This window comes from Phalacrocorax aristotelis, chromosome 6, assembly GCF_949628215.1.
Source record: "Phalacrocorax aristotelis chromosome 6, bGulAri2.1, whole genome shotgun sequence".
Classification (NCBI taxonomy): domain Eukaryota; kingdom Metazoa; phylum Chordata; class Aves; order Suliformes; family Phalacrocoracidae; genus Phalacrocorax; species Phalacrocorax aristotelis.
Genome location: NC_134281.1, coordinates 33,555,739 through 33,692,812, shown reverse-complemented (window position 1 = coordinate 33,692,812; position 137,074 = coordinate 33,555,739). Strand labels below are relative to the sequence as shown.

Sequence of the window (137,074 nt, the reverse complement as noted above, 5' to 3'; positions counted from 1 at the left end):
ACTATTTGCTAGTTTTGGGAAATGAGGCTATTGAAAAAAATCAGTTTTGTGTACTGGCACCAATTAAATGGTATCCGTTACAGTTATTTTCCTAAACCTTAGGGGAAAAAACCCATGAGGAAAATCAAAGTGGGAAGTGGCCAATTTTCAAGTTATTGACTTGTATGCTCTTCTTGGTTACTAGGTACACAGGCATTTAATCATGTTCTGAAACCAAAATCTTAAGGAAAAAAAAAAAATAAAACCTGCAATCAAGGTTATCACAGCATTTGAAGCAGTGCAGCCAAGACTTGCACAAGAATGCCAAGAGAAGCACAAACAACCGATGCAAAAGCACATAGAGGCACTGGGGGGTAAGTCTAGGCTGTGTGTGTTGGGAAGCAGGTGCCAGCCACGAAAGCTGCAGCACCTGGTTCAAAGGATCCTGCTCCCAGGTGATTACTGAGATGGATATACCTAGAACTCTTCTAATGAGGAATGGACTAAAAGGTTTGAGGACAAGAACAGAAATCCCTCTCTGCCCAACCGATCAAAACAAAGATACAGAAGGGTGATAAAAGACAGATAATTAGTGTAATAAGGCAGTAACAGCAGGATTTTTTGTGTGTGACAGAAACTGGACTAAAGCCTCTCAAACTTCACAGTTCGTACTTTAAGTCACATGCCCATTGAAAAGAAAAAGCCACTCTATGCCACCAGATACTGGCAGATAAGTGCAGTAGGAACTACAGCAAAGGACAGAACCAGGATTTATATACAAATACCTCTCGAAGACTGCAAGTCAACAATGTAAGCGTAAGAGCAAAAGGTACTCCCTTGAAATCCACAACAGCATTAAAGGAGGACTGGCAGGAAACGAAGTGGAAACTGTTGCAATTAACTTCACCAAAAAATGAAGGGCAACAAGGAGGAAGCAGGTACTGTAAGTTAGTTCAGATACTGCCCAGGTGTACTGGGTCTGGCCGGGACGTAGTTAACTATAAGATAATTATTGTGATCAAAAAATAGAAGAAAGCATCATTGTACTCATGGGGAATAAAAGAAGTACAGAGGAATCAAAATGAAACAAGTATCATCAGAATTTGACATTGCCATCGGTCTGCTATAGGGAAGGATCTTACAGGAACACAAGAGATCTTGACCATTACTTGTGTTCCAACCAAGTATTGAATTTTCAAAACCATGGAGTAAATCAAAGTTTTCAATCATTGGTGAAGAACTGTAATAGCCAACCCGCCCCTTCCCCCACCTCAATTTTTGTGAATGTGGATAGCAAAGTTGAAAAGCCTAAAGAGCAATTGAAAATAAAGGAAACTGAAAACACCGTGGTCAAAAGACCAGGGAACAGCTTTGGTCCCGTAGTGTTTAAGTTGACAGCAAAATCCTGATGTATCCTACAAATATCAGTGACACAGGATTGGGTGAAAACAAACTGGAGATAAGATGGAGTGTTTAATTAGAGGGCACATCAAAAGGAGAGGCAAGAAGCTTAGAACTGCAGATTCTGCAAAGGAATGATCTGAAAAACGCGATATATCTGGGGATCACTAACCATATAATAAGTTACAGCAGGGCCCAGATTTATGGTAACATACACAGCAGAGACATTCAACTTTATTTATCACAGTACAGCTCGGAGTTACCGGTTTTGAACTGCTTTTTGTGTTCGTAAGTAGCCGATTTATTTCTTGTCATCTGACCATGTAATTTCATAATCTGTATACACTTTTTTCAGTATCTCCGCAGTCACTGAATGATCTGCTTTTCCATAGCCCTGTAAGAAAAAACAAATGCTTATTAGACACACACAGAAAGTAAGTCCATAGAACCATTCAGTTCTTGTCAATACAAATTACCCAGTTATGATTTGATATTTCAAGTAGTTCACATACACATCAAATACAGATTCTAAGAGAGTTATTCTTGCACTATCATGTTTTATTTTCCTGTTGTCCTCTCCAATTCCCCTCCCAGCCAGAGTTGTAGAAAATAAATGAAATGGGGTCAATCTCAAGTAATAGAAGATGCATTTTTCACATCATGATTTCTCAACAGAAATCTTGTTTTAAAAGTGTTCCCAACCCCTCAGCCACCATATTTATTGAACATTCTTTTAAACCACAGAGAGCACGTTGACCTACTTTAACGTATAAGCATACAAACATCTGATTTGGCTCAGCTGAAGGAAAAAGGAATAAGCCACATGTGTGAACATTTGAGTACTATTCTAGCCACTAAAGAAATCACAGTCTTCATGATTTATTTGCAATCTTGCCTTAGCTGGTAATGGCATAATTTTAAATATCCGTGCTCTTCAGCCACTGCAACTCCAAACTAAGGCAAAGTCAGATGACCCATGTGATTTTTTGATTTTTAACCCTCATTTAAATCATTGGTGATAGTGTCCTTCACTGAAATTTAAGACAGTTGTGGTAGAAGGTGCCTTTCCATTATTACCTTGATTTCTTATTTCAGAACTACAAGTAAGTTTTTCCCTGTCAAAAAGCCTTTACTGCACAACAGTGCAGTCTACTGATAAAAACCTGTAATTTACAGGTTACTTTTTTTTCCCCAGTAACATTTCATATGAAACTTAACTTGGAAGACTGAAAAAAGAGCTCAAGATTGCATTATCAAACAAAGCATGCACTCTTATTCCTCACTGATTCTGCCCTAAGTGGACCAGCTTAAGTAAACCAGCATTTAAACTGCGCAGGTTAAAATAACTGATTGATTACAAAATGCAAACTTTTCAAAAATACCAGATAATACCGTTAAGTCAGAAGTACTGCAGGTTTATACTGTTAGTTGTAAAGCAACAGACCTACAGATCACTCTTGCCTTGGTAATCATTTTGAAGACCCCATCCAGCTTTGCAAATAATAGCACAGCACCTACTTCATAAGAAGTCAATGACTCTCTCTCTAGTTTTTACAAAATACCAATATAGGTCTGTTTTAGAGTCTGAAAACAAATCTCCACATAATGAGAAGCATTAAACCAATGTAATTAATATACTAACTTGTGACCTGCTGCTAAGGTCTTCTGAACCCCCAGTGTCTCTGCCTGACAGAAGCCCTCATGGTAATAAAATTCTGCTTTTACATGGGGCTCATCTGTAAGTGTCAAGGTCCAAAAGCAGAGAAACAAGGTATCTTCCATAGCAACTGCATTACAAAAGCAAGAGTTGACCACTGCCTCTGACACTAAATTGGCAACTGAATTAATAATACAGGTGTCAACTCTCATCTAAAAACACAGTTATAGCATGGACCTACAATCACAAGAATTTAGTTGAATGAGCATTATACTCTGCCTTCCCACCCATACAAATCCTAAAGAGTTCATTTTTTTTCTTATGATTCCAGGTGGCAAGAGTCATCTTGGAACAAAAACAGCACTAACATTTAAAAATGCTTAACACATTTAAGGCCCAACCTTCATCTAAGGTAATCAGATTTGAAGTAACCATCACTTTCTATAAAAGTTAAATCATCTTAACTGTTTTCTTTGTCTACATTAGAAGCCTAAAACCTTTACTCACAGATTACTACATAAGCACCTACACTTCATCACAGAGCCACATCAGAAACAGAGTACGGCATGTTCCCTAAATTCAAGAAAATCATTATTACTTGCTGAGCCTTTCACAAAGAAACTGAACATACACAGAACAGGTAACAAATATGCTCTAGTTCCTATACTCTTGGAAGTTACTTTTATTCGCACAAACCAAAGTTATGTGAAACTACATCTTCGCCTATTAAAAATTCACCACACCTAAACTGGGTCTACTTTTCTCACCCCACACGTACACAGAACAACGTTCACTATTTAGCTAGTCACTACCAACCAACGTTTTTATTGGCAGATAAAGATCATACAATAGCTGGATCAAGACCCTGTGGCTACAAATGGGCTATTCCTCCTCCAGCAGTAAGACTAGATTTTGAGTCAAGAGATGCTAACTTCCGTTTTTAGCCTTAATTATGACTTAATGTTGGTATTACTCAGCATTAAGTTATCTGCTATTTTTGCCTTGCTCTCCTCCCCTTAAAATTGCTGTTTTTCTAACCTATCTCACAAATGAGCCAGGCAAGTTTTCCACTGAACGTTTACACCACGATTCAAATTGCCAAAAGCCACTATAGTATAAAAAACCCCAGAACATCAGAGACGAAAGGATTTCAAGGGATACAAAAGGTGCACTTACTGTAGAGAGCCCAAATACCCTAATTTTCTTGTCTTTGCTATTATGATCAATTTTCCCTCCTCCAAGGCACTTGCACTCATATCCCAGCTTTTGCATTTCAGGATTTACTTTTTCAAATATGTGATCTGCACAAGAAGAACGGTTAGAGCCATTAGAATATGCACTCGGCATCAAATACTCTAGAACTCTTTTTTTTTCAGCTATTTTTCTCCCGGTCCCCTCCTTCACCTGCAAGAAAGGGAGCCTTCCCTTGACACATTGAAAAGCTGTAATTAAGGTTCTCTATTTCACGTTTTTTTACTTAGTTAACACGTCACACTCTCCTAAATAAGGTTTATCGGGTTTGGAAATTACATCCGACAGAGATATTGACCCGCTTGACATACTCTCGTGAGAGAATTCTTCCTATAAAGGGGGAAAAAACCTGGGGTTTCAGAGCTACTCCCGCTAACACCGGCCACCGCAGGCCAGGGGCTCCGCCTCAGCCTCGCCTGGGAGCCGGCGGCCGACTCACACGTCCTGAGGGACGCTGCTGGGGGGACGGACGGGGACACGGACGGGGACACCCCGCTAACGACCGCTTCCCCAGCCCCAGCCTGTAACCCACTGTGGAACTCGGCCGCTTTGGTGCCGCGGACGACGTCGCGCTGCTCCCCGCCGCCCGGGCGCTGTAGGCGCACCAGGATGTACTTGAACGTGCCCTCGGGGTCGATCTCCACATCCCTCACGGCCGCCGCCATGGCGGCGCCTCCGGCCCGTGAGGTGACCAGGCCGCGCCGCCGTTCCTCGGCGGGAAGGCGTCGCTCCCGCCCCGGGGGCGGGGCAGCCGCTGCCGGCGCCACTCCATCGTTGGGCGAGGGGGTGCCTGGCCCGGGAGGCCGTCGGTCGGCGCGGCCGGCTGGAAGAGGGCGCGTTATACCTTCGGGCCGGCCGCCGACGCCGGGGGGGCGGGGGTGTCTCTCCATGCACCCCTTTCTCCTCTCCCTCGGCTCCCAGGTCCGGGGCCCTGCGACGGGTAGCTGCCATCACGGGCCCGTGGCCGGGCGAGGCATTTACAACGCGGGGCGGCGGGCCGTGGACAGAGCGAGCTTAATGCCCTGAGAAGCCCTCGGTTACTCTTTACATACGTTAAAGAGATATACATCTACCTCCTGCTCACCTTCCATTATGGATGGGTTCCCCCTGATGAGTTAGACAAGCTCCACACAGATTCATCACGAAGTCATAGATGCCTAGAATGAATAATGTACACCAACTTACTGAAAATTTTGTCTGTTGAATGAAAGAGAATCGGTTCCTTGTAGTGTTGAAGTAAGAACATGGGTCTTGTATCAAGTGCTTGCTCCAAAAAAGAGGGAATAATCACTTTTTAAAGATTAGAAGTTTTTAAAGAAGTTTCAGAATATGTCCACAAATGAGTTTCTGCATAGCCACATCTTTTAAGGGCTGTATTATAGGTCACTTTGAACTGAGCTAATCTATTAATACAAATAGTCATTGTTAACATTAATTTCTAAAACTCTTAAAATTAAAAGAGTAAACAGACACTATAATGTACATATACAACACACAGACAGTGTACTATATAAGATAAGATGTAATGCATGAAAACATCAGTAAAATACAAGCATGCATATCTAAATACAGCATTTAGAGGTGCTTAACAGAAATGGAATTTTTATTAGAATTTGGTTTGTGATTTATCACTTAATAATTAAAGTTGCTTGCTGAACTACTTTATTAGCTGCTCTAAATATTAACAAAAAAAATTCTAACACTTTATTACTTCAGATGCTATTGTTAGTTACGTTTTCAGGCACAGACTAATATCATCACTATGAGGAAAATTACTAGAGCCCAAGTAAGGTAAACCAAATTCTTATCAGCTGTATCTTAGAAGATGAAAAGTTGAAAAGGGCCTTAAGTAGGAAAACAAGCCTACCATCTCAGTTGTTCTGGATTTGCCAGGGAAAGTGATAAAATATGTGTCTGGGTAAACTGCCCTTTAGGATCATAAGGCTGAGAGAGTCTTGTGGAGATGAGGTGGTTGCTTAAGGCAGTTCAGTAGTAAAGGCCTGTAGGATTATTGGAGTGTTAGTTCTTTAAGTTTCTTTCAAAAGTCTAGAAGATCTACTTTTGTTTTGATAGCTTTTGTGTGTAGTTTCTTCTTTGATTACTTTGTCTACTAATTTAGCATAGTATCTGATGTTCTTATTCATCTTTTTTGAAGCTTTAGCATTAAGAAGGTTTTATAGAGCTTGCTTGTTTGAATGAACCCTGCCTTTTTATTTTTAACTAGAACAGGATACTTCATTCCCTTGAGTACAGAAGCCTGTTGTGTGGCCATAGCTGTTGAAAGCTTTATTGTCCCGTTTCAGTTATGATGCTTGGAAGGAACTAGCAACAAACAATGGTAACACTGATGAGCAAGGGCAAGGATGGCAAAGGAAGTATTTATGGCAAACCTAAGATAGAAGCTAAACTTCAAATCAATTTGTCCTCAATGAGGAGAGCAGGCACCTGGCTTGACCTGGCATGGCTTGAGAAAATAAGTTTGTGACTTTGTAATAGGCAAAGTAGAACTTTATCCTGTTCTCCTTAATGCTTTTGTCTTCCCAAGCACCCACCTTATTCATAAGTAGTTTCTTATGCCATGCTGAGGTATAGGAGTCTTCCTGTTGGCTTTTAGGCCAAAGACAGAAATCCCCCGCTGCTGGCGGTAATTGTTAGTGCGTCACTTTGTGGGCCTCAGGGGTGCAAAGAGGATGGCATGGGGCAACGGGTCTCAAACCAGAGACAGCCTGCCTCCAATAAAACTGCATGGAGGGACTTTCCTTTTTAATGGGATTACTCATATCTAACCATGGCAGTGAGTTAGTTTGGCACTATTTCCCAAGAAATTAAGATTTTTTTATTTGGCCAAGTAACATCTCATCTCTTCACAGTGATGTCCTAAAAACCATTGTTCCGAGGAAAAGCCTTGTAAATATCTCAAATTAGGTAACAGTGAACCAATGTAATGATAATTAAGATAGGATAGTAGATATTTTTCTTGAGTAGTTGTAGCCAGACCATAAGGGTAAGCATTGCCATAATTTTTTTTCTCTTCTATATTACCTATGGAGCTTGATTTCCATTGTGGTTTGTAGGCTTTGGACTGGACCCAAGTGACTATAAAGTCGCACTGTTGTTGTTTGTGCCCTTTCTATCATCAGATTGTTTGAGCCACATGGCCTTGTAAAAATTCACCTACCCTTACATTGACTTGGGTTGTGCCAGTATTGCAGTGTGTGTTGCAGTGGATTAAAATGTTGGTATAACAGCATTTGTTTGTTGGGGGAGATAAAATCACAGAATCATTAAGGTTGGAAAAGACCTCTAGGATCATCAATTCCAACTGCCAACTCAACACCCCCATGCCTCCTAAACCATGCCCTGAAATCCCACGTCTACATGTTTTTTGAACACCTCCAGGGATGGTGACTCTACCACCTCTCTGGGCAGCCTGTTCCAATGCCCAACCACTCTTTCAGTGAAGAAATTTTTCCTAATATCCAATCTAAACCTCCTCTGATGCAGCTTGAGGCCATTTCCTCTCATCCTGTCGCTAGTAACTTGGGAGAAGAGACCAACAGCCACCTCACTACAATCTCCTTTCAGGTAGTTGTAGAGATCCATAAGGTCTCCCCTCAGCCTCCTCTTCTCCAGGCTAAACAACCCCAGCTCCCTCAGCCACTCCTTGTAAGGGTCTGGAGAAAAAGTCTTCACCAGCTTTGTTGCCCTTCTCTGGACACACTCCAGCAGCTCAATATCCTTCTTGTAGTGAGGGGACCAAAACTGAACACCGTGTTCGAGGTGCGGCCTCACCAGTGCCAAGTACAGGGGCACGATCGCTTCCCTGCTCCTGCTGGCCACGCTATTTCTGATAAAAGCCAGGATGCTGTTGGCCTTCTTGGCCACCTGGGCACGCTGCTGGCTCATGTTCAGCAGGCTGTCAGCCAGCACCCCCAGGTCCTTCTCTGCCAAGCACCATTCTAGCCACTCTTCCCCAAGCCTGTAGCGTTGCATGGGGTTGTTGTGACAAAAGGGCGCGACATGGAACTTGGCCTTGTTGAATCTCATACAATTGACCTCAGCCCATCGATCCAGCCTGGCCAGATGCCTCTGCAAAGCCTTCCTACCCTCAAGCAGATCAACACTCCTGCCCAATTTATAGCCTTTGTTCTCTATTGCATCCATTATGAGAGGCTCCTGTGACTATGCTTTTTCTGTTCAATAACTCTTGAAGGTGGTAATAAATGTCAACTCAAATTGAGATCATGACATGGACATCAGTGCTACTATACTCCTCCAGGTTTGATGAAAACAGGTGGAGAAGAGAGGCACTGTGAGTGTTCCTGATGAGGGAATGGCTTCACGTGCGTTGAGTGAAATAGTTGGGTGATGGAAACTGCTGATAGGGAACAAATACATTCTTCTTGTCACACTTAACTGCACTTCTGCGGGGCCTTGTGGTGGTATTAAGGCTGTGATATTTGTGTCTTCTTATAGTAACTTTCTAGAAATATTTTTCTTCCTTATTATGTGTCACCACCACCCCCCAAGAAAAATTCCTCTGTTAAGGAAGTGTGTATGGATACTGAGCATTCTTTCTGAATGTTTTTCCCAGAGTTTCTTTGTTGGGTTTTTTTTTGCTACTGAGGTGGACAAACAGTCTTCAAATAATCTTGGAGGAGGTTTCCACTTGTGAGTGCAGTGCCCTTAAAAATTAGCTCTGGAGTGTCTACTAGATGTAAGCAGTAGCTTGACATGTCAAAATACAGCTACTTTATCTTAAGTCTTCATATCCTCTAGCCTTATACCACTCTGTAGCTCTAGCTACAATTCAGATTAGGGTCGTCTTCTGAAAAAAATTGGAAACTGTGGCTTTAAATACGTGGAGTATGTTAAATGCTATTTTTTTAACAAATACGGATTCTGAATGTAGTTTAAGGAATCCCGTTATGTGCTGGTATTGAAGCTAACAGCAGAATAATATGCTAAAAGGCACACTAAAAAAAATTTAAAATAATCAAATGGGTAGCTTAAATGTGTTATGAGCAAAGCACAGGTGGGTAATATGAATGGAGCTGCATTTTCTTCCTCTATTGGCAGTCCAGCTAGAGCATGCTCAGAATATCTGCAATGAAACAGACACAATGCTGTAGTTATATCAAGTGATAGGTCTGTAGCAGTTTCTGAGGCATAGGTGCTAGCAGAGGAAGGTGGGTGTTTTGTCTTATTAAGGATTTCTAGAGCAGTTCTGCCCAGTTTTCTGTTTTTTACGTTTGACTGTCTCTTTCCCTTCTCTTCTTGCTGTGAGTATACCTGAGGCTGTTGTAGGACTTCCATCTGCAAACTGGATTCCTAAAGTCTTTGCCATAAAAGCAGAAAGGTTGAGTATCTTACTAGCCTTCCCTTTAGATATCACTGAAAAAGCCGTGCCAGATAAAAGTAGGGCAGATCGCTGGAGGTTCTCGAGATATGATTGGACAGGGTGCTAGATCATCTCATCTAGGCTTCCTTCCCCACAAAAGGTTGGACCAGGTGGTCTTTTGAGGTCCCTTCCGATGTGGGCTATTCTATGAAATTCAAGTGCTAAGATTACTACAAAAGCAGTGAAAAACAATTGAGTGGGGTTATGTTAGGTGTGCGTGCTTATGAAAGTGTAAATGGACTTCCCACTTAAACGTCCTCATGCCTGCAAAGATTAGATCCTCACAAAAGAGAACCCTTGCAAATAGAAGGTTCATAGCTACTCCTTTTTCTCCAGATCAATTCTGCATCGTCAGTAACAGTATTTTTCGACCAGACTTGAGTCAAGAACCTACTTCTAAAATTCAAGCAAAGCACTGCGTAGAGCATTTCAGCTCCTCTCCTGGGCTGAATGTCAGGAGTCCAGCTCTAAGGCTAAATTACATTTTGATGCACACTGCAACATTTTGATAGGTTGAGTATCTGAAATGACTCCTTTCCCCTGCATTATGTTCTGTGTTTTACAGCCTTCAGCTGAAGTCACTGAGTGGCAAAGTTTAGTACGCAGTAACTGATGGTTACAAAGGAAATGCACTGGCTTTCCTTTCTGAGTAACTTGGTAACAGAAAGGATCCCTGAAAAAGCCGGGTTGAAAGCCCAAATGGGTTAACCCTCATGCATGAAGGCTTGTGAGATTTTCTGATCTGTAGTTAAAAGCTAATTTGTCTCCAGTGGAATTTTTGAGAAACTGTTACTGACTACTGACAACTGTCACTTGTTTTGTCAATTTGGATTGAAATGAGGAACGGGGAAGAGAAGGTGCGGTTGTACTGCAGCTGTATGTGGAGATATCAAGGCCAGATGTAATTGAACAAGGTCAGGTAGCAGAAGTCATCTGGCTGTAGAAACACAGTTCAGATCAGATTGGCTTATCATGCCAAAACCCAGGATCAATTTACTGTGCGGATCTCTGACCTGCTATTTCAAGCTTGCTTTCAGTGCCCAGACTATACTAGTTAACTTGCATGACAATTTAAAAGGAACAAACTGGATTGCAGTTCAATATCAAATGTAACATTTCATTTGAGAATAGGCAAAAAAACCTGTGAGCCAGGAATATCTTCATGTCAAAACAACCTTATATTTATTTTGCTATTTAGCCTCTGAACAGCATGTGACTAGAAAAGGAATATCAATATTACGTAAATGTGTTACGTATGCATTGTGCTGCAGTGAAGCTCACCATGGGATTCTCTCAAGCCATTAGGCCAATCCAGGTTGCCAGAGTCAGGAAAAGGGAAACAATCAGTTTGGACTTCAGCTATATAAATTTTTCCTTTTATTGAGCTTTTTGACAGCAGGGCACAAGGTGTAAGGGTATGTTTAGCCCATTGTTGTATTACAGGAAAATATTAAGAATAGAATTTTTAAGTAGGTAATTTCCATCGCATGTAACTCTCAAGCAAGAGAGAAAATAAAATAAGGGTTAACTTTCAGCTGCACTTGCAATTATTTTTAATCCAGAGTGAGAATACACCCTTGTTGAACAGAAGAATGCCTAAGACACTGATGCAAATGAAATATACTGTTGTAAATTATTACTATCGTGGACATCAAAGATCACAGGCCTGCTCTGCTGCTTGGCCCACTCATTTTAATAAGCTTTGAATGAAGATTTTTCTTCAACATCTGTTGGTTAGCAGCTCCTCATATTAACAATGAAGACAGAACAAATGCAGGATAATAATGTTATCTGTCTTGGTGTTCACATCTTTTGGATCTGTGGATGTATAGTCAGTCAGTTCAGAATCCAGAGACTTGGTTTTGCACCGAAGGCTAACAATACAAGCCAACTTTCAGCATACAGGAGTCTAAAGGGCCTCTGCTGTGTCCTTTACACCTTGCTTTCATGAATAATGCTCTCATATGAGCCCTTTCAGAAACTAAACAAGATCTGTATGAAAACCAGGTTGTTTGTTCTGCTACTCGTGGAAGGCTGTTTTATAACCTCGTTGCTCTGCTGGCTAGAAGCTGCCTCCTAGTTTCCAGTCTACATTTACTCACAGATGGTTTGTTTCCATTTGGGTTTTTGTACCAACTTTATTCCTTTATATACAGAAAGCTTCTGATCACCTTCTTTACTTCCTTGATACTTACAAAGAGCCCATCACATCCTTTCTGAGCCTTCCTAGCTGCTTCCTCTTCCCCAGACTTAAACGCAAATTTCTAATAGGCACCTGGGAAGGTATTTCTTTAGAGTGGACTTCACAGAATATTTCTACTGTTCGGACAGTCTAGAGTTCCCTGCTAGGAAGTGTCATTCTCCTAGCTGTCCTTCTGAATGACTGTAAATATCACCTGCCTGTCCCAGGATTGCTACTCTAACCCACTTTGAAGTACTGAACACATGCTTCCTACCACAGGATCCCCTTGGTCAGTGAAACCAGTCTGCTGAGTTTATTTTTCAGGGCTCTGCTGTCCTTCAGTCGTCCTTCCCTGCCCTTAGTGTCCGTGCCTTACAGCATATGTTGGGGGCACAACGAAAGCATGGTGTGCAGGTGATCATTCCAGAGTCCCAGCTGTTACTTTGTGGTCTGTAGAGATGAACAGTGTGAATGAATTGTTTAATTGATGAGACTTAATTTCTGTGGGATCTATGACATGCTGGCTATAAGGTTCTTTCAGCTGCAGCTGCTTTTCTTCAAGATGCATTTGCATTCATGGAGCAAAGATATGAGGAAACTGTGTGTCCCTCCTTAGTCACGGTGTTGGGAGTGCAGTTCCCTAGGATAAAATCAGAATGAAGAAGAAAAGATGGATGGGAAATGTAATTGTATGAAGTCTTACTTGCAGAATTCTGGACATAGATTGACAGACAAAAGTAGATTATTTTTATTTCTTGTGCTGATCTACTAATATTCTTGTCTCTGGGCTGGTTTAGCTATAATAATAATTCTGCTCTGAGAAAAGGGATATCTCACCTGCTCAGCCTGTGGGATTATGGAACAGACCTGGGCAGTAAAATCAACAGTGCTGGGTCTATGCATGGGTTGTACAATTATTCTTTCTTACATGTGCATGAAGAGCGGCATGGCCCCAAGAGCTTCTCTGCCATAATTTCCGATGCTAGAATTAGAAATAATAAAGTTCTGCATGGGATCAGTTTCACCTGCAACTTCAGACAACTGGGTACTTGGTGTTAAGACCAGCCCTCCTTTTACCTTCACTCAAGGTGTGAGTTGTTTCCTTTGCTCCTTTGTTCAGTCTCATGTTTCAGTGCCAGTGCAAGTGATCCTTGGCCTTAGGTTAGATTCTTGAATGTGTATTTTTGCCTGTTTGGAGGAAATTGAGCAGAGTGAGTCACAACAGAGAGTTCCTGAAATGAGAAGTGGAGATAAGATTTTCTGGCTCCTGGGTTTTCACTCCAGACAGAGTGGAGACTGTCTTAGGCAGCCTGAGAAATTCCAGCTTCTTTGTGGTGGTTGTATTGCCTATCTTACTCACACTTAATGAGATACAGAGGCTGAGAGATGAGTAAGTTTTTGGAAATTATCTTTTGTTCCCATCTAGACTTCGGAGAAAGCTTCTGCCTTAGACCTTTTGTCTCTGAATTTTTTAAGAATTAGTGTTTCAAACTGTCTCCAAACAGGAAAACACCTTCACTACTGGCACCAGAATTACTTTTCCCCTCAAGGCTGGCTGCAACTGTCACTCTTCCTCTTCTACTAAGTGTTACTGTGGGTGAAGCTGGACGTTTTTTTAGTATTTCAAAATTTCAAGTACTTTTACTGTTCTTTGCCATGGGATAAATGTCTGTTATACAAACTGTTTTGTCATAAATATTTACGAAGTGTTTTAATATAGGAATGAAAAATACAACTCCTAGAAGAGAGGTGAAACTGGGTTACTTGGAGGTACTTAATTCTCTATTTTTGTCTGTTGACAATAACAGCATCATTAAAATGTTTAAAATGGAAGACTTAGAAATATGTAAATGCAAGTGTAATCTTAAAATGTAGGTAAAGAACCATCCTTTAAAAAAACATGGAAAATGAATCTCTGTCTCCTTCTATATGGACATATGTACCTGTATATATTCTGGTTACATCAGATCCCACCATATCCTGTATTTGTCTTATTTTTGTGATTTCAGCAAGTTCAACTAGAATTTTAGATAATCTAAAATCATTTCCCACTGCATCCCATTTTCACAAGCTACTGATAAAGATATTGACTAATGTTTCTCAAGCCAAGACTTAAAAATCTCCAGCAGAAAGCTAGGCTCTCCAAAACTCCTGTTCTGGCATTTCATGGCCTCCTTATTTAGAAACATTTTCTTTAAAACTTTGTCACTACAAATCAGTCCAACCACTACTTGTTATTCACCAAGTGAACATAATGAATTGTTCATCACATGCCTCCTAAGTACTCTAAAATGCCTTTTAGCTTTTAGAAGATTGAACAGATTTCATCCTTTTCTACAGCAGGGTAGGAATAAAACAGTTAAATGCCTTGAGTGTTTGCACATAGGCTGTATTTTCTGAACATGTGTTACTTGAACTGTGATCTGTGGCAAACTGGTAGTTCATAAGATTAGATCACTTACAATGTTCTTACAAGTCAGACAAGCATTCATATTTTGCTTGTTTCCCCAAAAACAGATGAAGGTGTTAGTAAGAAATAAAATTAGTAAATCTTAAATTTTATTTTTTTTAAAATAGTGTAGGGTGTCAAGATTGTATGACGTGGTCCTAGCTTCTTTTCCAAAAAAGAATATAATTTTGATCTAGTTCTAAATATTCTATCAATTGTGTTGCTTAGGATTTGATTGTATTTTGTCTGCCTGTATTTTTCTAAAATTGTGGTACTTAAGATTAGGTGCAATACACCAGAAGAGATTTGGTAATGGCAGATTGGATGGAATAATTGCAAGTTTTGTCTTAAATAAAACATTCCTGTTAATACATATCGGACAACAAATCATAAACCCTTATTGAATTTGTGATCTGCTATAACTCCTAGTTCCTTTTCAACAATGCTCCTCTACAATGTTCCTTTTCTACAATGCTTCTCTACAATGCCTAGCTAGCAGTTCCCCAGTTCGCTTCTATGTTAATTTCTTTTAGATGAAGACCATTGTGCTTATTCCTATTGATTTTTTTTCCTGCTCTTTTTTTTGGGTCATGTCTCTAATTTATGAAAATCTTTGAGGCCGACGTTGGTCCTTTGGAACCCTTGAACTTCCTCAAAGCTTGGTGTCATCTGCAAATTTTCTAAGCGTCTTAGTCGATATTTTGCCATCCAACCTAAATTAGTTCAAGTTAGTTCATCATAAGCCCTTGCAAGGCTCATCTGTATAGTCCTCTCAGACTGACAGTGATCTTTGAAAAACTGCCCTTGGAATAGTGGGTACAACTCTTGCACGCTCATTTTATGGTGATTTCAGCTAAGCACTATTTCACTTGTTTCCTTATAAGAATGTCTCATGGAACGGTATTAAGTCTTAATTATAGCAAACCATAGCGCACTATTTGTTACTCACTCAGCCTTGAAGTACAAACTAGATTGATCTGCCAAGAATAAATCAATCATATCAATGTCAGCTGCTCTTGACATCTTAGTAGCCTTCTGCTGATTTTTCAATTATTTTCTTTAATATTTTTCCAATACGGTTTTAGTATCTTTCCTAGGTGCTTGTGTGGAAGGCCTGGCTTCCAAATACCTTGATCTTCCTTTCCTAGATACAGAGAGGCAATACTTGCTTTTTGTCAGCCCTTTCATACCTTTTCTTGTGCTCTCAAACGTAATTACTGAGAGTTTGGTGATAATTTGGTTGGATCATTAAACAGTAACTTGATTGGTTGTAACTAGCCTAAATAGTCGTCACTCCAGTCTTTCCATACTCTGACCTGTTCTCTTTTCACAGGTTATAACACTATTGCAGTACCTCTTAACTTTTCTCTGTGTAGAAGGAAATGACATTTGGCATGTCCTCTGACAATTGCTGTCCTTTAAATAGCAGACCTGACTGGGTTTCGTTATTCTTACTCCTAATGTGTTTATATAGCTTTTTCTTACCTTTTCTGTCCCCTTGTGAGCTATCAAGTCAACCTTCTAACTGGAAAATAAACTGCTATTAGATAATCCTTGTTAGGCACCTCTGTCTGTAAGGGAAAAAAAAGGCAATCTGGAGTATTCCCACTAACTTGTAAAAAGCTGGGCTTTCACTTGTGGAAATGAAGCTCTGGAATGTATAGGAACAAAAAGTGTTCAGCGTTTTTAAAAAATTCGATTTGATTTAGATTTAGTGTCTCCCATTTTTCTGGAAGAGAGGAACTGGATTAATTTTAAGGAACTGTGTCTGAGTTCACATAGCACAAGAGGAGAGTGGACAACTGCACCCAGCTCAGTGCAGCACAAGAAAAGAGGGTCTTATATTCTCAAATCAATTGGCAAAGAAAGAAAAAAATAGAATCATAGAATAGAATAATTTAGGTTGGAAAAGACCCTTAAGATCATTGAGTCCAACCGTAAACGTAACACTACCAAGTCCACCACTAAACCATGTCCCTAAGTACCACATCTACACATCTTTTAAATACCTCCAGGGATGGTGACTCAACCGCTTCCCTGGGCAGCCTTTTCCAGTGCTTGACAACCCTTTTGATGAAGACATTTTTCCTAGTATCCAATCTAAACCTCCCCTGGCACAACTTGATGCCATTTCCTCTGGTAACAATGAGAAGAGAATAAATCAGGAGCACGGAAACCAGAAAAGAGGCAGGCTGGATGGCATTTGTAGCTTTAGTATCTGCAGTTCAACCTAAGCGACTATATCAGAGTTGTTTTTCCTGAAATACCTATGTAACTTAGGATCCCATATGAATTCAGCTCACAGGAATACCAGTCTTCCTGAACAACAGGGTTGAAGCTTTTAAGTATCTTTGGCTTTTAATAATGAGATTTTAACCTCTCAGTTGTGTGCCTTTGAATGCTTTTCAAGCTGTCTTTTTTTTTCTGAAAATTTTGCATTTATGTTAAGCTTCCGTTATATTAACAGGATATAAAAATATAATCGGTGGATGGTAGAATTCCCTGGGAAAAACCAAATAGAGCCCCATGTCAGTGAGGCATAAGGGAATACTGCCAACAAAAAGAGGCAGTCTTTTTTTAGGCTAAAGTTTTTGCAGGCATATTGCTTTTTGGCTTTGGTGGTTTGTTGCTTTTTTGTGTGGTTTCTTATCTGCTGCAGACAAAAGGGCTCAAACGGCCCCTGTGAAGGAAGACTACTGTAAATTGTGAAATGCTCTCTTCCTTCCTCCGGAGATTCCACTGGCAAAGCAATTCTGATAAAGTTTCATCCACTCAATTTCAGAGCTTCTGCCATGAGAAGGTTGAGCACTTACCAGTAGGAAGCTCATAAAACAACTTGAAAAAGTGAACCTCCAGGAAAAGGTGTAGGATTTTCTGCCTCCTGGCTCCAGACAGGATATAAACTGTTCTGGAGTTGTCTATAACTTTTCTGTGTATACAATTATAACAGCTGATCAATGTTTTTTAAAAAAAAATAAGGCTGCCCTATCAATACTCATTATCATTTGTTTGTATTAGGATAATGTTTACAGAACCCCTGTGAAATGAGACCCTGCTGCATGATGTACTGTACAGGTGCATTAAAAGTACCAGCCTCACTTAGGAGGGTTTACAATCTAGAGAACACGGACAGAGGAAGGTTGGCAGGCAGGAAATGTTTTAATTCCCAATTTACAGAGGAGCAGCTGAGGCTAAAGAAATATCAGTCCTGATCTGATACTACCTGGGATTCTGGTCATTCGAGCAAGGCTGGCCCAGGCCTGGGCTTGCAGAATGCCTCTATGGCATAGCCAAGAGTTAACCTCAACTTTCCAGAGGTTCTTGATCGTTTATTCATAATTCTAGCTTTGCTAGTTCACATCTGCTAGAAAGTGTTCCTCTCCATACAAATATTCAATGTGTTGTTTTTAATCCTTAATCTATTCAGTAACTGGCTTTGATGTGCTTTCTAGGTCTTTGTTACAATTCCTAGTGAACTCTCATATTTTGTTAGTAACTGAGGCTGTTTTAGAATATACTCTCTACTCTGTCCTCTTTTATGTGATGTATTCATTTGATGAGCAGAAATCTATTAAGGTATGGCTTCTTGACAAATATTTCTTTGTGAAAAAATTGGGAATTGATACCAGTTGAGATCTTAGCTTGGGATCCAGGATCCACTGCTTTTTATTCTCTAATAGGCTGAGGCTCCAAAATGAGAGCTCCAACATGCACTGTGTAAGCTGTAACTATGCTTTACAGATATGAAGTGGGTGTTACCCTATGTCCTCCTGTCACTGGCAACCCTTGTTGAGTCCTTTGAATGTTAGGCCTTGTTAAACCTCACCCCATAATGATGAATCTTTATGTCTGGGATACCGATTTGGCAACTAGACTGTCTGGTGGAGTCTCCATAGTAAGTGCCTGAGGGGACATGGAACAAGGGGTGGGGTGACATGGCTGATCAGGGTGCAAGGGAATAATACCACTTTGTATTGACTAGGGTTGGGTGCCCTGGGTAACGTGGACTCCACAAGAAGCTTCTAGTGTTGTTCCTTTGCAGAGGGTTGACAACTGAGCTAGTGTGTCTATTACTGGTGCTTCCCATTCCCTACTTATAGCCCTCAACAGTACTTGTGAGACCTCCTGTAACAGAGGTGAGAAGGGTGCTACAGTGAGAATATCCAAAACTACTGTTGTACAATGCGTGGCAAGTCACTCATCACTGAAGAGGCATGCACGTGAAGGTGCGCATGGGGATTAAGGAGTGGAGTGTAGTGGTGCAGCCAGAAGACTGTTCTGCAAGGAGTCAGTGATCCTCACGCTTACTGCCTTCTCAAATACCCAGGTGCAATGTAAATAGCCTATGATCGCTAACCAACCTGCTGTAGCAGTGTCCATGATTACTCAGGTATGTGTCTCCATACCATGGACACCATGTGACTGCTCTTTGTAGTAGTAGAATTAATCAGGGTATGCACAATAAATGTGCATGGATTCCGTATGAGACCAGTGTATTGTCCACCTGAAATATTATATGCACCTGTTCAGGAATTGTAACTCTATTGAGGTAAGGATATTGGAGCATACTGTCCAAGGGACTCTTCAAAGCTAAGTCCACATTCCAAGCTTGTCTGCTATGAGTGACTGATGAATCTGTATCATGGGCAAGACTCTAGAAGAGTACTAGCAATCCTTGGGCTGGCAAACCTTACCACAAATGAGAACTCTGCACAGTGTGCTGTGATCCACAGGGAAGAGCTTGTCCAGTGCTGCAGTTTCTATCTTTTACTCAAACTTAGTTAACCAGCTTTGAGTGCTGGTGCCTGTCTTATAGAGATCCCAAAAGAACCGGCACCTCCTTGGTGCATAACATTATGCTATGTGGAAAGTTGGATCTGCTTATTCATGCAACTAACTCAAACTAACTATCTTGCTCCTTCCTGATATCCTGGAATTGTGTGTTTATGTCAGTAAAACTATGTCGCGCAGGACTTGGCAGTTTGTCAGCACGGTCCTTCAGAGGGTTGATTTGACATCAGACTTAATGTGTGGGAGGGCCAAATCCTGGGATTTTCCAATATTTTTTTTTTCCACACGACATTTCCCATCTCATGGAGGACAGGCCAGTTGAGAGAATAAAAGGCCGTAGTAAAGGCAGGGTATTACACAGTCCAGACACTTGGAGCTGAACTTGATCTTCAAGTCCCTATTCAGCAACTTAGCAACAGAAAGCAGTCACTGAGAAATATTGCAGAGGACTTTTGCCACCTGCCACCACAACTGCAACCTGTGAGTATAAATGGAGTGTGTTATTCTGTTTCATTGCTCAGCTAAAGGAAAACTGGACAGATGGAATTCTGTGTTGGCGTTCATTAAAAGCTGTTTACATTTAAAAGCTATCTTGCTATTAAGAACTGTTTAATATTAATAATTTCCTAAAAATGGAAATCTTATTTAAATCTTTAGAATAATTTTTAAAAAGTATGTAGAAAAGATTGCATAGATAGTGTTTTATATTGAATTGTAAAAAGTATTTGCTCTTTACAAACATTTTTTCCTTTGATCTTTCATAGCTGTCTGCTTGAAAGAGAAGAGAAAACTCCCAGAAAAATGATTTGCTTGTGGTTCCTATCTCTTGTTGCTTATGGTAAGTGTGTATGTCTCTGTGTAGAAAACTAATTGATGGTAGTATTAGTGTGCCTGTTCTGTTTGAGCTCAGAATTAAACAGAATTCTTGAACCTGACCTAATTAGCTTGAGGCTAGGTTCACACTGAAGAATCTCTAGCTGCAATGGCATGTTTCCTTGCTTGTCTGTCAAATACATAATTGGCTCCTATAGGTTGCTATGACGTCTACAAAGCTTTCTGTGATCGGACATAGTTTCACAGGCTGAAGTCCCTGTATGTGATGCTGACATGCATGTTTTGAAGCTTGCCAGTTAATTGTTTATAAATAATTGCCACTACTTTTTATGCAGTTTCAGACATTGACAAGTTTGCAATATTTATAGAGCTTTACATACCCTCTTCTAGAGAGAGAGGAGGGAAAAAGTCAGGCACCAATTTTTTGATGTCTTTTCATTCTAGGACTTACAATACTACAGGGGGTGAATTGTTGGACATACCATTATTCAGACACAAACATGACCTACAGGGAAGCAGAGTTGTGGTGCAGAGAGAGGTATACACACATGGTTGCCATTCAGAATAAGGAGGAAATCAACTATCTCAATAAGTTCTTACCCTTCAATCCGGGTTACTACTGGATTGGAATCAGAAAAATTAACGAGGTATGGACCTGGATTGGAACTAACAAAGAACTGACAGAAGAGGCAAAAAATTGGGCTTCTGGTGAGCCAAATGGCAACGGGAACAACGAGGACTGTGTTGAAATCTACATCAAAAGAGGGAAGGATGATGGCAAATGGAATGATGAGCAGTGTGACAAAAAGAAAGTTGCCTTGTGCTACACAGGTATGGTATGATAAAGGCCATTTTAGTGTGTCCCTGTGGAGATGAGATGTTGGGTGGGATGAGTTGTTTAACCATGTCTTACGTATTAACTACCTGACCCTGTAAGCACTTATACACTTATCCTTACTTACAGGGCTGAGGTTGTTCTTGTTCTAAGAGCTGGATTGATCTCACTTACCTTCTAGCTCCCAGAATATTTTACATCTTTTATGAGCAATTCAGCAGACATTCTCTATAATCAGTGGAGACGAACAGGCTTTTCCAGATGGTGACTTTCATCTTACTATCAAGTGGGTGTCTCAGCTAGATAAGAATGACACTTCTGGAAGCATCTGTCTACTGACTATAGACCACTGGATGAGATTAGACACTTTGTGTAGAGGTGGCTAAGGCTAGGTCAAAAAAAAAAAAAAAGCAAGTCAAGTATCAGCCAAATTAGAGCCACGGTGGGTTAATGAAGAATGTGCCTATTGGGGATTTATACCTACCCTATAGTATATTGTTCCTTTTGCATGTTAAATATTGCTAATATCTACCTGAAAACAAGTGGTCATGGAGTTTCCCTCCAGTAGAATCCTTTCACAGTGAGCTAGTCTGTCAAAGGTGTTGATTTCTTAAATGCTTCTGTGAAATGACAGGGTTACCTTATGTACCAAACACCCTGCTTTTCTTTTGCTATATACAGTGCTGGTTTAGTGCCAGAAAGATAAACAAAGCACTGGCCAGGTTTCATTAGTGGCCATTGCTGATTCTTTTATAATTTGCTGTATTTTTTTTTTATAGCTTCTTGCAACCCATCTCTCTGCAGTGGCCGTGGAGAATGCATAGAGACTATTAACAATCACACCTGCCATTGTAACCCTGGATTCTATGGGCCTGAATGCGAGTTTGGTAAGATTACTCCTTCCTCCTTTTCAGCTAGGGTGATATTCATGCTAGCTAGTATTCGGTTTGTCTGGCTTGTTGATTTACCTGCTCAGCCAATGAAACTGACTGTGTACTTTCTTGTGTTTCTTTGAAGTTGAGAGTTGTGATCCACTAAATAAACCTGATCATGGGAGCCTCGAGTGCAGCCACCCATTGGAGAGCTTCAGCTACAACTCATCCTGCACAGTTCAGTGTGAGGAAGGCTATGAACTGACTGCATTGGAATCTCTATACTGTACCTCTTCTGGGGTCTGGTCTGCCCCCCTTGCAGCGTGCAAAGGTGAGCTCCTGCAGCAGTGATAGATGAGCTTTCTACATTGTACATAGCTCTGTAAACTTCAGTGTTGCTCTGCCAGTAGGTACAAATTGAAGTTCTGGCCCATTCTTTTGTGATTAATTATGTGGTGAAGGTGCTATTTTATTGCAGCACACAGGTCTCTGTTTCTGAAGAGATTAAATGGGCAGGATGAATGTTCTGGCCCTGATCTAGATTTCCTTGTGGGGAACAGGGAATGGAGATGATCTAGCCATGAGACTGCTCACAACAGGCCAGTTACTCCTCACTGTAGGAATTATGTTTTGAGGTGTTCAGCTTAGAATAAGCTACTGTTTGAAGCAAATAAAAGCATCAAACATCACCAAGCAGCAGTCAAAATGGGAAAATTTTGGATGTAACTAGTTGCTGTAATGAGCTGCAGATGAATTTACAGCCTTGCCTTAAGAGTCAGTCTTCCATTTTGAGATCTTTTCCACTCCTATCTGCTTTCTGAAATGGCAGCATAGTAGATCTCCTTTCTAAATCTGCTTCCATTTAGGGGATATGCTGCTTCAGGAAAGAAAAAAATCTTTTTGTGGTTTGTTCCAAGCTAAGCTCTCTGCTGTCTCTTATGCTTTTCAGCTGTGACCTGTCCTGCCTTGGAGATGCCTGCTCATGGTGCTGTGAACTGCTCCCATCCCTCTGTGGAGCTCAGCTGGGGTACCACCTGTGAGTTCACCTGTGAGGAAGGATTTACCCTGACAGGACCAGCCACACTGCAGTGTGGGTCTTCTGGGGCCTGGGACAGGCAGCAGCCGTCCTGTGCAGGTACCTTTCCTTATCCCTGCTCACCCAAGCACTTGGGGTTGTCAGCATTGGCATGTTGAATCCCTGAGGCATCTGTGCTGACTGCTGTTGTGATCTGTGTGTTGCAGCTGTGAGGTGTGAGGCTGTAACATGGCCAGAAGAAGGCTTTGTGACCTGTGACCACACTCCTGCAGATCTTACCTATCGCTCACATTGTGATTTCCACTGCAGCGAGGGCTACGTTCTGGATGGCCCATCCAGCATTGAGTGCACAGCACAGGGACAGTGGTCAGAGCCAGTACCAAAATGCAAAGGTAAGACTTACTGGGTTGGAAATCATCAATCTAAGCTTAGGGTAGCTTAAATAGTCTGAAGAGACTTCCTCATTCAAGTGTAATCAAGGAGTACGTCATCCCCAGTGTGTTTGTAGCTCTTTTCATAAGCAGATCTCAAGATGGGCTTCATTTAGCCTGTTTTATTAAAGGGGAAACACAGTGCAGGGTGACAAGCGACACTCAGGAATTGTGTCCCCAACACACAGGATAACAGGCTTGTAGTGGAGAGTTCTGACAGGAACTGTTTATTCCCTGCACTCCAAATGGGAACTAGTGTCTGTTGCTGCAGTCCATTTGTGGAGTATAATCTGGAGCCAGTCTCAGGATAGCTTGCATGTTTTAAGTGCATGTTTAAGGGTTCTGGCTGCACCGTGCAACATGCTGAAACCCCTGTTTCCTGAGACACTGCTAAATCTGAAGGGAAGTACTATGGCTTTGTAGGGGACATCTCCACGCAGGGTGTGTTCGTCTTGTCAGCTCAAGGAGTGTCTTGACTGACTCCAAGCTAAGCTCTCTGCTGTCTCTTATGCTTTTCAGCTGTGACCTGTCCTGCCTTGGAGATGCCTGCTCATGGTGCTGTGAACTGCTCCCATCCCTCTGTGGAGCTCAGCTGGGGTACCACCTGTGAGTTCACCTGTGAGGAAGGATTTACCCTGACAGGACCAGCCACACTGCAGTGTGGGTCTTCTGGGGCCTGGGACAGGCAGCAGCCGTCCTGTGCAGGTACCTTTCCTTATCCCTGCTCACCCAAGCACTTGGGGTTGTCAGCATTGGCATGTTGAATCCCTGAGGCATCTGTGCTGACTGCTGTTGTGATCTGTGTGTTGCAGCTGTGAGGTGTGAGGCTGTAACATGGCCAGAAGAAGGCTTTGTGACCTGTGACCACACTCCTGCAGATCTTACCTATCGCTCACATTGTGATTTCCACTGCAGCGAGGGCTACGTTCTGGATGGCCCATCCAGCATTGAGTGCACAGCACAGGGACAGTGGTCAGAGCCAGTACCAAAATGCAAAGGTAAGACTTACTGGGTTGGAAAATACAGTTTTCTCGTCACTGGACAGCACACTGAAATCTGTATTCCTATAGGGTCCTGGCTGCAAACTAAACTCTGTGCTGCCTCTCATGTTTTCAGCTGTGACTTGCTCTGCCTTAGAAATGCCTGCTCATGGCTCTGTGAACTACTCCCATCCCAAAGTCAATTTCAAAATACATGTGCATCTACTAGTGCAAGAAAGAGGACCAAAGGCAGGAAAGTCCTTAATGACTCTCAACCATTTCTTTTTGTATTTCAGTTGTACAATGTGAACCACTGAGCTCTCCTGAGAAAGGCTCTATGGATTGCTTACATGGTGCTGGGAACTTCACATACAACACAGCCTGCTACTTCAGCTGTCTAGAAGGATGGAGGCTCAATGGTTCTCATGTTCTTGAGTGCAGTCGTTCAGGAAACTGGAGTACTAGTCTGCCCACATGTGAAGGTATTTGACCTGTGACCAACCAGAGGGAGGGGGCACTGGGGTTTCTCGTCAAATGAGGTATGGAAGGGTGGAGGAGGTAACACCAGCCAGTGAGCTAGAACTTCTAGCGAAGCCTATGAATTAAAAAGCCCAACAAAATCTCTCAGTGTGTTGTCTGAAAATAGAAGGGGGGAAAATTCCTAAAAGGTCTTGATGAAAAAATGTTAATTTTTTTTTTATCCAAACACAAAAGCCACAACCTGATTTCTGGTTGGTTTGTTTGGTTTTTAATTAAAATACTTCTCATGTTGAGCTTTTTCTGTATGAATAAAGAAAAAAAGGTTTCTCGAAAAACAGAACCTTGTGGGGAAACCTGCATTCATAAATCTGTTTCTCAGTGGAAAAGTTTATAGATTTGTTAATTTGGTGTGATAGTTTCTTGGGTAAGCTCCTAAGCCAAAAGACCTCACAGAGCTTTTCTGTCAACTTTACAGGACAGCAACCTCAGCCTTGCCTTCCCATTCAAGGCAGTAAGAGCTCTGCCCCTGTCCTCAGTGGGAACATACTTGCCCTGCTTGAAATGCTTTTGCATTTCCTAAAAGCTAAACTCCACTTTATTTGCTTGTGCAGAATTTAAATCCTTGAATAATTTAATCGATCTCAATAGGATTGCTCAAAGAGAAAGACAGCAGAGTGGAAATTAAAACACAAACTGAAACATGAAAAATAAAAGATGAGCATAAATTGTCATGGGAGGCTGGAGGTTAGACAGACCCTGATATAGCTAGCTTGTTGCCTTGCCATTGCTTTGGCGATGTGTGGGATAATTTTTAGTACGCAGCTTTTTACCTTGTGTACAGGATGTGTTGTGTCTCAGCAAGAGAAAACTTAGGGGTTACAAGCTGCAATTCTGGCTCCTCTTGACGAGCACAGGGAAGAGGAGGAAGTAGAGAGGGCTTCAAAGACTTCGCATGACTCTTGATCTCACGGAAATTTTTTCATCCTATCAGCTTCTGAACAAGTCAGCTATGCCTCTGTGGGCATAGCAGCCACAAGTGCCTCCCTGTTGTCCACAGCATCATTCCTCCTTTGGCTTGCAAGACGTTTCCGAAGAAAAGGTGAGCAATTGGATTGGGTCTGCTGGTTTTATTTAGCTTCCTGAAAAATTTTCAGTGGAGAAAAAAAAAAACCCACCTCCAAACCCCAATACCTTGCTTTATGAAAAGTGAAAATTCACGTACTTAAACAAATTCCAAAATTATTTTCAAGAAGCCTCCATGTTTGGCTCTTGGATTAATATATAAAAACAAAAAGTAGTAAAAACCAAATGTTTAGAAAACAAGAATTAGAAATAAAAAGCAACATTCTATTCATCAGTAATTACTGCCAGGGAAAGTGAACAGGAATGTGAGACGGGGCTAATGACAACACTGTAATAAATGCCTGTGAGATTTGTTGCTAGATAATGGCTTTTTATCAGATATTCAGAAATTAGAGGGTTTTTAGCAGAAGAAAAAGTTTGCATGAGGGGGCTTTTATCTTGAAATGCTAATAACTTTTCTTATTCTTCTTGCAGCAAAGAAATTTACTCCTTCCAGGTAAGTTGTGTCTCAAAAAGCAGCATGAAAAACACTGCAATCACTTTGCTAAAATCCATTTGATATAAACCAGTTGTCATTAAAGTACTTCTCATTTCTGTTTTCTGTAGTAGCTGCCAGAGCCTAACCATCGAAGGTAGCTTCCAAAGTGCTGCCCAGAATGTCTAACTCCAGGTGTTTCAGGTAAGCATATGAGAGAGCTGCGCTCACAAATTCTCTTCCTTTTATTCACACAAGCAATCAGAGCTGTTAATTGCTATACAGTTGCGGAAATAGCAGTATGTTCTTTGGGGTACCTAATATGCATCTTGGCATTGCATGGAAGTTCCTAAAAATACCAATTTATTGCTTTAGAAATGGTTATTCAGTTCCTTAAGGATGATTGTGCTTAGCATTCTGTCCAGCTGCGTAAAGTATTAGGAACACTTCTGTGCATTTTTGCTACCTGCTGCATACAAAATTCCTCTGAAATGAGAGCAAATACAAATCTATGCCAATTTTCCAATTTATAGAGGAATTTTGTTCTCTCTGCAGGAATTGAAGCCATCTTTACTTTTGACTCAGAGATACCTGGAGAATGAAACTGCACCCAAATCAGCGCTGCCCAGATGTTTTTACGTCTTGCTGACGAGACGATTGACCTTGTGTACTGCTCAGAAATTTTGAACTCAAGCTGTCTGGTGTTTCCATTTAAGACAAGCAGAGAGTAAAACTCTGTCCTTCTGGCAGAATGCTGTCTATATTCAGTCATGTAGTTATCATAACTGGGAGCTTGCCATCTCTTGTCCAGATGGTGAACAAATAGTAAGCTACTGCCTAAAGAGGAGGCTGGTTTCTCCTCTGGTCTACTCCAAAGGTACCTTGGTGAGGTGAAGACATGCATTATTTCACATCACTTACTACACTGCTGGAGATGTCTTCTCTGGAGATGTATGGGTAATACTTGCAGAAACAGAATAATCGGGATGAAAAAATACTCATTGAATAGCCTTGAAACCATTGATCTGGTTTATAGTTGAAGTCAGTTTATTTTAAAAGGATGTCCCAATCAATAAATATGCCTGTAGTGATATGGGCAATTATTTGGGTTTCTGCTGCATGTCCCAGCAAGCTTAGGGACTTCAAACTTTTTTTTTTGTTGTAATAGCACTAGGAATCGTAGTGCCTATACTAAGTACTTCGGTTTCTGAATGCAGCAAGTAGATCTAAAATGATCTCATCCCTGTGGGATTATGTACTGTAATACAGATGTATCACAAATATTTAATTGTGTAATTTTTACTGTGGATATTTCTTGCTGTTAACTGTAAATGTATTGTAAAATAGCTGTTCCTGAGTAGGTCTGTGGCCATTCATCTGGTCCCAGGTAATTTTAAAATGATTCAGAGGTGTTTGTAAGGATTTAATGCCAGTACACTATTTACAAATAAAATGGAAGCCTGAGATTTGTATGTATGTATATTGCAACTATGATTTATTAAGCTGTTTAAGGACTTCAAATGAGAATGTTTTTCTTAGTAAGTTATATTTAAGTTATAAATTAAGAATCTCTGAATTAGAATCTGATATGTATTGTCCTATTTGAAACAGTATTTAATAAAATGTTTAAAATGTAATGCTCCCTTTTTGGAAATGTACATCATTTAAATTATTTAGGTCAGCTCTGTGGGATATGGCTTCAGCAGCAGAATGTGAGGGGTTGGGGGAAGACTAGCTGAACAGCAAGGCTGTCCCTTATTTCGCCTTCTGTTTTCATAGCAGGCAAGGAAAGAGTAGCCAGCAGATGGCACTGACTGCCTGGGAGCTAGCACAGCCAGAGCTGGACCCCAAACCAGCGTCCCCAGTCCTGAAAGGAAGGAAGAAGGCTCAGCGATATGTCTGGTAAAGCAGGTGCCTGGACCCCAGCATTGGGCTTTGAGAGGGGCATGCTCAGGAGAAGAGGAAAGCAGTAAGAGAAACGAGTAGGTGACCTTGGTGCATGGTTAACAGCACAAACCCCTCAGCCCATGCAGGTCTTTTGCAGCCCTTTCTGCTGGGAAGCTAGCTGAGTGCTGGGAGACCATGGGCTAACAGGTGAAAGCCCAGCTCTGGGGATTAGTGATGACTGCTGTCTAGGGACCTCCACTGCCACCCTGGCTTGGACTGTAGCCAAAGGCTCTGCCATGGGCTAGTGCTGGCCAGGTGCCAGTGACAGCTGGACACTGCTGTGGCCACCCTTCCCCAACCCCTGACATAGCCACTGTGCAGTTTCCTTGGCTCTCCATAGCTGCTGCCAGCAGCCGTGAGATGCATTCCTGCCCTAGGCAAGGCTCAAGAGAAGCCATCAGGCCTGTGAGCAAGGGAGTCAATTAAGGGGTGCTGCGCCACAGTGGATGGGGTCCATTGCTGTTTATCCCAAACTGATTAGCGAAATGAGAGGCTGTCAGCGCTTCCCCCGCCTTGACAAGGTGGGGCCCAACCGTGTGAGCAGATGTAGATCAGTAATCCTTCAGGTTCCCTGAGGGGACATAGAGATTAGCCTGAAACGCCCTGCTCTGAATCCCTGCAGGAGCTGTTTTGAGAGCTAAACCACCACATGGGTCCCCCAGCCTGCCCTTGTTGTTGTCCTCTACATGCATGGCCCTGTAGCATCCTCTGGAGATCACTGCTCAGGCCAGCATGGCTCCTACCCTGCTGCAGTCAACACAGCCCAGCTTCTCCTTTCCCAGGAGTTGACCAGATCTGGTGCTTCTAGCATCTTTCCTGGGGATCTTACAGGAGCTTTATTGCCAGAAAAGAGACTATAAAATTATCCCCTCTTTCTCCAAACCTTCATCCCATGTGACTTCCAGAGGCAGCAGGTGTGAGACCACATTTCAGTGGGATTAGTCCATCTCTCCCATATATCCCAAAGGCCAGACAGAGACTCCCTGAAGGCGATCCCCTTCCTTCCAGTGACTTACAGGTTACATCTATCCTCATAACTAATGTTAGTCCAGGGCACAGGCAAAACCCTAGCCTGCGCCTGTCCAAGTCACTTGATTCTTGATCCTCTCCTGGCACTGGTTTTTCCTGCTTCAGGATATGAATTACCAGGTATGATGTCATGGTGTGCCCAACCCTTTAGGACCTTCAGGAAGTCACTTTATTTGCAGTGGATGTGTCTCTGTCACAGTGCCTGTGAACACAGCTCTTCTGTTTGCTATCTGTATAGTTCCCGTGCTGGCAAGAATGGCCATGGAAATGCTTACTGTCATTTAGTTAATGCTGCTGTCATTTATTTAACACCATTGTGTTGCTCCTCTATATGGTGCAGTGCTGTGCAACCACCGAAGGGCCACGGGGTCTTTGCTGGAGGGACTTACTTTATTTCCTGTTGTCCCATATCCCTTAAATTTCTCAGCTCTCCCTGAGCCTGTAGCATTGTTCAGAACAGGATCCATGTTTTGCCTGGCAACTTACTTTGGAGCAGATGTCTACTTGTGCCATGACCTATGGAAGCTGTGAAGGTGACATTAATTGGGAGGCACGCATGTCCCTTCGCAGCTCTGTGTGTTTGCTGCTTGGCAAGGGGATGGTTTTTGTGGCATAACTTAACACATTCCTGATGAACCAAGCTACCTGGGTGGCTTTAGCTTTTTACATTTGCAGTCCGACAGAAGAGGACTTAGAAACAAAATCTGACTTAAAGTCTCAAACAGACAGGTAGTGTTTGGTTTGGGGTAGGTGTCTCTGTGGCCCATGGTGATATGGACAGTATAAGCCCTGCCTGGATTGGGTTTGTGCCTTCTGTTTTCATTAGTAATTAGCCATCAAACAAGCAGTCATTTAGCAGGGCCTGGCTGAAGTTGCCTTCTAGAGCTCCAGTTTTCAAGGGTTGGGCTGGATCCAGCATTTGGCCAGCAGTTCTGCACTCACAAAGATAGGTCACAGCTACAGGCTCTGGAGACTGCACATCTTTGCAGATCCTTGCGTGCTTTGCTGAGGACTGGCAGCAGGGACTTTGAAGCGGCAGCTCCCGCAGGAGTTGGTGTCATGATCAAATCACTAACCTGTTCAGCTCATGCCCTGAGAGCTGTCAGAAGGTATTAGGGGCAGGAGGCCAGACTGCAACACACAATGTCTGGGCAATGCAACATACTCAAGCCTCTGGGAGTCTGGCTTCTGTCCTGAGTCTTGTTCCCGTTTGAATTCCTCTGGTTCTTGCAGGGGGCTGGCTCCCTCCTCTTAGCTTGAGCATGCTTCTAATGTGTGGTTGGTGGTGGGTATTTGGTGAGCGTCTTCAGTCCATAGTCCTGGAGGAGAGAGTTGCCATGGTGAGCTCTTGGTCAGGAACAGAGAGGACTGCAAGGCTGCTGTTTTCTGGGAGCCGTAACTCACATCAAATGAGAAATCCAGCATGGGTTTGCCCACAGACAGGCAGGCCATCCTCCTGTTGGCAGTGGGCAGCAGAAGCTTGGTGGACGGCAGAGAAGCAGCCTGTCATAGCATTTGCACAGTTGTACTATGGAGCTCCCTAGTCTGGTTTACGGCCTCTCTCATGCATGCCTTTAAGGAGAAGCAAGCAAAATTGCAGGTCAGATTTGGCCAGTGGAGTCAAAACCTGCTGGACAGTTATCGCTACACACCTGGCACTGTTAAATCTCATCTAGAAGGGAGGCAGACTTAGCCAACACAGTTCAGCTCTGGCTCCAGTGGTGAGAAAAAAATCCACAGCCCAGAAAGTGTTTCCACAGCTGATGATGGCCAATGCTTTTTCCAGCTCAAGAAGGCTGCTGCCAAGAACAGGACAGTGTGCAAAAAGCACAAATGCCTCCTCAGCAAGGCAGCAAATGCCCCCGGGCAGCTGCCAGCAGGTTTTATATCTGCCTTCCCACTTCAGGGAAGGACATTCCCTGGAAAGCCCAACAGTTACTTTGACTTTCAGCCTGGGCCAAGTGGGACCTTCATCAACTTCTCGCCTCACCAGCTGCCACAAAAGCAGTGATGGCAGGTGTGAAATTTCAGGTGACTTGTTTGCTTCTGGCACTCCAGTGCTGTCATTTTGGGCTTTAGACAGCCTCTGAGCAGGCAGGAAGAGGGAATCGCACTGAATCCATGCCTTCTGGAGCAGGCCTTGGGTCATGGAGCACTTGGGTGGAAGGAAAAGGGTAAAAGGGGAGACAGGAAACACTTATTTCAGGGCTTATTCCCCAGGATGCTTTCTGGGAAAGGAGGGGCTGCAATCAGGCAGGATGTATTTATTCACTTTTGGATCTTGGGAAATCAAGCCCAGCCTGGCCTAAACCAGGAGGAAAATATAGCACAGCCCACACTGCACAGAACAGCGACGTCCCCACTTCACCTTATCTGTGTCAGCACAAACAGTCCAGATAACGTAAAAATCAGACATGGTGAAATGCTGACTCCACATGAACGACCGAGACGTCCCATGGGGAAATGATATGGTTTGAGCAGAAAGACAGTGGGGTAGTCCTAGAAAGCCCTATCCTAAGATAGAGAGAAAGCCCTCTCCAGTCCTCACTGTATTTCTTCCTCCTCCCTTGCCTCAGCTGGTACCAGGGACCCCAGGTCGGTCCTTGGGTGGAGAGCAGGGGATGCTGTCTGTGTCACGGGGCTGTTCCCAAACTGGAGTCTGATCTGGATGGCCCTTGAAGGCAGCAGAGGAAAGCCCTGCACATGAGTTAGGAACCTGCTGGGTCATTGTCAGAGAACAGAGAAGATATTTGCTACTTACAGCAAGTCACTTTCAACCAACACAACTGCAAACAACCAGATGTAGCAGACCTTCTTCTACTCTGTCAGAAGCACTTGTGGAGAAAAACTCACCTGTGTCAGTAACCTCTTGCAACTAAAGGCAGAGGATTTGGCTGAAGCACTTGACAGTGACGAAGTAGTCATTGTGGAGTCATGCAGGAAGGAACAAGGAGACAGCCCACGTTTTCCACTGCTTTTCCTCCCTCTGGGAGCGAAGAATATCTCCACCTCTGTTTTGCAAGACCCCTCTTGCCTGCCACTTCTGCTCTTCTCCCTGCCTCTTTTGGTAGCAACAGGGCGTGGGGTAGAGGTGAGAGACCTTCTCCACATGCCCTTGGAGGCAACAGTGGCAGTTTGCGTTGTGCGGGCAATCAGTAAAACCACAGTGAAATTTGCATGCACTACTCAGACATGCAGAGTTTGCTCAGGCTGGTGGTTTATTTGCACTAAAGACAGGCCAGCCATTCACCTGAATGCATTTGTCACTCTGCTCCTTTGAACTAGGGCAACTGGATATTGCTGCTGAGGTCAGTACAGATTGATCTGGTTCATTTTCTTTTCCCCTCTATTAGCTCTTTCTTCAGGAATATTCAGTGCCCTATTTAATTTGCCCTGCCTGAGTAGAGGGTTTAGCTTCTGCTCAGAGTGGTATGAAATCCCCGCTGACGTGCCAGGAGGAGAGCACTCAAGATGTTAAAAAATCCATGCTTTTCCTAACATTGAGTTTAAAATCCAGATTTTAAAAACATACTGATTATAAAAGGTTTCTTGTAAAGTGACTGTAATTACTTACAAACAAATATCTAGCTCATGGAAATCATGTAAGTGCTGAGAAGTCAGACACAGATCACACTTTTCTCCAGACTGCAATTCATTCAGTTTGGGTGCATAAAATTCAGAAGCAGTTCCTTCAGGTGCTGACAAAAGTGGTTCAAATGCTGCCAGACAAAGCTAATAACTTGCACACACACACAATGGGTCAGTCAGTGCTTTTGTTTTGTCACTTTTTCCTTCCACTTTTCCACACACAGGGCAGATTTTGGTTCTCAGCCCATTAAATGGTGAATGACCCTTTGCAATATCCTTCTCTGTCTGCTAAGCGGGAGCAAGTCTTGCAAGTCAGCATTTTGGTGACAGAAATTGGTAATGGCAACTCCATGGACTTTTAAAGCACTTTATTCATGTTCCAGGATGAGCAGGGGAAATGGGGATGGTTGCAGACAGCAGACAGATACTCTTTGCATTCATGTCGGTATTGAAGTGTAGCTCTGGAAAGTGATTCTGCCTCAGAGAAATGCACTGTGCAAGGATGAATCATCTGTCTTGGAGGAGTTTGGGGAACATGGACTCCCCTGGATTTTGCAATGAGCAAAGCTAACTCTGAAGAGCAGGTTTCTCCCTGACCTTGCACCTGAGGAAAGAACTTGTCAGAGGATCCTATGAAATAGGATTTGAGGAGCCCTGAGAGGTCGCCTACTCCAAACCCCTGTCCCAGGCTGTGAGTGATACTGCAGGTGGAATTTGGTGCTGTGCACCCTGTGCAAAAAGCAGGGGCTCTCTGAGAGGAACCTGGGTGGCTCTCAGTGCAGTGACACCCCACGTCTGCAGGATGCTCCAAGCAGCCCTAGGGACTTGGGTGCACAGGTTCTGGACAGTGGAGTTGAATTAGTGTCTGAATCTTTTTGTCTATTTCAGAAATCCCAAGCTGGGGCTTATTAGCTTTTCTAACACTGAGGTTGTGGCCTGGAAAAATGAGCACTTGGTTTAATTTCCCAGCACTGCTGATGGCTAAGTCTGGGTAATTCATGCCTTTACCTTGTGTCTAAAACCGAATGATACTGATCTTAGAGAAGAGCTCTGGGACCTTCCCAGGAAGAGCAGAGGACCTGTACTAGGGGAATGACAACGTCCTGTTCTTATCCTCCTGCCCTCTCTATTTGCTGCTGGATATGAGGCCAAACAGGCCTTTGCTCTGATCTGGGACAGCTGTCCTTCTGTTCCCATGTCTGGAGCTGGAAAATCTAAGCCTTCAGGCTGTTTGGATGCTGTGGGAACAGGTGCAATAGGGAACCTAGAAAACAACAGATCAGAAGACATATGGGACCGCCCTAGCTCTTAATTAACCTAATTGATGTAGCTTCCATGAAGGTCTGCATGTTTGCCTAGTGTGTTGTTTCCGGTGCAGGCAAGCACTGGTCCCCATGATAGAGTGCAGACACGGTAATGCTATCAGCAGCCCCTTCCTTCCCAGAAGGGGCCCAGCAGGCCAGACCACCTCCATAAAATCCAGCTGGTGAGCCCAGGGTGCAGGTCCTTGTGCCTAGATGTACAGCCCACCCTTCCGAAGAGGTGCTGTAGGCTTCTCTGGAGAGAGAGTGGGGGTGAGGAATGGGTTTTGAAAGCTAACAAGGGTTATTACAGCCCAGCGGTTTGACTCATCTGCCTGTCCTCCATCAGAGGATGTTACTTGCTGATTGCTGCTGCAGGGGCAATGAGTCATTCAGGCTGCAGGTGGTCAGCTGATAGACGTATTGAGCCAGGTCACCTGCACTTTTGATGGCACAGTAAAACCACTAGATATTTATAGAAAGAAATTGCATCCTGACTGGTGAAAAAAGGACACACTAAATGCTCTTTGGTTAAAGGGCACAACTGGGCTGTAGTCCTTTCTTCAGGACTTCAGACCAAGAGAAAGGGTAGTCAAGAATCTTTCCTAACCTTTTTTGATGCTCAGACAACAGCAGGGTTTTTTTTCACTTCAGAGTCACTCTTCCTCGCTGAAAGTATTTGGAGAGCAAAGTCACTCCCAGGTTAGTTAAACATTTGCCTTTTCATGGCATTGAATTGTAAATAAAGCTGTAGTCCTAAAAATACTACAGATACCTCAAAGTTTCCAGAGGTTCAAATACGCCCTCTAACAACAATCCTTGTGTTGTGCTGCAAACAGAAATTTGAAATCAGATGTCCAGATGTGTGGTACAGAGCCCCAGCTGGCCAGCCTGCTTTTTTGTAAGGTAGCAGCTATTCCCACATGTGTGTTTCACTCCAGCAGAGCCTGGATTCTTTCTGAAGCTCAGGGGCTGGAGACTTGAAGCACAGCAGAAGGAGCTTCCTTGAGAGGTGCAGAGATGCTAGCAAGCGAGGAGGGAGAGTGTAGTATCTGATGTGGGCACATCTTGTCTGGCCAGTCAAGCCAAATGTTTATCACCTTTGGATTCACCATGCTGCCCAAAAAGCAAAACAGACGTGTAGTAGTATTGGCAATCTCTGTAGGAACCTCCTGTCTGCCAGATTCTCTCTCCCTGCCCTCCCAGCAGGTGCCAGCTGGGTTTTTGCTTTCTTTCATCCTATGAACATGTTTCATCAAAGCAAGCACAGTCAGGGGATGCAAAGCCCAAAGGCTTACTAAAATTAGGCCTGATCTTTGGTCCTGTTTGTAAGTCGTTTCTAGGCTTGGTGGTGTCTGACATACAAACTGGCTAAAATCAGGGTTTGCAAGTCCTAAGTACAGCTATGTTTGTATTATTGTTTACAGAGTCCTTTGGGCAGCAGCGTGCCTGTTAGAACAAAACAGCAGCACACATGCATGGATCAAAGAGCCCCGGTGAAACAGATTTCAACATAGACAAGTGGCCTACCCTATCAAATTAGCTGACAAAGGAGGATCATGGGAGAAGCACTGTGGCTGTGATTTTGACAGAACCAAACCGTGTTCCATGCCCATGACTCAGTACTGGAGTCACACACGTTCACTGTGGAGATCTCTGGGTCTTCTGCAAAAACAATGAATGAAGGAGACGTTAAATCCCACTTAAGTTAATGAGGCTTAAACAAATCTTTCAGGTTCAGTGTAGTGGTTTCTGTTTTAGTGGCTCTGGATCTTGCTAAATCTTCCCTTCCCCCTTCTTCCCACCAGAGCTACTTAAATAACAGTGGTTGATAAGGAGGACTTATGAAAGCCAGTTCAAACCCCAAAGTGTGACTAGAACAGGTGCTTGGAATGGCTGTATGAAATACCTTCAAAGAGGTGATAAATAAGCAGCAGAAGCAAGGAGGGAGAGTGAAAAGTATGGCTTGTGCCTGTTTTGTAAACTTAGCTTATGTGGGTTTTTGAACGAAAAGGAAGTGTTGATGTCAGGTCTCCGGTTTGGCTGATTGCTTGTGGTGAACAGTGCCCGTTGGTACCGCTGTCCTCATACCTGGGCTAGGAGAGCGTTCATTTGGTGCTAGACATTAAATAACAAATCACCCCAACTCTGGTCTGCTTTTTGGGCAGCAAATTTGGTCTAGTTCAGGTCTTCACGAAGACCTGGATAGCTGGCAGTGCTCTGCCAGGCCTGTACTCAACCTCCTGGCTGCAAAGTGGACTTGTAAATGGCATAAACCAAGGTGAAGCCAATCTCATTTTGCAGCAGCCTGGGTGCACCACAATACACATCTGGTGCAGAGCTCTCTCTTTTCCTTTTCCCTGCTACATGGTGTCCCCATATGCTGCCGCTTGTGAGAAGAAAGGGGGTCTATGGGGTGCGTCATGCCCCAGGACAGAGATAGAGCTCTGGACTAGGATATCCTTGTGGAAGCTGAAAGGATGCAAGTTCAAAAAAAATAAAAGCAGGTTATTCACCACTCTTTGTTCACCTGTCCTGGATATTGCCCTCCCAGCAGCTCCCTCCCTGCCCCAGGGAGACACAGGGGAAATCCTGGTGGCAGCTCTGCATGGGGTACGTGGCTTCTGAAATGGGCTGCTCCCAGACTGTCAGGAGATTTATATGCCAAACCCAACGTCTTAAACTTCACCTGAAAACAAATCGGCAATCAGGCCTAATGAACACACTCCCAGGAAGCTTTGCAAGGCATGCTTTTATTGTGACTCTGACTGTAAAGGTCTACAGCCTCTCATTTGATGAACAGACAACACCATTTTTTTTCCTCCTAACAAGGTTTCTGTAGAAATGGATCCACTGCTGAATCTCGAGTCTGCCTGGCATATTCTGGGGGACATCTGGCGTAAATTCTTCATTATTAGATTACATTAGTTGCAGCAATAATCACTCACATGGGATTATTACATCCAAGCTTGTCTCATTGCCTTTATCTTTTCACACATTGTCTTTCCTGGTTCCCCTTCAAAGGGCTGTTGTGAGTCTGTGTCGGAGCAAGAAATTAACTCGTTAGTAATTTATGCATCATTTCCTCCAGCCACATGTATTTAGGGCAAGATCAATAAAATATAATAAGGAAGTGAGTGGGTATTGTCACTGTGGGGCTGAAATAATTCCTTTGGTATCACTGTAAATCCTTCCCTCACGTATGAAAACCTGCAGTCCTGTCCATCATTAGCTTATTTTACTAGGCTGTATCAACAGGACATTGATTTGGCTCCTTTGTGTGCCTGCAGAGTGTGCTACTTCTGTTCGCAGACACACAAAGTGCTCCGAGTGGAGGTTTAAGATTCTGAGAGAGCAGTGTTTCATAGCCTTTCTTCTGGCTCCTGTCATGTAATTAAAGCCGTGCCAGCAAACACCACAGATTTGTTTCTGGAGTGGCTCCATGCTCCGGCATCTGCTGCAATATGTTAGGTCTGAGAAAGGGAAAAGGACATCAAGAGGGATCCAAGCATCGCAGCTCAGGGCACAGAAATCTTGCTGTCCGCGGGAACTGGGGAGGCAAACCTGAGTAGATCTGAAAGGTCAGTGGCAGGTTCGAGAGGATCTGGAGTCCCTGACTAGTGATCTGACTGCTGAGCAGCCCTGCCTGGGCAGAAACAAAAACAAAAACAAAAACAAACCCACACCAAAAAAAGGAGTTTGGATTCCTCTTACCCACAGCAGTGTAAGGATGTAAGAGGGGCAATGCTTGTGGGTGGAAGAGACAGCGGACGAGCACACTGGATTTCTGTGGCTCCTAAGAGGCTCAGAGTTGATGCCACAGGGTATCTTATCTTTCCATGTCTCTTTTCTCACCTCCTGGCTCCAGTCCAGACCCTGAAGGGTTTCAGCTCCATGAGAACTTGAATTTAGGGAATTTGTTGCAATTTCAGATTAAGAATTTCCTGAAAGTGCAAGCAAAGTCAAACCAGCAATTCAGTGCCCTTTCTAGCTCTGCCTGTCTGGATTCCCTGTGGCTGTTTCTCCTGCAGGAGATGTCCCAGTGTTTGGCACTGACGTGGAAGGGGCTGTGAGGCCCACTTTGGCTTTAGCAATGATCTGTCTGCTGATTTGAGGGGATTACAGCTGCACAGAGGCTCTGATTTCTGAAAGTCTCTGGAAGAAGAAGTCTTGAGATCACTCTGTGCTCTGGGACCTGCATGTTTTGTTGCAGTAAGTGTGGAGAAATCTAGGAGAGGGAGGTGGTTAAAACCCCCTGGCAGGTCTGAATCACATCCCAGAGGAATATTCGTTGTGCAGTTGTGCTGGGCTGGGCAGCACACAGTGTACTGGATGGGGCAGTGAAGTCAGAGCAACCCTGCCCTCTACAACTCCAGCTATGTTGACACAGCCTGGAGGGGAGCACAGAGGAGATGAGAGCCTGAGATTATCAGTGCAGACAGGAGAGAGGAATGTTGTTTGCGTGCAGCTCCTCTCCACCAGGACTGGCAAAATCCAAATATGAAGGAAGATGCAGGCGGTTGCTGGCGTGCAATGTTCGAGAGTGTAACAGAGATAAGCAGGCACAGGGACCAAACCAAGACCAAACGCTAACTTCAGCACAAGAAAAACTGGTTGCAGCATAGGCTGGTTGTCTTCTGAAGGCCTTCTGGAGACAACGGTCTGTCCAGGTCACCTGCAAGCTGCTAGTGATGCTGCCCAGGAATGTGTACCGGACATTGCCCCTTGTCACCTGCCCCCATGGTCCTCAGTTTCAGTGAGGCAAAAGCCAGCTATGCCTGGTCTCTGCTGGAGTCCAGTGGTGGTGTGGCTAATACCACCTTCTGAATGGCTAAGTTCATTATCAGATAGAGTGGGTAGGCTTGCAGATAAGAGAGGAAAGGCCAACTGGCGGAGAGAAGGAGGAAAGCAGAGCTGAGATGCTCAGACGGGATGGCAGTTGTTTGCTTGGTTTCATTTCTTTAGGAGCCAGGGTTAGAAAAGAAATTGCTTCCAGGAGAGATATTCTCAGCAGAGCCATTTCGGACCAACTCCTTCGCATTGCAGGGCCTTTGCTAGGCAGCCTCTGCAGCCAGCCCTCCCCCCAGCATTGCAACACCTCCGGCTTTCCAAAGGGACAGGAGCCCAAAGAGCAAACACAGGAAACCCCAGCTCTGGTCAAGGTCTGGGAGGTAAATTTGTAACTTAGAACGGATTGTGAGGATGCTGCTCTGTAATGTGTAAACACTCCTTTCTTTCTCCAACAAACCAGTGCAGCTGAGAGCTGATCCCAAACCTCCCTTCATGGTTGAGTCTGCTGAAGAGACAGGACGCAGGTTGGAAATGCAGCCGGGCACGCAGGCTCCTTATTCCCTGGAGACGGGCTCCTTCCCTCACTTTTGTAAGTCCTTGCCCTGACCCTGTGCAAATCCGCTGTGCTGAGCTGCAGTGTGGGCTCAGCTGTGGGTTGGGCAGCTGCACGGAGGGGTGGCAGGGCACCACTGTGGCCATCGCCAAGAGCGGTGGGGCTTGCCCAGCCTCCTGGGCATGCTACTCCTGTAGCAACAGACGCCAACTGAACAAAGCCTTTATGGGAGTTTAATTCTAATGCAGGTTTTGGAAAGACACCCTTGTTAGCGCTATGCTGCACTCTCAGTTGCAGGAGGGATGTCTCAGTTTAGACACGGGGAAGATGTATTTACCAGGAGTGGTGCAGATGTGGTAGGACAGATGGGCTGGGCAGGAGGTTGCAGCTCTGTCCCTGAAGGTCTCTGGTTTGATTTGGGGCAGGAGGATGGGTGAGATAAGCTTGCCAGGTCCCTTCCAGACCTGTTTTCTGTGAGTCTGTGCTTTCTTCCTGCAATGGAGGGGAAGAAAAGTGTTCAGGGTGTGGAAGGGGATACTGTATTTACAGATGAGGGCTACGATTGCTTATACTACAGGAGTTCTGGAGATCAGATCATAAAGGTTATAAAGGGACAGGTGGAAGTTACATGTAAAGCTAGTCAGGAATTTTCCATGAAAATAATGCTTTAAACAAAGTGATGTTTCTCCCAAAACTGAAGCTCTCTCTAGATATTGATTTTGTCAAATATTTTAAATGTGTATGTGTGTGTGTGCGCATACAGAAAGAGAGAAAGATAATTCCACTGGGAAAATGCTGTAATGGTCTAATTTATTTCAGATGCCTTCAAACCTGGTTTGTGTTTTGAACTGACCTAATGTGTTTCACTACCTCTGCTGTGTATGAGCTCCTTGCAATGTATGTATAACAATATTCTGACAAAAAGGAATATATTTACTGGCTTTTCTATATTTCCAAGTCACATAAAATTTAAAACAACAACTTCTTTTGCTGTTTTTGTAATAAATATGTCATATATCCATATCAATATCAGGCTTAATTAGCATCAGTAGATACACTATTTGTCTGATTCCTGTCTATCAGGTAAACCAGTGGCACAATACAAAATGATTCAGTTGGACGCAAAGTCACCTTTGCACCAGGGGGTAAACCCTGGGAATTGAAACCTGCCTGTCTTGGGCAGATAGGGGGCTGGAGGAACTGCAGAGAAGGCAGGGATTGCTCCGGAAAGGATAGATGTTAACTGAGCGCAAATGGGCAGGCAGCATGCTTTGATGACAAGGCAGCAGGGTGTGGGTAGGAATTCGCTGGCTCTGGTTTGGGCTTGCAGTGAAGTTGCTTTCCTGTCCTCTTTGACTCCCTTTCCTTGATTGTGCAGGGCACTGCTGTCCTTAGTGTGTGTTGGCAGTCTGTGGGGCAGAGCAGGGCCTGTTATCACCTACCATTGCTAATGTCTGCCCCAAAGGCCTACTTGCTGGTGTCCAGGACTCACTGAGCTGATACCAGCTCTCAACATGGCAAATCCCTTCTGTGGCCTGGGCTCAGACCACCTGTGAGGCGCACAAAGAGCCTGTGGGTTTAAATCCTTCCCCTGAGCTGGGCTGAGGGGAAGGGAAGTTCAGCAAAACACAGGACTGAGAGCTAGGCAGGAACTTGAAAGCATTTTAGAAAAGCCATCTAGGCTTGTGCATGATGATACTGCTGATGTACAGCTTCCCACATGAACCCTGTGCAATTCTAGGAGGGTTTCTGCAGTGCCACGCAAATGGAGAGGTCATGCACGGCTGTAAGACATTCTTGGTACATTTCTGTGTTGGCAGAACCCATATTATAAGCAAGGCATTGAGGAATCATTGGAATTTTTTAAAATTCTATTTATTTATTTTAACAAGTACTCCAAACCTTCAACATACCTGGACTCTAAAGTGCTCCCAGGGTGAGGGGAGTTTGGGTCAAATTCCATCAGTTTTGGAAGATTCCCTGGCTTTTTACTGGGGTGATTCACTTTATATGTAAGAAACTGCCAGCAAAGGCTTGGATGCTCACAGCTCTGTTTCCTGCAGAAACCTGGATGATTAGATGTGAATGTAGTAAAGGACAGAGAGAAAATTATGTTCTAGTCTCAGAGATCTAAAAAGCTGATCTGGGTTGCAAGAGCCAGAAAGGCATCCATCCCACCAGCCTACTCTCATCCCTCAGGATGAAGGGAGGCTGCACAAGGGCTCTGCCTGGTGCTTAGCCCCAGTCTCAGTTTCAGGCTTAGTCCCCAGACTCTGTTGTCTGGAAGTGATCCACAAAGGATTTGTCACCTGCAGCCAACAGAGCCCAGAGCTGAAATTTAGCATGTGCTGCCAAAACCAGCTTGCAGGTACTCACAGGTTAGCCCCTTCCACTCTGCATCTGTCAATAAAGCGAACATCCTTCCCATCCTGACTTTTCCCAGCTGACCTTTTTAAGCACAGTTGCAGGTTCTGCCTGCTCTTCCTTTTGACAGCTCTGAAGATTCATTCCGAACTTTGCAGAGGCAATTGGTTTTCGGGAGAGATCAACAACCTTTCATGGGTGCAGGGCCAGCCTGCCTTTCTCTTCCTCAAAGACAAGCTCATGCATGCTTGAAAACACTCACAGGGAGCTGGGAGACACAGCCTTTACAATGGACGACATAGTCCCTTTCAGACACTGAGCTTGGAGCTGGCTTTTGCACGAGAAAAGAAATTTCTGTATAGAGGTCAGGGAGCTGGGAAACCACAGGTGACTGAAACAACAGGAACAAATCCTACCACAACTTTCCTGTCACTCCAGTGACCTTCTAGGCAGTAGACTTTTATTGCTAGGCCTACTCCTTGCAGCAGAGAGGGGACAATAAAAGCCCTCTAATTAGCTGATGAGAATGAGTTTTCTCCTAGGCTAGACCTAGAGTGTTGTAGGAGGTATTACTGCAGTGATAGCAGTAGCAGAAAGGGTGAGTGGGTGTTTGTTGCAGGTGTTTTGAGTGTCCTCTTGATCTAGTTCAGCTGAAAACCAAGGTGGGCTGCCCAAGGGCTTTTTTTATCTAGATGGTGAGGCTAGAGGGTGGTTTGGAGTTAGAATTCTATTTTCTTGCTGTGATCCTGCTTGGTTTCTCTCCTTATTCCTACTGCAGTAGCTTGCTGGGGTGATTCAGAAGTTGAGCTGGAAGTCTTCCCTTTAGAAAGGAAGAGGATGAGGTGGTAGAGTGCCATCTCAAGGCTCCTCCACATTTGTGACAATGAGGGCAGAGAGGAAGTCTCTGGGAAACTGCAATAATGCAATAAATGAGAGCAAAACTCACTGTACCAGGATGGGGAGGCATGGTGTGGTGTAGCAGTGCATTGCTGTGCCCTGCAAGCAACAATGTGTAAGGTCTTCTCTATCTGGATGACCTGAGCTGTCTGGAGTAGGTTTGTCTGTTCCCTCTCCTGTGCAGGAGCATCACATAGGTGTGAACCTGAAAAAGCCAAGCAGCAGCAGCATGGTGGCTCTGATGTGCTGTGGTGCATATGCCTGCTCTGTCCTTGATGTTGGTGGCTGCTGAGCACAGCTCTCCCCTCACATGGGCCCTGCTGCCCTGTGAGTTTTCTGCCAATGCTCTTGTTTGCTTTCTTGTTACAGCTTTTTAACAGGAAGCCTTTGACACAATTCTGGCAGAAATCGCTCTTGCCTTGGCCTGCTTCTTCTGAGCTTTCTCCAGAAACATTGTTGGATCCTGAAAAAGCCATTTTGGGGCCGTGTCTTGGATGGCCCGTTACCTGTGAGGGGAGTCAGAGGTGGTGGCTGTGGTGTGGGGAGGCCAGGCTACCTCCACACCTGACTGGCTGAAATCCTACACTGTCTGGAGTTTTACAAGACTTTTATCTGTACTTCTTGGCATAGCTTGTATTATTGTGGTTATATATATTTATTACTAAAGTAAAGCCTCTGTTTTCAGTGCTTCGATGAAGTGAAGCATTACATTGCAAATCTAGGTGGACAAGCTGCGTTCAGAGACTGAGAGAGACTTTGGGGTGGATTCTCCTCTTGTTGGCACTAACTCTGCTGGGCTTGGGGGCATGAAGTCAAAGTGCACAAGGAATCTGGGTTTCCTTCTAAAAACAAACAAGATCTGAGTTTGCAGTCCCTCAGCACCCTGGGGAGTACATGGTGTGTCTGCTGCAAACCCAGAGCAGATGAAATGGCTGGGGAGTTTGACTCTTTTGAGGTGCAGGCTCACTCCTTCCCCTTGGGTCCATCTCCTTGGGATCACCAGCTGAAAGGAAGGCATCAGGGCAAAGACACCTCAGGCTGGATGCTGCAGGCCACGCTTGCTGGTCCTGGGCATAGGAGCCAGCAAGGTTACCGGAGGATACAGCAGTATTTTGGGAAGAAGGCTGCCTTCATGTCTGGCTGGCCCTGGGGGCAGCTAAGGGGTTAAAACCCAGCCGTTCTGGCCAATCAGTCTGGCTTGCCTGTAATAACCAATTAACGCAGTGTAATTGTGCAAATCCATATGTGGCAGTAATTACCAGGGAGATTAATGGATTCCTTCCTTTCTAAGTGCACCCCACCACAGCTTGCCAGTGTCCCCCTGCCACTTGAAAGGACTTGGTGAGAGGGGAAAGCAGGAGCCGCTCTTCTGTGGACACTCTGAGATGAAGCCAAGTGGACAGGGAGGCCCCGTGGGGACTGCCCGGTGCTTGTTTAAATAACCCTTTTCATCTCCCTGCCTTTCCTTACATACAGCTCGCTGGTCCCTGGCTCAGACCTGGCCTCCCGAGGACAGTTCGTGCCCAGCCTGCTGGGGCTGGGCTGTGGAGTCCCTGCACTCCCCATTGTCTATTCATTCCCCTTTCCCCTGTTTAGCCCTAATTGCTGCAGAATATCGCATTTGTTTGCCCTCTTCTTTTGAAGCTTTGTTATTTTAGTTGCAATGGGTAATCCAGCAAACTGTTAAAGGCATACACGGAGGGGAGGAGGGGACAGCAGGGCACTTGGGGCAGGTTTTCAAGCCAGGCAATGGGGTTGCATTTGGGAGATGGCAGCTTGCAGGCAGGCTGGGCCTGCCACATCCTTTAGGATGGGTTTTCTTAGGGATATATGACCACAGAAGCAAAAAGTGACCCTGGAGCAGGTGAATACTTCCCCCTCCAAATGCTCTGAGTTGGAAAATGAGGCACTGAGTCCTGCTGAGGGAGAAGGAGCTGCATTTGGGGACCTGTCCCCTGGCAGATCACCGCCTGGGCAGCGTGGGTTCATCCACAGTTGCACTGGCACCTTGGGCACTTGAGATGCAAAGCTGCCAGTCCCACTCAGTAGCCCTGGCCAGCCTTGCCTGCGCATCACACACATGGGTGCTGAGCCATGGTGCAGAGGGAGCTGGGAAGAGCTCAGGCATGCTTCTATGCTGGGCAAAGATCCCTGCCCTTGACAGATAGCTAGTGCAGCGAGTCAGCCCATGGGGAGGGCTGATGTGCTGGCCAGGGATCCATCTGTCTCTGGCTGTGCAGCACAGGGCTGCAGGTGCCCTGGGGGCCGCTGTGCTTGCCCAGCTGGGGATGGGGCAGGTGGCTGAGGAGCAAGTGCCCTTTGGCACCTGGGATGGCAGGGAGTGATCACATCACATCTCGCATCAAACATCCTTTCATCCTCGCTGCCTTCCTCATCAGGCCAAAATAGTGATGCTGAGGTTTGAACCTGGGTCTGTGATTTTATAATTTCTGCCCCTACCCTGCCTCATGTGTAGGCTGGAACTTGGACTTGTAGGCCAGGGCTGTGTGGGCTGGTGAGAGTATCCCATGGGTATAAAAATGTCTGTCTGTCTGGCCAGACAGAGCCAGGCCGAAGGTCCATCTTTCAAATGGTGAACGCTGACAAGGGAGGTAGGAACAGATTGTGCTCGAGTGTCCTTCCTCCAGCAGGTGCCTCCCGGCAGCCTCTGCCCTGAACTGTTCAGCATCTTCCATCAGGGATAACCATGCGGGTCCAGGACTGGCTGCCCCCAAAATCTGTAGTGATACCTGCGCAGACATCCCTGCAGAGTACTGGCCCATGCCTGGCTATTCTCCAGCAGCCCTGGCCCTGTTCACTGCCACATACGTGGTGATGGATGTAAATGACCTTTTTCTTATTGCTGACTTGTTACAAAGGCCAGGAACGTGGCTGCTCCGAGAGACAGTCCGTGCAATCTGCTCAGCAGAGATGTGAGCAGGGCTGTTCTCCAAGAAGTGTTACAGATGTTGGGGAGGTTTTGGGAGATTCTTGCCTGGAGTTGTTGGGAATGCATAGAAAGATGCATCTTCCTAGAGGACCAGGAGAGGTGGAGAGCACTGACAGAGATGGTGCTTTTGTGTCTGCTTGCTCGGGGTCCTGGGAGCCAGCCTGCACCAATAGCTTGTTTACAGAGCCAGAAAGAGGCACTGGGGAAGCTCACGGGTATTGCAAATGGGATGGGTTTTGTTTGTGAGAGAGCTGTGTACATTGCAGGCAGCTGAGGCCCTTGACTCTTCTAGCTCTTCCATTTCACCTGACCAAGGGTTCATCAATACTCCTTTCTGCTGTGTGATCCTAGATTAGAGGTTATGTGTGCCAAAGCACGGCATGTAAATGTGTCTCCTGGGTCTGCTGTGCTTGTGGGACCTTGAAGTAGCTCATGTCTTGGGGGAGCCGTCTTCCCGGAAAGCTTCCTACCTGGCACTGGTGCCCAGGGGGATTCAGAGAAGTACTTGGGGCACTGAGGGGTGTGTCTTGCACAATTTCTGGGATACACTTCAAGCATCCCAGAAATTGTGGGTCTTTGCTGCCCTGGATTTTAGGCTCCAGGGCTGCAGTATTTAGTGGATAGGTATGATTTAAAAGCCTCACTAATGAAATGAGCCAGGGGAGACTGATTTTTTGTGGTTATGGCTTGGCTTTTAAATGTCAAAAAATTCCCAGTGGGAACAACCCTTGGCCTGTGCTGACTCCCAGACTGTGCTTGGGAACTACCTGATGGAAAGCACCAGGGACTGTGTTTACAACCAGCAGGACAGTCCCTGAGCCCATGCTGTGGGGCTGGTGAATTTGCTGGTATAGATTAGCCTTTAGGGCTGTGCTGCTGCTCTGGAAAGATTCAGACCCGAAAAGGGACTGGGCTGCAGATTTTGCAAGTAGGATATGTCTGGCTAGCAGAGAAGACAGATGTGTTGGAGAAGCTGCTCTGGGATCTCTGAAGGCTTGCTTTAATAAGCTGACTTAAGTCTGCACCTCAGCACAGTGCCAGTACTCAAGTGTGTATTGCTCTGCCCGTATCATCCCAGGTCCTTTCTCTGCTTCTGCTATGCAGAGCTGATCCTTCTGCTCAGAGGCTTGAAAGGACAGGGCCAAAACATGTGGCTGTGGGCAGGTGCTCACTTCTTTCTCTCTCTTTTTACTGGCAAGAGGTTGGGGGACAGAGAGCAGATATTTGACAGTGCCAGCAAATGTCATTCCACATCCCTGCAAATTCTTCATGTGCTTGCTCCTCGCTGCTGTGCTGTCTTGGCTCTGTGTTCTGTGGTCTGTGCTTGTCTTGATCCAGGGCTGTTCCTTTCTTTAGGGCACAGGGGATTTTGTCATGCTCCCATGGCTTTAAATAGCAGTGGATTTTCCATTTGGTATAGGGGACTGTGTGGCTTTTGAGAAGTGAATATGTTTGAAAGGCAATGGAGGGCACTGATGAAGAAAGGGATGCTCACTGTAGCTGGTTCCTTACCTGCCCCTCAGCTGCACAGGGAGATGAAGGGTTTTTAACTGTTTCTGCAGGGAAACATTGAGAGGAACCAATCTCATGGGCGAACATTTTGGCTGAGTTTCATGTTGTGTTTTTCTCCCTTTGGCTGCCACTGGAAGGTGAGTCCCAGGGGAAGGACAGCTGCTAGAACAGATGAGGGATGTATGTATCTGTCTGGGCAAGGCAAAGAGATGGCTCAATCTCCTGAATGTCAAACAGACCAGGCTGGCAGTCTTGAACTGTTGTTGGTTGGATCTATAAAGAGATGATTGTAAAATGAATGTGTCTCTGGATCCAGTATTTGTGGAGAGGCTGCATAGGCATGTCTCGGCAGCATAGCATTAAACAGGGTGTGACTCTGGGCAAAGATGTGGTCTAGTTTATTGTTTCGGGGGGGGTTTTGGTATGTGATTTTTCCCCTGGTGTCTCAGAGGCATTATAGGGGTGAGCTGGGGGCTTGCAGCATGCAGGTTTGCTGTGCTAATAATGCTAGGCCAGGGTGGCTGGAACAGAGTATTTGGAGCAATGGGAAATTGTTCCAAGACTTGCTTGAAAGGAGAGCCATCCCCGAGAAGATCATGTCATTACAGAGACAGATGAGATCTTTGTGCATTAGAGGATACAGCAAAGCATTGAGAAACCTGCCTCTCCGCCTTTCATGCAGATACACTTGGGTTTTAGTGGTATTTGATTTCCTTCCCTGCTCTCAGGGGACAGGCTGAAATCTACTAGAAAAGTGTTAAGGAGCCAGTGGCATCTGCAGAAGTGAAGTGGAGGTGGGATCCAGGTGAGCTGCCAGGCTCCTGAGGAGCTGCAAGCATCCTATGAAAGGGGCAGCAGCCCCACCATCCCACCATGGCTTATAGAAAATGTCTCGTTGACTGGAGCAAGGACTAACCTATGAAGATGGCTGCCTGAAAAGTGCTGACTGAAGCTGCGCCTTGGCAATATGGTAGATGTAGCTTTTGCACCTTTGGTCCAGATCAAAAGCTCTGTGGCCATGTGACGCGAAGTGCTAATCTGGTGTAAATGCCTTCTCCTTCTTCAGATCCTTTTAAATGATAGTAATGGGCCATCTTGATAAGGCAAGCTTTATCCTGGATCAGATACACTGGCTGCCAGGGAGTAAATCGTATTGTATACATAAAAGCACAGGAGAGAGGGAAGTGATTCAGTAAAAGCTGGAGCCCTTGCTATGGCATTAATGTGACAGTGTGCAGTCAGATGCTTGCACCTGATCCAGGCAGTGCTCAGTGGAGCAACCCAGCATGAGCAAGCTTGAAGCTGTGGCCTTGCTTGCTTGGAGAGAACATGGGTTAGAAATCCAAAGGTACATGCTCATCTCCCCTCTCCCATTGCAGGAGGGGCCTGTGATGAGGTGGCTTAGGATAGATATCAACTTTATGGGCTTTTGGGGCCTGGCTGCTGTGGCGGGGACCGGAGCGGGCTATGGCTGGTGCTGGCTACTGTGCCTTCGGCCATGAAGGTACTGGTGCTAGCCCCAGATGTGAAGCTGTTCCTTTTGGATGCCTCCAAGTCTGCTTCCCCTGAGAAAGGAGCTAGTCAGAGCAGAAATAACCACTGTTACCTTGAACTCCAAGATATCCACGTTTGCCTGTCTGGTATAAATAGACCATATGAGGCAGCCAGATGTGATGGAGATTGACAGGTTGTCTCTGGAGTTTTGCACTTGCTGAAGCAGGAGGAAATGTAAAAACATTAACATGGGGATGCACAAAGTGAAAGTAGCAAGCAAAGCCCCCAGCTGCACAGGAGGCTGTGGCATCTGCCGTGGGGGATGCAGGTGGGAGCCCATTGTGGCCTTGTGCAGGGCAGTTCTGCAAAAAGACCTTCCCCACCCTGTGCTGAGCTCTGGTGGCCATCAACAAATGCAAGGTCCAGCAGACACCTTTTGTGGCTGGGCTGTCCCCCATCAGCGGTGTGCCACCCAGCTCAGGCCCTTGCCAAGGAGGGGAACATAGTCTGCTCACAAAAATCCAGGTTTGCCAGCAAAAGAGAATGAAGAACGGAGTGGAATCCAGGAAAAAAAAAAGGCTTTTTGAAAGTTTTCCAGGAGTTCTGCAGAGATAGGCGAGGGAACAGAGTTTCACTTAGGTAGTTTGTTTCTGGGTAGTCAGAGAAGCCTTGAAATCTGTAGGTTGTTACTGGGATGGTTTGTGGTTTTGTTTTGTTTTGTTTTGTTTTGTTTTGTTTTGTTTTGTTTTGTTTTGTTTTGTTTTTTTAGAGTCCCTGTCCCTACAAGCAATAATGCAGGGTTAACCTGGTCAAGGAACCATCTTCTGTTGAAATATTTCCTCTGAGAAATGGTTGTTGTGGGAAAATGGCAAAATTGCAGGCAATTGCATGGGCTGTGTCTTCTAAGGTTTCTCTGAGAACTTTTCTTCAGGAACTGAGGAAATCTTGGTCTTCAGGGTGTAGTTTTCTTTGAAGGAAGGTAACCTAGCTGTTTTCAGGCATTTTGTGGAAATCTCAGCTTTACATCATGTGTACAGCAGGGTTAAAGAGGGCCTTGCATTTAAGTGAGAACCTGTAGGTCCTCTGGCACTCTGATTGGAAAGCTTGCTTGCAGGGTGGTATCAAGGAGGCATCAAGCGAACCTTTTCTTCACCTGTCCATTGAAAGACCCTTGCTGAACACCAAATGGCATGTCAAAGTGGACTTTTAAGAGCTGAACGTCCATTTCCCACCAAAATGTCCTCTGGACATGAGGACCTTTTGGTCAGAGACCTGCCTTTGGATCTCAGTGACTTTAGCACTTGCCCATAGAAATCCTGGCTTCATTTGGTCCTCATCCAACCTAGAATCCTGGTTTTATAGCCCAGTTTTCTGCCTTGCACCACTGACAAGGAAAGTCAGGTGCTTACCTTGAAGTTCAGAGGAATGTGTGACTCTCCCAGCTGCAATATTGCAGTTCCTTTTTTGTCTTTATGATCTTTATTCCAGCAAAGCTAAAAAGATTGAGTGACTTGCCTGAAAACCAGCAGGGAGCCATGAGCTCCCAAACCCTGAGCTAGCATTCTGTTGACCCAACTGTTGCTTCTCAATACAATGCATGGCCAAACCTCTATCTGGTGTAGCACAAATCTCCTGTATTACGGGCTGTGAACCCAACCCAAAGCAATGGATGCTTTTGACAAAAAGATATTTTCCAGAGGGTCCAAATAGCTAATTTTTGGGATCCACCTTCCCAGGAATACTTTGTTGCATGCTTTTCCATGACGCTACCGCTGCTGACCTTTCTGCTCTGGCAAGGGGGAGTCGCTGGGAAGCACATAGGCAGCAATTCTTTGCTGTTACAAAGGCCGGGATTGTTGGCAGCTTGACGCCCCAGAAAGTGTCTAATTGACTTGCATCTCTCTAGCTGGGCTCCAAATGGATTTTCTGCCTCAGGATATCTCGGCATTATAGTGGACCTGTTGTTTTTGCTCCTCGCATGATATTAAAAAGTGCATTGTTGAAGCAGAAAGCGTGAGTCAGAACGGATATGTGGAGGGAGCTGCCTGTCGCCCTGTGAATGAGTGCCAGCGCAGAGGAGCAGAGTGAGACGGGGTCACCTGCCGTCCACAGTTAGGGGCTGAAAAGTTTCTTGGAGCATCCTGAAGAATGAGCTTGGCTTGATGGTGTAGATGACACTACATATTCAGAAATAGACATACGTAAACCTGCCCTTTGCATCTCAAATAGGGAACATTAGCATTAAAATATCTCCTCTAGTAATTTTGCAATATTTGCCCATGCCAGTGCAGGCTTGGTCCCAGGTGCCCTCTGGGATGGGCAGACAGCTTGCTCAGGTGTCTCTGTCACCCTGTCATCTGGCACCATTGCCTGGGAGTGTCTCACCTGCGTCTTTGTCAAAATGTGCTTGTGCTGCCACTGGTGCCTGCCTTGGGAGGTAATTCCCTGGGGGCAGTGGGCAGCTGGGCCCCGCAATCAGCAAAGCTGCTGGAGGTGCTTAGGCAGGCGTAAGAGGATTCGGTGACACCGCTGATTAGTGTTGAGGGCCTCATTACGGTACTGGTAATTGAAGGTCTCCCAAGGTTTTAACAGACTGAGAATTATCTGCGCTCAGAGCCTGCTCTTGGCTGCACAGGACGGTGCTTTCTGCAAGGTAGGCAGTGTCCTCCCTGGAGCAGCCCGGCACTGGGGATCGTGGCCTGTGCCCTCCAGACCCTGGGGAGGGGACCCATGGCGGGTGGCAGCCATGGTGCTCAGAGAGAGATGGGGAAGGCCTGGGGAGAAGGAGAGGGGAGGCTGTGTTACTGCGGGTGTGTTTGTGGTGCTGCTGTTTGAATATGCTGCTGCTGGTAATTGCATTAGCCTGGTGAGGCTCTGGGGCTAATTTTATTACCTTGGTGTCTGTGGTTATTGTGTTACAAGAGACAGCAGTGTGAAAGGGCAAAGCTGGGTGGGGAAGGGATGATGCAGTAGCTCCCTTCCACTCCGTCTCCAAGGAATCATAGGGGACACATTGCTTTTGGTGACTTTTGCCTGTCCCAGGCCGATGGCAACTGGTACAGCAGACAGGCGAGGTTGGTTCAGTCTGCTGACTAGCCTTGAGAAACCCGATTTCTAGTCCCTGCTCTACCACTGACTTCCTGTTTGGCCCTGAGCATGTCACCTCATGTCCGTGTGTCTTCCCTTGGAGACAAGCAGGGAGGGGAATGGGCATTTTGGTTCCTGGGACACTCAGCCTGGTAGCCCCTGTTGAACCTCACTAGCCATATGAAGGGCGTCCCAGCTTTAACACCAGCACCCCATGGGCAGTGGGTTTTCTCTGGGACTTTGTGGCTCTGAAGCAGTGTGTCAGGAGGGAGATGCCTCTGCAGCTGTAGGGTTATGAGGGCTGCAGCCTTTTTATTTGCAGATACTGTTGCCACACGCACAACCATAGGATGCCTCTGCCTTTAAACAGAGGTGGGATGGGGAACTGATGGTATTCTCAGTCACGTCTGGAGTTTTTCTGGTTCAAACCATTGTGCAGGGTATAGGGACCATAGTTAATCTCTAGATTTCATTGTTCTGGGGCAGGGTGGGATAAGATTATTCCGTTTTAGGCCTTCACGTGTTTAGGGTCTGGCTCCAGAGCCCAGCATCTCAAAAGCCTTGATGAAGTAGTGCTGGGAGGTCTTTGAGATACTCTTCCAACACACTGCTGAAATATTAGCTTCAGTAATTAGCTTGGAAAGCTAATGGGGAGGTGAGTGAGTCAGAGACCCAAACACAACATTAGTATCTCTGTTGGCTTGAATCAGTGCTGCTTTGTTGGGAGTCCCCCTGTGACTGATGCCCCTCAGCGTGTGGCTGCTGGATGGCAGTTGGCAGCACTGAGTCCCATGGCAATGGGTTTCCTTCCTAAAATAACAGTCATAATGTCTTCTTCTTTTACAAAACAAGGAGGGGAAATAAAAAGCATTCAGTAATTTGAAGGAGTGACTTTGCGCTGTTTCTAGTAGAAATTGAGGGGCTGCCTCTGTATGGTCCTGCAGTACTTCTTAGGAGAGACTGAGCTGGTTCCTGGAGTCTGTCATAGACTGATTTGGGTACAGGGGCTAGAGCCTCTCCATATTCCGAAACCCATGGTGGTCCCCTAAATGAATTACCCGACACTTGCTTTGCCTGAGGAAAAGGCCTGGAGGGGTTTCCTTGTTGTTGCTCAGTGTGTGTATGTGTTCTGCAGCACTAAGCACTTGCTAACCCAGATCTGCTAAAAATCAATAAAGTAATCCACTTACTCCTTGGGACTGCCAGCCTTTTTAAGGTGCTCAGAGCTGTTTTGTCTTCCCTCTCCCCTTTCTTCTAAGCTGGAAGAAAGAAAAGAGAGATGAGGAAGGGGGAGCTGGCAGAGCTGGACTAAAATCAGACTCTTTGCTCTGGGCAGATCAATAAAAATAATTCCCCACTAAAACTTCATTAGCATGGAATTAAAGCTGCTGAGATCCCATGTGGTCGGTAAGAATTAATGCTACTACTAAATCTCAGCATGGATGGCGCTTAAAACGCAAAGCTGCTTCGTTGCTCACACCTCCCTGCCCCAGTGCTGGCTGGGCTGAGCTGGCCATACAGCTGGCTTTGCTCCTGCTCTGCCCCATAGTTGCTCAGTTGGGGCACAGCCCTCTCATCCAGCCTGAGAGCAAGGGACAAGCCAGGCTGAGATGGCGGCAAGGTGTAACTCAAGCAGGTGGAAGCAAAACTGTTGTGCAAGTGTGGATTTTTCTCACAAAACAGTGGCTCAATTCTGAGTGCTGGTGGGGACTGGCAGTAGATGGTCCTGGTGTGTCTCTGCGGGGAGATGGACAGATGATGGGAAAGGTCTCTGGGTGGGTGCTAGACAGGCAGGCTTCCCATCATGCCAGAACTTTCCCTGACACCAGATCAGAGAAGCATCCCTCTGGCAGGCTGTGCCTGAGGCTGCACGAAGTCTCCTCTTCTGTGGAAGTCTTGGATCTTATTGAGGGGGTGTGTATGAAAATCAATTCTTTTGGGAGCAGATTGTTGATGGTTTTGATTGAAAGATGTTTCTGTCTTATCACAGAGGAATAAAAACTTGTTCTGCTGAGAAATCCGATTTTCTATCCGAAGATTGAAAAAAGCTACCTTGCAGCCAGCTCCCCACAGCACTCTGGGTCTCTGCTTGCAGGACCTTGGGGCATCCCTGCCCCATGCCTGGCTTTTTCCTCCTGCCCCTAACAAGGATCCTCAGTGTGGCTGTTAAAGGACAGCACTGGAGGCAAAGCTAGTGTTATCCTGAAATAGCAAACTTTGCCTACGGGTTAGAAATCCCTGTGGTTGCCAGTGATGCCACTTGGATTAGTGCAGGGTGGAGAGGGTTTTGGAGGGACCTGTAGGTGAGTGTGGGGCAGCACCCACTGAAACAAGAGCTGTGCCTATGGTTCCTGCACCTGGATGTAGGTGTGGACACTTGGAGGAGGGCTGGCTCTTGCTGAGGATGTTTGCTGGGGATGTCCTTGTTGTATGCTGGGGTGGTGGCAGGGGAGGACACAAGCTCAGCTGAACGGGGAGAGGGACAGGACATAGCACCACACAGTTAGATGCTGCTGTGTCATGCTGTCATGCTGGTTATCAGACCCTCTGGTCTCCCTTTCCTGGAGCTCAAAACTTGTGGCCTGTGAGTGGGGCGTGTAAGCATGATGCTCTAGGCTGCCTCTCCTCCTCTGAAACAGTTCTGCAGTCCCATTTATGTTTGTGCAATAAAACAAATGAGATGTGAAAGATGGCCAGATAGAAAATATGAGAGCGATCTCTTCTGTTTGTATTTTGCCTCAGTAGAACCTACTCTGAATGCTGATTTCTCTCTCTCTCTTTTTTTTTTTAATAAGTGAGAAAAACCAGTGCATATATACCTGGGCCACACCTAACAGGCTATGCAGAACACTGATCCTACTGCCTGCAAACCCCCTTGCTCCTGACACCAGCCTGGATACCCATTCATTCTGCTAAGTGGAGATGCACTCCCAAATGTTACGCTCCTGTGCCCAGATAAGCTCAAAGTCCTGGAGCTGCTCTGATGTACCTGCTACCCATAAAGAGCTGTGTGTCCATAGCACGGTATCCTCCTTATATTGCACATTATCAGGTGCTCACAAATGGAAGCAGAGCAGAAATGGGAGGAAGCCAAAACACGTTTTAAAAATAATTTTTAAATCATTAATATGAGGGAAGGGGGAAAAAAAAAACCCTTCCCTTGCTTAAACTCTCTGGCTAGAGAGAAATAGGTATGGCAATGTCTGAGAGTGAAGCAAGAAACAGACCCAACAAGGGTAACCTTTCCTTCTCCTGCACATGCAATACCTTGGGGCTGACAGCCTCTCAGACAGCATCCACCTGAGCGGCAGCTGGACAGCTGGATGCTGTGAACAGCTCTGTGCTGGCATACTGCATGCCTTCCCCTGTAGCATGCTTAGGGGCCAAAGGGCAGCATGGGCCCTTGGGTGACCTGGAGGGGCCAGGGGCCAGCAGGCCTTTGAAGGATGCCAAACATCCTAATCTGCTGTTCTTACCTCTTTTTGCCTCCCTGCTTGCATGCCATGCTTCCCATCCTGCACGTGGGGATGGTTCGTGGTCTCACTGGAAGGGCAGAGCCCCTTGTTAGCCCTGTGGCCCCTTTCTCTGCCACATGGCTAGTGCAGGGTTGCAACCCACCTCCTCTTCCAACATGCATGTAAGTCAGTGCAGACCTTGGTCCCTGCTTGTTTTACAACCTCGGGCAAAATTCCTCCCTCCTCCATTCCTTTGAGGTGACTTCATCCGAGGTCACCCAGATCAGAAACCAGAAACAGTGGGCTGTTCTATTGCCTGCATCCCTGCCTCTCCCCACAATTGCAGCAGTTGGGTAGGGGGCTTGCTGGGCAGGGAACTGGGACTGCACCTCCTCCAGAGTACCAGCCACTAGAGGAGGCAGTGCTGGAGCCTGCCTGTGGCTTTGCCCCAGTCTGGCAACTGGCTGCTTTTTTCTGCTTATTTCTACCTATTTCCTGCAGTACTTAATTGTCAGGGTGGGTGGGCATTAAAGTGAAGCTGTGTATTTGTGTATGGGACTGTCTGTGAAGCCTACTGCATTCTGCTGCCATGGCTGTGAACACTTTACTGACTCTGTGCGGCATGGATTGAGCCCCACGGGCTCTGTCCTGTCCGCACCTCTTCTCATCCCATACAGCTTTAGCAACTGGCTCATGATGCCTTCTTTAAGGTGGTTTGGGTGGGTTTTGGACCCCTTTGGATGGGGTTGGGGAGGGGAGTTGAGCTTCCAGCTCCACCATCCCCTGGAAGGTCCTGGTCCTCCTCAGCCCTGGCTGTGTTTCCTAGGGGAGACTGCAATCCGCAGGGGCCGGATTTTATGCCATGAGCACAGCCGAGGCAAGGCTTGGTGTAGGATGGGAGTGTGGAGCTGCCTGTACTGCACGGCCCTAGCCCCAAAGCGGCTGTGCTGCAGAGCCCTAGCCCCAAAGCGCTGGGATGGTTGCATGTGTGCTCTTGCCCTGTTTGTCAGCCGGTCTGTCCTCAGGGCACCCGCCCTCTGGGCGAGGGCTGGCTCTTTGCCTGTCTGGAAAACACCTCCACATGGCTGGGGCTAGTATAACTAATAAACTGCATCGAATCTTCACCGGTGGAAAAGCAAAGCACCCCCCTCCTTCCCCACAATGCTCCTCCCCTAAACAACTTAACCTTCCCCCCTCCTCCCAATTTCTGATCTATACCAGAGCCGTCATGCATTGATTGGCATCTTATCCGGGCGATTATGCTACCCGGACGGTCTGCCGTGAATTCGCAGGGAGCTGAGACAGCTGAGCACGGGAGCCAGCCTTGAGCAGCGGCGAACAAGAGCATGTCTCATCCTGGCGAGCAGCTGCTGCCGGCATGAAGTGAGGATGAGGCCACTGGAGGAGGCAGCTGCCTCGGCACCCTCTGAGAGCCCCTGCTCCTGCAGAGCCATGTCCCGACCCCAGCGGGCTGCGCCACGCTCCGGCCAGCTTTGAAGTTAGAGGAGGCAGTTGTGTTTAAAAAGGCAAGAGATGAACTGAAGAGTAAACATGTATGGGAATTATCCTCACTTCATTAAGTTTCCTGCGGGTTTTGGCAGTAAGTATTTTACTTGTGTTTGCAATCTGTGCCTTCTGGGTTAGGTGGAAGAACTGATCCCACTGTAGGAGTAGGGGGGGCAGGTAAAGGTAATTTTAAAACATGTTTGACTTAGCTTTTACGTGGCTGAAACCTATGGTGCCTTATGCTTATGACTGAAGCTGTCCTATGATTATATGTGCTGTGAACTTCAGCACAGCCAAACCACGACTCTTTGCTCTGAAGGTTAGTACATGGCATTTTAGATGCATGTATGTGTTTGTGTGTAATGGACTCAATCTATTCATTGAAAGAACAGGATCAAAACAAATAAGTGACTTTCCGATTGCATTTTTATTAAGTTGTTGCAGGAAAAAAATACTTTTAAAACATAAAACAACCCCCAAGAAAATGTGAAGAAGGATCTTTCCTTGCCCAGTGTCTGTGTCCTGCCCTTGTGACACAGATACCACCATAATCGTGTGAAGCTGTGTCAGATTAGCCAAATGAGGCTGCAGAGTGAGACAGCGGTCTGCAAAGGGCTGTGTCTGTGTGGCTGCGAGCTGCAAAACCCCCGCGCATGCCAGCCGTGAGCCAGCCCCAGTTGCAGAAACCAGAACTGCTCCTGGGATGTGGGCTTTGCAATTACTGGGGCTCGCTCATTGTTATTATCTGAAGTTATTCCTCTTGTCCTATCATGGGGAATGTGTAAGGGGAACGGACTGAGGAGCTGTAGGGTGCTCCCCAACTGAGGCAGGGAGCGGGCAGGTTGGCGTGCTTGGCTGCAAGGTGCTGGGAGCACCCGCATGTTGGCTGCTGGCAGAGTATTGATGCAGCACCAGGGAAGTTAAAGAAGTGCATTGTCACTTGTGGACGTGCAAAGTCTTAGTGTCTCTGGAAAACTCCTCAAGTTGTTCCAGGCCCTTCAGTGTGGGTAATGCCTCCAGGACTCTCTCTGGAAGCCCTCAGGCTGTATGCATCAATCTGTTATTTCTCTGCTAGAGAAGATGTTTGTGCAGACATTGGGTTGCACATGGAATGTTCCCGCTATGTGTATGTTTTTTTCCTTCCTTCTTGCACCAGATGCTCACCTTTGGTAATTATTCAATTTCAGAAAAGTCATTGGTATTGCATCAAGTTATCCCCAAGTTTCACAAGTGCTTGACTTTCCGAAATACCTTTTTTAGGCAGTTTCTGCAGAGAAGAGATTACTTGTTGGAAGAATCTGTTGCTCACTGGTGTTTTTAAGGAACAAGCAAAGACAAGCCAAACTCTCTCCTATTGCTGCAATAAGAGTGAAACAATGGAAGTGTTATTTGTGTTTAAATTGTTGAGTATTACAAATTTACAAGGAAGCAAAAGAAAAGTGACATTCAAACTGATCTTCATAGGAACCAGGCACAGATCCCTGTAGAGACAGGGGTCAGAGCACTCAGCAGAGCCTGTGGAAGATTTCTAGGAGAGGAAATTGGTGGTAGGAGCAGAGCGGTTTCGGCTCCACTAATAAAAGTAAAGGCACTAGTCTCCAGCCCGCCAGCAGTTCAATACACTGGGACATTAACTTTCATTTAAAAGTATATTTAACTGGTGTTTTAACCTGGTTTTAACTTGGTTTAGAAAAACAGAGCAGTTTTCTGCAGATGAACTTTTGACAGAGATGCAAAAGCATTGGTCAAGTTTTGTTTTGGCTGCTTTAAAATAGTTGCTCTGGGCTGTCCTGTGCGCCCCGGACGCTATAGAACTGCAGGTCACTGCTCACATCTATACTCGCCTCAAAGCTGGAGGGCTTCCATGCTCCCAAGGCAGCTTGAGTCTGGGGGCCTGCAGGTGGTGTGGGGGCTGCCTCTGCCTGGGCTGTTGGGTCTACAGCCAGGAATTTCTGGCTGTTTGAGAAGGTAATTGGTGCTCTGGCCAGACAACTTCAGGGCCCATGAGCTGTGTGAGAGGAGGACACTTGGACTTTGAGAAGGATGAAGCAGGATGGATCACAGTGACCTTCGATGGGGGGTGGCATGGCAGCTTCCCAGTGCCTTGGGATCCTCACCACAAGGCCCATACAGGCAACCTGCATCTCTGGCAGGCCTGCAATATGTTAATTGGCTTTGCTGTGCCCCCATCATTTAAAAATAGCTATGAAACTGTTCCTTGTCCCGCCTGCACTGTCACCATGAAGGGGTACATCGGGATGGTGGAAAAGGACTGTGTCCACACCAGATTATAAGCTTGTTGCATTCATTGTTCTTGCACTGTGTTGCTGGAGCACAAAGTGAAGGTGATGTGGCTGCTCCTGTTCAGCTTGTCTAGCTCTTATTGTATTCAGATTTCCTTTAGCTTTGAAATTCTGGACTTCATTTTGAGTTAACAGCAAAAAAAAAAAGCAAGCATTTGGTTTCTTCTTTTTTCCGTTCAAGTAACTGTTACATATGCTTTAACTTAATTTTATCTGCAATCAGGTTAGAAATAAGGTACAGGTTTTTGATGGTGTGTATAGCTGTCACTTTGATCTTAAATGTCTGAATAACATAATTGAATTTGAGAATGTACATACATACACGAATTGCTAATAAGCACATCATTTGTGATGAGAAAAGGACAGACTCTGAAGTTACAGATGAGTTTGTAGAGTAGCAGGGAAAGTGTTCAGATAAGTCACCCTCACACATCTAAAGCAGGAGATGTAGACTAAGGCAGATGGATTTGCCTTCACAGCCTGGGCTTGTAGGAGCAAGGAAAGGGCTTCAGAATGTGGTTTTATTGTCCAGAAGGATGCATTTCATCTGGAGGCCAGCTCCCAAGGCAAGGAAAGATGCTGTGCTGGCTGTCCTCTCTCTCTGAACACTCTCTGGCACAGTTGGTTGGGGACAAGAACTAACTTGGCTCCTTCACAAAGTCTCTTTTATTAGTACTCATGTAACTTGGCCTGTGGCCACACCACCTCCGGCTGCAATCTTGTCAGCTCTCCCAAGCAAAGCGGGGTTAGGCCAGGTCGTTTGGGGGATAGGGAGAGTTGCAGAGGAAAAGCCAGTCTATGCCTGGCGTGGGGTTGCTGCCCAGCTGTTTGACATCTTTTTGCCTGTGATAGTCCCAGGTTTTGTGACCTGTTCGATGCTTTCTCCCTGGGTGTCACAGCTTGCCATGTTTGTACCTGTAACTATGTACACGAAGACGGAAGAGGGGTCTTTGATGCAGCAAATATGTGAGAAAATCTAGTGACTGGGCAATTCCTGCAGCTAGGGAAATGCAGATTTTAAAATTAATTTATTTATTTTTTTTAAAGTGGGAGACACTTGCCTTCAGTTGCCTAGGGCAGCCACAGACCCTGCAGCCGGTGGGATCCTTTCTGGATCCTGTAGCCTCTCCAGGAGTGTAAAGACCACTGCAGGTATTTGTGCATATTTTTTTCAGATGGATGCTGTGCTGGAGGTCCCATTGGCCAGGTGGGAAATCTGATTACACAATCATGAAAAACTCTTCAAACCTCAAATTCAACAACTTTTGTTTCTTTGGGGATGAGAAACTTTATCCAAATCTTGTGTATTACTGTGGTCATCAGGGGGATGTGATACCTTGTTAGGGTGAGTAAATTTGGCTTGCAGTCCTTATTTTGATTACCTGACAAGCAGTTGCTAAAGGAGTCTTTGGTTGGCAAGATCACCATAGCCATAGAATTACCCTGTAATGCATGGTTCCTGTCGAAGTCATGGCAAATCCTGTGTAGCTTCTGTGGATTTTGTTCCTTCCTTCCCTCCTTCTTAGCTTGGCTTCCTGGAGAGGAAAATATATGGTTACACTGCAGGTGTGTCTTGTCCAAATATCTTTGAACACATTAAGCTATTGCTTCACAGTCCAGTTTTGGTCAAATCAGACTAAGACATCAAAATGGCATCTGATGCTGAGCCTGCACCAAGGCAGGTGTCTTGCCTTGTCTTGTGTGCTTCCAGCCCGCTGTTTCTTGTGGGCTGGATTTTGGGTGGCCTCTGTTTGCAAGGGCAGCACAGGAGCATTATCTGAGAGGAGAGGTAGCAGCTCTTCCCACCACCCAGAGAGCTGGGGGAAACTTTCTTCTGCTTGCTGGCCTCCTGCCCTGTGCACATTCCCATTGCAAAAGCCCCTGCTCACACATGTGCCAGAACACCTCCAAAAATTTTTGCTCCTCTGTGATGTTAGCTGTCAGGGGAAGACTGCATTATTTACTGACTCAGAGTTGAGCAGAAACATGGAAGCACAAAGGTTATTGGACCTTAAAAGCAAGGAAAAAACAATAACCTTTCTGTAGCATATTAGCATGGCAATGTGCCTGTGGAAATTTGCTTGGACAGCTAAAAATATCACCAGAAAGGGAATAGTTTTTCAGTTTATCTTTCATGTATTAAATAAAACCTACTTCTGCAGTCATAGCAGCAAAACTTTGTTTGATTCCAGTTAACATGGGTTCCCTGCTACATAACTGCATCCAATTTCAGGAGTGTTTCTCACAGGTATTTCCTCCTGAAGGTCATCCCCAAGGACAAGCTACCTGCCAAGCTGTACCTCCCACGCACGCCCATGCTCCTCTGGTGAAATCAGCCCTTCTCTGCATGTCTCTTCCCACCTCTTGGTGCTCTTTGATCTGCAGAGGATGAAGTATCTGCAAAGTTTTGCTAGTCGTGTCAGGCAGTGTAACTTGCATGTTTAATCATCCATGCCAATGAAATGAACCCTTTCTGTGTATATCTGAGGCCTCAGAAGCACAAGCATGTTTTTCATTATTTGAAGGCTTTGTTCCAGCTTTTGATTCACCCTATCATTAAAAACAAAACTGTGAAGGTTGAAAGTATCATCATCTCTAGGCTTGCCAGGGATCTGCAGGTCTCAGGAGGTAGGATTGCTTTAGGCCTTAGTTGAAGAAAGACCCCAGTGTTTACCACTGATACTTTTCCTTTCAAGGCTTTGCTAGGTGTTAGAGCTGAAGGGACATTAACCAAAACAAACTTGCAGCTCATGGAGGTTGTATAGTCAATGTATGTAGGGCTTGGATGTTTCTGGTCTCCGTGCATTCTCATTCCACTTTCTACTCAAATGTAATTGCTGGCTCTGGGGTTTCCTGCTATTATCTAGGTGAAAATCAGGACAGCTTTATTGTTTTCAGCCTGGATGCTTCTCTTCCTACTGCCTTTGCCAAGTCATTTGGGGTCCCTTGCCTACTCTTGCAGGTGATCCTTTCTTCCACACCTCCCCAGCTTTACCTGTGAAGTCCTCACAGCACAGAGGTATCCAAGCTGGATTTATTGAGCTAGCATTGGTCCTGGACCAGTTTAGCCATGTTAGCCCAGACCAGGCTGTTTAGCATTGGTGTGGTAGACCTGGAGCTTTGTGCTCTGCAGGTGCGCCTGTCGGACGCCTACGCATCTGCTGTGATGTAGACAGTGATCATCTGTTCCTGATTTTGTGAGGCTATTCCTGAAAGTTTCCCATCCCTGGACTAGGATTTTCTTAAGGTGGTGATGAAACACAGGTGGAAGTGGAGTATCAAAGCTTTGTGTCCTTGCTCGGCTTCAGTGGCTGGTGGGTGAATGTAATGCTGTTGCTTATGTCCTCAAGGGCACCGTTTTCAAAACATAGAGAACTGAGTGGTTCTTAGGGTCTTCCCTCATTATTTTTTCTAATGTAAGTAGAATTTTCTATGCTGAAATAAGATATGATCTTTATTCTGAATGCTAAAGCAATAGGATGGATGTTGTGTTTCAGTACACACTTCCAACCTGTGGCTACTCTCGGCAGTAAGTGACATGATAAATTTGCAGAGGCAGTTTGAAACAGAGAAGCACCCAGAAGCAAGTTTCTTTTTAAACTTTGCTTCCTACAAAGAGAAGGCTGGAGCGTGTGCGTTTCTGTACAAGAGAGGTTGTGAAGTGTTGATTGAGGTACAGGGTTCTCTGGACACTGCATATTTGCAGTGGAGACATTGGAGAATCCAGACAAGGCAGTTCCCTCCTGCCCTCTCTTCCCCTTCTCCTCTAAGAGAGAAACAAATACAATATCAGGCTTCCCTGAACCTCTCTTCAGGAAACTCCCTGTCCAATTATTAATGTGGAGGAGGGAGACTGGTTAAACACCCCTGGTTTTGGGTCAAAAATAAGCTGGTCTTGAATCTGAAGTAGGTGGTTACAAGCAGTAGCAAGCCCTGATGCTTGATGTAGGGTCTTAGCCAGTCTTCCCAGCAGACGTGGGGGACCTGGCCAGTCTGGGAGCTGCATTCGGCACTTGCAGGCAGGGGCTGTGCCAGCCACAGAACCCTCACTGCCCGACGCAGGGCTGCCCTTGGCTCTGTGGGGCCCCGCCGCAGCTGGCTGAATCCCCAGCACCGCTTGTCACCTTGCATTACCTGACGGACAGACTCCAGGCCTGCTCTGGCCTGTGTAAATGTCACCTGTGCCGAATGCCACTGGAGAGGCGGAGGCGGCCGATTGTGGCTGGCACGCAGGACTGAGTCCTGTCTCCTATTCCCCCCCCCACTCTGTCCCAGAGTTGATTCCCCACTGCAGAGCAGCTCCTTGCTCGTCCCGCTCTGCTGCCATGCTGATGTTTCTGTTTGTCCCCCAAATGATAGGTGAAAATACCTCAAGGAAAGCTATGCCATCCCTGCAAGCCCACGGCCTTTCGGGTTGCTTTCTGTTGGGAGATGCATGACACTGTTTTCAACCAAAATTAATCAGACTTGCAACCTCTGCTGTTTGTACTGTCCAAGCCAGTCTGGCTCCTTTAGACTGAAACAACTTTGAAGGTACTCAACTAAGGGAATAAGTAACCCCGATGTCAAGCATGCTTTGGCAAGGCTTTTCCTGCACACCTTCTGCCAGCCGTGCAAATCATTCCTTGCATAAAATGATAGTCTGGTAGCAGCCACATCTTAAATCCGTCTTGGAGCACTCCAGCCTGAAAATGAGAAGCTTAGAGTAGTATTTCCCCAGGTGCAGGAGGGTGCATTTCTGCTCCCTTGTGGACTGACTTGGCAAACTTATCCCAGGGAAGGATTGGAAGCTAAAGTTTGGACCACCATACAGGAGTGCTTTGCTTTGATTTTTGTTTTGTTTTGTTTTGTTTCTGCTTTTTTTTTTAAATGCAGTTTGTATTACAGTTTATATACAGACAGATAAAATTGCTCATTGGTAGATGGAAAGTTAACACTGATGGTTTTGTCCAACTTGGCAGGACAGTGTGGTCAGGCACTGTGGAAACAAGCATGTTAACTCTGGTTTGTGTCATCAGGCCCTGGCAGAGCCTGGCTTTACACTTGTGTGCTCTCCAGTAGATATTTTTATTTATCCATCCATCTCCACCAGCAAACACTCCTTCATGCATTCTTGCTTCCTCTTTGGTGTCTCATTGCTGGGGTAAGAGAGGTAGGCACAAGCCCTCCAGGCTTCTTGGCTTCAACCTTTGATCCCATCCTGGGGGCTAGGGGATTCCCCTGGCTGTAGCCCTTTAACAGTCACCGCTTGGCAAGGACACAAGCACACAATGGGGCTTGCCCTGGCCAGCAGCCTCCTTGGGTGAAAGCCTTGCTTTGGGTCCTCATGAAACTTAGAGCCTTTCTAATGGAGAAACTTAGTGGTAACAGTGTTTCTGTAAGGTCTGGTGTAAATGCAAACAGTAAAATAACTCTTCTGATAGTCTTTTTTTATTGGTTTACATCTTCTGCATGATACTTTCAAAATATGCCATTTTCTGTGTTAATGGAAAAGGATGAAGAATCATTCCTTTCCTTAGCCATCCTGGTGAGATAGATTCCTGCCCAATCTCCCCGTCAGTGGCTTATTTTCCAAGCTGAAGGACCCTCAAAGGCAATGTTGTTTCTCTAGTTGTTTAGAGAGGCATAAAACCAATTTCTTTATAAGTTTGTGCTACAGATACTGGGGAGGACTGCATACTATGGTATCAGACCACTCGCAGGTGATGAAAAATGCATTTGCTTTTCTCTGAAGCCAATAACGGCACAAGTCAGGATGCTCCTTTTAAGACCCAGGAAACAACTGAGGTACCTCTGTGATCTGAGTGCCAGGCCAGGAAAACAGCACATCTCCTACCCACTGCTAAAGGTTCTCTTGGCTGCTGTCTCTGGGGTGAAAGGCTTTTCTGCTTGGAAGCCACTACAAGGTAGGGATTTTGCTGTCTACTAACAGAAAGCAGGCTGCATGTCTCCTTGATGGTGGCAGGGGAATGTGGGGTGACTCTCTCCAGCAGCAGGCAGGAGCCCTGGCTCTGCCTCTAGACTGCCTCACTGCCTCCAAGGCTTCTGCTGTTGTCATTGAGCTGGCTTCCTCTTGCTGCACATCGCTTTCCCACTGGGAGAATTGATCCAAAAAGCCAAAGCAAGAATTGACAAAGACCTTTTCTCCCCCTCCCTCTGCAGAATTAAGTCTGAAGTGGGTTGATAACGGTGGATCGAGTCCTCCTTGACTCTGACAAATGTCTTTAATGTTATTCAGCAAGCTGACCTTTTCCTGTCTTTATTGTGCATCTTCCCTTTGAATCAGATTTGATTGTTACTTCAGGTAAAATAACAAACACTGTCACGTAAATAACTTTGCAATAATGTTAAAAGGAGGAAAAAACCAAACAAACAAAACACCAAAGTGCTGCCTTACTTGCAAATGCAATGGGAACAAGCATCCTCTGTGCCAGCCATGGAAAACCAGCAATATGACCTTCCCACACAACATCTTTGCCTTGCTACTCCAGGGAATGATCTCCTGCTTTGAAAAACCAACAGAGAAACAATGGTTCATTGAAATGTTAACGACAGCTAATGCTAACTGGGGTTGGTAAATCCTAGGGGAGGGAGAAAAGGTCATATAAATCCTTAAAATACAGCTAGATACATAACCCATTGGGACTAGTGGGCATTTGGTGCCCAGACACCCTCTGAGTATTTGAGACTGGCCTTATAAAAGACAGAATTTAGGCCTTGGGTGAGGTGTCCAGCCTCAGAGACTGCCCTGAAGTGGCAATGGTCGAAGTTATATTACTTTTCTATGCCACCCCTTCCCCAGTGGGGTTTAGGGGAAGATTGATCTCATGGGGCTACCGTGAGGCTCAGTTTGGCAATGTGTGCTGGAGCTCTTTAGTGTGGAAGCCGGAAACCCTCTTTCTTTATGGCTGTGAGACTGTCTGCCCAGGCACGTCTGTGTGGCCACAGTCTCTGCTCTGTCTAATACTAAGTGAGGAAAAGTAATGGACAAAATATTTTGTGGGTGCCTTGCCCTGTCATCTGTGTTGTTAGCATGTCATGGGCAGTTTCTGTCCTGCATTGCTCCAGATCCTCCTGAAGATGCTGGCATCAAGTTTTGAGAGCTGGAGGAACATGTGAAATAGCACGGTAGAGAGGTAAGTGGGTGGGAAGGGGAAGAGCTGAACCATGTGAAGAAGAAGAGAAGCCTGCTGAGCATGATGCCTAAGCCATCGCGGGGAGCAAAGGTGCTTCATGAGACATGGTGAATATTTAGGGTTTCCAGCCTGGTTGGTGGGGATTTCAGAGTTTCAGATGTGTGCTGTCTCCTGAGCTGGCTTGTACAAAAGAAATGGGACCTCAGGAAATAATTCAGAGAAAACCAGCCTGAGGCAGGCAGGCAGCATACCTTCTTCCAAGTCAGCTGAGGCACTGAAACAGTGAAGGAAGATTTGATTATTATCTTCACAATATGTATTGTTGCTGTAAGTAACTTTATTTCCCATACCTTAAGCAATGTTTTGCTCTTTCCCCTTTTAGCATAAGGCATGTTTGCTGGTTGGCTTTGAGCCTTGGCCAGCATCTAAGCTGCTATAACCGAGGCTGGGCAACTGATCGCTGTACAGCCAGCCTCACTTACAGTGATTTAATATTTCTGCTTCTCTCTGTAGATTCCCCTGTTCACACCAGCTCCACATCTGTGAGCCCGTCGTCAAGCCTTTCCACAGGAAATTCAGCAGACGGGCACCTCAACTACCTCGAGGCCCCTGCGAACGCCTCCCGGGCGCTGCCGTCCCCCATGAACGCGATCAGGTCTCCAGTGAATGCATTAGGCTCGCCGTACAGAGTCATTGCATCCTCCATCAGCCCACACCCTGTTGCTCTGTCCTCAGCCCCGGGCATGAATTTTGTGACACATGCCAGTCCACAGGTAGGCAGATGTGCACACTTGCTTCGCTACAATTCATGGTGTTCAGACTGGGTAAGGTCCCAAAACTTGAGGGAGTGGGTTGGCTGGTGGGGAGTCCAGTGTGTTTTGGCCACCTAGGGACATCAGCTGTAAAGAACAATTTCCAGCATGTGAATCTTTCTGCATAAATCCCACTGGCACAGACACAGAGAAGACACCTGTATATATTTTAAAACACCCTGCACAATAAGGGGAGACAGCTAATTCCCAGGTCTGTTCTCACCATGGATGCAGTCCAGTTCCCCTCCACTGCATCTATTGCAGTGTGTATAATTACCGTACGTGGAAATAATAAGGGTAGCCAAGGGCTGCATTCCCTTTCTTCCTGCAAAAGGATATCTTCTTTGTTTCATTATTTGGAAAGGAGTCAGACTTTCTAAAGACAGACAAATGTTAATGCTAAATGCCAGCCACATACTCTGTGTTGCATATAAACTTTGCCTGGAGAAAAATGCAGTGCTTCCGTCCTTACTGCCTGAGCTCACTCAGGTGCTGAGGTTTCCCCTTCAATCCGGGGTAGACCCAGGTGTTAGGGATGGTGCCTCCCCAGTGCCACGGGTGGGCTGGGAGCCTCCAGGGGTGGCTCTGTGGGGCAGGGACAGGGACAGGGACAGGGACACACTGCCCCAAAAGCCTGGTATCACCTCCAGAATGGGTGGGACCAAGGTGGCAGTATGGAATTTTGATGGTGTGCTGAAATGTCCTGGGAGTGCAGGTCTAAGGGGAAGTCCTGCTTTTTATTAACAACACTTTGCGTTTTATTAGTGGGACCTGAAGGTAGGGAGTGCTCAAGAGCCTCATGGCTCCTGCTGAAGAAGCAGTGAGCAGATGGACTCCTTCCAGAAGGTCCATGGAATGGGCTTTCTGCCCCATACCCCACTGCCACTCCACAGTCTGTCTGAAGCTCTTCCTAGTGCCTGCCACCAAGGCTGGGAGAGGATGGTATGGGGAGGCTCCTGAAGAGCTCTGAGAGAGTATAGGTGTGATTTGGCAGGTTTGGCTTACCTTTCACCAGCATCCTCATCTCCTGTGTGGGACTGGGCTGTCTGCAACAGGTGTGCTGGACATCCTTCTTTCCCTCGCACCACCCGACTGTTCCCCATCGACCTGACAATATTTGTGTCTGTGTCACAAACAGGGCAGGTACTTCATGGTGGTGGAGCTGGTGGCAACATTAGTTGCGTTTCCATTGCTTTTCCTCTGGTGTTGGGGATGCTTCAGGAAGCAGCTTCCCCAATCCAGGCACTGTACCAAGTTCCCAGCTCCAAGGAGTGGGTTTCATTTGTGTTGCCTCTAATGCAAGGAGACAGCTGGGCCTTGGGGATTTGGCAGGGAGGCAGCTAATGGATTTAGGTTCAAACAGTTGTCCCAGATATCATACATGATTGCATTTAACCTGCCAGGAGTCAAGCTCTGAGGACACTGATGGCTAAAACTGCCCCGTTCCCCGCTGCCCCCCCATATATCCCCTCTCCCAGTTATTGTCTCAAAGTGCGGCCAGGGAGAAAGAAGTGGTACCTGAGCTCTGAGTAACATTTTAAACTGTAAGAAGTTCCTCCTGGCTCAGCATCTTCCCAAGAAGAAGTAGTTTTCAGGGTAACAAAGGTAGCTGGACTCTTGTGGGGAGGAAAGGGTTGCTTTCTCTTTTGCTTGAGCCAAGTTCCGATTTTAAAGCATTAGGATTAAAAAGCTGCCAGTGCCTGGGGTGGGCCTCCGCTGGGGAGAGAGAACCTCTGTTCCTCTGGGCAATTTTTCCCTGTACACTTTTATTTTCCAGTGGGGCAAAACAACCCACTAATGTGGGGGCTAATGGCTCCTAATGTGGTTATTTTTGCTGGATAATGTGTATTTTCAATGTCACCAGACCTTTGAAACTTTGAAAATGAAGGGGCGGTGGTGAGAGAAGATGAAAACAGGCTTCACCTTTTTATTTTTCTAATGGCAGGTCCAAAAATCACAATGGGATGAACCCTTCTTGTTCTTTGCTAAAATTCCCTGTGGAAATTATTATACTTTTTCAAAGGAAATGGGCAATTTCTTGCAGCAAATGGAGAACTTGCAACAGCATGCATGAAATCTAGTGGTTTAGATGTTATGGAGACTGTAATGAAGGCTGTAGCTGGATTTTCATCCAAAGCCTTGTTTTCTGTCCCTGCTTCTGCCTTGTTGTTGGGAAGAACTTTAGCTGATAAATTGGGGTGACTGTTAAAAACAAGCTCAGTGATGAAGAAACCATCCCTAGATCTCAAAACACGGCAATGAGGAAGATGATTTGATAGTGGTTTTAGAAAGACATTGCTCTGCCCAGACAGCTTTGGATAAGATGTTCTCAATGGCCCTTAATCCTCGCTGCCCTGCCAACAACAGCTCGAAAGCAAATAGCGATAAAACAAAGCCCTGGGCAACATCAGGTTTTGGTCTCTAATCGACGTCGGTTTGTAACCGTTAAACTTGCAGCAGCTGTGAGTGGCTCCCAGGGATCTCAGCTGGGGGCTCTGGGCCATTTACCTGCATCTCAGGGCAGCTGATTTTAGCTGCTCAGCCTGCTCCCCTTTTTTTTTTTAATCTGGCAACCCAAAATCTTCTCCATTCTCCAGTCTGTGATAGTGTTTGGGAACCTAAGTTCCAGGGAGTGACTAAGATGGCCATGTTTTCATGTGTTTATGCAAACTTGCATATCATGAGGCAGGGAAGATAACCCACTTAACACTATAAAAAAAACAACAAACAACAAACAAAAACCCAAACATCATTACAGCTTCCCTAGCCATGCAGCAGTGCAGGTTGAATTGCAGAAAATCGCCTGGCTGCAAAGCTCTTCCTTACTAAGTTGTTAGTGCTTAATGCCGCAAGCAGCCAGTGATCAGCATCCTCTAATGAAGAAGGCAGGATCCCACCAGGCTGGTCACTTGGAGGCTGTGACTGAGCAGCTGAGGGTTGCTGCCTGCCCTTTTCCAGCTCTGCTTAGTCCTGGCTTTGGCTACAGCATCGGGGCAGGGTGAGAGGCTATACCTGCTACCAGGCATCTGCTTAAACCCGTCCAGCTGGATTCACCAGAGGATGTCTGTCTGCCAATGGCAGCCCCATGGAGCTGCTGGGGATAAGCTGTGGGACGAGCCCAGCAGGAGCAGCAAGGGAGGGGTCAGCTCAGTTTGGGGATGGTTTCACTGAGGTATAAGCCTCGACCCTCTAACCTGTCTTGTGGCTTCTGCTTCTGCAGCTCAACATCCTGAATAATGTCAGCAGCTCAGAGGACGTCAAGCCCTTGCCAGGTCTCCCAGGGATTGGGAACATGAATTATCCATCTACAAGCCCAGGATCCTTAGCCAAACACATCTGTGCCATCTGTGGAGACAGGTCCTCAGGTAGGAGGTTTTCTTTCTTGGGGAAGGCTTTGTGCAGTGAAAACTCCCCTGATGCTTGTGCAGGAGTGAACACTGCAGAGGCTCGCTGGCGCCATACTGGCATTGCAGTGTTTATTGCTGGGTGGGTCTGGCTTACCCAAAGGCAGGCTGTTTTGCAGATTAGTTGTGCTGTGCCCAAAAGAGAGCAGACCTATAAGCCACACTATTCTCCCTTTTGTGTATAATCTCATTTTACATTTTGTCCCTGTTTATCAAAGGTATATCAAATATATCAAAATTAATGTGTTCTTATTTACCTGTGCTTTGTCCTAGCTGGGCTTTGGCTGTGCCTGGGTTTTCTTTCCTACCCCAGAGACCTGCAGCCTGGCCATATCAGTGGACCTCCTCTATATCAGTGCACCCCATTTTCTACCTATGGCTTTCCTGCAGTTGCATTGCAGCTAAGATGTGGCTCCACATCCTTCTGGGATGCAGTCCCTCCTTATCACAGGAAAGCAGCGGTCCTATAGTTGGACTGCTGCTGATCGCTATTCCTGCGAAGAGCCACTAAAGCCAAGCAGGCCTGCTAAGGTGATACCCTGCAGCCAGTTTTCACCTTTGGGGTTGGTTCGAGCTCCTCCATGATGGAGGGAAGGGCAGGTGCCTGCCTGTCTATTGATCACCTCCCCTTGCCTCCCCAGGGAAGCACTATGGGGTGTACAGCTGTGAGGGCTGCAAAGGCTTCTTCAAGAGGACAATCCGGAAGGACCTGATCTACACCTGCCGTGACAACAAGGACTGCCTCATAGACAAGCGCCAACGCAACCGCTGCCAGTATTGCCGCTATCAGAAGTGCCTCGCGATGGGGATGAAGAGGGAAGGTATGTGTGGGCTCGTGGAAGGAATGGGCTTATAGACATTTTCTTTACATTCATTAGGGTAAATCTGGCTCTTGGTGGCCCTCCAAGGCTGGAGCATTCCAAAAACCCACACTGACAGCTTCAGGGCATTTTTTACCTTGTTTCGTAAAGGAAATGAGGCTGATGGAGAAGGTATTACACTGTATTTTTCTTCCCATCCCAGATAAACACACATGCTGGTGACTACTGAACCTATTACCTGATTTCTGACCCAAGCTTGCCTTTAGTAAGTGGCCCTTAATGGCCTGGACCCCTTGGACCCCTGTAAGCCTCTGCTGTGGACAGCACCCGGCAGTGAGGAGTCCCACAGCCTGCTTGCCTCCTGTGTGAAGGGCAACCTCCCTTTTTGTTTTCAGCTTGCTGGCTTAATTTGTCACCACCTAATTCTTGCACTGGAAGATAAGGGTGAATGATTTATTTCTATATTTTATTATGTAGTTCTCTGTCATTTCCACTCATAACCTTGCCTTTGGAGATGAGCTCTGGTACAGCTCACATCCTGTGGTGTTTTTGTGCTGCAGGAGAGAGCTGTATGGAAGCAGTTCATACAGCCTCTTCCATACTCCACATGCACTCACTGCAACCCCCAAAGGCCTACATTTCTGGCCCAAACCACCTATGGTGTTGATCTGGAGCAAGGCTCTGACCTGAGGCAAATGGACTTAGGGATTTTGCACTGACTTGAAGGAAGCCTCCAAGAGCTGCTGGGGCGACACGTGTCTGTGGTGGGCCTTGCAGCCCTGCCTCTCTCCCACACAGCTCTGGAGAGTGCAAAGATCTATGCAAAAGCCACCACTGAGTGAGTCTCTGCTGCAGGGAAAGGCAAGCCGAGTAGCGTGAGTGTTTATCTGTCCACCTCTGCCCCCTGCAGCTAGCTGCTTCCTCCTTGGTGGAGCAAGGACCACTGAGCTAGATTCTCTCTCATATTATACTGACAGATGCAAGGCCAGGTAGTGACAATTAGCACAGTTTTTAAGCTGTTTGTTCTTCCAAGATAAAATAGCTGTGCCACCTCCAGGGTTGAATGCTAGCAGGCAGTGTAGCTATCCCTTTTGGAGGTCATGCTGTTCCCCCGCAGAGCATGCAAACCACTCCCTGTGCAGGAGCTCAGACTGTGGAGGGCAGAGCCTGGAGAAGTAGCTGTAACACCGGGCACAGGCTGAGCCTCGTCTTGTTCCCTGTAGCATCATCAACCCTGTGCTGCCTCAACTGTACAGGGCAGCAGGGGACTGTGAAATGCCAAGCTTAAATCAAAACACTAATCCCATGCACAGCTTTCCCTTCCAGCTGGGTGCAAAGTGGTTCAGAAGACCAAGGTGTCAATGCAACTTTCCCTTTGAAAATTTAAACCCGAGGATCTTGGGGTTTGGCTGCAATAATCACAAGGGGTTTCTGGGAGCTGCTGAAACTGAGGACAGATTGCAGCTTGAAGAAGGAATCCAGAAAAGTTTGGGGACTGAGTGATGGGACTGCTATTTCCTTGGCGTGCTCTTTCTTTCACTAAGATTTTGATGAGTTCAGAAACACTTCCCTGGCTTCTTCATGTCCATTACCCTAAAGAGGACAAATGCTTCCCCCAGCTGGCTGGCACATAAGTGCCTCCCATGTTGCCCTTCCTCGCCAGTGCCAGACTAGATGCCTCACAGAGACATCTCCTCAGGTGCTGCCAGTTCTCCAGCAGCTGGGCAGTGCTGGGAAGCACATCCTCCCAGCTGGGAGAAATGCGGGGGAGTGCTGAGCATTGCAAAGTGGTCATGAGGCTCAGTGCTGAGGAACCTCCTGTGGTTTGGCCCTTCCCCTGAAAGCACCCTAACATAAGCCAGGGTAAGGCAAGGCTGATGCAAGGGCTTTTTTCCTGACACCAGGGCAAACAGCAGAGCTATAAAGACAAATGGGAAAGAAATGTCCAGATCCAAGTATCTGACCTAAAATCTTGTCACACTCTTCTTCCAGCAGCACTTACCTAATGGAGAAAATGGGGATCAAATTCTCCCACAGGCTTGCTGTGGGCTTGCTTAGCTGGCCCCTTTCCTGGTGTCTCCTGGTGTTTATGCAGGTCCCTTCTCCTTTTAAAGGACCTTTTATCCCTTGGTCTTGGTGGTTTTCCCACTCTGGATGCTGACTGCCTGGTGCTTAGCTAACAGGTGGGGAAGCCATTAAGCTGTGAAGAGCAAAGCACCAATGTCTGCGTGGCAGGGGCCAGCTCTGCATCCAGCTTCTGCCCCACTGAACCTTTCATTTCAGGTGTATAAATGCCTACAGCTCAGTACAGGCTGTTCTTTGACACCAGCCCAGCTGCCTATCTGTTCCTTAGAGGCTACAGGGCAGTTTGGGCCCCTGCCTGGTGCTGTATGCTCACGCAGGGGACCGATGCTAGCAGGACTGTAGTTTTGGAAGATTGCTCTGCAGCAGGGAGCTAAACTGGTACGACAGCTGCTGGTCACTTTTTTTTTTTTAGCAGGATTTTCATATTTCCCTTTGGGATTTCTCCAGCAAAAAATGTGCACCCAGGAATTCTATTGAGCACAAGGCTTGGCATACCACGTACACATGTCCTGCAACCCAGCGGCCGTGGGTTTTAATAGCTGAGATCTGGAGAGAATTTCAGGGACTGTTCCCCCAGCCAGAAATACTTCAGCAAATGTACAGAGATGGGAGAAGAAAGTGAAGGTGTTGGGGCATTCAGAGGTGCTGGAAACTGCTTTCTAACAGGGTGGGTTGGGAAGAGAGGTGGCAGAGGGAGAGGTGACACCGGGGCTGGGCCAGGCTGGGTAAGCATTTGCTCAGGAATGAGGCAAGCAGCATGTGGATCCACCCGGGGGTGAGCGACTGTCCAGCCCTGCTGTTGGATGCTCTGGCTGCTGTGGGACTTTTTGAAGCATGTAGCAAGCACAGCAAACCTCAGTGTCAGGGTGCTGGGTCCCTCCTGCCTCCTCCAGCAGCTAGTGACAGCTGAGTCCAGGCTGCCACCTGGAGGTATCAACACCTCTTTCCTCTATTCTGGAACTTCATACCCTGGGAATCACAACCTTTTGTCAAATTGAGAGGCCACTGATCTACAGCAACCCCGAAGTTATTGGGGGGTGTGGGGGGTGTGGCAGCCATTTTAAGGGATGTACATCTGAAATATCCATTTACTTTCTGTCCTTCCCCTCCCAAGGGGGTTTTTTATCACTCCTCCCAGAGGAAAGGGGACCCACTGTGAGAAGGTAAGTGTTGCTGTGGGTGTAAAGAGCCACGTTTCTGTCCTGCAGCTGTGCAAGAGGAGAGGCAGAGGAGCAGGGAGCGGAGTGAGAATGAAGCCGAGTCCACAAGCAGTGGCAGCGAGGACATGCCCGTGGAGAGGATCCTGGAAGCTGAGCTGGCAGTCGAACCCAAGACAGAGGCATACAGCGACATGAACACAGAGAGCTCAGTAAGGGGCACTAAAATCACTTGCAGCTTCACATGGGAGCTATACATTATTTTCCTAGCATTTTTCCAGTTCCCTTTGGTTTCAATGAGCAGATCGGGCAATAGCTGTATGCTGGAGAGTCTGAGCCCTGCGCTGGCTTCCACAGTAGTACAGCCCTGGGCCCTGCTTGTATGCCCCAGTAACCAAGACTGGAGTGGAGCTGGACACAGGAGGTTTACTGCTGTGGTTTTGCTGATTTGGATAAAACTGCTGTTCATGCCTGTTCAGAGACTGCTTGATGGCTTTTAGATGTGCCCTGGGAGCAGGACTGCAGCCTGCCATGCAGGACTTGCTTTGCAAAGAACAGCAAGCAGAAGAGTCTAGCAACCAGCTGATTTGGCTGGTTGTAGAGGCGATATTAGTAATAAATATCTTCCCAACAGTGCACAGCTGAGATTATTGGCAATTTGATCATGTTACTTGTGGCTCTGAGTATCATTAACTTGATCCAATACTGTGTGCAGTGCAGACAGTGATTATCAAAGATTTTACACGGACAAATTCTCCTCTTTTTCTCTGCTCTTTTCCTTTTGATATGGTTCTTAATTAGACAAATGACCCTGTTACCAACATATGCCATGCGGCTGACAAGCAGCTCTTTACACTCGTCGAGTGGGCCAAGCGAATCCCCCACTTCTCTGACCTGACGCTGGAGGACCAAGTCATTCTCCTCCGGGCAGGTAATGTCCCCCACCTGTGGCCTCTGGGGCTATTCCTGGTACCCCTGTCCCTTCCCTGGGCTGTGTGCTGTGCCAGCCAGGCCGGTCAGTGAATGGGAGATCCTGTGCTGATCCATCCCTGCTCTCCCAGGGAGGGCAACCCATCCTCAGCCATGATGAGCAGTTGGCAGAGGCTGTGGATGGAACAGTGGAATCTGCTGTTTATTGCCCTCTTCATGCGGACATGTAGGAGGGCTGGGGGAGACTGAATAAATGTGTCTTGTTAATGCAATTCCTGTAACTGCAGAACTTACTAGGTGTAGGACACATTAATGCGTGAAGTGTAAAATGATGTAAAAGGGCTGCTGATGCAAGGAATATGTTTTTTTAGGAGGAAAACTCAGCATCTTCCACACCCCTCCCCCTTTTTTTTTTTTTGGCACTTTGAGTCATTTTCTGCACCTTCCTTGCTGCTGGTCAGTGTTTGCCACCCCTTGCAGTCTTGGCAACAGTTCAGTTGGTACCTGGGGTCCCATCTCTCCTGTGAGCTGAGTCTGAAACCAGCAGGGGGAAACTAGCTCTCGTGCTCCATGTGGGACTGATTTTTTGCTGAACTGTCTCTTGTGTCCTGCACATCTCCTCTTGCAGGCTGGAATGAGCTGCTCATTGCCTCTTTCTCCCATCGCTCTGTGTCGGTCCAAGATGGCATCCTTCTGGCCACAGGCTTGCACGTGCACCGCAGCAGTGCTCACAGTGCTGGTGTGGGCTCCATCTTCGACAGGTATGTGGCCTGCTTCTGTCATCCCCTAGCAGCAGTGGCCAGGCTGGCTCTGTCTTTCCCCTCTGAATAGGAAATATGTCCTTAGTGAGAACAAGAGCAAACCCATGGTGATTGGCGGCAGAACTAGCTTAGAATGAGAAGGGGATGCTTGACTGGCTTAAAAACCAAGAATGGGGTGAAAGCACCTTGGAAAGGGATTTGTAGCTGCAGAAGCAGAGCTTCAGTTGGCTGTGCAGGGGGAGGAATGCTTCTCTGCCTTCTCTCAAGAGTTTGTTGAGACTGGATCTAGGTCCAATAATTATCAGCAAAAGCTTTAGCTAGCAAAACCTTAACCCCAAAATTGCTCATGCAACAACTGCCCACACACTGTCCATGCCATGCCCGCTCCCTGCCTGGCAGGATGCTGTATTACCACTCTTACACAAATGGCATGCATAAGGGCAGCACCCGTGTTTTGCAGTAAAATGTGGAGGAAAACCCATGCAGTTTTCCCCAAGTGAATGCAAATGTTTTCCATAGTCCAAACAGAGCACAGAGGCAGCGTGCTGAGCAAAGTGAGAACAGGAACAAATTTGATGCTCAGGTCCATGAATGCTGCTGATGCACAACAGTTTGTGGCGTGGCTGTACCTCGAAGCTGCCTCTTCCTGCAGGGAGGAACTGGGGCTATTTCCAGTCTGTCTGGACTATTTTCTATGGCCTGTCCCAGATGCTTTTCAGCCCCTAGCCTTGCTGTCCATACCTGCCTCTGATTTTCTGCCTACCCATGTCCCCCACACGCAGGGTTTTGACAGAGCTGGTGTCCAAAATGAAAGACATGCAGATGGATAAGTCGGAGCTGGGGTGCCTGCGAGCCATTGTCCTGTTCAACCCAGGTACGTCTGAGGCCTCAGGGAGTCCCAGGAGACATGCATGCCCTTGGCAGGTCACAGGCAGGAGGGCTGTGGCAGTGAGCATCAGGACTGCAGACAGATTTGTCCCAGTCTCTGGGTGCGTGATTAAGATTAAAGAGAGCCCAAGTCCTTTCCCACTCATGCACGCAGTCACTCTGTTGGCAGTGGAAGGGTCCCCTCTGCAGTGATTTCTTCCCTACCTATACTCTCTCCCTTGTCCAGATGCCAAGGGTTTGTCCAGCCCCTCAGAAGTGGAATCGCTGCGGGAGAAGGTCTATGCCACGCTGGAAGCCTACACAAAGCAGAAATACCCTGAGCAGCCAGGGCGGTGAGTTTCCCCAAGAAAGGCAAGGCACCTTAGGGCAGCACAATTTCCACCCTGGAAAGAGGAGACTAAGGCAGGGGTGTCTGCTCTAGCTCTGCCTGAGCCACCCTGGGTTGGAGCCCCTGGAGCAAAGCAAGGGCAGGACACGAGCCCAAACTGCATGAGAAGCCCAGCTCCTGCAGGCTGGCCTGTCCTCTCAGTGCCCTAATCCTGGGCCAGAGCCTTTAGGGTGCCGGCGAGATGCACTTTTCTTGCTTTTCAATCCAATTCTACCCTCTGCTGGTCAAGCTCTCGAAACGCGGGCTGCCGGGTCCTTCCTCATCACCGCCAGACAAGTGATGCACCACAACACCTTCTGCTATTTTTGGCGGGGGGGGGGGGGCATTGCCTGTTGCACCCCCTTGCAGCTGCACCTCAAAACAGGAGGCAGCGGCTGGCAGGGGCACTGCCCAGGGGTTGTGTACCTTCTCTGGGGGCCGGGATTTTTGAAGGCTGTTTCAAGAAGGGTTTAAATGGCATCATGGAGATGTAAGTCACTAGTTCAAGTCTTGGAGAGACAATCTGGATGTATCTGATGTATTTCTTTTTCTTTTTCTTTTCCTTTTATTTTTAAATTTTAAAATGCTAAATTCTGTTTTGAAAGGATACCTATTCCCTCCACACAAGCGGAAAGAAATGCTTATTTTGAAAGCAGAGGGAAATCTAAGATGGAGAACACAAAAAATGCCTTGGAGAGAAGGATTTGGGCTCTGCTCTCCTGAGACCCCAGTGCAGGCTTGGAAACACATGGAAAGGGTGGCCAGTGCCTTCTGCATGCCTCTGACTCTGCTCTCTTCCAGGTTTGCCAAACTCCTCCTGCGCCTGCCGGCGTTGCGGTCCATCGGGCTGAAGTGCCTGGAGCACCTCTTCTTCTTCAAGCTCATTGGGGACACCCCCATTGACACCTTCCTCATGGAGATGCTGGAGACACCCCTGCAGGTCACTTGAGAATGGAGTTCCATTCTGGCCAGACCCTGTCCCCCCCATGCCCCTGCACAGCCTCCCACCCCTCTGCTCTGGGCCTATGAGAGCTCAAGAGACATCCTCCACCCTCTGCTCCTCCTTGGTGGGATTGTTGTGGTTTTGTACAGCTGTAAATCACCCCCTCTAACCCTTCCCTGGCCTGGCCATGGAGGGTCACAGATCCTCCAACCAGCTAACCATTCCCCTGCCCTCCTGTACAGATAATTGCTTTAAATTATTTTTTCACTCTCAATAAAAGCCAACAAAACAAATAAAATAATATATGAGAGAGGGACTGATTGGAGCTGGCAGAGCAGTGTTCTCTTCTGCTGTGGTCACAGGTATGGCTTGGGATAGGGCTGAGGGGTCCTCTACAGACTCTTGGGCAGCCCGAATCAGGGCAGGAATAACACCTGGGACATCACTGCTTGGGCTGATGGGCACAGCCCTCTGGCCCAGACAGAACAGGTATTGTTGCTTCTTGCTCCTGCTAAGACAAGATCTGGAGAAACTTGCTGCTTTGAACAAAAACATTTCATTCTACCATCTTAAAAAGAAAGTCTTGGATCCTTTGAATTTTTGAAGTAATTTAAAAAGTGACCTTTTTAATGTGCTTTTTCTTTTCTGAGCTAGTCCAGGCGCTGAGGGAAGAAGCAAAGTGCTTCATTTCAGTCTAGGTGGAGTATCTTGGGGCGACCTAAACCTGGTGTGCTCATGGATAATTTTCATTTTTCTGAAGCTTCGTGGATCCTGTTCTTAGTCTTTTTTTCCTTTTTTCCACTCTGCATTTTTGCACTGGAAACAGGCTCTTCAACCCCAAATTTATAATGTCATACCTCCATAAGTGAAACTTACAGAGAGGGAAAACACAAGACACTCTAACAAAACCTGCCTCAAAGGTCTGCCTGATCTTTCCCCTGCTCAAATGGCACTGCTGGAGCTTCCTGTAACAACCGAGCTAACCAGAGTCAAACGAGTTAAAGACATGAATTTGTTCAATATGCAGAGCTTATCCTGGTGGGAAAACGTCCTCCCAGGAACCCAGCAAAACTGCCTGTATTATTATTCATAAAACAGGTGTAGTGTTAAGTGATCTGCCCCTTCTGACCCTCTCAGCAGACAGTGCGGTGAGATGCAGCCGTGCTTTGTCTGTCCGTGTGACAGATTGCAATGCTGCCGCTTGGCGACTCGGGCAAGTTTCAGGGAAAGGAGGAGTGACAACAGGAAGGAAAGAAGGATGAAAATGAAACATTTTGTTTAAACTCCCACACGGGGACATGATTCATTCTCCAGTATTTCACTGTGAAAAGGAGAAAAGGAGCATCAAAAAAGCAGGAGAAAGAAACAAAAATCCAAGATTATGAAAACTCTAATTATTGGGTTTTTATGACACTGGAAAAAAACAGGAAGAATTTCAAAAGAGGTGAAAAGCATTGTCTAAGGGGATATTTTTCACTAAAAATGTATTTTTCCATTAAAATTGAACTGTTTAAAGACAGAAAAGTGATTGGATATGATAACCTGCTCATTGTAAAACCTTTGCCAGAGTTTGAGAGACTGCATGAAGACTGTGCTGGGGTGGTACCCACACCACACTGCTGGTTAGACAAAGCGAGAGGTTATCTCCAGCCTGGGTTGCTACAAGCTTCCCCTTAAAAGAGCTGTGGGCTTCTAAGAGCTGGTCCCAAACTAGCTGGGTTTGGTTTCTTCTCGGATTATAAAGCCCTAGGTTTCTCTTGACCTTCCTGCTCCCAGGTTTGATGGTTTAAATCAAGAAGGTTGGTCGGCATTAGCAGGCTTAGCAAGAGAAGGGCTGCGGAGGCTGATGCCACCATGTGGTATTAATGCTTTTTGTTGAAAAATATAGAAGAAAACCTGAGGGTCCTCATGCATGCAGCAGACCTCTTGCTAAGATGGTGTCTGAGTCCTGTTTAGGAGCCCTGCAGCGCTCAGTGGTAATTCAGAGAGTGCTTTGGCTCTGGGGTGAGCTGCTGTAGCACAGCGGGCCTAGCCAGCTGAAGAAGACAGGATGTTTCCCCACCAATACTGCTGTCTCTTTCAGGAGCTCACAGGCTGTCCTCAGCACACAGTTGTGGCAGCTGTGATCATAAGCATTTATATGGAGCTGCAAGGTTGAAGTTTAATTTAGCCAAGGCATCCAAAAGTGCTTTGGGCCACTCTAATAGGATTTTAACGTAGAAAGCGTGATACTTCTTGGTGGCTTAATTTGAGTCCACGATGAGTGTTTCATAGTCCCTGATATTGCACATTGGCATAACAGCTCAATACACATACACTGGGCAGCAGAGTGGGATCCAGCACCTTGCCCAGATGGCCCCGCACGTGCCCTCTGCAGTCAGTGCAAGCTGAGGTCGCTAAGCCCCATGAGCAAGTCACCTTGACTGTCTTGATGCTGATCTTGGTCCACTGGCTGTGAGTGAATCCAGACCACTGCCTGCAATATGAACAGTCACTTTTTGAAGCTGGAAGTGATTGGATATGATAACAAAGGCTGGGGCAGGAAGTCTTAAAGTGGCCATTGTGGACACCCCTATTCTTGGCAGTCTACCTTGAGATCCTAGCAAGGTGGTCTCTGGGTTCTGGGCCACAAGGTCTCTAGGTTGCACTTCGAGCAGGGCTTGTCCTCCTTCTCCAGGTATCTAGCGGGGTTTTTTTAAGTTTTGTGTGCTTGATCACATGCTTAATACACACCCCACTACACACACCTCCACCCTGTGCCTGGTAGGGCAGTGAGAATATGAATCATGGAGCGCAGCTTCTCTAAATAAGAGACTGCTTTCTCACCTGAAAGTGTCGCTAGTAGACAGCTGTCCTATGGCAGAGGAAAGAAATGACCGAGCAACTGAGCTCTATCTGAAATCATTGAGGACCTGAGGTTTGATGTAATCTTCTGGATATGGTCCTAAGCCTTGGATTCTTCATTCATGTTGAGGGCCTCTATTACAATAGTGTCAAAATGCTGCCCAAGAGCAGTGCTTCTCCTAGCCTTACAAAACATAGGGGTGAGTCTTTACAGACACCATAAGGGGCAAGACCCACAACAGTTGGTAATAAGTTGATGGTGTAATTTTCCTTCAGGATGAATTGCTGTAGAAGAATATCAGCTTGGCATAGCTGGGGCTTACCCAATCTGCAGCCCTGCAAAAACCTAATTTTCATAAAATGGTAGAAATTACAATCACAGATAAGCCAGAAAAGACCTTCTATCCTTGCACATACATTCAGCCTCAGCTTGTGTGAAGTTATAGCAGCACAAAGAATTCAAAAATAACACTGAAGAACTAAAAAAATCAAGAAACACCACAGTTTACGTCCCTTCCAACTTGGGCATTTTTCCTTGCAGATATATGTCATGATGGTGCCTTCAAAATCCAGGCATCAGCCACTTTTCAGGCATAACAAGGAGAGTATAACAGGGTCCAGCTACCTACCCTTCCCACTGAAACCTGGCTCCTCCTAGTTCCTCTGAATTTTGCTCTTGCCAGATTCCAGTTGCTGGGTCTTGCCACCACTTTGTCTGAAGATCCAGTCATTGGTTTCCTCATGAAAACCCCAATAGCCTCAGATTAAGCTTAAGCTCTGACATTTTTTCCTTTGCTCTGGGAGTAATAAATAAACCAGGCTGTGGGAATGGCTGGTGCAAGGCAAAGTGTCATATTCTCTTTCCTACCATGCATCACATCTCATGAGCTTTCTGAGTTAGCAGCAGGTCCCACCCTGCCCCCCCATGGATAAGCTTTGTTTTAGCACACAGGCCAAACATTTCAAAGCACTTATTAAATCTGAGCTGCTCACTCTGTAGTGTTCCACAGAGGGGACTTTAAAAAATAATGGCCACTTATGTTGAGGACCTTGGAAAATAAAAAAAAAAACCCTTAAACTCCATTGCTTGTGCTAAGCTGGATTTATTTCTCACCCAGAAGTCAAGCTAGTGTGTTTTCCTGCCCTGTCTTTATTTGTGTTCTGTAGTGACTGCTTCAGTTTCTATTTAAGTTCAACACAACAGTTCTGGATTGGGAATGAAAAGAAAATAAATCCCAGGCTATAAAGGTTTGATCTGGTTTGCATTCAGTTCAGCTCTGGGCTCCCTGCTGAATTTAGTGATTCAAGGGCATGCCCTATAGACCTGAGATGACTTTCAGACACCAACAGTGTGACTCTCAACTGAGCGCCACCACCACTGGCCTTTCCTCAAGGACCTCTTATCTGGGCTGGGCCCTGGAGTGCCTTCACCACCACACCTGACCTCTCCTGAGATGCTTTCTTTGCTGCCTGGTTTCTCTGCTTGTCCCCTCCCCATCCCTCCCAGCTCCCCGCTGTCCCATCAAAGGCCCAGGTGGGAACCTGGGGAGGCTGTGCTGAGTTGGTACCTCCTGGAGCACCAGAGGGCACAGGGAGGAGGAGGAGGAGGTAGAATTGTACCGATTAGGAGGCACATGGGGCTCCCACAGCTGATGGTGGTGGTGGGGTCAGAGACGGTGGCTGGGAAGCCATGTGTGTACCCTCTTTCAGGGGATGATGGGTTTTATTTCACGGGGAGGTACATTGTGGTGGAAAGCACGGTACAAAGGCAGAGAAGCCCTGATACATTCTCAGGTGTCCATTAGCTTTAGCGGACAAGGACCAACCTATAACTACGCAAGGCTGCCACCCCATACCTCCCATCTGTCTCCCTATGCCATCTGTGCAATTAGCTCTACCTGGGACAGGCTTGGTTTGGGGGATTTCAGTGGAAAGGGAGAGTATTTTATCACCCCAGGAATATTGGACAGCATTGTGGCTGTGGGCTGATTTCTGGCTTGCCTCTCTACCCAGGGCCGTCTGGCAGCAGCTGATGCCTATAACAGGATGTGAGCATGGCAGGAAGGAGAGGGGTAATATGGAGGGATGTCTCTGTGTGGTGGGCAGTGCTTTGTCTTCTGGGTCAAGTTGGCTTTCGGCATTAAAGGCACCCTGATGATGTTGCCAGCACCATGAAGTCCAGCGCCTCCTGTCCCAAGGAAGGTGGCCGAAGTGTGTGTAGGGAGCACAGCTCATCATCACCATCTTCATCATCATCATCTTCTTTGGTCTCCTCTGTGCCTGCTTCTGGGTCTAGCCCTCTCCACTCATGTAGTTCTGCATTTCCTTTGCTGGGCAGAGTTAAGGTGATTTTCGAGGAAGGATCTGGATCCCTACTGTATAGGACCACATCTGTTGCTGTGACTGTGGTCCTGACCTCCTTCCAGTGGTGAATGGCAAGGACCTACTACTGGTCCACCCAAGCTCCTTGGCACAAAATGTGACAGCTGGACAACCCCAGTGGGTAGACTGCTGGGGGAAGATATATTCTTCCAACACTACAGGCTTGTTAACTTGGTAGGCAGCTTCTGTTTAATGCTGTTTTCCCCAGGTCACCAGTTTTTATAACACCTAGCTGCCTGCAGACCCTACAGCTAGAAGGAAAAAGCCTAGTCCTGCTTCTCCTCTGGTTTAATTCTCTTCAGCTGCTGACGCTGGAAGCTGCGGCACCTAATTCAGCCCTGGGTGAGCTAATAATGGAAACCCTGCCCTTGGAGGATGCAGTGAGCTGGCTGAAATACTCCCCCTTTTAGCACCATTGCTCAAGGTGAAGGTGTACTTAGGGAGGGGAAAGATGAAATTGCCAGGGGACCCTGTAAATGCTATCACTGAAGGGGTTTGGAGTGTGTTTGTTGCTTGTTTTACTGGTTCATCTAGTGACTATCCTTTGCACGGGAGAGGGTGTGCTCCAGTACCTGTGATCTGTGTGGGAGATGGTGTGTAAACCATGGGCCACAACACCCTGCTGCAGACCTGTCAGTGTTATGCATGTGGCCCCATCCTTCAAGCCTGATCTATCATAGATTGATCCGGGAGTTGTGCACAAGAGCTGTGAGGTAAGGCAGTCTCCAGACCCCTCCTTGCCTGGAGATGATGAGGAGGATGAACACCATGGGGTGACAACATCTAGGTGGGGAATGACTTCCCTCCCAGCTGTTCCTGCATCTCTGATCAGAACAAATCATGTGGGCAGTCTGAGTGCATAAGCAAGGTGTCCTGTACTGGGCTACAGTTCTTAGCTGTGCTGAAGGATGTCATCCCCACCCCACAGTGCTGGCCCCTGGTTGTGTAAGGAAAATCAGCCCTGCCCAGCCCTGCAGCTGAGGTGGGATGGGACGGCTGAGCTGGTTTGCACAGAGAGGAAAAGCAGCTTGCCGTGCGCGGAGCCTCTGGTCACACCACACTCCTTGCTGGGCTGGTGTCTTGGCAATGTGGCTGCAATAGATTTGGCTACCCAGAAACTTGGCTGGAGCTGCTTGGAGACCTCAGGAGAGGCAAAGACGGAGGCATCAGAGTTCAGTGTCTCCTGCAGCACCTCAGCCTTCCTGGATGTGAGGGATCAGAGCTGTTTCATCCTGACCTGAGCAATGGTACCAATGCTTTCATGCCCAAGCTCCCAGCGTAGTTATACTGGGATACAGTGCTGCTGTCCCAGGACCCTGTTTCCCTTTCCCTTTCCCATGGGACTTCATCAGTGTGGTAATCCACCCATACTAACCTGTGGCCTCTCGCCTTCCTATGAGCTCCCAAAGGACATGACCTTGGTCCCTGCATCACCCATGTCATCTGGGCGTCGGGAACACTTGGTGACGAGGATGCCCCACGGAGAGGCTGGGAGCGCTCCTGTCCCTGGTGCCAAGGTCACCGGTGAACACAGGAGGTGAGGCCCCTAAAAACCTCCCAGTCTGTTGGAGTCTGTAGTGGGTCCCTTGCAGCAGGTTTCTTCCCCCACCAGCTAGAGAGGGGAGACTCAGCCCTCCTCCTTGCCGGTGGAAGCCGCGGCCCCGCTGCCCAGGCTGATCTGGCAGCAGCAAGTACGCGGCCCCACTGCGGGTGGCTCCGGACCTGCGGGGCCCGTGAAACTCCCCGAAAAATAGCGACACCACCCACTCCTTACCTCCCCCGGTCAGGAGAGGACAGGAGACCCTGGCAGGACGGGAAATCACCGGGGCTACGGGAAGGCTCCAACTTTCGGCTTCCCTGGCCGGGCGGGATCTTTCCTCCGCGGGTTTCCCCTCCCCAAAACCGATGCGGTTTCGCGGAGCCGGAGCGGCGCGTCCCCGGGGCCGCCTCCCCCTGCGGCTCCGCGGTACCGGTGCCCGTAGCGGACCGGGCCCTGCTTGGCGCCGGCGATCACCGGCCACGAGCCCTCCGGGGCAGCTCTCCGGCTTTGGGTTCTGTGGGTTTTGTGGTTTGGGGTTTTTTTGGGGGTTGTTTCCCCCCTCCCCCCCCAGGACTCATCTTCCTTAAATACTCCGAGCGGCGGGAGCGAGGCGCCCGGGGCGATGCGCAGCGCGGGGCAGCGCATCCCCGCCGGGGACCGGCCTTCCCCAAAAACTCCCTGCCTGGGCTTCTCCTGGAATAGAGACCTGATTTCCAGCCGGTTTTACTACCGCGGTGGCGGGGCACCACCCTCCACTTTTTTTGTTTTGTTTTTGTTTTCTTTTTGGCTTGCTTTCTAAGAAAAGAAGGAAAAAAGCCGGGAAGCGGAGCGGAGCCGGGGCTGTCCCGGCGCCCCGCGGGGCGGCCCGGCCGTGCCCCCCGGAGCCGGGAAAGGCCGCCGGCCCCTCGAGGCGTGGCGGGGCCGGTGTCTGCAGCCAGGCAGGAGAGCGGGGAGGAAACTTATTTCGAGTGGGGTGGAGAGGGGAGGGCAGGGGGTGGGGGTCGGGCAGGGAGGTATCAGCTCCAGGAAATGTGCCTTGGCAGCAGTCGGACGGGCGCTTCCCCGCAGGTTGGTGCGCTCCGCTCCAGAGCCGTCCAGGGCGGCGCGGCTCGGCTCCCTCCCCAGCCCCGGCAGCTACGGCGGCGGGGAGGCCGGGGGAGGCCGACCCGGGGAGGCGGGAGCCTCCGCAGAAACCCCCCGGAGCGGTGGCTGCGGACGCCTCTCCCGCCGCCTCCCCGCAGGAAGGTACCGCCCGGGCCGCCCCAGGTAAGCGGCTGAGCCCCGCCGACGGCAGCCCCGCATCCTGCCTCCCGTCCCGCATCTTCCCTCCCTCCCGTCCCGCTGCCGCGCGGGGCCCCGGGACTGGCCGCTCCCCACGTCGGGGCCGTGGGGCTGGTGGGACGCTGCGAACCCGCCCCGGGGCAGTGGCTGCGAAGCCGGAGCGGGGGTCCTTGGGGGGGGCGGGTGGGGGATATCTCCCTCTCGGCAGGAGGGAGGGAGGAGGGGAGCGGGGCGCCCCGGGAGCGCCGGGGCCGGCGGCCGGGGCTGAGCGCGGCGTGTCCGGGCTGTGTTGGCAGGCGGGCGGCGCGGCCCCCTCGCCCGGCCCGGCTCCCAGCCATGCTGGACGGGTTGAAGATGGAGGAGAGTTTGCAGAACGACCTGGACCCCGCGGCCCCCTTCACCTCCTTGCTGGGTAAGTCGGGGCACCCCGCTAGCCCTCCAGGGACCCCCGGGGACCAAGCGATGGGCACAGGGGGGTCCGGGGGGCAGCTTTCCCCCCGGCTTGTTCCTGCCCGGCGCCGATCCCTTCGCCCGGGGAGTGCCCCCGGCGCCCGCCTTCCCCGCTCCCCTTTCGTTCCGCGATTGCGTTAAGTTGTGTGTGCCTTCCCCTCCCCGTGCAACGAAGGCCATTCCTTCGTATCGAACAATAAATAATTTATTTTAATTTGTTTTTCTTCGTTTTAATATCGGTTTCAAACAATCGCTTTCTCTCCGAGCTGCGGCTCTGCTGCCGCTTTTCCAAGAGGAACGAAATTGGGGGCGATGTGTCCCCCCCGAAGCTCCCCTAAGGCACAGGTGCCCCTTGGGTCCCGGAGCGGCGCTCCGCACAACCCTTGGCCCCCCCGACCCACCAGCCTGCTTGGGGAAAGCGAGAGCAGTGGGATCCTCCGTCCATCCCTCTCCCGGTCCGTCTTTCCGTCCACCTCTCCCTCCACCCAGCCTTGCTCCCGGGTCCTTCCCCGCAGGCAAAGCTGCTACCCCCAAGTCGGTGTGCGAAGGGTGCCAGCGAGTTATTTCGGACCGGTTCCTGCTGCGCCTGAACGACAGCCTGTGGCATGAGCAGTGTGTCCAGTGCGCGTCCTGCAAGGAGCCCCTGCAGACCACCTGCTTCTACCGTGACAAGAAGCTCTACTGCAAGCTGGACTACGAGAAGTAAGTCCTCCCCTGCCTCCCAGTGAGGACCCCCCGCTCTGCTCCTGCTGCCCGCAAAGCCCCAGCACCCTGCTGCAAGCGTTGAGGGGACAGGGGGCTCAGAATCCCCCTGCAGCTCCCTGCTTCCCCTGCCCTGCGTGTCCCAAGAGGTGTCAGCGTTACGGTGCTGCGTGGCGAGTTGTGCTTCTCCCCCGCAGCCTCCTCGCACCTCCGGTTCTCCCCTTTTTCAAGGTGTTTCGTTGCATTTGGATTGTGCCTTGGGAATTTAGGAGATTTTTGTCAGGAGCCTGTGAGACTCCTGGTAACCCCTGGGCTGCAGAAGGACTGGGCCAAGCATTTTCCTGTCTCCTTCGGCTTTATTTTCCTACTGAGCTTCTGCAGGAGAAATGTTATGTCCTCCCTGTCCTGTTCCTGGATGGAGCTATTTTCCTAATATCCCCACGGACAGGGTAATGCTATTGCTCCCTCTGGTCAGATGGGAAAACTGAGGTGTTCGGCAGGGACCAGGGAAGGCCCTGCTGAATTCGGAGTGTTTGCTATCACACATTGGAGGCTTTGCCTGAGCCTGGGGCAGGGAATTTGGATATAGGTGGTTAAAGCCTCCAGCCCTGTCGCTTCACCTTTGGCAAGTGTGGGGCTGAGGCAGGGGAAAGACAATGAGAAAATTATTTTTCTTTTTGAAAGAAAAATACTTCCAGTGGGAACGGGAAGAAGGCTGTTGAATCTTTCCTCTCCTGCAGCTGCGCTCGGTTTTTTTTCTTGCTCATCCCATTCTTACTGTCCCTGCCGGACCTCTCTCCCTGGCTGGGTTTTGGAGCTGTTAAATTTGCGTTGCCTCCGGGCTGGTTGTTTCTTGAGGAGGGTGTAGATGGGGGGCTGGATCCCCAGCTATGGCAATAGCATGGCTGCTGGAGCCCCGCGATTTAATTCCCAGGTTGCTGTTATACGAGAAAACAGTTGTCTGCAACGCTCTCGTCTCCGGCCTTTGGCGGGTCGGCAAATGTGTCGGGGGCTAGCCCTGCTCCAGGCCTTCTTAAAGTTTTTTCCTTTAAGTCCCGTATTGTGGGTCTGAGTTTAATCACTATGGATACAAGGCAAATTGAAAGCAGAATTTGTGCGCGTGACCTTGTTTTCAAATGTTTACGAAAGAGCGGAAGAATTAGCTGCCGCGAGAGTGGAAAGGAGAGAGCTGCATTACGGGTTTTTTAGGCAAAAATTTGTTGAGGTTGAGTGCGCTGCTTGTTTATCTGTAGAAATTTGGCTACCGGTTCCCATAGGTTTCCAACACAATTTAATGTGCGTTTTCTGCTTTATCAGTGCCTCCATTTGGAGCATCAAGGGGGCTTTGGGGTAAATATTACTGCAGAAATGCCTTTCCAGCTTGCAGTGGGTTTTACTCTGCATGTTTGCCTGTGGCTTCTGAACGCTGGAAGCTGGCTTCAACCTGAAACCCTCCTCCTACATCTCTTGGCCGCAAAAGAAATCAGTGCCGCAGTTGGCTTCTTGCTGTGCCCATCTAGCTGTTGGGACGGACAAGGATGGTTGCGGAAAAAAAGAAGTCACAAATATTTCCTGGGCTCCAGCAATGGCATGGTTTATCCTGGTTATTTCCCAGCTGCGTTTGCGTTGGTAACTTCTGCTTGAGCCGTGGAGCGGGCTCTGCGGCTGTTAGTTTCCCTGAGGTGTGATGGTTTTAGCCCTGAACTGCTGCCGGCCTCTTCCCCTTCCTGCACCTATCTGCCCCTTGTCTCACGTTGTTGTCGCCTCAAATTTTATTTTATTTTAATTTTTTTGGCGTGGGGCTGCAGGTCCGTGTCCCTGCTCCCTCCATCGCCCCAGCAGGGCTCTCTGCCATGCCGGCATTGCAACTCCTTACCTGGGGAAGCAAGGACGGTGGGGCAGAGTCCCAAAGAGCTGTTTCCTTTGGGCTCTGTAGAGCTTTACATATAACTCTGTATTTACCATAAAAACTCTTTCTTTGCCCAAACTGCCTGTCCTATCTTTTAGCTGAGCGTTTTTCCTAGGTGCAGGAGCACTGTGCCTGCTTCCGCCGCGGTGCTAATGCCGGGGCTTTCAATGTGAAACATGCAGGGGAAGAGCTGCTGCTCTCGGACTAAGCTAATTATCTTGAGCCGAGAGCTGGTTAATTATCATGGGCGATTGACACTCCTTGTGCTGAGTGTCTCATGAGCGCAATGGATGGTGTAAAGCAGCACCGGCGGGCTCCGGGGGCCTCTCCATCAGCACAGCAGTGCTCAGCGGGTGGGAAGGCTGGGGTGTCTGTGTGTGAAACACTGGTGTCGGGGAAGCGGCTGGGATCCTACCTGCCAGTGTTGTGGCATTGCTGGTTCTGGGTGTTGGTTTTTTTTCTTCTGTTTTGTTTGTGTTTTTTTTTTTCTAATTTAGAGAAGGGATTTCTCTTCCGGATGGTGACTGTTGGGATGTTTTACCAGAGATGAGTAGGTGCAGTATTTTCTGACACATATCTTTGCTGTCTGTTTGAGCTCCGTTTATAGCGAGGCTGCAGAGGGTTAACGACAGAGCGTGAGACGGCAGAGTTATGCTTTTAGTTATAAATACACCCGTGGAAAGTGTTACGGATGGTTTTAAGTGAGCATCTGACTTGCTGGACTCTAGAAATCGAGGAATCATTTATTAAAACAGATGTTTTACATTTCTTTGTCTTTCATAAAGAGGAAGACCATGGGAGGCGACCTGGAGAGGGATGGATTAAGGACAGGGGATGCCAGGCCAGGTCTTGACATCTCTTCGGGGTGACAAGGGCCATGGCTCAGGACCTGTGGGCAGTTTGGACACTGATGTCAGCCAGGAAGTCAGGGGTCTGGGGGTCACTCTGGACCAGTTTCCCTGGTGCTGGCGGGGAGGGCTCCTGGGGAGGGACTGCTCAAGCCCTCGCCCCTGGGACAGTGTCTATTTGGGGCAGAGGACGTTCGTTACAGAACATCCTGAATCCTGCGGCAGCCCCCGGCGCTTGTCCAAACCTGATAAGTCTCAACTATGACAAGGTTCAGGCTTTGCCCTGGCCAGCTCCCCAACTGCAGAGCTGCCTCGGGGACGTGCCCCGGCTGTGGGGGCCCCCGCGTTAGTGACCGGGGGATGGGCTTTTGTGGTGGTAGACTGGGGGGGGGGGGGGGGGAGAGGGGCGGGGAACGATGACACACATCAAATCTGGCTATAAGTGGGGAGGGGTGCTGGAAGCAATGGGAAGAGAGGGGCTGGTGAAAGGGGCTGCCCTGGGGGCTCAAAATACATGTGAGGATGGGAATGGCTGAGCCCCGCTTGCCTAGAGGCGTTTCATGGTGGGTTTGCAAGAGCCAAACAGAGCCAGAGCTGTAGGGAGGACCTGGCGCTGCAGGGACATCCCAGTCAACCCCATCCCAAAGCCCTGCTATGGGTGATGCCGGCAGCGTGCAGGAACCCCGCCGGCCGGTTCTGGGGGCCAGGAGCGCTGACAGTGGTGCGGTCGTGACGGGGGGTGCAGCTGGGGAGCGTGGCGACAACGGGACGGCTTGGCACATCCCCAGCCACGGCGCAGAGCCCCAGCCCCAGCCCCGGCTGGCAGGAGCAGATGGCCAGCACATCTCGGAGCAGGCCTGGCATGTGGGCGCCGGCAGCGGAGGGGCAGCCGCAGCTCCTGAGCCGCTGCCGCCGTGCCGGGCTCCCCGGCCGAGGGAGGCAGTTGTGTGATGCTCACCCTGTCTTCACACGGCTTGACGGCTCTGTGCCGTTGCCAGCTTCTGTTCCATCGTTGCAAAGCTCCCCCTGCTTGGCTCTGAAATCCCCTGCTCCTGGAGTCATGGGGTTGTGTGGGTGCCTCTGCTGCCTCCTCTGTGAATTAAAACAAAAAGGTGCATCCGGCTGCGAAGGAAAAAAATAAAATCCTTCCAACCTCTGAATGCGCACAAAAGAAAACGTGTGTGCAGAAGCCCGTCGGTGTTGGGTTTTAAAATCACACCAGGCATCTTTGCATGGGGGATGAGCCTGAATCCCCAGCAGCATGGTTCTGGCAGACTGTGGCTGCCTCTGACGAGGGGGAAGGTGGGATCTATATGGTTCGGGGCAGCACAGCCTCCTCTCGCCCACTGGAGGCTCGTCTGGCAGCTGGTGCCGTAGAGGAGAGAGGGGGAAGAGGTTTGAAGCATGGTGGCTGTTTATCTTGCTTAATGTGGGTAATGAATGTAATTGCTCAATTAGCTGCAAACCATGGTGCTGGTTCCCCAGCCCAGAAGGTTGCGAGGGGGACGATCCCAAACGGACTGAACAAATAAGGTGATGCTGATGCTGAACACTTCAGGGCAGCCTGGTCCCATCAGCCAGAGGCTTCCGACGGTCTGCGGGGTTTGTGCTGGCGATTCACAGTTCTTTGCCTTCTCTCGCCTGGAGAAATGGGACTTATACTCTTCTTGTGGCTGATGGGAGAGAACAGTGCCTCCAGATCAGCCCAGCTACAGTGCAGCATGCCCTCCAGAGGTTACTTTCCCTTCTTGTGGTGCATCCTATGGAAAGGATGGCACTAACTTGGGTTTTTTCTAGCTGGTCAGGCACTAGGAGCAGTCAGACTGGCCTGGATGGAGTAGCAGAGCATGTGGCAGCTCTGCAACATAATGTTGCTCTTGCTTTTCTCTCTTTTCCCTTACCTTAACCTTTTCTTCTAGCACTTCCCATCCTTCTTGCCTGCTCTCCATCCCCACCCAGCATCTTGTCTCCCCTAGCAAACCCCTCTCTGTCCTCAGCGCCTTTTCCGCAGCTCCCGGAGGAAGTGGGCCGACTCTGACTCTGCAGGCTGGGATGAGTGTGGCTCTGGGTCAGCCAGATCTGGCCTCATCTCCACCAGGGATGTGGCGGTGGGTACCGCCTGGCTGGGACCAGGTGACTGTCCTTTGTTTGTTGTTATTAAATTGCCTTGTTATGCTGGTAGGGGGGAAGGGAGGGAAGCAGCGGGATGTGGCGATGAGAGGGGCAGTACAGATTCTGCTGCGGGATCCACTCTGAAAACACCAGGCAAGCAAAATATGCCTTGCTGCCGTCTCTGTTGCCCCGCATCGTCCTGTGTACTGCTCACGGGGCTCCCCATTTCCAAAAGGAGTGGAGAAGATATTTGATGTCTTGTCCCTTCCCCCTGCCCTTAATTAGATTTGTGTCTTACAATTCCTGTTTCACAGAAAAGCCTGGAAGGGAGTGATATTTAGCAGCTTGGGAGCAAGGCAGCTGAATGTACTCGTCATTTGTCCCTCTGTGGTGGGGACAGGGGTGGCTTTGGGGTTGGCTTTTCTCCTGCTCTTTGGCAGTGGGACCCCAAAGGCCACGGGTCAGCACTGGCAGAGCTGGGACCTGAGCATCCTTTGGACCCTTCATGGTTTCTCTCATCTTATTTTGGACCTGCAATGATTATTTTCCCTTTGTCTTTCTTTTTCTCCCCATGGCAAGGCACTCCCTGATCAGCCCCGGATCGGGTGCTTGGAGCTGCAGGAACTGCTTCAGGTCTTTGCAATCCTGATAAAGGTGCCGAAAAGAAATTGGCTTGGGGGAAGAAAGGGGGGTTTGTTTCCGTTTGATGAGAATTTTGTCTCCACCAGCTGGAGAGACAGCTGGGGTCCTCTCCTGCCCCAGCTCGCCAGCCCTCGCCTCTCTGGTTCTTCACCTGCTTGCAGCCGCCAGGCACAGGGAGAGATTTACTGAGCCATGGATTTAAGAGAGCCCAGAATTTGATTTCTTGCTCGGCCCTTCTTTAGGAAGTTTTCCAGCAGGGTCTAAACCCAGTGCTGTGGTCACCTGCAGCTGGTTTCAGAGGGGGTGGTGGCCTTGGGTGTTAGCCGTGCTGCCAGTGCGCGGGCAGGGTTTGCCAGCAGCTGCTTGTACTGCCGGGAACGCTGAGCTCCACCAGCTGCGCCTCTCCCCGCTGTCAGCAGTGGGGTGGCCTCAACATACCCAAACCCTCAGTGGTTTCTGACTCTGATCCTGCACACTTGCCCCAGGGTGTGGCGGGGGGGACCCCAAAGCATCCTCTGCCATGGAGGGGGAGAATTGGACTTTGGGGGGTGAGGGTTGGTGTTCTTTTCTGCTCACAAGGGTGCAAGTCTTGCTTTCGTCTGACGGGGGGAGGGAAAATCCAACAGATTGAATCAGGTTTGGGTCTGGATTCACAGTTCCCCGCTTCTGGTGAACCCTGTGGCGTGGAGCAAAGGGGGGTACTCAATACATCCCGTATCCTGGCTGTTTTTCTTCTCAGGATGCTCTTTGTTCCTTTGTGCTCCATTTTGCCTCTGGCTCGTGTCCCCTGCAAACACGAACATGGAGTGGGGGCACTGGCATGGGGACAAGGGCCCTGGGCGGGAGGACTGTGCCTCTGCCTGCGATTTATTAAAATATCTCTTCTTTAAAAGGAGTAACAAATAGCTTTAAAGCAGGGAGAAAATATTTGCATTTTATTAAGGTGAAATATTGGGGTTGACTCAAAATAATTTTTTTTTATAAATACATTTTCATGATAAATTTGAATTTCTGTGTATTTGTAAAAGATTTCAGAAGGGAGACGTGGGGGGACTAACGGTACTCCCTGACATGGCAAACACTGTGCAGATGTGTGTGAAAGCCTATAGCCACGGTATACTAGCCTGTAATGTCAATTTTGTTCCTCGATACTTTTAACCTGGAAGGAATCCTGCCTGAGCAGAAAAGCTGGCTGGTCCCTGGTTGTCTTCTGGTGCTGTTGGTCCTCAGGGGCAATGGGTGCATCGGGGTTGTCTCGTGCGTCTCTGTGAAACCAGCAGGCATCTCATTGCAGCTCTGTTTGAGGTTTGTTTTTTTTAAGATCATCAAACCTTGGTTGCCCAGGAGAGGAGTTCTGTAATCCTTGGCTTCCCACCCCAAATATTTACGGACAGCCAGATCCCGAAGCTTTTGCAAAAAGCGTGGGGCAGGATGATCGCTGAGCAGTGCCGTGCCAGGGCTGTGCTGGCAGCAGGGGTGCAGTGTCGGCCTGGTGGCACCGGACTGTTTATTTAGTTGGTTGGGTTTTTTTTTTTCCTGTCAAAGGGCTCTGTCTTCTGGCTTATCTGTTTTGCTGGGACCTTATTAACAAAGACTAATTTCTTCAGCTTGTCAGGGATCCTTCAGGTGGTTTACGTTTTGTAGGCCGGCAATCTGAAAACAGTGTTTTCTCCCATAAAGGCTGGCTTTTTCAGGAGGGTGGTGTGTGTGTTTCTCAATATGTGGCTGTTCAATGCAAACAATTTGTTTTCTCATACTGCACTGTGTGCTTGCATGCGCGTACCTGTTTTCGGTAGAGGCTTAGCATTTCCCATACCCACGGATACAATGCTGTAGTTGAATTCAGGTCTCCCAGTTGGTGCCCAGTTTAGCTATGATGGGCCATGGTTGCATGCAGGAAACTGCTGAGACTCATATCTGTCACCCATGAAATGGAGCTGGAAATATGAATATAGCTAAAAAAAGGCTTCATTCATTATCACAAGCGCTTTGAGAATCTTGCTGGGGAAGTTTGAAGGCTGGGAATGAATTTTCAGTCTCTCTCCAGTTTTGCCTAATGTTTATCTCGTGCCTGCCTTTGTTTTCCACCTCAGGCTACTTTTGACCAAAGGTGACCAAGAGGCTGTGCTGCAGAGATACCAGCTTCTGCCAGGGGTTGTTTAAAGAGAACTGCTCTCCTCCGTATCCTGGCACATCCCAGCAGCAGCAATGTTTCCCCTCATCCAAGGGTTGCTGGAGCTCTGCAGCCACAGGAGAAGGGTTTGCCCTCTGCCAAGGCATCCTGCTCTTCCTCAGGGCAATCAGCTTAAAGGGCAGAGCATGCTGGAGGAGGCTTACTTGGCCAGTACTCGTGCTTTGCGAGCCCATCAGGGCCCAGCATTGATCCTTCCCAGCTGTCCCCCTGTCGTCGTTGTCTGTACATTGTCTCTTGCTGCTCCCTACCCCTCTCCTTCCCTTGTGGCCTTCATTTCCTAATGCTGCTCTTAGGGAGAGCTTTCTGTCCTTGACAGCGGAACAAATCCCTTTTCACGCAACCATCACTCCTTAGTCCATTGTCCTCCGCCCCCGCTGCCACCGTGCAAAATCTTCCCCCCGGTATGTTTGTTCCTCTGGAATGATAACCACCATCGCGGTGGGACAGCGAGCCCCCCAAATCCCTCTGGGCAAGGTCCCCTGCCCTGCGAGGAGATGAGGCAGGGTCTTAAAAGCACAACAAGAGGCAATGATTCCCAGAGAAGAGATTTGTTTGGGACCATTTGGAAGTGATTCATCTCTTTGGGAAGTGCATTCTCTCCTTTGGTTTTGTGCTGCAGAGCTGCTTCGATGAACCTGGAGCCTGTGTGCACCAAGGGCTCTTTCTTCCCTGCCTTGGACTGGAGGGGTCACATTATAAGTTGATTTTTCACTGTGTAGCATTGCCCAAGGCAGCTAAGCAGGAAGAGGGAGGTGGGAATTTTCTCTTCGCTATTGAAAGATCAGGGAAGCATTTGGCAGGAAAAGCTTGGAAAGGGGAGAGAAATAAGTTAAGGGACCTGAAGGCTGTTCTCAGCTACAGCAATTTTTTTGTTTGAAAGAGTTGGTGTTGTAGTTTCTTCCCTGCAGCTCTTGCCATCGTAAAAACATAGGGATGCTTTGGTTGTCAAAGTTTCTGCTTGGCATTTGCTGGCTCTAAGTCTTTATTCCTGGAAAACAGTGTCTTAGCTGTTGCTAACTTTTGCAGTAATGTGAGTTCAATGTTTAAACAGAAGGAGGGGAAAGCAACATGGGAAATATTCGCGATTGCTTCCTCAGGAGTGATTTTGATGCTCTTGGATGAATAAATTCATGGGTGCTGATAGTGGAAGTGGATGTTTGTCAAGGCACAACCCCAAAATCCTCGCCCAATGACTTCTGTGTCGAGCCTGGATTGGGACTGCCCTACAACACACTTCTGGGGCATCTTTTCCATTGCTTATCTTATAGGGGACCCTCCAGGAAACAGGAGAGGAGGGAACAGCAGCTGTGCAGCATGTGTTGGGTGTACAGGACCCCAGGCCTGCACTGGCTGTTGAGGATTGGTTGACAGTCTCTGCTTAAGGCCGCTTTCTGTAGGTTCCTTCAAGGACCTAAGGGGAGGAAGAGGCTCCTCTAAAGCAGAGAGTTTGGCTAAGCCAAGGTCTGAATTGCCTGATGCTGGTCTTCAGGTCTTGGCTGCAGGGAGAACTGAGAGCTCCTTGCTCATGTGAACCAATTCCGTGAATCCAACCATCCTCTTGGCTTGGGTATCTGCAGTCTCCAGTGCAGTGGGATGGCTGTCTCATGTGTCTTGAGTCTCACTTGTGCCAAATGGGTGGCCAGCTGTGTTGGTGATGGGGAACTGAAATACTGAATTATGTATATCTCAGCATCTCTGCTGCCGGGCAGAGCACTGGAGTGGTATCGAGCAGATCCTTTTAAACAGTGATGTGGACGTGGGAGCTTGGTTAGGAAAGCCATTAAGAATTTGAATCTTCTTGATGTCTGCTCAGGTGATTGTTGCTCCTTCCTTCTGCATCCGTAATCATGAAAGAGCAGCCTCAACGGACTGGCTTAAAAGTTTAATGAAGCTTAAAGTCTTGTAGGTTGGGCTCTTTAGTCCAAGCTTCTTTCAGCTCTTGCCCTAGGAAGGAAGGTTAACCAGGAAGGAGGAGAGGCTTCCTGCACACATTACCTTGAGGACATTAAAACCCACACTGATGGGAGGTTCTGTTATGGAGATTAATTAGGAGACAGTAATGGGAGAGGAGGCCCAAGATGGGTGAAGGGCCCTGCATGGGGAAAGTAGGTCCAAGAGAGTTGGGCATCCTTGGTAAGGGGAAAGCTGCCCATAGCGGGGAGATCTCCTGGCGGCTGCTGTGTAAGACGTGCGTGTGATGGACACCCTCTGCTCTGCAGCTCCAAACCCAGGCAGCGCTGATGGATGGGTGCCAGTGTGCAGCAGGATCTGGGTGGCTCACCCGCTCTGTCTGGTGTAACATGCTTCTTGCAGTGCCTGCCAGAGGTGCTCCAGGCTGGGGAGGGTTACTGGCGTGCCCATGCTGGCAGTCTCCAATTGGGTCCGGCAAGAGCCAAAGTGTCTGTGCCCTTGGCAGGGTGTTTATGGGAGTTTTCTCCACAGCACCAAACTCACCTTTGCACCTTTTTTTGGCTGGCTGAGATGTGGAGCTGAGGCCCCAGGCAGTTAGTGGAGCTGCCAGCTGGTGTGGGGGGGATGGGGGAGAAGGGCTCTCTCTGTAGATGTGCTGCATTGCAGATCTCTGCTGGATCCAGTTTTGAGTTTCATTGTGAGGCTTTGCAGCGGGAACGACCTCTGGTCGAGCACACTGGGCTCCTGCCCACTCCCAGTGCTTCACCTTTCTCGTCCTCTGGCCTTGTGGTGAAACTGCAGCTCCTTATGGCTGAGGATGGAAGAAACGTGGTCAATGCTTTGATGCTGGGGTACATATAGGGGCACAGTTAGCTTCATGGGACTATTTCTCCATGGCCGACCAAGTTCAGAGGTACTGATGCCACCCATCCTTATCCAGGCAGGGTGACATGAAGTGATGAATCTGGCTGCTAAACCAGAGAGCCCAAATCCACCCTGCTCTGCTGGGATGGCCCATCCCCATCCTCCAGAGCAATTTCCCTGCCAATAATGTCTTTATGCTATTTCCAACCCCGTAACAAAAATCCTAGGAACTCCCCGAACCCTTGAGTTTTTAAGTAAATATACCCCCACCCCAAACTCATTTATTTTTGCCTATTTCAGGCACCTCTGTTTCCAAACATCAGCCTTGTTCCTTTCAGATTCCTGCAGAGCAGCCGCTGGCCTCACCTCAGGGCAATGCTTTGCAGGTTTCCTTGACTGGCCGGGGAATCTCATCAGGCATATTGTGGGTGAAAGGTCTAATGAAACAAAAACTGAATCTACATCTTCCTCTTTAGTGTCTTCGTGCTGGAAAAGTCAACTGACGACACATCTTGCCGAAGCTGCATTTTTTTCCATAAGGATTAGTGGTTCAAGAGCAGGGATTTTCAAACTGACAAGCCCTTGGCAGAGAAATAATTATAGGCTTTTTATGCTTTGTGTTTCCTAAGTAGTTCTAAATAACTTTTTCCCTTGGGGCATATTTTTTTAAGTCCACAAAATGGGGAGGGGGGGGAATCTGTATTTCCTCAGTGTCCTTGAAAATATGCAAGACGTTTGTGGAGACCATTCAAGTTTCAGCTATAAGATTTTTTGCGTGTGTGTTTGCTTTAACCACGTCCAATCAACCGAAATTTCTTGGCCAGTGATGCTTCAGAAATGGGAGATGGAGATAGATGTGATCACTTCTTGGCCATCTCAGGAATGTGGGTTTTGCCTCCGCAGTATAGTCCCTGGGGTTTTTACCCCGCTCCTTGCTCTAGGAGAGGATTACTGGTCTAGCAGAGCTGGTTTTCCCCATCAACATCTATTTGCTTGTGCTGAGTTGCTGCGCATCCTGCTGGGAGACCATCACCCTGCCCCTTTTGTCAGCATCCTGCCTTTCCCTCCAGCCCCCAGCCGCAGTTCTTGGGGGCTTCGGAGCCCAGCGGGGCTCATCCAGCCCTGTCCTCTGCTGGGTCCTCTCCTTGCCTGCACCTCTATCCTCAGCGATTTGGCCAGTTTTTTAATTTTAAAAAAGGCAGTATGATGTGAAAAAAGCTGCCCAGGGGGTGATTGAGGGCAGCTCCAAGGCGTGGGTGAGCTCCTGCCTTTTATCCCTAGCAAAGTTCACCTCCTGTAAGTTTCTATGCAAGCCCTTAATGAGGTACCCTGATTTTTCTGATCACACTAGACATCTTTGTGTCACAGTAATTTTTACCACAGCTCGGTTCCAGCCCAGGGCACTTTGCTCCCTACTTTTTTGCCTCTCCCTGGGAAGAGCCTTCTGGAGGATGCTGTTCTACATCTGAGCTATTCTGTGCCTGACCAAGGAGAGGGTTTCCATCTGTCTGTCCATCCCTGATACTAAATTCTGCTTGCGATGTAAGGGGGGACCTGGGAGAGGACCCCATTGCCATTTACACTCACTGCAATATAAAAGGGTAGTGCTGGGGCCCGAAGGGGCTGTGTTATTGCATCTGCTGTCAGGGCAGCACCAGGGCACTCTCCCGGGATTACCAGTGCAATATTCCCACCGTCGACAAGGACAGGGGGGCAGGCTGCTGTTAATAATGGCATTGCTTTACCTTGGCTTTATTAAGTGAGGGAAGCCTCTGTTCTTCACGCCTTAGGCGTGTCTGGCTCTGGGCTTCATGGAGAGGGAAGGGGGTGGGAATGGAGAGGAGGACAGTGGGGAGGTAGTGTTTGAAATAGTTAGAGCTGCTCAATGGAGAGGGGGGAATTGCCAAGAGGGGTAGCAGTGAGATCTTGATAGGGTGTCCTGCCCTGACGTGCTGCAAAACCCTCCTGCGGGCTCTGCCCAACCCACCCTGCTGCTCTTGGCCCTTCATCGCCCTGGGGACTGTGGCGTTCAGCAAGTGGGGTGGAGAATGCCTAGCTTTCCCCATTTGCCCCTCTTCTGAAGATCCTCTTAGGGTAGCTAAAGTCTGGTTGAGCTTGTGGGGAGGCCATGATGTAACTCCAGTGCTTACAAAGTCACTTGTGCCCTGCAGGTGTGGGGGATGACCCTGCAGAGGGACATGGTGCCAGGAGGAGACCTGACTGTCCTGTCTCTCCTCTGCCCCATTCCTCAGGGGAAAGGGTTTTTTTCCTCATCTTCCCCTGTCCAGACGCTGCGAATCCCACTAAAACTTTTGACTGGAGCAGGGATTACGTGCTCAGGTTTCAGCCCTTGTCTGTGAGCAGTGTAAATTTTCTGCTGGAGCTCAAGTGACATTTTGTGGGAGATAGGAGAGTATTAAGTGTTGGTCCTTGCAGATAAAAATAACTGCTGGCTCGATGATGTTTTCTGTTGTCTTGTTGCTGGTCTGACCCGGCTCCATTGCCTCCATGCTGGCGCTCCTGAACTGGTCTTTTCTTAGCATCAGGTGCTGGGGGCACCACAGTGGTGGTCCTGCTCTGAGCGTCCCCAGCTGCCTGTCACAGCGACACTCCTTTCCTCCTGTAAGCACTGTGGCTGGGATGGTGCCGGGCTCTTGGTGTAGGCTGAGGGGCAAATCAGACTGAGAGCAGCAAGTCCCAGGTTTGTGTTCCCAGGGGTTGGAAAGAAACCCTGTCCATCTGCTCATTGTGAGCACACCCTAACCAAGCACAGCATCCCCTTCCCTGAAATGAGAGCCTGTGAATCAAAGCAGGTACCCCAAATTGCCTGCTGTTGCAAACCTCACTGCTAATGTAGAAGCAACCCCGATTACAGGAGTCATCACATGTGCACACGTGTCCGCCTGTCTGTTTTCCCCGTTGCTGCGTTTCAGAGTTGATGTTTTCATCCCGAGGTTATAGCCAGAGCTGGCTCGGGGCCCCTCAGCAGCATCGGCAGAGCTGATTCTTGCTGCTCCAGAAACGCAGGGCTGGGGCCTGGCGAAAGGAAAGGGAAGGAGAGGAGGAGGAAGAGGGAGCGGCAGGGTCTGGCTCGCTGCTGAGTTGGGACCAGATCTGCTGCTGGGAGAGGCTCTCCTACCCTGCCTGCCCTGTGCCTTTCCTGGACCCTGCTTCAGAGCAGCATCAGCTTGCTCTACCTCCAAAAATAGCCAGTGTGGCTCTGGAAGAGCTCGTGTGCAGCTGGTAGAATGGCAGCAGGGACAATTTCTCCTGGTGTTGAGCCTTTCTTTCTCATGGTTGGGCTGGAAAGTCCCCAGGCATTGGTCTCAGTGGACTGGGCATCCTTTGAGGATGCCTCCATTCCATCTGCTTGTTCTTCTGACACCCACCAGAGCATCATTCTCCCCAAGGATCTTTTTGTGGACCTCCTGCCTGCATAGTCAGGCTGCCTTCAATGTAACTTTTCAACTGCAGCCTTAAATACCTTTCTCAAACAAGTGAAGGCTTTTGGGAACAGCATCTTTTCCAGATTCCCTTTACTCTGCTTCAAGACCCACCCACTGCTGGGGGATTCATCATCTTGCAAGGTGTCAGTCATCAGCTGAAGCACCTCTTCTGTCAGAAATAAGGAACAAGGTCCTTGTGTGTCTGGAGCTGAACTGATGCAGTGGCACTTGGCCACTTAAGTAGTGGGCGATTATTGAGTCCCTGCCAGGAATTCTTCCAGTGGGATTGGGAACAATCTCGGGTGTTAAATTTGTCCTGCAGCGTGTAACCTCTAAGTAGAGCCCATCGTGTTTTGTAACAGATCATATGATGCTGGTGAGGGCAGCCGCCTGCCCTGCATTTCAAGGTCAGCACCGAGCTTGGGGCCAGGGGGGCAGCTCCTGGCTGCAGCCTTGCCTGGCTACTGAGCCATCTCGCAGGGCTCTTCTCCCTCCTGGGGTAAAGTCTTGGGCACCTCGGGAGCTTCAGGCTTGGAGATGGAGGCTGTTTTACTCCCAGCTGGTGAGGCTGCAGCCTGCATCTCAGGATCTCCCCTTGCAGGGTGTGGTCCTGGGATCAGCATGGCTCTGGGATGCAAACCCTGCCTGCATCTGTCCTGCAGCCCTGTGAAGGTTTCTCGTGTGCTGCCAACACACCGTCTCCACACCTGGAAACTGCTGTCCTTTAACCAGAGCCTGTGCATCATTGCAATTCTATCTCCTGAGAGTTTTACAGCATCATGCTAAGGTCAGGACCTTTCAGCATACATATAGACGATATTCCCTTGCTCACAGTGCCTTAAAATACCTCCCAGTAAGGACTTAATGTTGTGTCCCTGAAGCTGGGAAACTGCTGTGCAGAGAAGGGTTTGCTGGCAGAATTGAGAAGTGCAGGGTCCTTGTCTCGATGGACAACCAGCGCAGTGATGCCGCTGTCTGCTCTGTCCCTTGGCTTCTGGCCCCTTGCAGGAAACCATGGCCATCCCCACGGGAAGAGTCTCCCACGGGCTTTATCAGTAAATAAATATTTTAGGCCCATCACTGTATCAAGCAATTAGAAGGGACTTTTTGGACAGGTCGTTAAATAAGAATTAGCGTGGCTTTAAAATATTAATAGGCGATTGGCCCTTGCCAGTTCTATTGTTATGCGAAGGTTTCATTTATAATTTGGACCTAAGCTGGGATGTGCTGAGAGATGCTCAGGCTGCAGCCTGCGCACAGGGTTTAACGTGGTGCTTGCTCCTGCCAGAAAATAATAAAAGCCAGGGACTGTCTAGGGATCGTGCATGAAGGATTAGGAAGAGGATATGCACGGGCCTGTCTGCAGCTGGTTGAAGTCTAGCGCAGAGGGGTAAGCCTGGAAATCATTGCTTTCTGATGGCTGCATGGGAAGGAAACTTGTCTCCTAAAACCTGGGGAGCCCTCCAGCTGTCTGATGTTTTTAGTGGGAGGCAATGAGTAGATTCTCTCTCCTCAAGAGATGTCTGTGCTGGTCAGGAAGGAGGAAGCACCATGGTGTGGATGCTTCTGCCTCCACTTTCCAGGTGCTGCAGTTGTTCAGTATGAGCAGAGGATGCTGGGCTCTAGGGATTGGGTTTTTTTGGTGTGAATGGAGGATGTTGGGTTCCAGGGACGGGGTTTTTGGTGTGAGCAGAAGATGCTGAGCTCCAGGGACTCAGGTTTTCCAGCTTTCTACAAGATGCCCATCAGATGTCCAGATTCTGCTGGGAGACAGGCTTCATCCACAGCATTATCTGTGGCTTTTTGGTTTTTAAAGTTAGAGGTCACAAAGTCAGGGGATTCAATGAAGCTGTCCCCTACCTTTCAGTGGGGAGTTCTTCCAGCTCCCTGGCTCTAGGGAAAGCTGCAAGATACTTGGGTCTTGCATTTGTTTGACTTCTTGATGTTGGCAGTGCTGTTTCCTGAAAAGGTCACCTTGAGCTGGCTTGGGAAACTGGAGTCACAGCTCTCTAGCTTAGTGAGTGCATGAAGGTTTCCTAGCATCAGTTATTCAGCATTAGGTTTTACCTTGCAAACACCAGCCTTGCAGAAGGTGTCTGCTGAGATGGAGGCATCTGAATTCCCCAAGGTGAGTCAGGGCTTTATGGCCTTCACCCAAGAGAAGCACGTTGCTTTTGTGGCAGTTATTAATTGCTTCCTGAATTTACAAAGTATAAACAAACTTGCTTGCCAGAGAATGAGTTACCCAGTGCATAAATGCTTTGCCATTAATGCGTGGCTGACCCTGACAATGATGTGAGAACGAGAAGAGCTTTCAAAGAATTTACCAGAAACCATTTCGGGGGAGCTTGTGTGTTGTAAATCCTTAAGTAATAGGATGGAGGGAATGAGATTAGATAATAGTTTGCAGAAACCAGGCACGATTTCCCATTGAGGATCTTGAGATCATTAAAAACATAGCATGGTAAGGCGAGGCCTCTATGCATCCTTACTCCAGTGACCGACCGACAAGTGAGTTTACAGCGTGGAAAATGAGATTATGGAAGGGATTTTTTTTACACACTGCAATAACGAGCGGTGTTAGGGAGTGAAACAGGATCCTGTTACATCCAGAGGTGCATTGTAAAGCCACAGCGGTTCCTGGAGAAGCAGCCCAGGGCAGGGCTGTTTGTGCTGGGTTGAGGATGCCCATTGCATCCAGCACCCATTGCAGTAGCACCCGGCCATCTTGCAGCTTTGGTGTGGGTTTCTTGGGTGGTCCTATGCCTTGCTGTGCTCCCCCCATCTCAGGGAGCCACTTCATGAGGACTTTTAGCTGCTGTAGCAAGGGAGGTGGTGTCTTACCTTGCTTTCACAATCTGGCCTGATGTATATGTTCATCTCTTCCCTCCTGCCACCATGTGTCATAAAGCTTTTTGCAGGTTTCTAGGGGGCTTCAGCACCTCCTCACCAACTCACCAGCTCGTGGACGGAGGTGCTGATCTATTTCTCAGGGAGATGCTGGCACGTGGATCTGTTTGCTGCCTCCCCACTCCAGCGGCACCTTTCATTTGCTTGCTGTCTCCACTGGATTGCTCTTCCTCGGGCTTTCCCCACACTGGAGGGATGGGGTTGGGCAAGCTTTAGGGAGGCTGGTGGCTTTTGATGACAGATCTGCTTTTACCATCTGGGGCATGTGTTGGGTTTTCCCCAGATGTTTGGAGACAGTGCCTGCCATGAAGAGCCAGGCAGCTCAGCAAACAGCATTAAATCACTCTCATTTGAAAGGGCAGGAAAAAAAAATGCTTTGCCTGTGGCAAAAAAGTACTTCCCAAATCCAATATCTATGCAATGAGGGGTACTGTGCTGGGAATTGTGCATCCTTTCATGGGGCAGTGCTTGCAGGGAAAGCAGTCAGCGGTCAGGCTACCTCGAACCCTAATAATAGTCTTGATGGCTGCCTAGGGCAAGGTGCTGGTGCTTAAAAGATCAAAACCAGTGGCTGATATTTGGCTGCCTGTTAAAGTTGGTGTAGCAGATCATGTCCAGCTTCTCTGTCTGTTGTGGGGCCGCCTGGTACGTACGTGGGTTGGTGATGTTTTCAGGATGACAGAGCTTGACTCCAGGGAAGGTGTAAGTCTAGATTATCTTTGGGGTGTGTGGTCTTACATCTCCAGATTTCACTCTCTCCAGCAGAAGGACAGAGTTCAAAGGGGCTCTGTCCTTCCTGGAACAGGAAACAGTGGGATCCACCCCAGAGCCTTTTCTCCTCTTACCGAGAAGGGTCCCACCCCAGATGAGAAGCCCTGAATCCAGCTGGGTGTGGAAGTGGATGCAGAAAGGTCCATGTGAGGACCGTGCTTCACTCCTACCACTGGTCGTTCCCCTGCAGCTCATATGAGGTTGTGTTTGATCTGGGTCTAAGCCTGTTTTTTTGTCTTTATTCTCCTTTAGATAGGGGGAAAACAAAATTCAGGAGGCCCCAGTGAGATGGGCTTGGAGCAGGGCGGCTCTCGCTCCATGGAGCAGGCTCAGGCGTCCAATTTTCTGTCTCACTTTGTTTAATGGACCTGTGAACCATTGCAAAGCTGAGATTGCACAGGCGAACGCCCCGCAGCCAGATTGCAGGGTCTTGCTTAACCCAGCGCTGCCGGGTTTCTCCCTGCTGTTTTCATGCAAGGTCACCTTTTCACCACTGAGAAACTACCCAGAGTGGCATGGCCGACCCTGGGGGATGTGGGTTTTCTTTTGGAGGTGAGTTTTACTCAGTCTTATGGATAATTTCTGGTGATATGTATGTAGAGGTGGGAAGTACTTTGTGATGACCACAAGGATGGAGAGGTTGTTTTGCACTGCAGTGAAATGAGTCCCCTGCTTTCTCCTTCTCAGGACTTGGCTTGGAGACACCTTTCTGTGCTGGTGACACGCAGGTCACTCTTTGCCTTAACCACCTTGGGAGGTATCAGCTCAGAAGGTGTTCAACAAGTTGGCAGGTGACATCATTAGGCTTCAGTGCTAACACACTGTGGAAGTAAGCAGGGAGACTTGCTCAGTGGTTGATTCTCTAACCAGGGTCTCCATGTTGCTTTGATTTGGTCTCTGTGCTTGGATGGTTTTCTTCCTGGTGTGTACCTTCCCCACAGACTTTCATAGTGGATTTGAGCAGTCTCAGGCAGGTTTTGGCTTTCTGCCTGTGAATACATGGCCTCATATCCTGGGGTGACATTACTGCTATGTTTCAGCTTTGGGCGAGTCCTTGCCCACCTCTGGATCCCACAGAGGACTTCCAGGGCAGAGGAGGCACCTGAGGGAGGGGAGGTACTGTAGAAATCAGAGCACAGTGGCTTGGTGTGCCATGTCCACTGCCATGTCCACCACCCCTGCTGGGTGGGTCACATCCCTGTCTGGCTTTGGGAACCACCAGTTGCAGACACAGGGAGTGCCTGGCATAGATTTTTTTCTGGGAAATAGGAGCAGAGAAATACAATATCTGTGTTTCCAAGCCACCAGGGATGTCTCTGGAAGAGGAGGTACTTGGGATGCAGCTTGTATAGGGGCTGGAGTGAGTTTTGGAGGCTTGGAGTGCCCTTTGCACTGATGCTGCTGGGAGAGGCTGTTTTTCGTCCGGAAGGTGAAGTATCCCTCTGCCTGCCCTGGCTGCCGGCAGGGCTGTGCAGGCAGGAGGCAGGCAGGGAAGGAAAGGAGGAGAGGATAACGCCCTGGCCAGCCGCGGGCCCTGGCCATTTCTGGACGAGTAGGTCATCTGGGTGTGGGAGGGGAGCTGGCGTCCAAGCCAGCCCGGAGAGGCTGAGGTTGGGTGTATGTGTGATTTGGGGGAAAGTGAGAAGGGATTTCTTAGGCGAGAGGAATGTGATTTTCCTCCTTCACATATGTCTCCTGTTCTTCCAGTTTGCAACAAAAGTCATCAAATTGCCCAAGACCTGGCAGCAAGGACAGCCCAAGAACAGCCCACAAGTCACAGGAAAGCATCTCCCCTCCTCCCTGCCTGCCTACAGATACTTGTGCATCAGGAACCACTTTCATCTCCATTTGGGTGATAAAACTCCTGCCCCTTCCCCATGCTGGGCAGCTGCACAGCCCAGAGCCTCCGGAGCTCATGCACGCTGCAGCACTGGTCCTGGTGGGTTAGAAGTCTGTGTTTCGCTGGAATTGGTTGCACTTTTAAACCCTCCAAATGCTCCTGGGAAGGGCTGAGGTGCTCAGACCTCAGGGATGGCAGCAGCCATTTGGAAGAGACACTGTGATGTGGCTGGCATGACTTTCCTTGTCCCCAGGTGGTGGGGACAAGTGGCAGTGACTCAGGTGCTGCTTGGACAGTGACTCTGAAGGATGCCCAGCCAGGGAACACCAGGGTTTAGGGGTGTAGGGTTCCAGCTGAGAGGCTAAGGAGCAGTTGTGTGTCAGAATGAAGGGTGCTTTTAATGACCCCAGCCCTTTCCTTGCAATCCTGCTGGCTGCTGGTTTTATTTTTTGTTAGAAAGAGCTGTTGGTAAAGCAGAGCTGCAGAGACCAGACGAGCCTTTCTGAACTCTCCTGTTCAGCCCGTACATCATGGGGATGGGCAAAGCCCCTCCTGCCTTCGTAACTGTGAGGTTAGGATTGCTGCTGAAGGGGTGTTTCATGCCATTTCGTCTGTCTTGCTCGGGGCTCCCAGAGCAGTGTGAGAGCAGCTCCAGCCCCACCATCCACCACCTGTGAGTGCTCACATCCTGCCTGGCTTTGCAGCCTCCTGGTTTGCATCAGGAGATGCTGGTCCATTAGAATCCCTGTAAGGCACCCATGTTACCCCATTTTGGTTGAGTTATTAGAGAATTTTCTTACAAATAAACAACTCTATCCATCTTATTATTAAGTATAGACTAGCAGTGATACCAGGGCAAGGACCGATGATGGTTTCCCACCCTCAGGGACCACCCTTCATCCTGTGTCCCATAAGACAGCGCTGGTGCAGGTTTCACCAAGTGGTCCAGGGGCTCGTGTGATGGAGGAGACATGGGTGGGCTTTGGCGTGACCGGAGGACAGGGGGATCTGGCACTTCGTGCTTGTTGATACATGGTATGCAGCAAGCGAAGGCAGCGGTGTGAGGCTCTGCAGAGGAGGAGAAATAAATTCTGTGTACAGCTTGAAGCGGGCGTCTCCTCTAGTAGTGTGAACACAGCCATTAGCTCCATCCACCGACTGCTGTCCCCCACCTTGCCCAGCTGGGGTGAAGGTGGCAGCCCTCTGCTATCTCTCCCCTTCCCGTATGTGTCCAATCCACCTGGGAACCAGGCACACAGCTACTGCTCGGAGTGGAGATGTTTGTGTGATGGAGCTTCCTGAGCCCAGGCAGGGGGAAACTGCTCCAGATTAAGTCGAGTTTCATTTAGCAGTTCTACTTGGGGCATTATTTTTTTCTACAAGGGACTACTCCACCCCAGCAGGATGCCCTACAGATTGCCTGTGTGTGGTGCTGGTCCTTCTTCAACTCTCCTGGTAAAACCTTGCAGGCTGCCCCACTTGCTGAGCTGCTCGTGGGCAAGACCTGTGACCTGGTTTGCAGGGGAGCCAGTGGGGTGGCTTCCTTCTTCCGCCCGACGCACCGCACCAGCACCAAGCCGCTTTCTGATTCCCTGCTCCCGCCTTCCTCCTCCTGCCGCAGCATCTGCTCCGGATGTTTTTACCCTGGACTGCAGAAGCTGAATTTTTCCAAGCTGAATTTCCTTTGGTTTTGTTTTTTTTTTTAATGTCTCCATGGTCCCCTTCAGATTGTTTTGCTCCATTCCATCCTCTCCAGTTTATTATCTTCTGCTAATGTTATTAACATGCTAATTAGTCCCTAATTACAGTTGCCAATGAAGATGTCAGATAGGGCTGATACTAACCCTGATCCTTCACATTACTCTCTCTGAATTCTGCAGATTACTCTGTACCTCTCCCGTCACCTTGATTATTTTATCTAGTTTGGCTTCACAGAGGGATGCTCATGTCCACGTGAATGTGATTGCTCCCCAAGTAAAGACTTGCTGAGACACAGCGTAGGGTGGTTTATGAAACCCCCAGGGCCACATTGGTGATGGGTGTAGCTCTGAGAGGCATTTTCTGGCTGGTCTCAAGGTCTCATCTCAAAGGCAGAGTGTGTGCCTGGCTCTCCATGGCAGGCCCCTTGGGAGTCAGAAGGAAAAGGACTTTGGAAAGTTAAAGAGTGGCATTTGCCATCCCGCCTATACACTCAACCCTCTGGCTGCTGAGGCATTGTGCAAAGGTCTTCCATGACTATAAATAGGCAGAGAGGTAGGCAAAGAGATGGTGAGATGGGATGAGGACAGGCGGCGAGCCAGCCTTGGCCGGCATCTGGAGCTCTCATTGCCTTCGTGCGCAGAAGAGGTGTGGTTTGTTCCAGCCATGCTGCTCTCGTCAGGCAAAGTTTGCCCCCGCAGAGCCTATTTTTGCATGCAAAACCCCCTGGTTACCTCTTGGAGGTGCCGCAGAGAACCAGGACCGGCTTATGGCGAGGTGCCCCAGCACTGCTGCGGGACGTCAAGCCACGTGCTTCGAATAGCTCTGTGCAGACGTGGCCTATGGAGATGAAATGTGGCTCTTGACCGATTGCGAATAAATCAGGGTCAGGAGCTTGAATGCTGGCCAAGAAACCCAAAGGGATAAAATATAGCCTCTCTACAGACTGTTAGCAAACAGCACGTGGGCTGAGATCTGCTAGATAAATTTATGCGCTGTGAATTGTTCACCCAGCTGTAGTGGAGGGATGGACGGACCCACGGAGAACTAATAACCATATGTGGTGGACATGCCTTCAGTGCTGACCTTTAGAGGGTTCATCAGGGCTGGGAGGCTGCCGGTGGCACAGTGAACTCTTCTTAGGGATGTCACTGGGGGGGAATGTATGCATGTGTTGCTTGACGCGAGGGAGGGGGACTCAGGCTGCCTCTGCCCTGCATGTCTAGGAGACAGGCTGGCAAAATAAATTAATATTCCTGACCTTGGTTTTCCCATCATGTCATATGAAATGAATTGAGGATAAATACTGGGCTCTTTGCCTTTGCCTGCTCATTTCTGAGCTCATGGAACTCGCTGGGCTGAGAGCTCCTATCTCTGATGCAGCCCAGGGAGAAAATTTTAAAATGGGAGGAGATAATAGGGAAATAGTGAAAAGGTAGGATTCTTCCCCAATCCCAGACTGTGGGCATGGGGTCTGCAGCACCTGCTGTCACCCATTTCAGGTGAAATACTGGGAGCTGCCCTGGCCCTCCTCTCGCTCCATCGCCAAGTCTCGGGATTTGGGGCTGCCTCCTCTCGCTCGCCCCAAATCCCTCGTAGCTGCAAAAAGAAACATCAACTTCATGTTGGGGTGAAATGTCCTGGCGGCAGAATCAGCTCCAGGCAGGCCGGCTTAATGAGCCTTTGGGCTCGGTTCAACTGCTTTAAACCAGAGAGATGGGCCTGGGCCCAAAACATGGAGCCAAACAGCCTTGTACTTGTCCAAGCTGCAGAGGAGCATGAGCGGTTTGTGGCTGGTCCCTCCTTTCTCTAACCAGGCATCTGCTTCCCGCCCTCCGCCCTGGGACGCTGGATATGTGCATGCTGTCATCAGATGGGACTGGCTTATATATTTACATCTTATGTGTCACCATCTTATGTATTGACATCTCTGTCCTGGCTTTAGCTCAACTTGCAGGGGGGACCTGGCACCCCTGTGGGTACCAGACCCAGCTCCCTGTGTCTGGCTCTGGGAGGGCGACTGCTCTGGTTTCTTGTCTCATTCTACCCCAGTGCTGGGGGGAAACCTGAATTCCCCTAGCTGTGATTCAGAGAAATGTGGGGGTAAAAAATAACCCACATTTTGGAGGAAAACGCATTTCTCCCAGGTGGTGGGCCAATCCTGCACTCCTGGGCTGGGCAATCCACCTTCCCTAGGCTGTAGAGGATATCAACAGGGCTGTGGACTGTCTCTGCTTTCTGGGATTTGCAGCATCATTTTGAGCTTGAGAGCTGGAAAGAGAAGCTTCTCCCAAGCTGGGCTTCCCTGGCAGTCTGGCAGTCCTCTCCGGGACAGACCGGCTGCTTGCTGTGCCCAGCATCTCTCCTGTGCTGTTGCAGCAAGGTAGTCTATGTCCTGGCCCCGGCAAGCTGCGGATGGGGACTCCCACCTCAGTGGCTAATCCAGCAGCCCGCCCCTTGCCGACCCCCTTGCGCCTTTGCCTTGGGCTGTGACTTTTGACATGGGCAGGACACATTTAACAGTGTGCTCTGAATGCACCGCCAGTGGTGATCTGGCAGGTCGCGAGCTGCAAGGCTGTGTCACAGCTCCTGCCAAAGTGACACCAGAGCTGGCATCGCCATTCCAGCCGGTGCTGGGGACCCTTGTCCCAGCAACAGTTGGGGGCAGATAAGAGCCACCAAAGGCTGGTGCGGCTGCCTATGTGCAGGGTGAAGGACCCCCAATGTAACTCGCACTGCTGTGCGATTCCGTGATCTCATTTGTTCTTTTAGAAGTTATTTAGACTGTGTCGGAGCAAAACACAGCAAGTTTTTAACGCTGACTGAGTTTTCCACCAAGACATTTCCGTTCTCCCTGTGGCAGTGAGGATTTTGACAAAACCTCCCAAAGAAATCACAAATAACACCCAGAGCAATGAAATCAGTGTGAAAAAGTGTGACGTGGTGCTTGGGTTGGATGGGCCTGTTGCTTTTGGTAAGGCAGCTCAGAAAAACCCAGCACTGCACAAACAGTAAAGACATTTGGGGGGAAAAATTGACTTTTTTTTTTTAAATTAAAGGATATGATTTCGCAAGAAGGGGTCGTCATGGTCCTTTGCTCTGTAGCCAAGCACCCCAGTGTGTACTCCTTTATCATCGGGGTCTAGTCCATCCCTTAAAAAAAGGCATCTGCCAGCTTTTCCAGAGAGAAAATATTGGGGCAGGCAGGAGATGTGTGCCCATGCTGCTGCCCAAAGCCGCTTGCTTATTACACACCAGGCAAAAGAGCAGAGCTAGAAGGGACTCCCCAAGACCTGAGTAGCGGGAGGGGGTGTCATTCTTACCCAACCCCCACCCCAAAGAGCTGGTGCATTTAGTGTTTCAGTGAAACAAATGAGACTTCTGTTGGGGATGGGTGGCTTTGGCATTTAATGGATCTACCCTACTACCTGGACACCTTTGTTATTACTGTTGGTGGCATCTGTGGTCTTTCTTGGTTGCAGTCATTAAGTTCCAGAGTGAACAATAGGCACAGGGTAGTTTACACTTGTCTCAGGTGTGAGGGGACACCCCAGCTTTAATTTAATACCCTTCAAAGATGTTGCCTTCTAGCTGGAAGGGTTAGCAGTATCATTTTTGCTGTTGCCTTCCAGAGGGTCCTGCTGGGGATTTGCAGAGCCCTGCCCTGATATTGCCGCTCTGTGGGCTCCTGTCCCACCGGCTCTGTCTACTAGCACATGTTTTGGGGCCAGGAAAGCCTTGTCCCAGCTGAAGGCGTTGAGCCATCTTCCGTGAGGGGTTCGCAGCTAATTGGTACAATCAATATTTGTTTTGCAAATGAAATTGGAAGGAAAGAGGGATTGAGAGCGCCAGAAATTCAATTGACCTGTAAAAACAGATACTGTGTAAAGGGAATCCTTTCCCTGCCAAGCAAATATTTAGAAAGGAGAAGCAATAAAATGAATAAGCAACAAAGTAATATCCTGCCTCGATCATCGCTGGAGGCTGCTGGGAAGGGCTGCTGCCCCTGGTGCTGCGATAACCCTGAGCAGACGAGCAGCAGGAGCCTGTTTCCCAGAGAAGGCGTGTTTGCTTTTACCATCTAATATGTCAAAAGCTCATCCTGGTGCCTCGGCAGCACTGGGACCTGTCTCAGGTAGCCTGGCAAGCTGGGCACCAGTCCCACACCCCTGCAGCCACGATCATGGCATGAGCTGGGTGGTAGCATGGGGGACAGGGGTGTCCCTTCATCCTTTTTCCCCCTTGTAGGGGTTTCTGCTCTTTGCTTCCACATCCCCGCTCAGCATCCTCTGCTGCCCCAGTGATGAGAGCACACTGGGGAGGGCTGTGGGTGCTGTGGGGTGCGTGGGGCAGAATATCAATGGTTTGCATCTGGAAAGGAATTCCAGCACATCAACGCTCAACCTCAGCACATCTTGGCAAGAAAATGAAAATGGTTAAGGAAAAAAAAAAAAAGATATTTTTTTTTTTCAGGTCAGAAAGCTCCAGTAAATTGTTTTGGGTAGGGATTGATGAGACAGGGTCCAGCCAGGGCTCTTGCCAAGCGGGAGCAGAGTCCCAGTGTCCCTCTTTTCCAGGCTGCTTAGCATCCCTGTGCACAGCCCTTCGGTACCCAAATGTCTTGAACTGGAGTAGTTGCCTTTGGCTCCTGTCTGAATTGAAAAAACTGTAGAAAACAAAGATTTTTCAGAAAAGAACATATAATATATGTACATATGTGTGTGTGTATGTATGTGTGTGTATATATTTGTATAAATAAAAAACATGGCAAATAGAAGGGAGGGAAATGATTTTATGGGAAATTCTCAACCAGCTCCAGCACTCAGCACCTTTAGGCCAGTTTGGAGCCTTCTGATCATCTTCGCCCTATGATGGATACTGACCCCTCTAACAGACACCAGGGTCTAAGACTGCTTCTCATTTACTGGCGTCAATTAGAGCATTTTTGGGGGTGCTCATGGCTGCCAAAGCCACACCACATTGAAAGGCAGTCACTACACAGAAATCAAAAAGAGATTTGTATTCACATTTGTGTAAAATTGCATTTTCAAGAGAGTGTTGGCTAGAGATTGTAGACTTTCCTCCCAGACTTCCCCAACGGAAGAGGAAAAAGCTCTAAAGAAGAAAGTGACATTTTAAACACTTGATAATCACACTTTCCTGAGGTTTTACCCCTGTTTGTTATGAGACTGAGCTCCTCGAGGATGCTCAATACCCCTGGTATCTGATGCTCAAACCCGTGAAAGGCAGAGCAGCTCTGCTTCTCCACGCGTGAGGTGTCATTTGGGAGCAGGTCACTTGCTGGGATCCCAGTCAGTAAGCTGCCTGTCGCGGTGGCCCATCACCAGGCTGCCTCTGCTGGCGCATCCCTGGGCCACCGATGGCACGAGAAACCCCCGTGCACGCTGTCATCTGTTATTGGGTGCCACTGAGGTTGTGAAACGTGCTCCAAGCATTTGTTTCTCCCGAAACCCCAGCCCGAGAGCATACGCTAGAAGAGGGCTGCAACATGAGATCAGCGCGGGGGGGGGGGCAGAGGGGGGCGGGAAAGATGGCTTAAATTTAATGTCTTTTTAGATGAATATTTCCATTCATTCCAGAGCATATTCCTCTGGCATTTCCAGCACGCTTGTTTAGCTGAGTAGTTAACAAACTTCATTGAAACACATGTTATAGTGCTCTCTAGTGCACAGAGCTATGAATGAAGGATGCCTCTTTGGAGATATCTCGATGTGCGGCGCAGCTTTCTCTCTGGAGCAGCCTGTTAACCGCAACAGCTGCTTCCCATTGTGGAAATGCTATAAAAAAAACCAAACCAAAACCATCCCAACAACTTGACAACACACGCATATGATATTTATGCAAAACCCCACGCGAGGGTGAGCTGGGGCACATGGAAATAAAAGATAAGGCAAGAAATAACCCAGCCGGGAGAGTGATATCTCCCCACCAGCAGTGCCCGGTGTGCTCCCGTGGATCTCTGTTTGCTGAGCTGGTCTGAAGCAGCTGGTCTCTATGTCCAACTTAGCTTACTCTGTTTAGTTTTTATACAGCTGAGCGATTTTTATAGCCTCCAGAATGCTGGAAAGCTCGGGAGGATATTGACCACCTCCTAATGAGAGTTTGCCGCATTGGCACGTTGGCACAAATGCCCCGTGAATTTTAAACGCCTGGGAAATGGTGGCTCCTGTGGCTTCGTCCCTAGATACTGAGAGCCCTTGGGGGGGGAACATGCATTTTCTGTTTAATAAAGGAAAATGCAAGCCTTGACTGTAGCCTAGGAGACTAGAGAGCAGCCAGGAGCCCCAGCGCCGTGGCACAGCTGGACCTAATGTACGTCCACCTGCGCTACCCAAGATGGTGATGCTCCAGTAAAGCCCTCCAAAAGCCAGTGGAGCCCATCCTGCCCTGGGCAGCCAGGGATTTGGGTGGTCCTAAATGTGAGGTTGGACCTGCGGGACCAGGCTGGGGGTGGACTTGGTCCCCTGGATTTGCCTGATCCCTTTTTGAACCTGTTGGTACAAGGTGGAGGTGAATTTATGGCATCATGGGGGAGCTGGGGCAGGAAGGGACTGGAGGTCCCTAACCCTACCTCTGCTGGAAGTGGGGCTGGCTTGGATCAGGTTGCTCAGGGTTGGGGCCAGTTGAGTGCTGGCTATCCCTGAGGAATGAGATTTCACAACTTCTCTGCTTGGTCTGAATGTTCTTTCTTTTCCTTTCTTTTGTTTTTTTGTAACCCTCCTTTTGAAATGCTGAATGGAAAATAGAAAAGTTTTGACTTTTCGTTTTGTTGCTATATTCATTTTCCGTCACAGGAGGGTTATAAAAGATTCAGAGGCAAATTTAATGACTTGCAAGAGGGGGTAACCTAAGCTGGAACAGAATGAAAACAGCTCCTTCCCCACAGTGGTACAGCACATCGAAAAGACAGCAGGTTGTAAAATCCCCAAGGGTGTAGAAAAAACAGCCCACAGAATTTTTTAGCAAGGATTTCTGTTTCTTGGAAAGAAAAAAAAAAAAAAGTTTCCAGATCATCACATTTTATCTGCAAAATGAACGATACAAACAGCATTTCCTTCTCTACTAGTTATTCCTGCCCGGCTTACAAAGCTGGCCAAATCAGGGTGAGGTGATGGTGGCGATGGCACATCCTCTTGCTCCTGGTGACTTTGCTTTTCCATCATTTGCCTCCCCATTAATCTCAGTACAAACAAAGGCTCCGAAGAGACAAGCTGAAAAGCTCCTGGGGGTACGTTTAAATCAGTCCTTTCTAATAATGTCTGTCGACCTCTCTGTGGAAGCACTGCTCCCCAAGGAAAGGACATGGAGCCACGGCAGCGTGCTGAAATATGGTGGGGTGTAATTAATTCTGACCTCTGGCTCCCGCTCACTCACTCTCAATATTAAATTTGACTAGTGATATTGTGGTTTTTCAATTATCCTTGTTTTCTTGGGGGCACAGGGGGAGGGGGTCACTGCTCGAAATTCGGCTTGGTGGGAGATGCATTGGCTGTGTTGCAGAACTGCTGTGCAGCAACTGGATGGGATCAATCCTTGGTTCGTCTCCATTGGGATAGCATTTGGGCTTGGACGCAGTGTTGTGTGTGCCTCTCCCCCTGCTACCCGTGTCCCTCCTGCCTCCAAAGCCAGCTGCTCAATCAGTGCTGTGAAGGAGCCAGCTCCCTGCCCAATGCTACATGCTGTTATGGGGCGGGGGGGGGGCACACAAAACCAAGCAGCCTTTGGGGAAATGGGGAGGAAAAATCAGTATTTTGGTCTTTTCCTTCTGGCCTTACCCAGGAGGTCACTTTCTGGCTGCACCTGAAGTCGGTAGAGAATTTTTATCAGAATCCCTGAAGGACCCAGGACCATGAGCTTGTACAGCACCTTGTTGGTGAAAGTCTTATTAGTCTGTCCTTGATCAGAAATGGAGCAACTTCAAGCAGTCGTAGAAGCCGTGCACTTGCTTGACCTTTTATTTTGGTGTAGAGAAGTCTTGAGGTTTGCAAGTGTATTTTGGCAGCAGCTGTTTGCTGGGAAGGTTTTGTTTGTCTGTTTGTTTAACCCTATCATTCTAGCAGTGCCCCTCTGTGTCCTTGTGTGGTCTCTGGAGGGCTGGGGGTGTTGTGACCACTTTTGGACCTCACCCAGGAGGCAGGGACAAAGGCACCCTTTCCTAGAAGGCTCAGGTGGTCCACATGTAGCAGAAGGAGGGTTAAACAGCCCAGTGGCAACCCCTCCTCCTCTGCTGCCCCCTTTTCCCCTTTGCCACCACCTCCCCAGCACTCCCTTGTCGGTGTCCTCTGCCATGGCACCAGGCGCTGGGAGGGGACGTGGGAGCTGCTTGGGTGCCAGTGAAGATCAAGGCAGGAGCTCATTTAGGGATGCTCCTGCAGGATGCCCATGCATGGACCTCCCCCCAGTTTAAACCCTCTAAAGTCTCTGGGGTACCTGGGTGGGGCTGTCCCCCTCTTATGTGCCCTGGCTACCCCTGACAGTGGCTCTGCCTTTGAAAGCAAGTGCAGTGTTGTGCTTGTTGGCATCCACCACTGTCACGGGCTCTGCGAGGCAGGAGATGTGCAGGGCTGGGATGCACGGCAGAGCGGGATGCTGGATGAGGTAGGACCACCGGGTTTGGACCCTGAAAGAGCTGGATAAAGTGAAGAAAGGTGAGAAGCAGAACTCTCAGGCTTCACATCCCTCCTTCACTTTTCCAGCCTCTTGGAGAACAGAGCCTCCAGGCAACTACTTAGGGGTGGATTTGCAAGAGGCCGAGGTCGGCTTTTTGGACTCCCTATCCCTGGTTGCTAGCAGTGGCTTGGCTGGTCCCTGGGGAGAGCTCGCACCCCAGGGCTGCAGAGGCAACCTCACATCAGTCCCTGGAATGAAATAAGCCCATTTCAGTGTGGTTACCATGTCGGAAGACACATTCAGTCAGCAAGAATGAGAAGGGCTTGAGCTGGGGCGGGGGGAAGGGAGGAGAAGGGAAATTAAAAAAAAAAAAAAAGAAGGAAAACGCCACTTGCTGCAAAGCGAGCGAATTCTCCAATAAACCCAAATCTGCTGAGAATACATTTTACAAACATGCAGCGAAGTTGGCTGCTTTTGTTTGGGCGTTTGTTAAGCATTAACTAAAGAATGCCATGGTCCAGCCTGCTCGGTGTGAAACCTAATTCTCCCCCTTTCTGGAGCCATGGCATGGAGTGCTCAATTTTTTTCTCTCTGTAGGACTGCAGCCTTCTGGTACTCCAGCCAAAAAACACTCATATTTTAGCAAGCTTAGCCCCGGCCCCGTTGCCAGGCAGTAAAGTGAACACTTGTCCGCCTCGGGGGGAGGGAGACGGGAGACTGGAGACTGGGAAGGGTCAGGAGAACAGCCCCGGGGAAAACATCCCTCCTCCATCCCACTGGAGAGCTCCCCGAGGGCTTGGGGTGAGCAGGGGGGGAAGGCGAGGGTGGCTGTGGGTGCTTTCCTCTGTCAGCCTGGGAGCCTGCAGACCTGGGGTGGGCTTGGAGGTCCCCGCAGCTTGCTGGTGCTGGGTTGTGCTCCGAATTGCTCTCCCCAAACCCAGGACGTGCCAGCCTGGTCTCTGCAGTGCTGAGATGGATTCAGCCCTTTCCTAGTTGCTCCCATGGCTTCAGCATCCCTCCTGCCAGGGCCAAGGGTCCATGTGGTCCCCCATCACTGCAGCCACGGGATGCCTTCTCAGGCAGTACACATGGGGGGCTGCATTGGTAACCCTTCCTTCCTGGCAATGGTCCCTGCCTCACAAAGCCTGGCTTGGGGGACAGGATGATGGGAGCCTGGCAGCAGCAGGACAGTGACTTGTTCCCAAGCCATGGGTGCAGGGTTAACAGTGACTGGCATTATTCCACTGCCAGCCTGTTGAGGACCTGGTGCTGCCGTCCCACCTTCTGACAAGTGACAGTGAGTGAGAAGATGACCCAGTGCCAAGACAACTCAATCTGGTGTCCTTCTCCCTGCAGAGCCCTGCAGATCACCTGCCAGTGCCCATTGCCAGCCTCCTCCTGCACCTTTGGCGCTGTGCATGGCTATTGGCTTGTCCCCATGCCAAGGTCACAGCTCTGGTGGGGGGTCACAGCTTTGCTCTCCAGAGAGCTGTCAGTCAGGGATGACTGTGAGCATGGCCAGGCCAGAGCTCTCTGCACCTCTGATGGGTCATTTGGGGTCTGCTGAGTCTCCTCCTGGGCCATGGTGAGAGCAGGAGATGAGTTGGTGAGGTGTCTGCACCAAGGTGCTGGAAAACCCAGAATCCCTGTGGATGAGTCTGCTGTGGGCAGCCCTGGCAGGGGGGGCAAGCAGGGCAGCTGCCTGCACCGCTTCGTAGGGACCAGTTCCAATGGCACCAACCCCAGCCCTTGGCCAGGAGCCCAGGGGGTCACTCGGGGGCTGCCCCTGCCCCTCTCATCACATCCTTGGACCAGGCTGGCACGGGCAAGATGAAAAGCATCCCTCCACTGGGCAGAGCTGCCTTGCCTTACCCGCTGCCTGAACCAAGCCTCTGTGTGGTGTTTGAGATTTGTCAGTCAGTATTTAATATCGGTGTCCCTGACTGCCGACCCCCCTGGGGAGGCTCCGAAGGGCTGCGTTTGTATGCAATGCACGCAGACAGACAGCAGCCGGGAAGCGCCTGTCAATCACGGCCCCTTTCAGCCTGTCACCTCAAAATAAAGGGAGAAAGAGGGGGTGGAGGCTCCGATGGGAAACCAGGGCTACCAGCGCCGCTTCCCCTCCATTGGCACTCTGGGGATGGGATGCGCCGCCCCAGAGGTGGCTTCGGCCACGTGTCAAAATTTCTAGGTTTCATTGATGTGGTACAGATGGAAACCCAAAAGCAGAGGTCTGGGATGGCATTCTCAAAGAAGAGGAATTGCATGGAGATGTGGGGTTGTGTCCCAGGGGATGTCTGTAAAGCCAGCTAGCTCACTTGGCGGTCTTTAGGCTGAAATGTTGCACTTTTGGAAATGGCAAAATATGTTGTTTCAAGATTTTTTTGAAACCCACAACCACCACCTTTCTGATTCAAAACTGCAGATTGTCATTTCAAAAGGGACCTAAATTAAAAAAAAAAAAAAGATTAATGCAAATCAATCAATACAAGAAAAGGAAGGTTTTTAAGATCAGAAACAAAAGGTCGTATGTTGTGATAAAAATCGCTTGCATCACCATATTTTTGTCCCAATTCTTCCTAACTTGAGTGGTTTTTTTCTATTATTATTTACAAATATTCACTGTCAGTGCTTGGTTGAGGATTTTACTGAGCTGCCCGTGGCAGGTTGGTTTTCTGCCAAGCATCGCAGTGCTGAGCGGGTCACCCTGTCCCTGCACCTGCCAGCTTCGTACGTGGTTAAACAAACCCAAAGGCTGCCAGCCAGGCCTGATTTAGCCTTTGAATCTCACGCTATGGAGGGGAAAAAAAATTGTACTGAGAACTAAAGCCTGCAGCATCCCTAGGATGGCAGAAATGAAGGCGCTCCCATTGCAGTTTAGGGGTAGCCAATTTGTTCTTCATTTAAAACCTGTTGAAGTTGCTGGGCAGAGCCAGTCCTTCTTCTCTTCTGTGCAGTCTCCTGTAGAGAAATGTAATCTCAAAGCCTCCTTTGCAGCTGCAGGGAGACACAAAGAGATAGAGAGGGGAGAAAAGGTGGTCTTTGCTCTGCAGCCTGCTGCTTGGAGCAGGAAGGAGCTGGGAACAGAGCTGCAGATCCCTGAGGTAGACGATCACATCTCTGGATCCAGGCTGGTGTGTCTTGATCAGGCACAGATATTAAATTGCTAAATTGCTAGATCTGGGGCTGGAAGAAAATTTTCTTCTGGCCCATCTCAGGCTGACCAAAGTGTTTCAGTGGGTCTATCCATGCTGGAGTTATCCTATGTGGGGCTACCTCAATGTGGTGTTATTCCCAAGCAGGATTATCCATGCATGGGGTTATCCATGCGTGGAATTATTAATGCATGGCATTACCCATGTGTGGGGTTATCTGTGCACCCTCTTCCTCCCCAGTCCCCACAGAGGACCTGGTACTGTCCAGACCTGGTCCAGGGCTGTAGGGACCTGGGACACCAGCAAAGCCCTTTGGTCTCTCCCCATTACTACCTGTGGTAGGTTGCAGTTTTTATGCCTGTGAGCTTTTAGTGCCTAAGATCTGGATTTATTGTAGGGTTATAAGGAACCTTTTATGGTTTCATGCTGTGGAGAAGGTTTTACAGGGATTTCTCTGCATCTCACGTTGCTCAGGGATGGGGGAGTCCTGCACTGGGCAGTGAAAGACACCCCTTCCCTCTGGCATCCCTCAGCGGGAGCTGTTGGGAACTCAGCAGTTTGGAAATGAAGTCTTTTATTCAGTGACCTAAGTACAGCTTTAATGTCTAATATTAGGCAATCATTTACCTAAATCTCACGCCTTCCTGTTTTGTAACATGCTTTGGGCTTAGAAACATCAGTCGCTCGGTTGGTGCTGCTGTGCTTAAATTGGCAAAGGTTTATGGCTTTCTAATCAGTGCCCTGGAAATAGAGATTTTGGGCACATTCATTCATGAAGATTAGATAGCAGTAATGTAATAGCTTATCAGTATTTTATTACTGAGAGCAGTTAGTAATCCAAACAGGTAGGGCTCAAACTTCATTTAAACAGGATGAGAAAGCGTTACCAGACGAATACAAATCGCCTCCGCTTTGGTGTAACAGTTGTAATTAAAGACAAAATTACTACAGAAATATAAAGTATTAACACAAGCCTGTGCTTCTCAGTGCTGGAACAAGAAAAAATGACCCTTCAGAAGGGATGTTTTTGAGGGAATATACATCCTTCTCCTCCCAGGGCAGTCCTAGGTATGTTGAAAATATATATACCTTAGAGAAAGACAGTTGTATGTAAACCTGGGAAATTAAGGTTGAAGGTACAAAACTAAATGTTAATAATGGCATTATCTGGAATTAGAAACTAACTCCTTAATCTCCACCTTTTATCTGATGATTTTCCACTTTCTGTAGCAACAATAGTGTTTTAGAAAAGCTTTATAAAATTCCTTTCCTACTTCTTGGGGGGTGCTACAATTTGCTGAGTGCACCGAGGATTTGGCTGGCACAGGGAGAGCAATGCACTCCATCCCTGTGCTTGCTGCTGCTGTTTTGGGAAGACCTGAGAGCCAGTGAGCATAGTCCACACACCAGCATGAAGTCTTGGGAAGTCTGTGAGAGGACCCCAAGGTGGGAGGGAGCTGACACCAATAAAGTGGGGTGCATTTGGGGGCCCCATTCCCAGCCCATCGAGCCCTCAACACCCAGCCCCAAAGGCTGGCAGGCACCGCTGGTAGGTGGCAGTGTGCTGTGGCACCCTACCAGCTGTGCCCACATCTGGCAGGCAGCTGTTTGTCTCCGGAGCTTGGTGCTCACCAGCCTCAGGCATGGGGCGCTGGGAGGTGAAGTTCTGCGGCTGCCCCTGCCCATCAGTGCAGGGGGACAGACGTTACCCTCTGTTCCTGCATGCATCTGCCCTCCTTGTGCCAGCAGGGCACGCTGCCTTGCCCGGGCTCACTGGCTTCACACAGGCAAGTGCTGGTCTCTGGTGAGAAGGGCACAGATGTGACCAGCTGCTGCTGACTCTCGCAGTCTTGCTGCCTGCGCAGTGGACCCTGCCTGTCCCCCTCCGGCAGTTTGCACAGCTGACTGTCTTGTTTATCGGCTATTGGGCAGCTAAAGTGGTGAAACGAAGCCTGGCTGGGATTTCACGGGAGCAGAGGCTGCGCATGGACTGCAGCAAGATGCATGCCCCTTTGCTGCTGGGAAGCTTTTGTTCAGCAGCATCTCTGGTGTTACAGGTGCCTTCGCCTTGGGAGCTACCTCTGGGGCACAAAGACAGGTGTGTGCCTTGCTCTGCCCCCCATTGCCTTGTTTTACGGGCTATCAGGCTCATTCTGATGGTTTTGTTGCAAGGGGTTTGCATACATCTGGTCCTCACCTTGTTGGAAGAGGGCTGACTCAGCACTTTTCATTTCCTATGTGGTTATTTTGTAACAGCCAAAAAAAGAGAAAGGATTGAAAGGCTGCTGGTGGCTGCAGGGCTGCCCTTCCCTCCCTGGCCAGCTGACCCCAGCCCCACAGCCCTGCAGATCTCCCCCAGGGACGACACGTGGGACAGAGACTACAGAGGTGGGAGCTATCTGGGGCCGGTAGAAGGCTGGATGCAGTGCTCCCCATGCGGTCCCTGGGGCATCCCCAGGCTGGGACATGGGTGATGCTCGGAGATAACCTCTGCAGGATGTGTGCTGACTTCTGACTTCTCTTTCTGGGCCAAAGTAATCAAGACAGGGGAATAATAATGTCCAGTTCCCACAGATATTTAGGACGACGCTGGGTAAACAGTGATTTTTTTCTTTATGGAGCCCAAGCCGAAACCACAGATATTTGAGGGTGGTGAAGAGGTTCTGGTTTGGTACCTTCAAACATTGCTGGGAGAAACATCCCATTGACCTAAAACATCCAGCCCATGGTTTAGCTCTAGGTGCCTCCAAGTCCTCTCAAGCCAACACTGATGCTGCCACCTCTGCTCTGTTCGCCTCCGTTTCCCCAACCCCAATCATTGATCATGCTACTGAGCTTCTCAGGGAGGATATTTAAAGTCAGAGAAAGAAAAGCTTTGTTTCATCCTAAAGTATGATTGGTGTTGTTATTATTATTCGCTTTTAAGTCTAAAGCCAGTGTGTTGAAACCTGGGAACTGTACAATTAGGGATGCCTCAAACACTGTCACATCAACATCAAGGAGCAAGCTGAGCTTTTTCTTTTCCTTTTGACACATCAAGTCTTCAGTCTGTCACTGGTCTTAACCCAAAACTTGCTGCCATGGAGATTGTTATAATGTGTTAGACATTCCTAATGTGTTTGCAAGCAGGAATGAGCTGTTCCAGTGACCAAGGCCAGAGGGATGGGGTGGTTTGTAGGTGACTGACAACGCAGATGCTTTGTGCAGGTGCTTGTTGAGAGGCACGGATGAGCCTGCTGGTCCCATTTCCATCTCTGGCATCTCCTTACCTCTAGGCATAAGCTGGAGACAGGTGGACATGTAGGGTTGGCTTGATAAAACTCGTGTAGATGTGGTGTGTCCCATGTCTTGTGGTGGTGGTAGCTGGACCGTTGGGTTTGATACCTGTTTGCTTTTCACCCGGAGCATCTGGACATTGGGGTCTTTGTCCTTTGACTGCATTAATGGTAAACACCTGGTGACAGTTCAACCAAAAACGCTTGAACCAAAAGTTGACCCAAAGGCAGCATCCCCCATTGGCACAGGGCAAGCCTGAAGCATGTGCTGTGTCACTGCAGGGTGCCAGCACCATTGTGCCCAGTCCCTCAAGGCAAACAAAGCACCAACAGGGTGATCCTGTGCCATGGGTGCCCCATCCCTTGTCCCCAATGCCACGCCACCCACCGGGTGCATCCGCAGTGCTCCCAGGTGTCCCAGTGGGATTTCCTCTTGCTCCCCCAGGCTCTTCGCGGTGAAGTGCACCGGGTGCCTGGAGGCCATTGCACCCACTGAGCTGGTGATGCGCGCCCAGAAGAGCGTCTACCACCTGCGCTGCTTCTGCTGCTGCGTCTGCGAGCGGCGCCTGCAGAAGGGCGACGAGTTTGTGCTGAAGGAGGGGCAGCTCCTCTGTAAGGGCGACTACGAGAAGGAGCGGGAGCTGCTGAGCTTGGTGAGCCCGGCTCTGTCGGATTCTGGTAAGGGGCCGCCCGCGCCTGGCGTCTCCCTGGCTGGTCTCACTCTGAGGCCCCTGCAAGTGCGATGGGCCCTCGAGGTGAAGTTTGGGCTTTCTGCCCTGAACATCTGTCCCATGGTCCGAAGATAAAAGCTCTATAAGCACCATTGCCTCCTCCAGCCAGAATCTCTCCCACCTCAGTGGCAAGGGCGTGAGCGGGGACCTCTGCAGTGGAGGGGCTGCAGGGCTGGAGGATGCTCTGGGGACCAGCCCATCTCATTAGGCTCGTTTCTGTAAGGGTTTGTGCTCCTGGCCTGTGCAGGGCATCAGCACACCATCCCAAGGGGCGTACAGCCTCTCCAGGCATGGGAAGGAGAGCCATGCTGGCTGAAGGTGACATCTCCCACATCCTTGCCCAGCAAAATGGAGGAGCTGCCCCTGCTATAAATATATTGTAAATGAGAGTTTTGTTCCTAAAAATCACAGTCCCAAGCATCTCACTGACTACCTCAGGCTAAACCTTCTGTGTCCCTCCCCTGTGCCTCACCATCCATACCTGGGACTGTGAAAAGGCCGAGTGCAACAAATGAGCTGCTTCTGCTGTAGCCACCCTTTTTCATACTGAGGGGAAACTGAGGCACAGAGCTAAAACATGAGCTGGCTGCAGGGAGCTAGCAAATCTTGCGTCCCCAGCAGCTTCCCAGGCAGTTGATGGCCAGACCAGACTGCGGACCTGGCGTGGTGATGCTGCATGGACACTGCAGAGCCAAGGGGGGCTGCAGGAGAGGTGGCAACACGGCTGGAGGTGGGCAGGGGCCTGGCATCCTACTCCAGCCATGGTGTCACTGCCAGGTTACGTTGCCCAGGGCATGAGATCAGTATTAAAATATGTATCTATAGTCAACATGAATCAAATCAGAATGTTTCCCAGGAAGACAAATTTAGTAAGAAAACCCAGCAACAGAGGCCAGGGGGGTGGAAATGATCTGCTAGAAGAAATCCCCATGTTAATGCCATCCCTGCAGAGCCCTGCTCCTCGTGAGGCTGCGTGGCCCCATGCCGTGTGCCTGGGTGGCTTGGCCCCTTTTAAAAACCATCATCAGGGGAAATCTGCTTTGCAGAGGGAAGGATTTACCTTTGAAATGCTGTGCTCTGGAAAGGGCTGCCAGCAAGCTGGGGGGAGCTTGTCTTTTCCCTGCTAGAGCAAAGCACTGGATGTAAAAAGGAATAAAAATCAGCATTAAGAGCCCATTTAGGAGTGGATTGTTAAGGTGAGAAGCAGCTCAAGTCACGGACATGGCAAAGCCTGGCACTCACCACCAAATGCAGCAGCTGAGAGAAGGTGCATGGGAGGACAGGGATGGTTTTGGTGGGGATGGAGCAAAAATTGTCCAGAGCTCCTGTTTCTCTTTAATATCATGCTCCTCGACAGCAAGAGCCCAGATGCTTTGCAGCACTGCCTGTGGCTGGCTGTGCCCAAGCTATGCAACTCCACTTGCTTGAATGAAAAAATCCTCCCACAATATCAGTGACGATATTTAAAAAATAAAGAGTGCAGCCATGGGAGGAGGTGGCTGAAGGGAGCCAGTGAGTGATGGTTCAATGCTGGAGGGGCAGGAAAGCAGCAGAATCTGGCACTCTGGCACTAGCTCTTGCCTTAGCCCTGGGAAAGTCCTTAATTGATCGAAGAATTATTTTTTTCCTTCTGGGATGTGCAAACTCTTTCAGTTAAAATAGGAACCAATAAGGAGATGCCATGCAGGAAAATACGTGAATTGGCCCCAACAGTTTGGGTTTATTCCTAGTGGCGGAAAAGGGCACTTTGGGAAAGGTTGGGGAGCTTTTCCTCCCCAGCGACTTATTGGCCCGTGGTCCAGCCCTGCTGCCAGGGGCTCCAGCCAAGCCAAGAGCTTCAACTAGCAAAAACCTCCAGGGGAAATACTTATTTTGGTGGAAACTCCAGCTGAGATCCGAGGGATGTGAAGGGCCAGTTGGGAGTCAAAAGGGCACAACAACCCCTTGGCTGGTCGGAAACCCAACCCAAAGCCCCCAGCATCCCCTGGAAGCCCCTGGCCTGGGGGGTCCCAGCCTTTCCTGTGTCCCTGTAGGCCCCATAGCTCAGCCCCACTGCTGTCCCTGCCTGGTTTTGGTGGCCACCAACAGTTTGTCTCTGGATGTCACATGGCTCTGGGGACGGTGGCATGGCAGGGGCCAGCCCAGGTGTACATCCCACGTGGATGCTCAGTGTGGCATGGCTTTGCCCCCTCCTGCTAAATTCCCCCTGGGGACCCCACTGCCACACTGGGGGTTGCAGAGGGGTGTCCCCGCTCCAGCACTGGTCCTGGATGCCCTTCACCAGCAGCGTGCGATGTGCATGTCTAGCCTCTCCCCCCTCCCCCCCTTGCTGCTTTGAAGGCCCCCGCCCTCCCTTCCCCCAGCCGCCGTGCACCAAAGGCCACTTCATGAGAAGGCGCAGATAAAAAGCGAGCCATATGTTGTCTGTAATCTCCCAAACCCTTGCTTCAATTACTGCCTCCCCAAGCCTCTGCCGCCTAGCCTAAGTAAACAAGCCCCTCTGAAAGAGGACCCTGCTTTCCAATTAAAAGCGTCCTAACGTTTCTCCTTTCCCTAAATCCTCCTGAGCAAGGAATGTCCTGGCTCTGGCGGCAGGATGCGGGCTCAGTGGGTCGGACTGAGGGCACGCTGCACAATATCCACTGCCCCGGCCCCTTCCCAGGTGACGTCAGGGACAGCCCCAGACACTTATTAATTTCTCCCCCCTCCTTGGTGGGGAAAAGCTTGAAAGGGAGAGTTAATTAAAAGTAATACCCCGCCAAATCCGGCTTCATTTTTCCTTCTTTCCCATTCATACTGGGAGGGATTTGGGGAGCAGGTGTTGGGGCGGTAGGCTTGGGGGGCTGCTCTGAGTGAGTTTTCCCCCTTGGTGTGGGTTTTGAGCATCATTTGCTTGATGGAGTCTGTGAACCTCTGGCTCCCCCCAGCCAGGCTCTGCCCCTCCCAGACTGGAGGGAATTGGGGCACTCACCTCATGTTAGGGTGCAAAAGGGTTCAGGCAACAAAATGTCTCCATTGGTTGACAATCCTTCTCCCAATATTTGTAAAAATCTGTAGCCTTCCATCAAAATTAAACCGCTTCAGGTTTCAGGAAAGCAGGCAGCTCAGCAGAGCAGAGACCCTGATTGTGCTGAGAAGGAGGCAGAGGCAGCCACTGCTCAGCCCCTTTGGCCATCAGAGACTCCAGACCCTGGGGATACTCAGTGCTCTCAGACCTGCTGCATTACTATGTCCCATGTGTTTGGACATGAAAGAAAACAGCAGTTTGTCTTTCCTGTTGCTGCTGCCATGGGTGCACTGGTGATGTGCCATGAGTGAGCGGGGAGCTTGCAGCAGCAGCAAGGCTCTGGCTCCTGGGGGCCAGCACCCAGCTCTGGGCTGTTTGGGGACCACCAGCATGAATAACTCTCCCTGTCCCAGCCCTCCCAGCCCTTGCCACAGGGAAGGTGTCCATATTGGCTGGTGAGCCCAGGAGAGAGCCCAACAGTGCAGAGGTACTCGTACCCGAGAGCATCCTCACTCCTTTGCCGGGATCATAGAATCATTAAGGTTGGAAAAGACCTCTAGGATCATCAAGTCCAACCATCAACCCAACACCCCCCTGCCTCCTAAACCATGCCCTGAAGTGCTACGTCTACACATTTTCTGAACACCTCCAGGGATGGTGACTCCACCACCTCTCTGGGCAGCCTGTTCCAATGCCTGATGACTCTTTCAGTGAATATATTTTTCCTAATATCCGATCTAAACCTCCCCTCACACAGCTTGAGGCCATCATTACCTCCCTTCACCCTGGAGATCTGCACCTGTCTTTCCCCATTCCCAACTGCGCTGCTGTTGGCTTTGCATTTTTCTGATGTGTGTGATTCATGATTAGCCCTTGCCATGGGGAATGACCTGACCTGCTTTAGCCACAAATTACTCTGGGCCAGGCTTGCAACCCCCTGGTACATCCCCATCTCCCAGAGACACGGCAGCCCCAGGATGGGACTCGGCCCAGCACAGCCTTGCAACCTGCATCTGCATCAGGCCACCACTTCAGCTCTGTTATTGATTCCCAAACAGATGGTGGAGGAGCTTTCTGGAAAAGGCTGTAAGTTATTTACCGCTCGTGAGAGGGAAGGACCCATATTGTCAAACCTGCATTACAACCCTCCCATGCAAGTGAGGTCGTCGACATCGTGGCAATGTGGTAAATGAGGTGGGCTGGTAAGAAGCAGGGCAGCGCTGCCTGCTTTCCCAGAGCAGCTCCTGCCCGAAGGCCCTGTGGCCCCAGGCAGAGGAGAGCAGCAGGGAGATACACACCAGTGCCTGGGAATGCAACGGAGCAGCACATTGCAGCGAGTACCTGAGGGGTGAAGCTTGGAGCTCCCTGGGCTTCTGTCCAGGGAAATTTAAAACTCCATGGAAGGGGGGACATATAGGCAAAAAGGTGCCCCTTATATCTGTGATTAAAACTCTGTGCTCTAAATGCAGTTGACCTCTGTGGCAGGGCAGATCAGGAGGGGCTTGTGAGGTCTAGGCTAACGCATTGCCCACTCTGAGCATCTCTGCTCAGTCTGTGCCTTGACCTCCCCCAGCCTGGGCTGTCCAGGTGGGGGGACCAGATTACCAGTCACAGCTGGGCTGGGGGACAGTCCCAGGAGCACAGCGGCCCTCGATGGCTGCTGTTCCCTTGTGTGGATGCGATCTGTGTATCTCTGTCCAGATGTGTCCCCAGCTGTGGCCTGGCAGGAAATCCCTGTGGAGCAAGCAGAGATTTGGGTCTGATGGAGGGAAAATGAGATGCCCCAGGGTTTCGCGTTGCAGCTGCTCAGGCTGTTGGGGAAAAGAACCAAAAACCACATCCAGTTCTGGGATTCTCAGTTCAAGAAAGACAGGGAACTACTGGAGAGAGTTCAGCAGAGAGCTATGAAAGTGATCAGGGGACTAGAGCATCTCTCTTATGAGGAAAGGCTGAGAGACCTGGCTTTGTTCAGCCTGGAGAAGAGAAGGCTGAGGGGGGATCTCATCAATGCTTATAAATATCTGAAGGGCAGGTGTCAAGAGGATGGGGCCAGACTCTTTTCAGTGGTGCCCAACGACAGGACAGGGGGCAATGGGCACAAGCTGGAACACAGGAAGTTCCACCCGAATATGAGAAAAAAATTCTTTCCTGTGAGGGTGACAGAGCAGCAGAACAGGCTGCCCAGAGAGGGTGTGGAGTTTCCTTCTCTGGATAGATTCAAAACCCCCCTGGATTCGGTCCTGTGGATCCTGTTCTAGGTGTGCCTGCTCAAGCAGGGGGGTTGGACAAGATGATCTCCAGAGGTCCCTTCCAACCCCTACCATTCTGTGATTCTGTGATCTGCTGGCTGAGTGACTCCAAACTATGGGCCACAGCAGCTCTCCCCCTCTCTGACCTGCCATGGGGCAGCCAGCCCCAAACCTCAGCTCCTCACTTACATTCCCAAGAAGATCCCTGCCAAGTTCTTTTAAGTCCCCAAGATTATTCTGGACATGCTGGAAAATGATGTCTGCTTCCCACTGTCTGTAAAGGACCTGCTTTTTTTTTCCCCCCTTAGGCAAAAGTGATGATGAGGACAGCATCTGCAAACTGGGCCAAGCCTCGGGGAAGGGCGCCGAGGATGGGAAGGATCACAAGCGGCCCAAGAGACCCCGGACAATCCTGACCACACAGCAGCGCAGGGCATTCAAGGCATCATTTGAGGTCTCCTCCAAGCCCTGCAGGAAGGTACGGGGAGAAGGGCCCATGCTCAACTGCCTTCAGCCCCTGAGGATGTCCTGGATGCTGGGCAATGACTTGCCTTGGCTGCTCTGTCCCCTTCTAAAGGGCCCCCCAAAAAGCTGAGCAGGCTGAAAGGCCACTGTCATTCCTCTCTCCAAGGTGCGGGAGACACTGGCGGCTGAGACAGGGCTGAGCGTCCGGGTGGTGCAGGTCTGGTTCCAGAACCAGCGAGCAAAGGTGGGTACGAGGGGTAGCCCCCTGCCAGTGGCTGGTGCCGGGGCTCCCCTCCCTCCTTGCTCTGGCTGAGGGATGATTTCACCCCATTTTTTATCCCTTCTTGGCCAGATGAAGAAGCTCGCCAGGAGGCAGCAGCAGCAGCAGCAGGATCAGCAAAACACACAGCGCCTGAGCTCAGGTACTACCCCCACACCCAGCTCTCCCTGCATTCAGGGACTCCCTATTTCCTAGCCCTCTCTGGGCTTCCCAAGGACGCAGGTCCCCCCCAGAATACAGCAGCCTGACTGCACCAACGGCTTGCTCTTATCTTCCAGCCCAGACAAACAGTGGCAGCAGCGCAGGGCTGGAGGGGATGCTGAACCCCTACACCACTCTGCCCCCGCCCCAGCAGCTGCTGGGCATGGAGCAAAGCGTCTACGGCTCTGACCCCTTCCGGCAAGGGCTCACCCCGCCGCAGATGCCTGGAGACCACATGCACCCCTACGGTAAGGCTCCAGGGTTTGCCTCTTGCCTTCTCTCCTTCAAAGAGATGCTGGGCTGTGGTGTGGGGCTGTGTGATGGGGGCATGCATGGGGGGTGCAACAGTTTCTGGGAAGACAGCAGTCCCCTCACCCCTAAATCCTTATGCTGCAAAAGCTGGGGGTACGTGGCACTGCCGAGGTGCCAGTGGAGAAAGCAGACTCTGAAGCCCTTCTGCTCCTTCCTTGCTTCCCAAGGTGCTGAGCCCCTCTTCCACGACTTGGATAGTGATGATACCTCACTGAGCAACCTGGGCGACTGCTTCCTTGCTACAGCAGATGCAGGGCCACTCCAGGCACGAGTGGGGAACCCCATTGACCACCTCTACTCCATGCAGAACTCCTACTTCACCTCCTGAGCGCATCATGGTCCCCGGCACGGGGTAGCTGTTTTGCTGCCCCAGGAGGGGCTGCAGAGCCTCTGGGATTGGGAGGGAGGGGAAAGTGACACTGCTGGGATGCTGTCAAACAATATGTTGTAGCTTGGGATTCCCAAGCAGTGAGTTAAGTTATGGGTTGCATAGTTTCATGTTTCTCTTAGGAGCCTAGGATTAGGGACAGGAGTGGTTTTTGCAGCTGGCTGGTGGATTTTCAAATTTCAAACAGGGAACCAAATTTCTTGTTTGGCAGGGGGAAAGGCAGGGGGAGGGGGAAATCCTTCCTGCAGGAGCATCCCAGTGCTGTATCCCCTCTGCACCACCTTTGGTCAGAGTGGCAGAAAGAGCAAACTGCTGATCTTCCCAAGGGGAGCCAGTAGCATCAGCTGGGCTTTGAAATTTGAAAAGCTGACAATACTTCGGGGAAACACAGGGAAGATTTCACTGTGGGGTTTTCCCTTTGTTCCCTCGACCAGCTTGAGCGCTTACTGTTTAAATACAGGGACTTTTAAGATAGATGTTCCCATGCGAATATAGAAAGCTAGAAACCCCTAACATTGTCCCATCCCCAAGGACGGGGCTGTGTGTGTGTATGTGTGTGTGTGTGGGCACACGTGTGTGTGTGCAGAGCTGTGTGGCTGTGGGTGATATACTGCACCGCCACACCTGCCAGATTGTATCAACAAAGTTTATTTCTAAGTCTATCAGAAATTTACTGTACAGCAAAAGTAACTTTATTTTCAGCGTGAACCATATTTAAGGAAATACTCAATGCACTTAAGTTATAAGATGAAATAATTTACTTTTTATAAACGTTTTGTTTAGGTTTCAAAAGCCCAGTGGCAGGGAAGGAACATCAGTTCATTTCAGGTGATAGGTTTGGGTTTTGGGGTTGGTTATTTTTGGTGCTCTCAGGTTGCCCCACAGGTTTTGAGGTGCAGCTGAAACCCAAAGCAGGGTTGGCTCCAGGGACCTGCTCCTCTGCCGGCAGATCGATGGGGACAGCACAGTGGCCAGGTCCTATCCCCACCGCTGGACACATCCAGGAGGTTGGTGCAGGGTGGACAACACTGCTGAAGCTGGTGGACATCAGGGCTCAGCCATGCTTCTCTGCATCACCTCTCTCCTTCCTGTGGCAGGACCCAGCCTGCCTCTGCCAGCAACCCCATCCCGTACCCTCAAATATGGGTGCTAGACAGCGTGAGCTGCTGTCCTGGCTCTGGAAGACACCGCAGCCTGTATCACCACCCCCCAGGTGAAGGAGAAAGGAGGGAGAGCCCTGCATTTCCCAACACAGGCTTGGGTTCATCCCTGCAGGAGCCATGGGAACCTGGGGAAGTTCTCCTTAGGGTCAAGCCTTCAGCTGACCCTCACCTCATCCCCACTCTCGTTTTCATGTGTTGTGTCCTTTTGTGCTGCTGTTCACAAATGATGTAAGTGACAACCCATAAAGACATGCAAGTGACCATGAGGCTCAAAACACTGGCTCATCGCCACCATACAATCTGACACTGAATGTAGCAGGGTCCGGAGATGGCTGACCCGGTGGGAGATGCTGACATGCTGTCAGAAATCACATACCAAGATGAAATTAAAAAGACAAAAAAATCTCTGAAAAAAAAAAAAAAGCCTGGTCTCTTCTTGTGTGGGGTGTCCTGTTGACTCAGAGAGGGAAGGAAGGGTTTGAATCATCTCCAAAGTCAGCAAGGTGTCAGGTTGGGTACAGTGAGACTGCAGGTGAAGCTTCTGCTCCTTAGGTTTTTGATATCAAATATTCTCTGGTCTGGGACTAAACTGGCTCTTGAGAGTCCCTTGTGGCCAATGGACAGAGATTGGTGCATCTGGAAGGTGACACATCTATCTCTGGCTCCCACCCAAGATGGCAGTGAGGGACTTGTTGGGGCTCTCCACTGAGCACAGCAGGACTGTGCAGGACTATGGACAGTCAACTTTCAGACACCTGTAGGCAGCAGAGATGACTCCCAGCCAAAATGACAAAAGAAGAAGGGAGGCCAAACACTAGGCAACCTTCTTGACAACAAGGAGAGATCTTGTAGAAAGGACGGGCAAAAACAGAAGAAGAAAAGTGTTTTGCATGTTTTCCAGCTCTCTGCATGGGCTCACATGTGTTTGTACCACCAGAATACTCTGCTTCATGTTTACACCTGCCCACAGTGTTTCTATATTCTTACCACTGGAGGAGAACTGGAGAAGCCAGGACAGCCAGATTACTAGCAAAACATTTTCCCAAACACATGAGCTCTTGGCTTAAAATGCCCTGCAGACTGTACTGGTACATTCACATCCCTGGTTGCCATCTCAGCTCACTGAGCAGAGCATGGCTGGGAGGCATTTGTCCTCCTCTGGGGCAGGTGGAGTGCAGGAGTTGGAAAACATTTCTTCAGGCCAGGTTACCTCATAAGTACTCTCACCTGGACTATCACTTTGCCATGAACCCCAACTCTTCATGGCAGGGCTGTGGGCACTTCCTTGTTAGGACTGCCTAAAAGATGGTGGTGGGTATCTCTCAACAGGAGTTGCTCTCATCACAGCTCCCTAACATGGAGATATTCCACAAATGTTTGCTGATGACACTGAATTTGGGAATGGGGATCCACAACTCATTGTTTAAGATGTTCAGAACAAGGTGTTTGCCCTCCTGCCCTTCACCAGTCACTGCTTTGCTGTCCCTGTGCTATAAAATGCTTTCAAAGTCCAACACAAGGAAAAAAAATTCAAAATAGTGACTGACTGCATTAAGAAAACTTAAAATTTTTATTTTGCAAGTTGTAACTTCCTAGGAGCAGAGAGATGTCTAACATGTAGGAGAAGGCTTTCCATGGAGAATTAAATAAGCTGTATTGAGCTACATCTTCTCTTCCACAGAAATATCTCATCTGTGCCTGCTTGCTCATTTAGGATGTAATTAGTAAGTCACCAGGTGAAGGTGTTGCAGGAGGAAGGGAAAAACCCTATAAAAGCAGCATTCACATATTGTCTTGGTCTGGGAGGAGGTGGGAAGAGGTGCCCTAGGAAGTTAACTGGCCTGATTTGAGATGATTTTGTGAGGGACAGCAGCGTAGGTACTTGTGTGCAAGTTTGCTGTGTTTCTAAAGCTATTGCTCTTTCTGAGAGAGAATTATGTGTTGGGGAATTTCTTTGTGAAGACTGTGGTATTTGTGTGTACTTCAGTCTTGCAAAGTACGAAGGTGGTACCTGCTATAAGTGTTAGTATATTTTTACAGTTGGCTAAGCATAATTTTTTTTAGCTGGTTGTCGCCAAACCCAACTTCTAGGTGGTTGATGTGGAAAGGCAAAAATCCCACCTTTTACTTTGGGATTTCGGCACAGGAGGTCTCCACAGCAGCAGGGAAATGGTTAGGCGTGTCCTGGCATATACAGCTTAGGGAAATTATGGCTTGATATTTATCTATCACTGGGCTTGGTGGTGTTGGAGAAATGCTGGCTGGTGGTACTAGTGGAGCCGGGGGATCTGCGCTGGGGTGAGGCTGATAGTTGCTGTAAGCTGAGAGTGGGGATGTTCCTTGCTTGTGGAAAGGGGACAGATTTGGGGGAGGTGGAGGAGCTGCTGTGATCCATGAAGCCAGCATGAGTCTGATTTGTAGGATCCAGCTGTAGGTAACGGCAGCGTTAACATCAACCATGTTTGCAATAGAAAAATGGATGTTTTCATTAACGGCTATTAAAATGCCTTAAAAATTCTCCTCACTTGGATGCTTCTTAAAACATCATGTTTAAGGGAATTTTTTTTAATCTTTTAAAGATAAAAGGCTTGTTTTCTCCACCCACAACTATCTCCTATTTGAAAAATGTTCACCTACATCAGTCTGGCTTTCCATCAGCTTAACTATCAATTGACACTTACCAAATTACTTCCTCAAAATAAAATCCCCATAAAACCCATGTCATACAGACTAGTTGCCTACTTTTAAAATCTTGCAAAAATGTAATGACATGCTGTAATAACAGTATCTCAGGGTATATGTGTGTAAAGTTATTATATATAGTATATAATTTTGGGAAAGGATCAGTACTATGGAAGGGGACAGATCTTTATCTAGTAAAATCAGCAGAACTCATGATCTTAAACCTGTCCTCCTGCAAGTTGGCCTGTGTGCTCAACACAACCTGAACACAGTTGTGCAATGCAGAGTAGATGCGGGTCCTCTTGTCATCTGCATTTCATACCCTGTTGTGCCTTATTTCAGGGTGTGGACGGATCTTGCCAAAGTAAAACTGGGTGGGCCTTATCTTCTGCAAGTGATGGACTCACTACGTGGCAGATGACTTCTAGTCAGGCTGGGTGCATCGTTGGATGTCCCTGGGTGGGTGGTGGGTTTGCTGTGTTCAGGCCTACTCCCCAGGATGTACTTCATGGTGCTGCTTTGTTGTATTGGGCTCCCTGTTTGAGACTGCTCTTGGCTTGGGGAGTGACTCCCTAGAACAAATGATATCCTCTTGTCGAAACCAGGAAGAAAAGAACAAGGTCTGACATGAAAACAGGCTCTACCTTGCTCTCCAAGGCAAGGGCAACACCAGGAAAAGGTTGGGAGCTGACCTTCATGCCTCTACCAACTCAAAACAAAGTCGCCCTCTGTTCAGGCACTGCTCAGTGGCCAAGGAAAGATCAGGTCAGAGATTACTTTTCAGTTGAAGACACAGATTAGATGATACTGATAGCCAGGAACGAGCTAGCTCTGAGTGGTATTACGTTAATTAACTTTATGAATGGGTGGTACATGAGCTTGTGGCAGATGCAGACTGGAGTGAAAGTTAAAATGGTATTGGCAAATAATGGCTGGGATTACGTCTTGAGATTTAAATCTTGATAGTATTTTTAGATATTTGTGGGAGACCTGTAGTATACAGACCTAGGAGCTGGAGCAAGCAACCTTCCTGGAAGCATGTCACCTTGGTAGCAGACGCTAGGAAAGCCACCTCCAGTTCAAAGGTTGGAACCTTGCTCAAAATGTCCTGGCTCAGCATGTAACTGAAGTCAGTGGAGCTGTGCTGGATCGTGCCAGCTGAGATGTGGGCACTAGGAGACCCCAAAGCAGGCAGCTTCCTAGCAAAGAAGTTTGGTGCAGTGAGGAGGTCCATGTGCGAACCCCAGTGCACAGCCACCTCCCCAGCCCCTTGCTGCACAGGGTGTTTTCAGGCTGGGGGCTGCTTTCTTGTGTGATGTGGACATGCGTTCATATACAAAAAGAGACTGCAGGAGGGTTTCTTGTGTACCCACATCAGTGGGTTTTCTTTCTGCACATCTGAGGTGGAGAGGGCACAAATCCCAGGGAAGCCATGGGCAGGGTCTTTCCCTTGAATTGGATGTGGGAGGTGGCAAATGCTGCCTTTCTGGTGGGAAAAAACCAAATCTTTGGTTGCTTCTGACACCTTTCCAGAGTGAAATCATTTGCCAGATGAAAACGATGCCGCTCTGGGCACAAAATGTCACCCATCGTTAGAAAGTGCCTGTCTTGTGACACATGATAGGGCTCAAACCACTGAGGATGACTGCCTGTGCCTTATGGTAGGACTGTGAGCAAGATCCAAGGCAACACCAGCTGTCCAAATCTGTGACTTGCATTTGCTGAGGCTTTTCTTCCACTGCTCATCATAATCTGCATTGAAAGTTCATTTTTAAAAAAAGCTTTATGAAATGGTAAAGACTTGTAATGGAAAGGCAGGAAAAGGGTTAGAAGTTCTTCAGGTATAAGAAGGTAAATAATAGCTTCTTATCTTGTTGGAGATCAGACCAAATTCTTGTCTCTGTTCCTCTGAGTGGCAAATGTGTTGGTCATGAAAAGGTTATCTTGTCAGCTGTAGACCTCCTAGACACTGA

General features: G+C 48.6%; 4 protein-coding genes across 6 annotated transcripts; 3 read left to right on the top strand and 1 right to left on the bottom strand.

Annotated features, from left to right (window-relative positions):
- Window positions 1–1,417: 1,417 nt before the first annotated feature.
- On the bottom strand, window positions 1,418–5,331 carry LOC142058944 (14 kDa phosphohistidine phosphatase-like). Its single transcript, XM_075097024.1, has 3 exons — window positions 4,821–5,331; window positions 4,214–4,338; window positions 1,418–1,774 (listed from the first exon to the last, which is right to left on the bottom strand). The coding sequence occupies exons 1-3, from the start codon at window positions 5,176–5,178 to the stop codon at window positions 1,682–1,684; spliced, it is 576 nt and encodes a 191-aa protein (XP_074953125.1). The 5' UTR covers window positions 5,179–5,331; the 3' UTR covers window positions 1,418–1,681.
- A 14,062-nt stretch (window positions 5,332–19,393) lies between these two features.
- On the top strand, window positions 19,394–27,788 carry SELE (selectin E). The gene is made up of 14 exons (XM_075097005.1): window positions 19,394–19,591; window positions 19,876–19,949; window positions 20,390–20,776; window positions 21,560–21,667; window positions 21,798–21,983; window positions 22,602–22,787; window positions 22,895–23,080; window positions 23,639–23,824; window positions 23,932–24,117; window positions 24,396–24,581; window positions 25,571–25,678; window positions 26,137–26,158; window positions 26,269–26,341; window positions 26,693–27,788. Exons 2-13 carry the CDS (start codon window positions 19,913–19,915, stop codon window positions 26,324–26,326), a joined length of 1,836 nt encoding a protein of 611 aa, XP_074953106.1. The 5' UTR covers window positions 19,394–19,591; window positions 19,876–19,912; the 3' UTR covers window positions 26,327–26,341; window positions 26,693–27,788.
- An 11,427-nt stretch (window positions 27,789–39,215) lies between these two features.
- On the top strand, window positions 39,216–78,534 carry RXRG (retinoid X receptor gamma). 3 transcript variants are annotated; one of them, XM_075097002.1, is made up of 10 exons: window positions 39,216–39,382; window positions 66,564–66,823; window positions 70,083–70,227; window positions 70,908–71,087; window positions 74,381–74,541; window positions 75,131–75,260; window positions 75,888–76,020; window positions 76,803–76,894; window positions 77,135–77,240; window positions 78,077–78,534. In XM_075097002.1, the coding sequence occupies exons 1-10, from the start codon at window positions 39,286–39,288 to the stop codon at window positions 78,222–78,224; spliced, it is 1,452 nt and encodes a 483-aa protein (XP_074953103.1). In that variant the 5' UTR covers window positions 39,216–39,285; the 3' UTR covers window positions 78,225–78,534. The 3 variants fall into 3 exon arrangements, with proteins under 3 accessions (XP_074953103.1, XP_074953105.1, XP_074953104.1); XM_075097004.1 differs by lacking the exon at window positions 39,216–39,382 and adding an exon at window positions 40,192–40,243; XM_075097003.1 differs by lacking the exon at window positions 39,216–39,382 and adding an exon at window positions 56,642–56,705.
- Window positions 78,535–86,561: 8,027 nt separating this feature from the next.
- Window positions 86,562–131,196, top strand: LMX1A (LIM homeobox transcription factor 1 alpha). Its single transcript, XM_075095488.1, has 8 exons — window positions 86,562–86,677; window positions 87,231–87,417; window positions 124,069–124,301; window positions 129,919–130,088; window positions 130,242–130,319; window positions 130,428–130,497; window positions 130,634–130,804; window positions 131,036–131,196. Exons 1-8 carry the CDS (start codon window positions 86,602–86,604, stop codon window positions 131,194–131,196), a joined length of 1,146 nt encoding a protein of 381 aa, XP_074951589.1. The 5' UTR covers window positions 86,562–86,601.
- The last annotated feature ends 5,878 nt before the right edge of the window (window positions 131,197–137,074 follow it).

Excerpts from the sequence above, each read along its gene's own strand:
- RXRG (XM_075097002.1), top strand. The coding sequence starts at position 39,286 with ATGGTTGAGTCTGCTGAAGAGACAGGACGCAGGTTGGAAATGCAGCCG. Across the intron at positions 75,261-75,887 it reads AGTCATTCTCCTCCGGGCAG|GCTGGAATGAGCTGCTCATT; the intron begins GTAATGTCCCCC and ends CTCCTCTTGCAG. Across the intron at positions 77,241-78,076 it reads TACCCTGAGCAGCCAGGGCG|GTTTGCCAAACTCCTCCTGC; the intron begins GTGAGTTTCCCC and ends GCTCTCTTCCAG.
- LOC142058944 (XM_075097024.1), bottom strand. The coding sequence starts at position 5,178 with ATGGAGAGACACCCCCGCCCCCCCGGCGTCGGCGGCCGGCCCGAAGGT. Across the intron at positions 4,339-4,820 it reads CAAAGCGGCCGAGTTCCACA|ATCACATATTTGAAAAAGTA; the intron begins GTGGGTTACAGG and ends CTTCTTGTGCAG. Across the intron at positions 1,775-4,213 it reads GGGTATTTGGGCTCTCTACA|GGCTATGGAAAAGCAGATCA; the intron begins GTAAGTGCACCT and ends TTTTTCTTACAG.
- SELE (XM_075097005.1), top strand. The coding sequence starts at position 19,913 with ATGATTTGCTTGTGGTTCCTATCTCTTGTTGCTTATG. Across the intron at positions 20,777-21,559 it reads AGTTGCCTTGTGCTACACAG|CTTCTTGCAACCCATCTCTC; the intron begins GTATGGTATGAT and ends TTTTTTTTATAG. Across the intron at positions 22,788-22,894 it reads GCAGCAGCCGTCCTGTGCAG|CTGTGAGGTGTGAGGCTGTA; the intron begins GTACCTTTCCTT and ends TGTGTGTTGCAG.
- LMX1A (XM_075095488.1), top strand. The coding sequence starts at position 86,602 with ATGCTGGACGGGTTGAAGATGGAGGAGAGTTTGCAGAACGACCTGGAC. Across the intron at positions 124,302-129,918 it reads CCCGGCTCTGTCGGATTCTG|GCAAAAGTGATGATGAGGAC; the intron begins GTAAGGGGCCGC and ends TTCCCCCCTTAG. Across the intron at positions 130,089-130,241 it reads CCTCCAAGCCCTGCAGGAAG|GTGCGGGAGACACTGGCGGC; the intron begins GTACGGGGAGAA and ends CCTCTCTCCAAG.